The sequence below is a fragment of the Sapajus apella genome, unplaced genomic scaffold (genome assembly GCF_009761245.1).
Source record: "Sapajus apella isolate SASKATOON/1434 unplaced genomic scaffold, GSC_monkey_1.0 scaffold23, whole genome shotgun sequence".
NCBI lineage: Eukaryota > Metazoa > Chordata > Mammalia > Primates > Cebidae > Sapajus > Sapajus apella.
The window spans coordinates 5,253,263-5,378,957 of NW_022436963.1; the positions used below are offsets into that span (position 1 = coordinate 5,253,263).

General features: G+C 45.5%; 5 protein-coding genes across 17 annotated transcripts in view; 2 read left to right on the forward strand and 3 right to left on the reverse strand.

The window, feature by feature from the left end:
* CACNA1D (calcium voltage-gated channel subunit alpha1 D) overlaps positions 1-31,892 on the forward strand; it is a 461,268-nt gene extending 429,376 nt beyond the window's left edge. For 3 of the 8 annotated variants that reach the window (XM_032290211.1, XM_032290213.1, XM_032290215.1), the window contains 10 exons: positions 164-265; positions 5,238-5,368; positions 18,797-18,913; positions 19,589-19,956; positions 20,668-20,694; positions 21,974-22,123; positions 23,520-23,683; positions 26,836-26,960; positions 28,149-28,469; positions 29,281-29,574. In XM_032290211.1, coding sequence (XP_032146102.1) covers positions 164-265; positions 5,238-5,368; positions 18,797-18,913; positions 19,589-19,956; positions 20,668-20,694; positions 21,974-22,123; positions 23,520-23,683; positions 26,836-26,960; positions 28,149-28,469; positions 29,281-29,574 — 1,799 coding nt within the window. Of the gene's footprint in view, positions 1-163; positions 266-5,237; positions 5,369-7,860; positions 7,906-18,796; positions 18,914-19,588; positions 19,957-20,667; positions 20,695-21,973; positions 22,124-23,519; positions 23,684-26,835; positions 26,961-28,148; positions 28,470-29,280 lie in introns of all 8 variants that reach the window. The other 5 variants (XM_032290214.1, XM_032290212.1, XM_032290209.1 and 2 more) reach the window with 4 other exon arrangements.
* A 1,530-nt stretch (positions 31,893-33,422) lies between these two features.
* Positions 33,423-64,372, reverse strand: CHDH (choline dehydrogenase). 3 transcript variants are annotated; one of them, XM_032290220.1, is made up of 10 exons: positions 64,181-64,372; positions 58,782-58,852; positions 44,847-44,942; positions 41,440-42,191; positions 40,643-40,794; positions 39,799-39,928; positions 38,626-38,760; positions 37,721-37,863; positions 37,084-37,186; positions 33,423-36,327 (listed from the first exon to the last, which is right to left on the reverse strand). In XM_032290220.1, the coding sequence occupies exons 4-10, from the start codon at positions 42,131-42,133 to the stop codon at positions 35,909-35,911; spliced, it is 1,776 nt and encodes a 591-aa protein (XP_032146111.1). In that variant the 5' UTR covers positions 42,134-42,191; positions 44,847-44,942; positions 58,782-58,852; positions 64,181-64,372; the 3' UTR covers positions 33,423-35,908. The 3 variants fall into 3 exon arrangements, with proteins under 3 accessions (XP_032146111.1, XP_032146110.1, XP_032146112.1); XM_032290219.1 differs by lacking the exon at positions 44,847-44,942; XM_032290221.1 differs by lacking the exons at positions 44,847-44,942; positions 58,782-58,852.
* A 230-nt stretch (positions 64,373-64,602) lies between these two features.
* On the forward strand, positions 64,603-83,272 carry IL17RB (interleukin 17 receptor B). 3 transcript variants are annotated; one of them, XM_032290223.1, is made up of 11 exons: positions 64,604-64,740; positions 67,122-67,146; positions 68,099-68,239; positions 70,443-70,570; positions 71,317-71,443; positions 73,780-73,827; positions 75,326-75,465; positions 76,085-76,159; positions 77,147-77,246; positions 78,550-78,648; positions 82,398-83,272. In XM_032290223.1, the coding sequence occupies exons 1-11, from the start codon at positions 64,681-64,683 to the stop codon at positions 82,958-82,960; spliced, it is 1,506 nt and encodes a 501-aa protein (XP_032146114.1). In that variant the 5' UTR covers positions 64,604-64,680; the 3' UTR covers positions 82,961-83,272. The 3 variants fall into 3 exon arrangements, with proteins under 3 accessions (XP_032146115.1, XP_032146114.1, XP_032146116.1); XM_032290224.1 differs by lacking the exon at positions 76,085-76,159 and having other exon boundaries at positions 64,603-64,740; XM_032290225.1 differs by lacking the exon at positions 68,099-68,239.
* A 985-nt stretch (positions 83,273-84,257) lies between these two features.
* ACTR8 (actin related protein 8) lies at positions 84,258-97,154 on the reverse strand. Its single transcript, XM_032290218.1, has 13 exons — positions 96,935-97,154; positions 94,898-95,068; positions 93,168-93,278; positions 92,463-92,567; positions 92,032-92,205; positions 91,414-91,507; positions 91,051-91,183; positions 89,341-89,494; positions 88,184-88,279; positions 87,518-87,658; positions 86,357-86,621; positions 85,418-85,581; positions 84,258-84,625 (listed from the first exon to the last, which is right to left on the reverse strand). Exons 1-13 carry the CDS (start codon positions 97,055-97,057, stop codon positions 84,482-84,484), a joined length of 1,875 nt encoding a protein of 624 aa, XP_032146109.1. The 5' UTR covers positions 97,058-97,154; the 3' UTR covers positions 84,258-84,481.
* Positions 97,155-100,237: 3,083 nt separating this feature from the next.
* SELENOK (selenoprotein K) lies at positions 100,238-106,811 on the reverse strand. 2 transcript variants are annotated; one of them, XM_032290226.1, is made up of 5 exons: positions 106,617-106,811; positions 103,267-103,357; positions 101,719-101,802; positions 101,000-101,086; positions 100,238-100,741 (listed from the first exon to the last, which is right to left on the reverse strand). In XM_032290226.1, the coding sequence occupies exons 1-5, from the start codon at positions 106,633-106,635 to the stop codon at positions 100,738-100,740; spliced, it is 285 nt and encodes a 94-aa protein (XP_032146117.1). In that variant the 5' UTR covers positions 106,636-106,811; the 3' UTR covers positions 100,238-100,737. The 2 variants fall into 2 exon arrangements, with proteins under 2 accessions (XP_032146117.1, XP_032146118.1); XM_032290227.1 differs by lacking the exon at positions 100,238-100,741 and having other exon boundaries at positions 100,996-101,086; positions 106,617-106,710.
* Positions 106,812-125,695: the final 18,884 nt, after the last annotated feature.

Consider the following 125,695-nt stretch of genomic DNA (forward strand, 5'->3'; position numbering starts at 1 on the left):
GGGAGAGGAGGCCGGCGTGAGGGGAGAGGAGGCCGGCGTGAGGGGAGCCCCATCAGAGGGCAGCATGTTGATCCAGGTCAGGCTGGGATGAGGCTGTGCAATCTGAGGAGAAGCTGGGGAACAGAAACAAGCCTTGTTTTCCCCTTTTGTTTTTTGAATCCAGGGAACCTGGAGCAAGCTAATGAAGAACTTCGGGCTGTGATAAAGAAAATTTGGAAGAAAACCAGCATGAAATTACTTGACCAAGTTGTCCCTCCAGCTGGTGGTCAGTGCAGTCTGTTTCCTAAGTAGTCCTTGGCCAGTGCATTGGTTTTAATGCTAGTGTCTCCAGAAAGGCCAGAGAATGTTTGCAAAATGCTTTATATATCAGTTAGAACATTAAGGCCAACAGATAAAGAAAGCCCTTTGGCCATTTGGTGTAATTCTTTGGGGGTAATTTGAAGACCATTCCAAACAAAGAAGAGGCTTCAGTGAAAAACTAAAACCCACATGGCTGGAGCAGGGCTTTTCTTTTTGGTGAAGGAATTAATGTTTGAGGACAAGATCATGATCTCAAAGTGAAAAGCCTATATTTTTTGTCCAAAATGAAATATTCAGAACTAGTTTCCAGTTACCCTTCAGTATATTGTTGAGAACGTCTCATGAAAAATAGCTTTCAGGAAATTGTGTTTTTGAAATGTTCTTATCAAGACTGAATTTACTATCATAATTACCAAAGATGCCCTTTTTACTAGCAGGCATGCTTATTTCCTTTTGTTATTTATCACAAAATAACTAACCTTCAAATTTTTATAAATATATATAACATCTATATCTATCTATATATGTATATATACACACACAGTATATATATATATATATATATATATATATATATGCATACTATTTTTGCCTTTTTATTTAAATACATGTGGACTTAGACATTAAGATGGTTGTTTTTGACTGTTCTGTTTCTAAGTTTTAAAGGTGCAGGATCTGTTCAGCCAGTTCAGCATTCTAGCATCCTTGGGCCATGGGCATGGGATGAGCCTTTGGTGTGCCTTGTGACAACCAAATTTTTATAGCGTTGCTGCCTTCACAGCTTTCGACACTGGTCTGGCTCAGGTCAGGGAGCTGACTTCAGGACCGGGGCTAGGACAGCGACCAAGTCCTCTCCCTCTGAGAAGGTCATGAGCTCTGGCTCTTGGGGTGCAGAGAGAGCAGCATGCCAGCCAGCTCTGCTCCTTGCCATGAAGCAAGAAGCAGCGTGAGCTTTTGTTGCTGAAGGGATTACCAGTAGCTGGTGCGGCCACCAGCTCAAAGCTGGGGAAGATGGCCCAGTAAGAAATGATAAAAGGAAAAAACAAAGAAACAACAACCACCAAAAAACCCACACACACAAAACTCCCACCTACAGAACCTTGGCTTCCCACAGGAGAACTGATACTGCACGTTTAAAACAACTCTTTGGTTTTCGTTATTTTCCTTTTAACTGCGCATCCAAGAGCTTGCATGGCTTAGATGAATTGCTTTTGAAAAATTGTAACAATGTGCTTGAGCTTTTTCTGCAGCCTGCATTCCTTTCACCTCTCAGTCTTTCAGAATATTCTGAAGCAATTCTGTTTTAGGGTGGTGGCATGGAATCAGAGTTATCTCTTGCCAACTGTATTCCCCTACATTGTTTCTTGAAACACAGATGCATGCTTCAGAATAGTGGGCTATGCCTGTCTATGTAAACCTTCCTCCCGCAAGCCGAGGACCTCCTCCTCCCTAGGTCCACCTGACATCTCTCTTGGAACGCCACCTTCATCACGACCAGCCAAACTCCCACGTTAATACCCATCCACATGAGATGCCCTTGGAGGGTGTCATTTGCATTGCCCTGAAATTTCATTTTACCAAAAGAAAAGTCCAGAATTTAGCTCACCATCTAAGCTCTTGTCCTTTGAAAAGCTGATCAACTTATAGCTTTACCAGACTTCTAATAGAGTGGAAATCTTCTTTCTTGGTCCAATAACTGGACCTAGCCTTTTCTCTGTTTCTTAACATGGGTTAGAGTTTAAGATGACAAGTTTTAATGCATTCCACAGCGGCAGCAAAAGGCAGTGTGAAGCCCAAGAAGAGAGAAATGGGGCCTTAGGAGGAGACTTAGGAGCTCTGCAAGCTACCTGCCATTGTTGACTGATGTCCTCAGCACAGGGCTTATGTGGCTGAATCTCATATAAGCACTGTGGCCATCAAGGAAGGTCAGAAGGCAGTGGCTATCAGGCTTTGGTGCACAGACTCTGCAACAGTTGCCAGGCAGGGCTTTGCTGTCCCCTTTCATCATTTGCCTGTCTCTCCTCTTTTATCTTCCAGTAGACCCATGTCCCCAACCTTTCCTGCATCACAGCACACTTAGAAAGGATAATATTTGTATACCCCTCTGGGCAGCAGATGTGGAGTTCTTGAGGCTGAGGGCCTCGATGTCCCCTACATCATCACCTGGTCAAAGAGCAGGAGACTGGGTGAGGCCAGCCTCCACTCCAGGTGGCTGGGACTGGCAGGTGTGGGGTACTCAGGAAGTGCCTCTTAGCCCTGATGATGGAGCTGAGTAGGATGCTTGTTGTAGGTGGCTTTGCTGGAGTGCCAGCCTGGCTCTGTGTGAGCTTGATAATGAGGTCAGGAGTGAACTGTGGATCTGTGGATACACATCATGCTTGCTTCACTCCCAGTGGCCCAGGGGCCTTGGCTGCCCCCTTACCATCAGTGCTGAGCTGCCTGACTTGCCTTATTTCTGCCTCTCAGCTCAGTTGATCACCTCTGCTCTTCAGCCTTCCCCTGCCGTCTCATGGGTCCTTCCCCTTCATTTCAGAAGCTCTCTCTCCTCCCTAGGACTCTCCTCCATACTTGACCTGGATCCTTTGCATCTTTGCCCTGAAGCGCACACTGAGCTGCCTCCATCTCCTTTTCAGTTCTGAACCCAGACAGCCTCCTTGCATTCATTCTTCCTCTTCCTTCTTGTTCTGTCCTGCTATAGCTTTGACTTTTCTTGTTCTTAGGAACTCTCCCTTGGGCCGAGTCTCTTAATTAGCTCATTGTCTCAATGGAGAAGACGAAGTGACCCTTGAGTCCTCTCCTGCAGGGCCCTAGGTGGGTCCACCTCTGCTCTGGAAGCTGAAGGGAGATCAGGGCTAGGCCTGCATTTGCCGGAAGCATCCCAGTGTGGAATGAGGTGTGGATCTTCTGCAGGTAGAGCCAGGGCTTTTTCTGGGCCCCACAGAGAACCCTCAGAGCCCTGGACTACAGAGGAAGGCTGTGGCATGGCAGGTCACTAGAGAAGCTCCCTGGGGCCCCTGGAGGTACTAGGCAGACAATAGTGCGTCCACCTCCCATGTGCAGCCTGGTTAAGGGATATGCTTGCATGGTGGGAGAGGCAGCTCCAAAGAAGCTGGCAGCCAGTGTGGCTGGAGACAGCCATCTCCAGAGAGGTGGTGTGGAGGATAGGACCCCAGACTTGGGAGCACACTGTCCTGTGTTCAGGTGCTGGCTAGACCAACCTGGGCAAGTCATTTAGCCTCTCTCCATCTGTTGGGGGCACGGTGAGCAGATCCACCATGTCAGAGTTGTGAAGAGGCCATGAGACCCATATGGAATTCTTCTGACAAGGGGCTTGGCTCTTATAGATGTCCAACAGTAGGGGCTGGTGAGAGCTAGAGCTGATATTCCAAACACATCCAGAGCAAATGGGGAGGCTAGAGAGCACAGCGGGGGGTGAAGTATCAGGACCTGAGGTCTGTGCTCACCTCCTGCCTTCTTGCCTATGGACCTTCCATCATTAGACAAGCCTGAGACCACTTAAGGACCGTGTTTTACAAGCTACTCAGAGCCTATCGCTTCCCTGGGTGGCCCCCTACACCACTCCAGGCCAGACAACTTAGACAGCCTTCTCACACAGTAACACCAAGCAACTTCTGACAGGGAGAGCTGGAGAAGCAGCCCAAAGTGGCATCTCCAGTGAGAGCCACAAGATGTTGGCAGCACCTCCTGCATGGGCACTAAGGGAAGCCCACCCAGGGTGCATTAGTGAAGGATGATGGTTTTCCATGTCCCCGCCCCCATCAAGCTCAGGATCCATGTCATTCTTTACCTGCCTCCTCCCATAGAGTCCTCATGTCTCTTCTGAGAGGCTTATCTCCATTTTAGAGATGAGAACACAAGCTCAGAGTGGTTGAACCCCTTGCCTCCTGATCAGCATGTAACTCTTGCAAGGGCAGCCTGGCCTAAAAGCCACCTGCTTTGCAGCCTGTGGACCAGCAGCCATTCCTTCTCCCAGCCTCTGCAAGTCATGGTCTGTGGCCCCCAGGGCCCCACATGGCTCCACACACATGGGATGGGCTACTAAAGTGATGGTAAGCTTTACCCTCAAGAGACACAGCACACTGAAGATCCGGTGGGGAGCAGCCATGGGAGACCCATGGGCACATTTACATGTCCAAAGTGGTTTACCATGAGATAGCCAGAGCCTCTATTCTGCCTCATGCATCACCTTTAAAGTCATCAGCAGAGTTCTGATTCCCCAACCATACACGTTGGAGGTTGTTTCTGAACAAAGCAAAAATAAGCCCAGCTCAACTTTGAGGTTGGTTGGACCTGTCACTACAGTGCAGAAAATGAGCTGTTCAGAATTACGTACCAAGAAATGGTATATGGAGCTTATTGGCAGAGAATGCAGGAGCGAGGAGCTCGTGAAAATCTGATTTTGCAGTCACTTTTCTGAACCTTCCTCTCCTTATGAGCGTGTATGTCACCTTTCTAGGTCTCTATCTTGAGATGTCGGGATTTGGATGGTTAATTGCCCTTGATAAGTTTATGGTAGTTATACATGCAAATCCCTATGCACAGGGGTGAAATGTGGCCCGTGAAGCCTCTTTTTGCTTTGTAATTTTCATTTTAAGTAAATAAGACAGCATTTCATAGTGTTACTAATATGCTGCTCTAGTAAACTCATAAGAAATATATTATTTTCTGCAACCTAGAATATCAGTTCATTTAACTGACACTAATTTTGAGCCTTAATTTCTTTGCAAAACCTTGCTTTTTGCTGGTTTGAGACTCCCATGTTATATGCTGAGGGCTCGGTGCCTTCTGCGCCGCACCACCCACCCCCCTGCCCCACCCTGCCCCTGCCCCTGCCCCTGCCCCAGCCAGAAGCAAGTGTTTAGGCTCTTGGTCTAATGTGCTGATTCGGGAGAGCTCTGTCTGGTCTCTCCGTTTAGATGATGAGGTAACCGTGGGGAAGTTCTATGCCACTTTCCTGATACAGGACTACTTTAGGAAATTCAAGAAACGGAAAGAACAAGGACTGGTGGGAAAGTACCCTGCGAAGAACACCACAATTGCCCTACAGGTGAATTGTTGTCTCCTTCTGTTTTCTCTTTTCACTAACGATTTTACAAGCTTATTTGAAATACTAGAGAGCTGCCTATTCATGGTTGAGCAGTACCACCAGGATTTTGTTTAAAGTGAGATACTACACACTCCCCAAATGTGGACTAGAGATACTACACACTCCCCAAATGTGGACTAGCCATTCCTGGGCCACGAGGTAAGTGCTTCCCTCCCTGTTGCCTCCCCCATAGAGTCCCGCACCTGCCACCACCCACGTGGCAGGGCTGCCGGGACAGAAAGGAGCGAGCGCTGCCCTCGCACCCTAGCCCCGCCAGGCAGTGTCCTCCAAGCAGGCACCCACCTTCCCCACAGCCCTGGGCTCCAGGGTTCTGGCTGCCTAGTAAATGAACAGCTTTCCATCTGAACGCAAGTGCTTTGTTTTGTTTCTGTTTGTTTCTTACCCCACTGCTTGTTGGTTTTTGGTCCATTTCAGTAACATTCATCACCTCCTAGTATGTACTACGTGTGTGTGCGTGTGTGTGTGTGTGTGTAGTATGTACTACGTGTGTGTGTGTGTCTCTAGTATGTACTCTGTGTGTGTGTGTGGTGTGTGTGTCTGTCTGTCTCTGTGTGTTGTCTCCTGATGGCTGGGAGGCCAGCTGTGCACCTGCTATGCTCTCACACCCCAGCCAGCCTCTGGGCCCTCTCCCTCCTCCACCTGAGTCCCACTCCAGGCTCCTAGAGTGTGGATGTGGTTTTCAGGAACCTCTGGCCCCAGCCAGGGTCCATGCATGTGAGAAATGTAGAATCCTAGGAAACCCCAAAGCTCTGGGATGGGAAGCAGGTATGTGGTGGGGACAAGAAGGCACGATGGGGACCAGGAGGAAGAGGGGCTAGGAAGGTGGTCTGTGAGTGCTGTGAATGAAGGAGACAGGGCAAAGAGGGAGAAGATGCTAAGGACAGGGAAGAAGGAATCACAGAGGCTGGCAAACCATCTGAAACAACTGTCCAAATGAGTCAGAAGCCCAGTCACCTCTGCTGCCCAGAGTGCTCTGAGTCTATCATGGATACGATAAAGAATTTTTAAAAATCTACGCTAAAATTTTATGCCCCTGTTCTCAGCACATATTAAATTTGGCCTTGTAGATATTGATAAGGTTCAACATGGAAGAGTCCTTCACTCTTCTCCAGGATAAAATGCCCAGTGTTGTTGTGTGTTCAAAGTGATGGTAACAACCAAAATGAAGGCTTATCTTTGATTTTGCTGAGAGAGAGAATATGAATATGAATATGAATGACAGCCAATGAATGAATGACAAACATGGGCTGTGTTTGTATCTGGTGGGTTGGTAGATGGCCTTGTGTGACAGTGACCTGCTGATTTGTGGTGAAACCTCTGTTCTACCCAAACAGCTGCAGGGGCGGGGGAAAGAGGCATATGTGGGTTGGCAGGTGAAGACGTTGATCTTCCTTCCTTAGATCATGTATCCTAAAGGTAGCTGAGGGAATCCTAGGCTCGGTCAAACAGCCCATTGCCATCTCAGGCGGTGGGATTTACAAATGAAGCTTTCTCACTTCCAACCAATCCAGTTTGTAAAAGTAACAGCTCTCCTTCTGGATTGCAGTTCACAGCTAGCCTCAGAGAGACAAAGCAAACTGCAGAGATATGTTTGCAGATTGTAAGAAGTCTCTGGCCCATCTGTCCTTGAGGGCAGTGTGGCCAGGTTGGGTGCGAGGAGAGGGAGTAATGAACATGCTTCTGCAGGCTTGCCCTTAAAGTAACCCCTGGCCAGAAGACGAGGCTGGTTAGATTGTTTAGTTCCATTTCCCAGTGCTCTTGGCTTGTAGGAACTGCTTATTGTTCTGGGGGCCTAATTGGAACCAGAACTTGATGACTTTCCTGGAGGGGGGAACAGAGTCTGTCATCAATGGTCAATGTCCTAATTTATAGCCATCAAGTTAGCTAGGTACCGTAAGAATCTTACATTTTTTGTGGAAGGCATGGAGGCCACTTGGATGCAGGGTTATTTATACTTTTTCTGAACCCAAGACTTCCCAATTAGATAGCTTCAGCACTTTCTCTAGTGGCTGGAAATGGTGTTCTGATGTTTTAATACATGCAGAAACAACACAAGGTTAAGTATTTATCAGATTTCACATATTGGATTTACTGAGTCTTACGTCGAAGGGTTGAATGGCATGAATAATATAGTGGCAGGTCATGGGTTAAAAGACTCTCTTACATTGCATTGCAATAATGTTGAGGGTTTCTCCTAAATGTTTTTATTTTATTGTTTATAGAGTTTCATTTTACTGGTGAAATGCAAACATTTCTAGTTAGACGATACCAACATATTTTCACATGGCTCCAATGGGAGCTGAAGCATTGTCTGTAATTTATGTTGAGAATGCGGCCTAGAAAATTAAGTTGTGTTCATAATCTTAACAGATAAACTGAAAATGTACTTGATTCTAAAACATTAAACAGAATTTTTTTTTGTCTCCTTGAAGGATAATTCGAATTGCATTTTGGCTTCCTGTGCTGTAGAAATGGCTGTGAGTGTGATTTGTTACTCCATGTTTAATTAGCATGAGGAGGCATTCCTTTCTGCGTGATGAAATACTGGGTGGCAATGTAGCAGTTAGGAAAATATGGTGGGATGGCAGTTCCACCAGTGTAACTAGGACAAGGACACAGCCTTGGGAAGCCCTTGAGAGTGGGCGTGGCCTGTTGAGATCGGGGATGACTTGCCTCCTCCCATGACAGGGCGCCCCATGGCTGGCAGACTGATTGCTAATGGAAAGTGGAGCGTGGCCGTCGCAGTGTGAGCAGAAGTTTGGACCTAGGCATGTGCGTGCTTGTGCTGCGTAGGGTGCAGTCTGTCTGAACAGCTTTCAGAACGGGCCCAAGACCTCTGTGCCCCCACCCCAGAGAATGGTTTTTCAAGGACACACAGAAACACTGTGGTTTTGAACCCTGTGGGCTCCATCTGATCTCCCTGTGTTCAGACCAACTGCAATGCTGCCTCCCTGGTGAAGGGGAATGGCTTGAGCTCCTGGATCCGTGTGTGGGGAGGAGCTCGGCATCCGGTGTCTTCTGGCCTCTGTGGTCTGAATGAGTGTGCAGTTTCCATCCTTCCATCCATGTTCATCATTAAAACCAACCTTCTCTCCAGCCCCTCTACAGAGGGAACCAGAGAGAAGCTACATCCAGCCTTTTTTACTTTCCTCTTGTGCATCTCCTACATGCCATGTTCACTTTAGGTTGACACAGCATTCGCTCATCATCCATTGTTGCTACATCCGAGTGACCTGCAAGTTTCCACGAGGGGCAAATAAATAAAGGAACACAGCCATGCAGCCACGAAAACTCTCAGTCCCCTTCCCAGCAGACAGCAGTGCATGCCGAATGTCCCATCAGACCTTCTAGATGAGGACATCTGTGCAAGTTACAGACACTAATTTGTCCAGTGTCTTGTGGATGAGAGAAAGACCCCAAAGTGGGATAAGTTTTGTTCATTTCTTTTTCTTTCAACATTCAAGAATTTCCTTTCTGCAAAAGACACGCACTCCGGTAGAAGCCGAGGACACTGTGTTCCCCACTCATCCCAGATGGGATCCTTCCCATCTCCATTGTAGGAAAGCTTTGGAGGGATAGTCCTTTTGCCTGCTTGGAAGTTTGGTTTAAGGAAGAGACCATTATTCCTCACTATAAAGAATTAGGTTGTTAGGTTGAATAATTGTACAGATATGCCCAAGCTGCCAGATGGTGATGCAGCTGGTTGAGGGGAGATGTGGGTGGTATGTAAGAAGCAAAGGACTCTCAGCCCCCGAAGTGCCCCATGTGGCCTTCTTAGGGAGGCTCGGTGCTTAAAGACTGAAGAAAATGGGATCCTTCACAGAGATTTAACCTGTAGAAGGTCAAACACCTGTTACCTGGTCATCTTAGTCTAAAAAGTAGTGGAGTTTTGTTTTATTTTTATTTTTTAAAAAAGCATGATTCTTCCTGAAGCCATCAAAAGGCTCTTTTTAAATTTTTTTCTTTTTTTAATCTAAGAGGAGAACAGATGCTAACAGATGAGATTTCACTGGCTGATTCGTTTGTTTCAGATGCTTGAACGGATGCTTTAAAATTTTCTGCCTGAGCTACGGCACCAAGCTGGTTAGTCGGAAGGCGTTTGTGGCTAAGGCCTTGAAAGGGAAAAGTCTCAAGTGGGCTTATTTCTACTGAAACAGCATTTCGGAAGAAATGCAGGAAAACGCAGACCCAAGGCCCCAGGGAGACCCCTTCCAAGCAAAGCACTCCTCCGGAAGGTGGAAGCGGGGCCGTGGCTCATCTGCGGAGCCAGGGCTGCCTGTCGCGGACGTTGCTCACGGTGGTTCTTTTTCATGAAAGGGAACGTACAAGGCTTAACAGTTTTCCCTTCCAAGCAGAGACTCAGAGAAAGGGAAAGAGTGAGAGAGAGCAAAGGAGGGGGACAGCTGCCCCACAGAGAAATGAAATGAACACAACTTCCTGATGCTGGCCAGTAAAACAAAAGATTAAAAAAAAATAAAAAGATTAAGCAGACCTACCTAAGGTGGGCATCTGACTCTGTTCCAAAGTCCTGCATCCCTAGTTTGCCCGAACTCCCAAAGACTGGCAGGCCCCTCGGCACTGAGCTGACAGAGTTCCTTTTGTATGCCAGTCCGCCATGACCTCCTGAGCATTCTGCCCTGCTCTCTGCAGTGACCCAGTCCAGAATGCAGTGAGACGTGGACAGGCCGGGAAGCTCAGATACACCCATTGAAACTAACACATACACCCGCATGCCAAAACCAATCCAGACAACACCTCAGGTTCCATCTTAACGTGTCCACAGGAAACACCACCACACCCAAACCTCATCTAACATTGTTCGTCTTTAATTCGTGCTCAGAGCCAGTCTGGGGATGCCTCTTTGGAAGCAGTGTGGTCTAGTTTCAAGGACACCGGGAGTCAGGGAACCTGGGTTCTAGTCCCAGCTTCAGCGTTCACTTGCTGGGTGACCTTGGGCAAGACACTTAACCTCTCTGTGCCTCAGTTTCCCCCATCTGTAAAATGGGGTTAATAATGTCGACCTACCTCACAGGGCTGTTGTGAGGAATAGCTAAGTGATTGTAAAGCACTTTGAACGTATAATTGCTTATTATTAAGACTACAACAATAATAATATCATATGCCTGTTTACTACCAGAACTTCAAGAAATTCTTGTTTTCCTTTGATCTCTTTTCTGTTCTGTACCGTACTTATCCATTGAGAAGGAGAATTACCCCCTTTTAAAGATATCTAGGCAATGCACAAAGATGTCAACAGAGGTTACTCTGCAGGTTGCATTTTTACATCTTAAGAACAGCAGAATTTTGCCCAAGAAGTTGGTTGATGAGAGTATCTCATCTTGAATTCTCAGCTGATTCCAAGTGGTGATTGGAGAGTCTGTACATCTGATGCTGAGCCCAAGACACCTGAAGTAGCCAGTTGGGGTTTTAAGGTCAATATTCCAAAGTAGCCATTGTGCAGAGGTTATGGGGAAGAATCTAAAAAATTTGAAGTCTCTTAACTGTGTAGAGAAAAGAAGGGCTTATGAGCCCCTTTCACCTGCCCTGATGTGTATAGGCTGGAAGCTGCGTGTGTGTACGCGTGTGTGTGTATACATGTGGGGTGTGCGGAGAGAGGGGAAGAAAGAGCCAGCAGACTCTGGGGCAGCCCTATTCCAGTAGAAGTGGACACTACTTCTGGGAGCATCCTAGGAGGGTAGCAGTCTCAAAGGCTGGGCAGAGGGTGGGAGCAATGTCACCAGTGGGAAATATGCTTTCTGCAGGCTTGTCCTAGGCATGACTGGCAGGTCAATTTCAGCCTCAGGGTCTTTTCCAGTGATCTCTTTTTTTGCCCATAACATTTGCCATTGGCTGCAGTGCTCACTGTACCACGAGGTCTGATCTACCTGGACTTCAGTGGACCTGCTGTCCTTATTATGGAAATGGGCCTAGGTCCTGATTCTGCCCCCACGTGTGTAAGTGTGCAGGCTATAGTTAATGTCCAGGAGCTCGCAGCAGGTGTTGTGGGTTCTCACAGCACAGTCTGTAGGGCCCAAGGGCAAGTTTTCCTGCTTCATATTGTACCACATGGTCATGTGGGGGATGGGTTGGAAAGCCAGGAGCACTGCAGTGTGGCCAGGCCACTTGTCAAGATGTTGAAGCACAGCTGCACCTGGTATCAATAGTTGTCACCCTTGTACCTGAGTCTCCTTCCCTACTGCCAGCAGCCCAGACCCTCCCGAGACTGCTCTGTGACCCAGCAAATACAGGTCTAGTGCCTGGCATGGCAAGGCGCCGCCAGGACCCTGCTGTGATCCACAGACCCACTTCTGCTCTAATTGGGCGGTTCCTGGGTATATTAAATTATAAGAATTTATTAAGAATGTGATGTATCATCCCTGAAAGGGAAGCTGGTCAGCCCCATGGGTGCTGGTGAGGAGCTCATCTGCCCTCAGACAGTCCCTCTGTCTTTGACCCACCTCATGTTGAGTTGATTCAGTGCTGAAGGATGGCATGTGCTTTCCCCCGTCTGTGTCACCCTGTCTCAGAGGGCCAATGTGACCGACCTTCTAGATCCAAGATTCCATACACACAAGCCTCGGCAGAAAGGCCCCAGATGATTCAAGTGAGTGGCGTTTCCACGTGCCTTCTCCACACTCCTCAAATAAGTAAAAACTGGCAAGTGACCACTTTCTAGATGGGACTTAGGGAGTGGTTTAAATGGAACAAGAGAGTCCTCTCCACTTGGGCCTGGCTATGTCGCTGGGGAATGGCATTGGCTGAGGTTGGTAGCCAAGGCCAGATTAGCAAATCAGGAATTTGCTAATCGGGAGGGCTGCCTGCAGCTTCAACTCAAAAGGGAAAGAAGGCTTCCTAGACTTGCTTTGCAGTCAAACTGCAGAGACACCTCTGTCATTTCTCTTAAAGCCTTGGAAGAAGAGTGTAGCTTCTAGTGTAGAGAAAGTTGTGAGAGATGACTCAAGTTCATTCTTTAGAATCTTCACAGACACACACAGCAAACTTGGCACCTCCAGCACCAGCATCCATAGGCTCAATTCTTCAGCTCCTGGATAGAAGATGAAAGGCAGGCTAGTATACTTCATAGAGAAGAAAAGGTGAGATTGGGTATCAGGCTCTTCTCAAATAGCTTACACTCTGGAACAACCCAATTCAAAGTTAAATTAATCCACTGGACTATTGGGTACTACATTCTTTACTCTTTCTGGAAGTGGCTAATGGCGCTCCTTTGAGAATAGTAATTATGATGCTCAGCAGTCTTTGAGAAGAAAGAATTACTGAAAAGAAGTTTAGGCAAGTGATGTGATGTAATAGTAAAAGGTGGTAATTATCATGGCTTGTTATTTAGTACCATGCACTTAAGTGTCCTTCGGCAGCCCACATGTGTCACGATTCAATGATCTGTGCGAAGGAGCTGGCTAAGACTTATTAACAGTTCCAGGGTGGGTAGAGACCCAGCTGGGTTCATTCCTCTTGGCATCTCTTAGACCTAGGAGACACACTGTTTGGGATAGTGGAAAGGCGCATTGTTCTAAGGCATGGTGGTAAAGGCAACCCACTAAGAAGTGCCACCCATTAAGAAGTACCAAAGGCTGGTTCAGGGAAGCCATGGCAAGGCCATTTCTTCCAAGAGTGGAGAAAGGTCCACAGAATAGCAGGAATCCTAGATGGGGTAAAAAAAAATCTGATACCTGAGGAAAAAGTAGTGGTGCCTATTGGAGGATAGATTGGTCAGCAGTTATCGAACTTTTTGGTCTTAGGACCCTTTAAATATTGAAGACCCTGTGGGTCAATATTTACTGTCTTAGAAATTAAAACTGAAGATTTTTAAAAACAAGAATATGCAAGCACAAAGACGCCAGGGTGATGACATCATGCATCAGGTAGCCTTTGAAAACCTCACTATACCCTCATGAGAGGATGAGAGTGTACAAGGCAAAGAACATCCTGGTCGCATTATGCAAATCACAGTGACCTCATGGACGCCTGAAGGTGTCTCGGGATGCCCCAAGGTCCGTGGAGCACACTTGAGAACTGCTGCTCTGGGGGAATGCTACTCAGTCCCCCTTAAAGTCAGAGGGTGCTGGAGCCTTTTAATCATCTCCCTTGTTAAAGAAGCTCCTGTGCAGTGGTACTGCCCTAACTGGAGCCCTTCTATCCTTCCAGCCCCTTCCCAGTCTCAGCCTGCTCCCCCAAGGCATGGAGCTGCCTGTGTCCCTGTGCCTGTGTGTTTGTCTAGCATGGCCGAGTCTTCCTGCCTGTGCTGATCTGTGGGTGTGATGGTCTGAATTAGGGCAGCATAGAAGGTGTTTTTAAAAATCAGCTCCCCTAAGTGCACCACTGGGACCAAGGATGTGTGCCAAACAGGATCCATTTCAGGGATAACTTGTGATCGTTTGTCATCCCCATAATGACTTAGGAATATAAGAGCTCTGCTAGGGTAGTCAAAAGAGGATTAGCCTTGATCAGGTGGCACCCCACAGTCGTGATTATAGATGAGTAAGTGTGTGATTCAGACTGGAATCCGACACTCTTTCCCAGTAGGTGCAGTGACTTTGCCTGGGTGGTAGTCGAGGTGGGGGATTTGGGAGAGGTGAGGCAGCGCAGTGTCACAGGAAGAACAGGCCTAGGGGCCGAGTCCTCAGTGAGCCTTTGACTCATTTGGGCACATAATTTCACCACATGGGAGTAACCTTGGCTCTCCCTTCCTCCAGAATCTAGTGGAATATTCATACATAAACTCACAATGACTGGTATAAAGATGCTACCAGAATAGAAGTTGTGATTTACGGTCTCTGCTAAGCCTAAACTTTACAGAGTGCTTTGTTATCGGGAAAGTGGCAAGAAATTCTGTTATTAAAATTGCAACAGAATCAGTTTCTTGATTGCACCAAGAATCAAGCTGGAACTGAAACAGAACTCTCAGATTGTGTGCAGAGAAAGGTAATTTTTTTTCATAGATTAGGTAATTTTTTTAGTTTTCTTTATCTTGCCAAGTGATGAGAACAGTGCAATCCCTAGGGGAGCTCTTGGGGTCATGTTACCCCTGACTTTTCAGTGACGGTTGGAATCACTGTGGATGACTGACAGAGCGCCAGGATTCCAACCCTTTATATCTGACACAAGGACCATTCACAATGGACACAAAGGCCACTATCACATTTTCCCTGGAGGAGGGTGGTGACAAAATGAGGGGTGTGCCCATGTGTGATGTGCTGAGGAGGCGGACAGCAGCTTGCAGATGAGCAGGTTTATTCCATAAGAACTTAGTCTCATTCTGCCTTCTAATAGAGCTAGGCTAAAAAAGGTCCCCTCTCATTGGGTATGGACCGAATCCTGCTAAAGGGTTAACCAGAACTTGTCACCAGCGAAGACGACTGTGTGCAGGGCCAGCCTACGCTAAGTGCAGCCCACCTGTGATGGGGAACAGGCTCTGCTAGGGCAGGTTTCTTTGGCTGGAGTCTGAAAACCTGGCACTTGTATCCTGAAGATGAATGACCTGGCCCAGTCCCGACTAGAGATGTGCATCTCTTATCTCCACTGCTACAGTGTAGGTCTAGGGCGGGGCTCCGGGCACTTCTGCATGCTTGCTGTAGCACTGTGAGGGCTGGCAGATGGCTGGTGTGTCTAATGGAGCTAGCTTAGGGACATAGGCAGCAAAAGCATTGCAAATACATCCAGGCAGGAGAAACTTAACATTAAAAGTGGGCAGGAGAATGGAAGGTAAATGGGTGTTCATATTTGATGTCAAAATATTATCATGTTATGCTATATCAGAAGTGTTTAGAGAGATTTTAGTTTTTTTGGTAACTTAATCATTAATAGAGTATGAAATTCCAACTAAATGGTGTCTAAAATTTTAAGCAGCAGTGTACAGGCAAAGCGCCAACATTTCTTTTTAAAAAAAATATTTATAACATCTAGCATTTTAAAATCAACCAGAAACTAGGCTTGATTCTGTTTAATATTTTCTAAGATTGGACATCTTAAAATAAGTCAATAATGTTTATATTTTATAGCAATTCTGTGTTTCTTCAAAACCATATTTCTGCTGTGATGTTAATGGAATGACTTTATATGGCTTTAATTGTGTTGGTTTAAGTGCTAATGACCACTTTTCAAATTAAAATAGTATTTTGCTGATAGAGATAGACACAGATATGAAATATGAAAGAATAGATAATTTTACCGATTGTAAAGTGTCTATCTCAAGAAAAAAATGTTCTTTTTTTTTTTTAGGGCTGTGGAAAAGTAATTTTTTCAAGAGTCTAAGATAGTTTTCTGTATTTCTGGAGATTGGAACTTGTGCCTATGGAATTTTGGGAGCAGCCTAAGCGCTACCTTTTAGCTTGATTGTGTGCTAGAAAAACTTCATTACCATGTTTTGTGATATGTAATAAATTCAGGGTGCTGTGCTTAAGCTTCATGTCAACTCTAGTTTGGGAACATCTGTTTCCCTCACTCCCAGTCTTGGGGGACAGGCTGACCTAGCCCTACCCAGATCACATGTGAAAGAGTAGAGTCAGTCTCTGACTCTGGCGAAGTGTGTTTGCCTGCCTGAAGCAAGCAGAATATAATCATGATTTCTGATTCTCTGCTTCTGTGTCTGGGAAGAGCGATGCTTTCTCTCCTCCTCTAATGTCTCTTTATAAGTATGTTGTCATTATTTGTCTTTGGAAGTGGCAACTTGGGCCACCTTTCAATCTTCTCCATGATTTATGTTGCAAACAAATTCTCTGTTCCATGTCTGTTCATTGCACTATCTTGTTGACTGAATCCTAATCTCGTGTATCACTGAAGATGTGCTGGAGACAGTTTTTGTTTCTATTATGCAATTATGTTATATGTGTATTTCAGTGAAATGTCAACCCATCAACAGAGGATGATGTTAAAAATTATCCAAATAAATAGTTTTCTATTTCTTTTAATCAGACCTAGTCCAATCAGTTGAATGACAGTAAATAGGATTATATGTTATTTAAACTTGGGAGCATTCCTGGCCCCTACTGCCTTGTAATATGGATTAATGTACCAAATTTATGTGGGGGTGTCAACTTGAGTGCATTATAACCTATGTTTATTTTGTGGAAGCAGCAGCAGGCGTCTCAAACCTTATCTTTTTGTTTGGGAGCCTCAGATATGTTACAGACTTTTCTTCCTAGTAGATCCAAAATCATAAGTAAAGCCCTTGCTTAGTTCACCATCCCTTGACAGTTTACCCTAGGAAGCTCTGAATGAATGAATTGCAGGCTGTTTAACACTGCTGGGTGTGACCTTTCTTCACATTCCTGCAGCTTTGCTATGTAAGAGCTTTTACCAACATAACACGACAGTTGCCTTCTTGATGTTTCCATGAGAATGGCAGGTGGGTCCACCTTAGAACCAAATGACTTCCCAGTCTCAGATAAGAAAACTTGGGGATTCTGAGAGAGGGAGTGTGTGTGTGTGCGTGTGTGTGTGTGTGTGTGTATGCAGGTGTATGCACAAGCATACCTACATGTGCATGTGTGTACATACATGCATCCTGAGCCTGTGATCACAGGGACAGGAGAATGAGAAGCAGGCTCACTGACCACCCCAAGAGCTGTCTTGGTTTGACCCGGGACATGACTGTCTGTCTCCTATAAGATTCCAGCATTCCTAGCCAGGAAGCTTAAAGCTTTCTTTCCAGGCTCTTCCTTCACCCTCAGAATTCACTAAATGGAAAGATCTGCGGCTCGCCCTTCACAGAATGGTTCAAATCAAACCCAGCCTGGTGCCATTTTTAGCAGAATTGTCTCAAAGACTGGGTGGGTGCTTTTATGCACAAGGCTGTTTTTATAAGGGCCTCTTGGGAAGTTCCTGTGTGACTTTACATTCTAAATTAACACCACCGGCACTGGCATTGGCAACTGCATGGGACCAGTTTTGAGCATCCACAGACAGTGGGACCCAGGCCTGATGTATCTGGCCAGACTGCAGCCTCCATTCCCTCCTCCTCCCTAGCCACTGCTGGGCATCTCTTCTACCACGTGCATGTCTCAGGGATGGTCATCATACCTCTCTGTCCCTGACACAGCTGCCTACATGCTACCAGGTGTTGTGGAGGAAGGACGGGGGAGCCATCTCCTCCCCTGAGGACCCGTCACTTAGCCCAATTTTCCTTTGCAAACCACCCTGAGGTTGAAGCATTTGCCTCACAGCCAATGTCTATATGTCCTCCAGGACTTTATGGTTATGGAGCTGTGGGCAGACTGCTGATGAGTGAGGAGGGGCTGCCTGGATACAGGACCCTAGACCCAAGGCAGAGAGGACATGCCTCCTTCAGATGCAGGTCTTTTTGTGGAGGAGGATAAAGTTGCCATATAGTCCCTATTAGTCTTTAACTCAGCATACTGTTTTTCTTCAAATTGGTGGTCAAAACATCATAATTCTCTCAGAGCCGGAGCAGTACCATCTCCCATGTCCCATGCATAAGCATCCTGAAATGCTTCCCTAATGAAGTCGTGAACGATGGAAGGGCTTCTCCTGGGACCTGTCCCAACAGAGAAGGGACCAGAGTGAGGAAGGCAGCTGTGGGGGCCCCAGGGGAGATGCAGAGTATCTGTGAGGGGTCCAGAAGGGTCTCCCGGTAGGGTCTTCCGGTGGGTCTTGCGCTGCCTCCAAAGGCTGATGAGCCACTTTCAATTTGTTATGGTCTTCAAAAAGCAGACCCCGTCACCCCATATTGGTGAGTTCTCAGCCTGCACACAGGCCACAGGCAAGGGTATCCCGATGACCATGGTGGCCGGGTCTGTGTGTGTGTCAGTCTTCTCTGTCATGGTCTGAGTGTGCTGGTGGTTGCAGTATGTTGTGTCACTCACTTGTTCATGGCGTTTTAGCAGAACCAGTGGCCTGAGGGCTGCTTGGTCTGCTCGTGCCTCTGGCGTCTACCCCTAGGCTTCCTCATCCTAGATGCAGCAAGGGAGTCCACATCACCCTCCCTTTAGAACGGCCAGGCTGTGTTCCTTGCCCTCCTCTGGGCTTGAAGAGATAGTGCTCTTGTGGGCGAGCCTACTGAAGACTGTCATTGAGACAGGGGCATAAGCTCTTGGCCTGGTAGACCCTAGCCCTAGTAACCAGGTGGTGTTCCCTGGAAGTGGGGTTATTTGCAAAGGAGGTTACTGGTTTGCAGGCCTCAGGCATCCTACCTAGGACCGTCTTGACCATCCGGATGCCTGACCATACCAACAACCTTTAGACTGCCTTCAGTGACATCAGTCAGTGCCCTGGATTAGCTTTTGGAGAAGCCTTATTCCCCTCTGCTGAATCAGGCAGGAGCAAAGCCAGGACCCAGGCTGGCCCCAGGGCCCACATGTGGTCTAACCTGTTCTGCCATTTTCATTGATCTAGGCGGGATTAAGGACACTGCATGACATTGGGCCAGAAATCCGGCGTGCTATATCGTGTGATTTGCAAGATGACGAGCCTGAGGAAACAAAACGAGAAGAAGATGATGATGTATTCAAAGTAATTATTCCACGCCTAGCTACACACTGGCCACCTGGAAATAGCAGGGCAGGACTCCAGTTTGGGCAGTTAATGATCCACAGAAGAGTCTGGAGAATGCAGCCCAGCCCCCGGGTCTAGAGGGGCTTTCAGACCACACCCGCCTCCTACAGACCCTCCCCATGCATCAGCACCTCTTCTAGGGCCAGGCCAGCTTCTTCCCTGAGCTGACCTACCTTCCCCTCATTGTCTGCTTCTGAGGAGCTCGGCCACAGCCACTGGCCATGTGGATGAGCATCCTGGGTCCTTCAGGAAGCTGCCCATGCTACCCTCCTCCTTCCCGGGCCAGTTCTTTGATCTACCAGCTGGCCCTCAGCCCCCCAGCCCAGACAGCATGCCCACCAGCCAGCCCAGATGGGTATGTCACCCCAACTTGGAGCAACTGGAAGAGCACACTTGAGTGACAGCCGACAGCTTGTTCCCCTGCTCAGGAAATCGGTAACCTTCCTCATCTCGGGGGAACCAACTGCCACACAGTCACATTCACCCTGATCATTGAGACACTCTGATTGTTTTACAGGGATCCTATGGAACTTGCCTAGAATTTGTTTTTCATGTAGAAAAAGTTACCTAACATAGCTAGTCTGCATCAAATACTTGTTAAATTACCTGGTGTTGTCTCCCATTATTTTGCAGAGAAATGGTGCCCTGCTTGGAAACCATGTCAATCATGTTAATAGTGATAGGAGAGATTCCCTTCAGCAGACCAATACCACCCACCGTCCCCTGCATGTCCAAAGGCCTTCAATTCCACCTGCAAGTGATACTGAGAAACCGCTGTTTCCTCCAGCAGGAAATTCGGTGTGTCATAACCATCATAACCATAATTCCATAGGAAAGCAAGTTCCCACTTCAACAAATGCCAATCTCAATAATGCCAATATGTCCAAAGCTGCCCATGGAAAGCGGCCCAGCATTGGGAACCTTGAGCATGTGTCTGAAAATGGGCATCATTCTTCCCACAAGCATGACCGGGAGCCTCAAAGAAGGTCCAGTGTTAAAAGGTAACCTTGATGGTGTGTTTGCAGTTGCTGATGTGGTGCCCTTGTTGCGTCTGGTTCCACAGAGCAAGGCGGGTCTGTCCTCCACGCTCTGGGGCATGGAAGAGGTTCCCCATAGGCATTTGTGTCAGGATCTGTGAGAGCCCTCCAGGACATTGCCACCTTGGACGCTTTCCACGTGATGGACCTCAAGGATAAGGGCCACGTGCCATCTTACATCCTGTAAGGGGGGCCGAGGGGCTTTAAGACACCAGCAGCCACAAAATCCACCCTCCCAATTGTGCTCACATACTCTGTGACAGGGGTTGGTGAATTTTTTTCTCTGAAGGGTCAGTGAGTCCATATTTTAGGCTTTGAGAACCATACAGTCTTACAGCTTCTCAGCTCTGCCATTGCAGTGTGAAATATGTAAGTGAATGGGTGTGAGGCTGTGTCCTGGTAAAATTTCCCCTGTGGTCACTGAAATTTGAACTTCATGTATGCATATGGTGAAATCTTTTTTGTCTTTGGATTTTGTTTATTTTTTCAATCCTTTATAAAAACCATTCCTAGCCCATGGGTCATAGAAGACCAGGTGGCAACACATGTGTGCATGGTGAATCGTGATTTGCTAACCCCTGCTCTAGGAGGTAGCTTGATATTTGCATTGTAAATTTGGTTGGAAATTAACTTTTATCTTCTCCCTCCTTCCCATGTTATGCCTTTCCTGGATAGAACCCGCTATTATGAAACTTACATTAGGTATGTGTTCATTACCTATGCTTCTGTGTTAAATGCTGTGATGGTATGTTACCAGTTGGCCTCTCTGAGTGCTGAGGAATGAGAAACATTTTTTTCCAGCCAGGCTATTAAAGGTTATCATGATTCATGGCTGGGGACTCAGAGGTCAGAAGTCGTCGTTTCTAAGCAAAGGCACCTTCAGATCCGTATCTGTGTTGACCCTGTTGCCATCCAAGGACTGGTGTCCACACACAAGGTGCACCCCATGGGCTGGATCCTGCAGGCCTCACGATGGCACTAGGAGCATGCAGCGTGCACTTACGTGGGCCCCAGCCTGTATGGCTGGAAGCTCTGGCTGCTCTCTGAGGTCAAGCTTCTCATGGGTGCTTTGCAGCATGACCCAAACCTCCTGAAGATCAGGAATGGGATCTTGTCATTTTCCCTGTAGCCCTTAAGATATGTGTAGTATTCTCCACTCCACACTTATTGACCTGAGTTGAATCATGGACAGAATGTTCATTTTGTTGCGGGTGGGGGGAGCACAGGTCTTCTGGTGTCGTGTTATCAAGAGAAGTCGGGAGCCATGTGGGCCCAAGCAGGGTGTGAGAAAGTGGAGAAGTCTGAGGAAGCACCATCCTTCCCTTGGAGTGAGGATCGATGTCACCAAGTCTTCTTCTGAGGACTGAAGCCAGGATGAGCTGGGTTTCAGGGAGGCTTACCACAGTCCTGGGGCAGGGCAGCCTTTGGGAATGTGGTAGACATGTTCTGTGACGGTTTCCCCTGTGGCACTGTATCCAGAACTCGCTCGGCCTTCCTGATTTGATATAGCCAGGAGATCAGTGGCTGGGAAGCTCCTTTGTTCCAGGTTTTGAAGTCACACTGGGCTGGAGCTAGGGGGCTAGAAGGAGAGGAAGGGATCGGAGCAGATGCCCTGGGAGCCCAGGGTCGTCTTCCTGGGGCCGCCAACCACTGTTTGCAGCACTCTAGGTCCATTTTGTTGTTGTTGTTGTTGTTCTATTCTCCAAGTTGCGCCTATTCCTTTGACTCCAAGGCCTCTGGACACAATGGTTTGACACCAACATTGTGCAGGACACTGAGACAGACCCCATCCTGGCACACACACCACAGAGACACACATGACGCCATTGCCAGAAGCCTGAACAGTCCAGTGCCGCTTGAGTCCTGCTTGGGAGGAGTCAGGAGCACCCGGGCAGGGTCACTGGCTGCATGCACAGGTGTGGCTGCAGCAGGAATTATCTGCTGCCTGCCCAGGCTCTCAGATCCTCTGTCCTAACTGCAGGTCTGACTCAGGAGATGAGCAGCTCCCAACTATTTGCCGGGAAGATCCAGAGATACATGGCTACTTCAGGGACCCCCGCTGCTTGGGAGAGCAGGAGTATTTCAGTAGCGAGGAGTGCTACGAGGACGACAGCTCGCCCACCTGGAGCAGGTGAGCTGCTCTGGTTCCTGCAGAGAGCAGGAGGCCGCCCTGCTCTGGTGCTGTGCCTGCTCAGGAAGCCAAGGGCCACCGGCAGCTGCACTTGGGCTTCCCCCAAAAAGCAAAATGGGAGCAGAACCTCTGGGCCACAGGGAGAGCTGGAATTGGAGAGAGCCACAGAGAGGCAGGCTGGGCCTATTCTTTCAGACTTGTTGCCTTATTTCCACCGGGGACCTGTGAGGCTTTTTAGTGAAGGCTCGAGAAACAGGAGCTGGGCCTGCTTCATGGCTGGGTTAACGTCTTCCCGCCACCCCGTCTTTGGAGAGATCAGTTTTTGCTGAATTAACACTGAGAGCTTTGGCGGACCCGGGTCTCTGTGTGTACAGTGGCTGGGTCAGCCCGGAGCTTGGCCAGGGTCCTCATGCACAGCGCCTGTCTCCTGCCCCTTCAGGGGGTCTCTCCTGGAGATGAAGAAACAAGGGGTCACTCAGCAGAGGGGTCTCTCTGGCTTCTGTCCACCAACAAGAATGTTTGTGGTTAGAATGGGCACTCTGCTTTGGGAAGGGCAGCAGGTGGCACAGGCAGATGAAAATCACCTTCTGCTGTCTTCTTGGAACTGCACCTCACTGTGACTAGGGGCCCAGTGAAATGGAAGTGGAATGGCAGTGAGGTGGCATCTGGCATCTGAGCCACAGCCTGACCCTCACCCTCTGCTCCTGTGGCCCTTCCCCATGTCTCCTTCAAATGCCTGACTTCTGGAACCACTGACTCTGAGCCAAATGGATTTGTGTTCCCTTCTTTAGGGCTCTTGCTCACACTGTGGCCGCTGCTTGGATGCCCTCACTCCATCTGCTGGCCTCATCCCACCTCTGAAGGACCTCCTCTAGGACCTTTCATTTTATCTCCATGACTGGGATTGAAGTCTGCCCCCCACACACCCCAGAAAAGAAAACCTCACAGAACCACATGAGTGCCTCTCTTCCAGCATTGGCCCTTTCCAGCTTGCATTCGAGTTCTGTGTGCTCATGGCATTTTCTAAGCCCACCGAGGGTGGGCTCATGCTTCCTGCATCCCTGGTGCCCAGCAGCTGGCAGAGGGCAGGCGCTCAGGAGAGAGGCTCTCACAGAGGGAATGAGTGGGTGAGAGCTTGGCTCACAGGACATCTGTGATCCATGTTTGCCCTGGAGCTGAGGGATGGAAACTCCCAGCACATCCCTCAGTAAAGGCCTTCAGTCCCCAACCTTCCTGTAATGGCCCTTGCTTTCCACCTGGAATCTTCCATGAAACTGAGGTCAGCCTTGTTCTCAGCCAGTTCTACTGTGTCCAAGGGAGGAGGTGGGTGTGGCAGGGCTGAGTGAAGAGCTTGTTACCTAGAACTCTACTGCCCCATCTCTTTTCTGACTGCCAGGCAAAACTATGGCTACTACAGCAGATACCCAGGCAGAAACGTGGACTTTGAGAGGCTCCGAGGCTACCATCAACCCCAAGGTTTCTTGGAGGACGATGACTCGCCCATTTGCTATGATTCACGGAGATCTCCAAGGAGACGCCTACTACCTCCCACCCCAGCATGTGAGGCCAGATTTTTTGTTCATGGGTGGAACCTCCTGGGGAACAGTGTGCTTCTCCCCCAACCCCCGCTCTGGGGGCCAGTGATGGATGTGTGCTGCCAGGTCAGGACCCTTAGTCCTCAAGATAGCCCCAGGCTGGAGAGCATATCTACTTTCCTTTCTTTCTCATCCACATCCCACATGATAGAGTTGCAGCCTCTTCAGTGCTGTGCTTGACTCTCTTCGAAAACAGAGAGGCTGTGAGGGCCCTAAGATTGCATACACACAGCTGGTAAGGGGTGTTTGCATATATAACATTGTCTTTGAACCTGGGACCATCCTGAGAAATAGGCACATCACACACATGCTTTTGCTGTTGTCAGTCCTGCTCCAGTCTGTGATGGGGTGACTGAGCCCTCAAAGGGGAAGAATAGGTTCAGGTGCAGAGCTGGCTGTGCCCCAGGCTTGTCTTGCAAAACTCCACACCTCTGAGGGGCACCTGGGCATTCTGGTGTCCATCTGTCCTCAGGCCTCTCCAGGGCTTATCTTCCCCCTCCATCTTCCCTTCTTCTCCTTCATCTTCCCTCCTCCTCCTTCATCTTCCCTCTTCTTCCTCCTTCACCCTCCCTCCTCTTCCTCCACCTTCCCTCCTCCTCCTCCCTTCTCTTCCCTCCTCCTCCTCCATCTTCCCTCCTCCTCCCTCATCTTCTCCTCATCCTTTCCTCCTCCTCCCTCATCTTCCCTCCTCCTCCCTCATCTTTCCTCCTCCTCCTTCATCTTCCCTCCTCCTACCTCATCTTCCCTCCTCTTCCCCCGTCTTTGCGTCAGGTCTGTCAGTGCCCTCTGCTCATGGTGCAGGTTTTGGACTTGTTGGTCCCCTTCATTCTGGGGCCAGGAAACCCATCCTGCCTAGAGGGGCTGGGGCTGGCTGCCGCCATATGCTTTCCCCCTGCAGTGGTGGATGGCAGGAGCTGGAGGGTCTGGGTCATCCTGAGCGAGGAACTCCAGCTGGGGGAAGAGGTGCAGCCCTGACCCCTTCTAGCTTCTGGATGAGCAGTTTCATTTTGGGCATGTGGGCATTTTGATGATGGTTAAGGACTATCAATTTCTGGAATTTCTGAGGAATGAAACATATTTTTGAGCAGAACTCTAATCAGTAACCAAAAATAGCCATGACACATTGGCTTCCGAGTCTGCCAACTGCATATACTATAAAGAGCACCACTGGGAGGTGCCCAGGGCCCTCTGCCTCAATCCAGCTGTCACAACCCCACTGGGGAGTGTGACCAGGCTCATTTCCATGGTTAATATTTTATTCCTCAGCCCCAAACACATGCTGCTAAATGAAGTTACTTCGTTCCCATGAATAGTAGATGAAGCAGATACAGAGGAGGCCGTGCGGAGGCCCTCACCCCTGTGAGTTCCATTGCCTTCCTCAGGCCTCGGCCTTTGTTGCCAACCTGGCCAATCCAGCAAGTACATGAATCCCACCGGCCACAGTGCTGGAGAGGAGCCTGAGTGGGCAGCAATGGACGTGCTCATGATTCGTAAGGTGGTTTTGCTTTGCTGCCCCGCAGCTCAGACTTTGGGCAGGGAGAACGTTTCACTCTTCTACCTGCATTCTCAGCTGCAGAGGGATTCCCTCCTCCTCCAGAGAGCGTTGTGCAGAGCACACGAGATGGCAGGGATCCATGGAGAAGTTTGGCAATGGAAAAGCACCTCACACGGGAGAGGGTCTGCTGCTCTCTCTCCCAGCTCTCAGATCTGGAAACCTATGCTCCATAGCACAGTTGGCCGCCGGGTGGTGGGTAGAGGGAGGGCTTTCTGATGAGGCAGTGTGTGTGTCCCATGTCGGCAACTGAACAAGGAGGCCCCACAGTGTGTACTGGGTGCAAGAGGCTGGGACTGGCTGTTTCGTTCCTCTCTGCTGGGCAGTGCCTAGCCAAGGGCTCAGCCCGGCCTCTGTGTGCAACGGCACTGTGCCAGGGAGCCCTCTCCCAGCTAGTTCCTGGGCTTTCCAATAGAGGAATGAGAGGCATGTGGAGTTTTGCCAGGGCTTAGAAATGTCCCGTGACCTGAGGAAAGCGCAGTCAAGATAGGAGCCGTAGAAATGCCTATAAACTACAGGTGTGCTCTCGGAGGAGGCCCCTGCAAGGGTAGGAGGTTTCTGGGAGGAGGCTGCTGATTGTGTCCCAGGATTCAGACTGATGTCATGGGCCTGGCGTCCTGTGAAGCTGGGCATTATGGATTGTCTTGTCACGGCTCAGCCTGTGTGTGAGCCTCTGTTGGACGAGCTGTTCGCAGGACAAGCGTGTTCTTAAAGTTAGAGGTGTCCTTTGTCTTCAGTGCTGAATCTTTCCCAGTGAAAAAAAATTTGCTATTACCTGGTCAAACCCACCAGGGCAGGTAAAGTCCTTCCCTTTAAAACAGGTGTAAACACAGGAGCTTTGGCAAGATATCTCAGCCCCTGGGGACACTTAGGGCATCTGGAAGGTGACAGTGGGAAGCATCGTGGGGTTCTGGAAGGACTACGTTCTTGCACTGAAGTGCTGTGCACTCCTCACAGTATGCAGGGCCAGGGCTTCTGACCTAGATCAGTTGCACTATGGGCTGCCTCCGCTCCTCCTCCTGAGAACAGGTGAACATTTAAAAGTAAGAAGTTCGTACCTTTTTTTTTTTTTGGAGACAGTCTCACTCTGTCACTCAGGGTGGAGTGCAGTGGTGCAATCCCAGCTCACTGCAAACTCTGCCTCCTGGGTTCAAGTGATTCTCCAACCTCAGCCTCCCAAGTAGCTGGAACTACAGGCATATGCCACCACACCTGGCTAATTTTTGTAGTTTTAGTAGAGACAGGGTTTCATTATATTTGTCAGTTGACCTCGATCTCTTGACCTCATGATCCACCCTCCTTGGCTTCCCAAAGTGCTGGGTTTATAGGCGTGAGCCACCGCGCCTGGCTGTAAGTTCATACTTTTAAAAACATCCCTCACTGGGGCTTCTTCCTTCATCCTCTCCTCCTGAAGTTTGGAGACCTCACAGCCGAATCTTTCTCTTGGACAAACCACTTGCTTCCTCCTGGGATCCTTGCTGAGCGTTGGGCCACCCTGACTCCAAGAGACAGTGTCCTGGCAGAGAACTTGCTTCACAACTGCATGATGTCCTTTGCTTTCCCAGCCCACCGGAGATCCTCCTTCAACTTTGAGTGCCTGCGCCGGCAGAGCAGCCAGGAAGAGATCCCATCATCTCCCACCTTCTTCCCCCACCGCACGGCCCTGCCTCTGCACCTGATGCAGCAACAGGTGAGCGGCCGCCTGGCCTTGCCCCCATGCCCTGGGGCACCCCACATGAGACCCACCATCAGGTCATGCCCTTCCCCTTGGCCTTAAGCACCAGGAGGGAAGGAGAGAATCTTCACCTACAGTCTGGCTAATCCTTGTAACAATCCTGCCAAATGGCTATGGCCGTGAGCCCCATTCTGCCCAGTCACGCACAAGTGAGTGGCTGCTAGCATTTGAATCCAAGGAGCCAGCTGTCAAAGCTGGCCTCTCTGCCCAGGTACCTCCCGCGACCCCCACCACCTCTTCCTTGTATTGAATACAGAGCCTGATGTGATCTGAGCGCAGGATGTGGGGGCTACTTAGCTGATTCTGAACAGTCAGTGTAGCCCTTGATTTTCGCCAAGAAGTAGTTCCTTTGTTAAAACAAGTTTATGGGTCCCTCCGTGGGCAGGGCCCTGTGGGCACCATGCAGGGTGAACTTGCCCCGCCTACAAAGGGAGCAGTCCAGGGAGAACAATCTGCCCACATTGACGGTGGCTGCACAGATGAGAGAGTGGGGCCAGAGGCCACTCACCAGGGCTTTCCCTTGAGGATAAGAATATGGCAATTTTTCTTTCTGAAAGTGTCACATCAGAGGTGCCATCCATTCGTGCATGATGGGGTGGTGGGCATGGGCCTGTGCTGTTTATAGCGCCCCTCTCTGCAGAGTGTGAACCCCAAGGTGCATCTGCTGTTGTGGGATTGTCAGCCCGGGGCTTGTACTCAGTGCTTTAGCACATGCCAAATGCCGGCTCTAGGATGTGTTACTCCAGAGCAAAGAGAAACAGCTATGTTTTCATGTAAGTGCTGGGAAGCCCTGTAGCTTCCCCTGAATGTACTTCGGTATGTAAGCCCAGCATGAATTGGGTGGTGTGTTCATACCCACAGCTTGTTGGGCTTCCCTGAAGCAATTTCATGAATTAGCAACCGATATCTCCTTGGGAACAGTCATAGAAAATGCATTATGGATTCGGGGAAAAAGAAAGCGTGTGCTAGAAAACCAAGTCGTCACTGGCCATTCACTCAGCATACTTCAGTGTGCCCATGTTCCTTCCAAGCCTGGTCCAGTCCCTGGACTGCCCCTGGAGAGCGCAGCACCCATGCTTGGTCTGTGTGCAGGAGGTTTGAGGCCAGGGCCTCTGGTGTCTCAACACTCCTCTCTCTCCTCAGATTATGGCAGTTGCTGGTTTAGATTCCAGTAAAGCCCAGAAGTACTCACCGAGTCACTCGACCCGGTCGTGGGCCACCCCTCCAGCGACCCCTCCCTACCGGGACTGGACACCATGCTACACTCCCCTGATCCAAGTGGAGCAGTCGGAGGCCCTGGACCAGGTGAACGGCAGCCTGCCATCCCTGCACCGCAGCTCCTGGTATACAGACGAGCCCGATATCTCCTACCGGACTTTCACACCAGCCAGCCTGACCATTCCCAGCAGCTTCCGGAACAAAAACAGTGACAAGCAGAGGAGCGCAGACAGCTTGGTGGAGGCAGTGAGTATGGCTCTTGGTCACAGAGGGCAGGAAGCACCAGGAGCAGCAGAGGTGCAACCACAATAGCAGGAGATGCAGTGGTGGGAGGGTGGCCAGGCTGTGAGCCAGTGTCCCTCAGTCAGACACTTCTGAGCAGCAGGAATGTACCTGAAGCATGAGTTAAAACTGGTCACCACTGCTGGGTGCGGTGGCTCAACCTGTAATCCCAGCACTTTGGGAGGCTGAGGTGCATGGATCACCTGAGGTTAGGAGTTCAATACCAGCCTGGCCAACGTGGTGAAAACGCTTCTCTACTAAAAGTACAAAAGTTATCCTGGTGTGGTGGTGTGTGCTTGTAATCCCAGCTACTCAGGAGACTTCAGCAGGAGAATCGCTTGAACCTGGGAGGTGGAGGCTGTAGTGAGTTGAGATCACGCCACTGCACTCCAGCCTGGGCGACAGAGGGAGACTCTGTCTTAAAAAACAAAAACAAAAACAAAAAAACCCCTAAACACTGGTCACCACCATACAGCTCATAAATGAGCTGTGCTGGCATTATGGGTGCTGTTCCAGCAGTATGTTTCAGTTTATACTAAATGTCTTACCCCAGTGGGTTTCACTCTTGTTGGGCCATGTGTAGTTTTTTAAGCTCCAGGGCATTTTCAAAGTCATTTACATTAATTATGTATGAGCTCCAGAAAACATGATTGAGCCGCATCCCCAAAGCACATGGTGCAGTTAAGTTAGCACTGGAGTTGATTTTTCTGTCCTCTCCCCTGCCCTGCAAAGCCTTATAACACCCCCATGCCGTCCATCCCTCTTTCCTGTACAGGTCCTGATATCTGAAGGCTTGGGACGCTATGCAAGGGACCCAAAATTTGTGTCAGCAACAAAACATGAAATCGCCGATGCCTGTGACCTCACCATCGATGAGATGGAGAGTGCAGCCAGCACCCTGCTTAATGGGAACGTGCGTCCCCGAGCCAACGGGGATGTGGGCTCCCTCTCACACCAGCAGGACTATGAGCTACAGGACTTTGGTCCTGGCTACAGCGATGAAGAGCCAGACCCTGGGAGGGATGAGGAGGACCTGGCCGATGAAATGATATGCATCACCACCTTGTAGCCCCCAGCGAGGGGCAGACTGACTCTGGCCTCAGGTGGGGCGCAGGAGGGCCAGGGGAAAAGTGCCTCATAGTTAGGAAAGTTTAGGCACTAGTTGGGAGTAATATTCAATTAGACTTTGTATAAGAGATGTCATGCCTCAAGAAAGCCATAAACCTGGTAGGAACAGGTCCCGAGTGATGGAGCCTGGCAGAGGACCCTGCCCTCAGCCTCAACTGCAGGAAACAGCAGGCCCCACCCTCTCACAGAGGATGGGTGAGGAGGGCAGACCCGCCCTGCCCCATTGTCCAGATGGGCCCTGCTGTGGAGTCTACTTCTCCCATGTACCGGGGCACCAGGCCCACCCACCTGAAGGCATGGCGGGGGGGCGGGGGAAGGTAAAGGTGATGACGACCATCACACCTGTGTCATTACCTCAGCCATCGGTCTAGCATATCAGACAGTCACTGGGCCCAACATATCCATTTTTAAACCCTTTCCCCCAAATACACTGCGTCCTGGTTCCTGTTTAGCTGTTGAAATACAGCGCGTAAGTCAGAACCCAGCTACCAGCGGTCATTGTAAGGGCAATGGACCTTATAAATAAGGTTTTCTGTGATGTGATGCCAGTTTACATAAGAGAATATCACTCCGATGGTCGGTTTCTGACTGTCATGCTAAGGGCCACTGTAAACTGGAATAATAATGCACTCGCAACCAGGTAAACTTAGATACACTAGTTTAAAATTATAGATTTACTGTACATGACTTGTAATATACTATAATTTGTATTTGTAAAGAGATGGTCTATATTTTGTAATTACTGTACCGTATTTGAACTGCAGCAATATCCATGGGTCCTAATAATTGTAGTTCCCCACTGAAATCTAGAAATTATTAGTATTTTTACTCGGGCTATCCAGAAGTAGAAGAAATAGAGCCAATTCTCATCTATTCAGTGAAAATCCTCTGGGGGTAAAATTTTAAGTTTGAAAGAGCTTGACACTACAGAAATTTTTCTAAAATATTTTGAGTCACTATAAACTGATCTTTCCACAAGATATACCAGATGGCTCTTTGCAGTCTTTTCTTTGGGCAAGAGTTCTACGATTTTGATACTGTACCTTTGAATCCACGGTGGGTTGCAGCTATCTTTGGTTTTGTTTGACGTGAACAACCCTCTGGTAATTACAGAGCAGGTCCAGCTGGCTATTCTGCCCCTAGGGCATCCATAGTTATGGTTTTCTCTGCTGCCCACACAGGGCATTTTTGCATCTCTGGTGCAGAAATGCATAGATGAATGAGGTACAGCTGTTCTTGTCTTCTGGGTACTGGTGGTGCTGCTTTAGAAATAAGGGGTGCTGGGGTAGGGGGAAGGAAGAAGCAACATGGTGATCTATAGGATTGGAATGTCGGGGTCTATACAAATCGTATTGTTGCCTTTTATACATTGCTGTACTGTGTGTTCTCTTTGAGGGCTTTTATATGCAATTGAATGAGGGCTGAAGTTTTCATTAGAATGCACTCACACTCTGATTGTACGTCCTGATGAAAACCCACTTTTGGATAATTAGAACCATCATGGCTTCCTTTTCTGTCAACGGGAGTATGCGGACTATCAAGTTACCTTGGCAGGGATTCCCTGCAATCAAAAAGACAGGTAGCAATTTTGGTCTAAAATTTTTAATAGTATACAGACAACCTGTTAATGGTTTTTGTTTTGTTTTGTTTTGTTTTTGTAAATAACACCACTTTGTTATGAAGACCTTACAGACCTCTTCTTATGACATTCTTATTCTAATCCAGGCAAAAACACTTCAAGGTTTGTAAATGACTCTTTCCTGACATAAATCCTTTTTTATTAAAATGCAAAATGTTCTTCAGAATAAAGCTGTGTAATAATTTTGTTATGTTTGGGAGCTCTCCTCACACAGAGCTGGCGTTTGCCTCTGACAGGGCAGGTAATGTCAGGGCAGGTACTGTCAGGGCAGCTCTGAAATGACTCAGCTCTGATATTCTTTCTTATCCTCCTGGCTCCTTTGGTGCCCATGGTAACCTCATACCAGCTGCAGGGAGCACCGTTTCTCCTAAAGGGCTACACCACTGTCAACATTATCTTGGACACTGTGTCTCTGTTGGGTCTTGGTCTTACTGTGTGGCTTCTCATCCGGCCAAAATTGCCAGACCAGGACCCTGAGTGTGTGGTAGAGGCGATGTTCTTTTCCAAAGTCAGGGCTTAAAAACTGACGTTTTTATAGGCTGCACCACTTCCTAATATCTATCTGCTTTAAGCCTGGTTCAACCTCTCATCGAATATTAAATTTTTCTTTGTAAGAAAAATTTGGAGTTGTAGATCATGTTGTTGTTTTTTTCCTTTGTTTTAGGAAAGTGTTAAGATGAAATGGTTTTCCTTTTTGGTTCCCTCCCCACCTGAAAAATACACATTTTGTGTCCACAAGAATAATATATTTAGTTTCTTTAATCTTGTGTTTTTCATAATCTCACAAAATGTAAATGACAGCTACGATTTCACCGTCAACTGGCATCAAGAACCTCACTGAGAACCGTCTCTGCTCAGCCTGTGGACTCCGACATCCACCCAGACAGCTGGATCGCACTTTGCCAGGTGTCCCTTTCCAGCTCTGTCCTAAGAAGTTTCAGAATTGGGTGAAGGCCAGGCCTGGTGGGCTGTGAGGGCCACGGTACCTCTCGGCGCAGGCCCGCCTTTGTGAAATGGGACCGGGGCACCACTTGCTTTACTACTGACCCTGCTGTGAAAAAAACTGGAGCAGTTTCACCTTGTATACTTATCGGTGTCATAAGTGTCTTTGCCAATTGCATCTCCTACAAAGGTTTTTATTGTTATGATGGGCATCTGGCTGGTTTATAAATACTAGTTAGCAGTAGAGCTGACATCATGCACAGAGCCTCGAATCCCTGACTAGACAACTGATGCCAGGGATGTTTTGTTGAAAAGGTTCTTATTTCTCTAAAACAGTATTTATTCTCCTCTCCTGGGGACTGGGAGGGCAAGAGAGAATGAGGAGCAGTCCTGCGCCCTGGTTCCAACATCAGGAGTGACAGGGTGATCTCGGGGATGTCCTGTGGGGACAGCCTGGGCCACTAAACAGGGCCAGTAGAGATGGGCATTTTAGCTTTAAAAAAATCTGTATTGGAACTGATGTTAAACTGGCTTATCAGTAGAAGCATGAAATCACCTCTAAGTGGTGGGACATGGTTGGCTAGAAAAGAATCTGGTTTTTGTTTTTTTTTTTTTTGGTACACGGGCTGGTGGGAGGGGGCAGTCTCACTCTGTCACCCAGGCTGGAGTGCGGTGGTGCAATCTTGGCTCACTGCTGCCTCTGCCACCCAGGTTCAAGCCATTCTCCTGTCTCAGCCTCCCGAGCAGCTGGGACTACAGGCGTGTGCCACCATCCCCAGCTAATTTTTGTATTTTTAGTAGAGATGTGGTTTCACCATGTTGGCCAGGTGGGTCTTGAACTCCTGGCCTCAAGTAATCCACCCACCTTGGTCTCCCAGAGTGCTGGGATTACAGGTGTGAGCGAAGCCCAGCCAAAAAGAATCTATCTGAATTCGTGGAGATGATGATGCCTGCAACGCACGCTGCAGGCAGAAAGACTAGATGCTTAGGTGCCTACAAGTCCTGCTTCAGGAGCTCACCATCTCTAGTCGGGCTAGCAGATGCTCTTGGCTCCTATGCAGCCCACCCGTCCCCTATTCCATCAGAACAGCCTTCTGCAACAGGTCAGGGCTCCTGAGATCACTCGGCACATGCAGAGCATTCTGTTGTGCTATTTGAACCACTGTTTGCAAAGCACATTTCTGTTTTTTAGGTACTGCAGGCTTTTCCCCAAGGGGCCCGATTCCCTATGAGACCGAAGATGGGGGGACACTCTGTGCACCCCGTTTTGTAGCAAGTTCCTTTCTCCCCATGCCGGCATTCTCAGCTGACAGCCTCTCCTCCTGGGGTGAAAGGCTCCCCTCATGGCAGGGGAACTCTCAGGTTCTGGACATGTGACACTCACCATCTTTTCTTTTGAATCTCATTTCTGTTTATGGCCAAATTGTACGACTGCATAGAACATGACTAAGTATTTCAGAGAGAAGGGCCTGGTGCAACTGAGCAGCACTCCCAATGAGCTCCTCTTACCACATGACAATTTGCTTGTTTTAAAATACAGCCACTGGACTGAACCAACCATGGTCTCACAGGCTGACACACCATGGGACGCAGAGATAGAACTAAATGACTGTCACCCTGCCGTATCCATACGTGTTCCAAAGAAGAAGGGTCAGCAGAGTCATGGCTGGCCCGGGACCATCCCGTTCCCGAGTCCACACATGCTCCAGCAGGAGGGCTGCACGAGGCCCTCCGAGCCCTGGGACTGGCACCTGAACTGCTGTTCCTGTACTCCTGCAGGCAGCCCCGAGACGCAGGTGACTGATGGCCATGGACTGCTGCTGTGGGGCAGATGGGGACCCTCCGTAGGAGAAATAAGTCTTGGCAGATTTAGAATTTTCTTTCTTGATCCTCTCGGAATAAAAAATACAGGTAAGATTAAACAAGAGCTGCTTAAGATTTTTAAAAGGAGAGGTGTGATGGGTTTCTTCCATTCTGCCTTTCTAGAAGGTTTTTCTCAGAAACCTAAGTAGTGGCTGTCAGGCCCCCAATGTCTATAAGCCACCTTAGTACCTTCCGATCCCAGCAAAGCCTGGAATCCCCCAATTCGCTCCTGTCCTTACTCTGGGCCTAGTACAGCGGTTTCCACGTAACACAACTTTTCTTCCCAGCCCTTGACGGTGGATGTCTTTGGAAGAATCCTAGTGCATTTCATGTTCATTACCTCGTCGGATCAGTCTGGAGAAGGCATCTCAGTTCAAATGTAAGTGACTGGATTACTTTATTGAATGGTAAGAAATTTAAAGAGCAAAGAGCTGTTGTAAATGCTACTTGTGTCTTTTTTTCCTCCAAAACTCCAATCTTGAATTTTTCTTTCAGTGGCATTTCTACAGGAACAGGGTGTGCATGGCTGTGCTTAACTGCGCTTAACTACATTTTCCATCCTGGTCTGTTCCTGTGCACGTCTAGAGAATAAGAATTAACCAGCCTTGTCCACTGCTGGGGCAGCTCGGGCTGCCAACTCATTTCCCAAGCCCAATATGAGACAGTCCTTTCTCAGACTAGCTGCTTCAGTAGGAAGCAGTCATCCGGTATGTGGGGTTTGCTCTGGGTTTCTGCATTTCTTGGTGAAAGGAAGCCCTTTTAAAATGTTAAGTCATGAAACCTTTGGTAGTGAAGCCAAGTGGCATTCCCTCCAGATTCCTGTCTCCTTGAATAAGGTCCAAAAAATCTCAGGGTTTTTTTTTTTTTGAGACAGGGTCGGTCTCTCACCCAGGCTGGAGTGCAGTGGTGCGATCAAGGTTCACAGGAGCCTCGACCTCCCGGGCTCAAGCCATCCTCCTGCCTCAGCCTCCCAAGTAGCTGGGACTATAGGTGTACACCAGTATGCCCAGCTAATTTTTTTTTTTTTTTTTTCCCCAGAGACAGGGTTTCACTATGTTGCCCGGGCTGGTATTGAACTCCTGAGCTCAAGTGCTCTTCCCAAAGTGCTGGGATTATAGGTGTGAGCCACTACACCTGGCTCTGGTTTAATAAGAACCAGAGATTCAGAGAGGTGGGCCACAACCCTTTCAGAGTGACCCAGCGGAGCCCCAGTTACCTGCCTGACTCTAAGAGTGAAATTAGGAAGAAAGGGAAAGCCAGTTTTTCTGCCAGCAGGCAACTTTCCCCTCTGATCAGGGACACCAGGGACTTATGTGCCAGCCCAGGCTGAACTAACTACTGTGTGACTCTCTGCCTCAGCTAAAGCTTGCAGCTCAAGGAGGAGGATGCCCCTTCCTTGGTGAACCTGTGCACATCTGGCAGGCACCCAGCTTCTGTGCATGCCCTAGGAAGGAACCACTCCCCTGGGTTAGAGAATGCCACGTGAACACAAGACAAAGGATGCGGCAGGAGTTAACCCTCCTCCCCTGCTGTCCCTCCACGAGGCAGGGAGGAGCATCTCAGCCTGAATGCTGGCCTTCCCCAGCAGCCCACAGGGAAAGTCTGGGGAAAAGGAGCTTGATCCACTGCCCAGTATTTGTCTCATTTCCCAAGAGTTTATCCCATTCTCAGCCACTGAGTAGGGATAAAAGGAGAGGTGTGATAAGCAGCCATTCTCAGCCACCTGGATCCTAGGGTGCTACAGTTTCTGGAAGGAGCCTGGGAGCAAGGGCTGTGCTGGCCCTCTTGGCTCATCAGGGGGCTTCCCCAGTCATCCTCCAGCAGCAACTGTTTAGCGCTGCGTGGCCAGCGTCCTGGGCTTGTAGACAGAGACGTCTTTGTCCCAGAGTGCAGGCCGCCCTTTGATAATGTCAGCTGCCTTCTCTGCAATCATGATGGTGGGGGCGTTCAGGTTGCCACTGACCAGGCTGGGCATGATGGAGGCATCGACAACCCTGAGGTTTTCCACCCCGAGAACCCTTGTCTGCGGATCCACCACGGCGGTGGGATCAGATGGCTGGCCCATCTTACAGGTGCACGAGGGGTGGTAGGCACTGTCGGCTTTTGCCCGCACAAAGGCATCTATCTCTTTATCTGACTGAACATGGCTTCCCGGCTGGAGCTCTTTCCCTCGGAACGGAGTGAAGGCTTCCTGTGCAAAAATTTCTCTGGTGAGCTTCACACACAGACGGAAATCCTTCACGTCAGTTTCTGTTGAGGAGAAGAAACAGGTGAAAACCCCTCCTTTTGCCATGCTGGCCTCACTGGAAGATTCACGGCATGGAGAAGCTCCGTAAGCTGCCTGAGGAGATGGTGTTTGGGGACAAAGTTCAGGGCCTTGGGGGACTGAGCCAGCAGGCTGCTTGTCACCTGCTGGTTAGACTTCATAGCTGGTTAGACTGTACCGTGCAGCTCAAAGGCAGCATCCTACACAGACACAGCCCGCCCAGAGGCCCAGGTTGAAATGAGGGGTCTGACTTACCTGTAGGACAGGGATAAGAACACACAACGCGCCCCTGCCACAGGGTTGCTGTGAGCACCCTGCAGCCATCGCTGGGCAAAACCTGCCCAGTGGACAGTGCTCATTTTTGCTGCATGCAAAGAGGCAGGCCCAGGAATGGAATGTGCTTTTAGAGGCTGCTCAGAGTAATAACAGGAACAATGCTCTAGCTACAGACCTGGCACCCACACGGCGCGGTCTCCCTTACCTCGTGGCAGATTGTTCTGAAAGATGCAAATCTCCCGTGCTGTCTAAAATGAAGCCCTGGGGTTACTTCATGTGTCCCAGGACACGAAAGGGCTGCTGAAGCAAGTTTACAGCCTGAAGTGATGGGGCGGGGGATGACAGAGGAGCACTTTTGTCTTGGAAAGTGTAGTCCAAGGGTATGATTCAGGGACAAGCAGGAACCTCACAAGGCATTCATTTGTTCAAGCCCAGGGCCAGGCAGATGCAGGTGGCTGAATTACCTGTTGACAAGTAGTTGGGCTGGATCACAGGGTGGTCTTGGGGATTGGCACTTCTCAGTTTGAGCCAGCCCACACTTGTGCCCCGCATGGTCCCCACGTGTACCTAGGAGAACACAGAGGAAGCAGTGATGGTCCCTCCACAGACATCCACAGTGACCTCTACCGACCCTGGTTTACCTGCACGGTGGGCCTCTGCTTCCAGAGTCAGTGGGGAGCGGAGGCATGTTAGCATTTGCCCGCATGGTACCCACCTCCACAAAGCGATTACAAACCACCTCGGTGAATCACTCTTTCATCCTGGCCTCATACTCCATGGCTCAAAGCTTTCAGAGATGGTGATCCCAGGGCCAAATCAGCACCCCCATTTGTCCCATTTCTGGCACTCGGGACCTCGTCTCCATGGACCAGTCATACACTTGGCATGCACCACAAAGACTGACTCGCTGGCCTCCCTCCCTGCTCCTCTCTCCACCCAGACATGCTGGACAGCTGGAAGGCAGGGGACAGGCCTCTATGCCCCCAACTCTGCAGCCATGTGGCACCAGGGAGAATGCTGTCTTGGAAAATGAGAGCATCTTCCTTCCTGGATGGTAGGAAGGAAACACCCTGGGGAGCCATGCCTCCTCCCCCTGCTCACCTGGTAAGCCTCCTGCTGGGTGGGGACCCGCCCATGGTCAATCACTTGGGATGGCAGGAAATGGAACTGGATATCCGGGTGGGGGACCCCGGGCTGGCTGCGGATGAACCCACCTGTTTCCAGATGGGCAGTGGCTCCCTCCCCTGAGAAGCAGAAGAGGATGAGGCAGAAGAGCTAGTCAGGACGTGGCAGGTGGGCCAGCTGCTCCTGGCTTCCCTCTTGGTGACTGGACCCAAGTCCTGTCCACATCAGTTTACCCCCTACAGGAGGCTCACCCAGCACCACACCATAAAATGTCAACTATTTGCCTGAAGTGGGGGCATCAGCTCTGCCCTCTACCTGGGCCAATTCTGCCACTGCCAATGCCACCTGCTTTCCTGGCTCTTCCCACCACATAGCACAGCACACACTGCATAGTAGGTGTGTGACAAATACAGGCTGAGTGGATGAGCAGGATTTCAAACTACCATTTCCTGGCCCAGGTGCAGCTAGAAATCAAATGGAAAAGGCTGAAAGATGAATGCTGATTCTGCAGTCTATCCCCAAAGTCTCCTCTCTCCACCTTTTCTCCCGGTTCCTTGGACCTCACCTGCTGTGTAGCACTAGGCCATCCCTGCCCATCTGTAAGGAAGAGCAGCCCCTAAGCCCTGAGGAGTCTCACCTTGAGCAGGCCCTGGGCCAAGCTCCTTGGTACGTGCTATTGCTTCTTGTCCTCGCTTCAACCCGTCAGGTTGAAACTGTGCATCCCCATTTTGAAGATGGAAAGACTGAGACTCAGGGCTAAGGTAAATGGCATAGTTCAGCATCAAACCCAATGTGCAGTGGCCAGAACCCTTGCTCAGCTCCTGAGGAAGGAGGTCTCAATGCTCATAGTCTCATCCCAGGTTACCGATGAGTGTGCTCACCTGTGAATTTCCAGAGCCACTCCAGACCAATGCGGGCCTTCCGCAGGGGCTTCTGTGCTGAATGGAGGGTGATGGGATGGGTGCATGCCTGCTGAATGTAGATCTCCAGGTGGTCTTGCAGGTTCTGGCCAACCCCTGATACGGGAGGCAATAGGTAAGAAAATGGCTACCAAGGGCGCTCAGCTGCTTCTCAATATCCCCCTGGTTTTGAAAAATTCTCCCCTATTCACTTGTCTTCTGGACCGAGCAGGAGCTCGATTTAAAAACTGGTCTCAGTTTAAAGGCTGCTTCCCAGAGACATCATTCTTGCACTCCTGGCCAAGTATGGCCTGCCTCTGATGCTGCCAAGGCTGCCTATCCTTGTCACTTACACCCAGGGCAGCCTCTGGGTGCTCCGTGTCAGCCCTGCTCAGCAGCCCCCTTCATGAGGGCAGGGCCCACACCTTCAGCAGGCACTGTTTGGTTAGCAGTGGCTGCATGGTGATGGCCAGAGGGTCAGAGAGCAGCCCCATCCTCGCCCCAGCGTGGGGAAGGAGGAAGCAGCCCTGTCGTGCTATGCAGCCCTTGCATGAGTTCATCCAAGCCTTTGGGCACACTGGGCAGGTCACTGTCATGAAGCAGCACTTCCCCAAGCCCCTCATGATGAAGCCTAAATGCACAAAGGCCCAGCCCTCCTGGAGTGAGGTTATCAGGAAGGGCAAGAGACAGAGCCTGGCCCTCAAGGGCATCTGAGACAGTTTATAAAATCAAGTTTAGGTCTTAACAGGGAGAGCAGGCTCTGGAGCACTGAGCTGACCTCATTCATGCTCAAGGCAGCCAGTGAGTCCTGTGGATAGAAGGACGAGGCCTGGACCCCTCTCACCATAGAGCTGCCCTGGTGACATGCCCATGGCTGACCCAGTGGGACTTCACGGGCAGATGCTCCCTGCTGCAAGGTGCCCTTCTCCAAGTGAAATAGGATGGCCAGGGAAGAGAGAGGGAAAACAACACAAGGCTTGGGGCCCGGGGTGACAGGGTCCAGTGAGCCTGGGGGACCTTCAGCCTCACGGGGATGACGTGACAGTTCTAAGGAGCACTGACTGCCACCACCTCCCCATTCCATGCTATTAAGATACACTAAGCCATTTGCTGAGCACAGACAGCCCCTGGGGAGCAGTAAAGAAGGGGGCTCACCAGGCAGGTGGCATATCACAGGGATGCCCAGTTTCTTGAGGTCGTCAGCATTCCCGATGCCTGAGAGCATGAGCAGCTGTGGAGAGTTGATGGCACCTCCACTCAGAATCACCTCCTTGCTGGCGTAAGCCTGGAAGAGGCAGAGGTCCGGCCAGGTCACACTCCCCGAAAAGCCAGCTCTTCTCCTGACTCACAGACCAGCGTCCTGCTCTACCCAGCACCATGAGAACACGGCCTTGGGATGTGGAATCCATGTGGCACGCCGGGACACGGCAACTGCTGTACAGCACCTGCTCACAGGCCCCAGAGCCAAGGAGAGGAGGCTCACTGAGTCACTATTTGAAAGCAACCGGCAGGTGTAACTACAGCTAGACGGTAGTGATGGCCTTAACAACAGGAGGGGTCAGCTTACATGAGATAAATGAAAGCAGACATTGAAGTGAGTAGTCTAAAGCAAGAAGTAAACCAGATCTACACGTGAAGGTGCAAAACAATCTGACCCCCTGCCAACAACGCAGAAATATAAAGTATGACCACACATATGGGTTTTAAAACCTCTAGTGTAAACCTATAGTTTCCTGTGAGGTCAGTGCCCTGAAATGGTGCGGAAGGCTCTGAATTAGGCATGCACACAGGGGCACTGACACCACAGGCCCTCTGCAGGTGGTAGGACTGGGGGCTTCCTCACCTCCACCAGCCCACTGCTACCAGCTGCTCAGCCCCCCCATCACAGGTACGAGCATACAGGGCTGGGGGTGAGGGTGTGAGTCCTGCCCCCTCTGAGCTGAACCACCAGGGTCACTGCCCACTCTCTTCTGCCAGGACCCCGCTGCAGTGCACTCACCCTGCAGCTCTGCCCATTCTTGACATAGTCCACGCCCACTGCACGGGTGCCCTCAAATAGCACCCTGCTCACAAGCGTCTGGGCCTCGGCCTTGAGGTTGGTGCGGCTCAGTGCTGGGTGCAGGTAGGCACAGGCCGTGCTCCACCGTTTGCCTGCAGGATGGAGTGTGGTGGTCAGGCACAGCCCCGCCCTCCCCTGGCACCTGGGCAGGAGGAAGGAGCTGGGGAAAGAGTGGATATGCCCAGCTCTGACTGCAAGACCTGCCTTTACAGCTGGGACAGAAAGAACCTGCCCTGCAGAAGTCCACAGCTGCCTGGGGTCCCCTGGACGCAGGTGGAAAAGTACCCTTCACCCTCAAACAGGAAGACACAGAGACCAGGAGCACGGCCAAAGGGCTAAGAGCCTTGAAGAGGCAGGCAGGAGCCCTGGGTCAGCCCTGACTTGCCTCTGCCCTGCTGTGACCACTCAGTGTGCCTCAGTTTGCCCATCTGCAAGTCCCTAGAGGACTTTAGGCTGTCTGTCCAGAGAGCTGATTCTCCATTATCCACACAAACGGGGGCCAGAGGTGCAGAGAACACCGAGATCCCCATCGTGTATCACTCACCGCTCTGGGTTGTATTCTGTTGGGGTGTACTGAGCCACATCCCTTCCCGCTCATGCCAGGCTCAGCGTTCCCATGCCTCCTGGCCATGCTGGAGCCAGGAGCCCGGAGCTTAGGCCGACATGGGCGGGAGCTGGGGTAGGGAGCAGTGCTTTTAAAAAGAGAAAAGACATGTGGATGGGAAGGGAGGCCACACCTTCATGGATGGTCATGTCCATCCAGCCGAAGCCCTCCTGCTGGAAGCCGTTCATGTCCTCAGTGAGCGGGTAGCCAGCCTGCTGCGTTGCCTCCAGGAACGCGCGGTGCAGCGGGTGGTTGGTCTTGCCCCGAGACACCCGCAGCGGACCATCGGCGCCCCGGTACAGGTTGGCGCCCAGCTCGTGGCCCTGCGCCTTGCGGAAGTAGGGCAGGCAGTGCGCGTAGTCCCAGCCGAGGGCGCCTTGGCGCTGCCAGCGCTCGTAGTCCTCGGCGTGCCCGCGGACGTAGACCATGGCGTTGAGGGACGAGGAGCCGCCCCAGACGCGGCCGCGCGGCCAGTACAGCACGCGCCCGTCCAGGCCCGGCTGCGCCTCCGTGTGGTAGCACCAGTTGTACCTGTCGTCGCACAGGTTGGCCACCAGGGCCGCGGGCATGTGGATCTTCCACAAGAGCCGCTTGCTCCCGGCGCGCAGATCCTTGGGCCCCGCCTCCAGCAGCAGCACGCGCTCGGCGGGGTCCTCCGTGAGCCTCCCAGCCAGCACGCAGCCCGCCGAGCCCGCACCCACCACCACGTAGCTGTACTCGTCCCGCATCTCGGAGCTCGCGCTGGCCAGGGTCCGGGCACCTGGGGGCCCCACGGCTCCCCGTGCCAGGGCTCCGGGCCGGCCCAGGCCGCGTAGGAGACACCACATGCTTCTATCTAGCCCAGTCCTCTGATCCACGGAGGGGAATGAGATGACTCAATTCTCCCTAAAACAGGAAAAGAAGCTTTAAAAATCTTAAATCGGCATGCACGTGCAGAATCGGTCCCAAGCTGGGACAGCCACACTGGTGTGGCAAAGCTCCAGGGCATGCTCACCAACGGCCTGCCAGGGCAGGGTGCAGCAAGCCCAGCCTGACGATGGCTGCTCAAAGAAACGAGGAGGAGGAAGTGAGGGGCACACAGGAATTTCAGAACTGTTTTATATGTGCCAGGATGGACAGGCACAGGATGGTGGGTGGGGCAGCAAAAAGGCCCCTCCCCCAACTAAGGGGTAAAATGCTTCCCTGTGCTATGTGTGTGAACCTGGAGACTGGGCAGCAGTCCACCTGCCGGAACGCAGGGGAGCAAAGGGCTTTCCAAGGGGGAGAGAAAACAGGGAACTTGTTCTCATCGTTCGAGACAGCGGGCTCGGCCCCTACCATGTGCTAGCACTGTTTCCTGCCCCACCCGGTTCCTCTAGCAATACAAAGAAAGACATCTACTCTCAAAACTGATGGTTTAGGCCTGGGAGAAGGACAAGACTCAAATAAATAGCTGAAGGAAGATCAGCAGGAGAGGCAGGAGACTGTAGAGCTCAAAGACTTTGACCTGAGGGGGCCATGGGGTACATTAGAGGGGTTTTAAGCAGGGTCAGGGTCAGAGCTACACTCTTCAAAGATCACTCTGTAGAATGCTAGCGTCTTAACACAAAAAATGGCAATAGCTTTGAAAGGGTCCTTTCCTAACAATGTTCAAATCAATCTCCACGTAGTGTACAGAGGTAGAAGAAGAAAACAGGATATGCCATGAAAACTTCCACTAAAAAGAACACCTGATGACGCCCCACCCATGAGGCTCAGACCAACAAGGCCTGCCCAAGACTGAGGCTGAAACACAAGGAAACCCTGATAAATCCCACCATCCCTTCCACAAGCCCTGCACCAAGTAACAGCAGCCTACCACTGGAGTGCAGAGGCTCTTTCTCCTCCTCCTCCCCCGTTGCACAGGCACAGGAGACAGAGGTGGCGGAGCCTCCTGCATGCTATGTCTGAGGCTGCTGGAACACTGAGAAGTACTCTTCGGAACTCCAGGCCCCACACCAGCAGCAAGCAGCAGCCCACCACACCACTCCCCACCCAACAACACTCCACACTAACAACCCAACAGAATGAAAGGCAGGCTCTTTGCTAGGCATACTATTTACCTCAGTCTCCACTATCCCATTACACACAAGGTCTAGCATTCAATAAAAATTTAGGATACTAAAAGCAAGGCAAATAAAGGGCTCCTTATCAAGAGATATAGTAGTCAACAGAAACAGACCAAGGAGTAATGTACCCAGATGTTAGGACCCATCAAAGACTTCACAATAACCAAGGTGAACATTATAAAGCTACAGTTGAAAAGGTGGACAACATACTGAACAGATAGGAAATTTCAGCCAAACATTGAAAACTATAGAAAAAAACCGAAATGCAAGAAAAAATACGATGTTAGAGATGAATACTTTTTAATTGGATACAGCACAGAAAATAATCTGGAAATATAAAGAGAAGAAAGAAAGAAAAAACAAAACAACCAACAACTGTGGGACAATATCAAACTAAAGGATGGATCACTGGAGTCTGAGAGGGAAATAGTGGGGAAGGAGGGCCAGGGGGAAAGAAGAACAGAGAACAAGGGAGGAGAAGTGTTTGCGGAGAGAATTGCTGAGACTTACCCAAAAGTAGTGCAAGACAAAACACTATGGATTTAAGAAGCTTAGAGCATCCCACGCAGGATTAATACAAAGAAAAACACATCTAAGTACATCACAGTTAAGTTGCTGAAACTCCAAAATAAAGAGAAAATCATTAAGTAGCCAGATAAAAAGAAACATATGCAGAGGGATAAATGTAACAGTGACAGCAAACTTCTCAGAAAATATGCAATCCAGAAGATGATGGAGTGACAACTTTAAATACTGAAAGAAAAAAGAACCTCTGCTAGTTTACTGAAATTTAAAAATTATCTATAACCAGGAAATACATCTTTATAAAGTAGATAATTTAGATGAAATGGACTAATTACTTGAAAAATACAAGCTGTCAAACTCACACAAGAAGAAACAGACACTCCGAATAAGCTATATCTATTAAAGAAACTGAATCAATAATTGAGAAAGCACCAAGCTTGACTAAGCTCACTAGTAATTTCTATCAAACATTTAAGGAAAAAATTATACCAGTAATCTACAGTCTCTTCTAGAAGACAGAAACAGAGGAATTACTTCCTGACTCATTCTGTGAGGCTAGCACCATCCTAATACCAAAACCAGACAAAGACATTACAATTAAAAACAAACTACAGGCCATTAATCTTTCATTAACATAGATAAAAATATTAGAAAATTGAATCAAATATGTATAGAAATAATTATATACCACAACCAAGTAGGCTTTATCTCAGGTATGCAAGAGTGGTTCAACATTCAAAAATGAGTTAATGTAATCTATTACATCAACAAGCTGAAAAAGAAAACTCACATGATCATATTAATAGATGCAAAAAAGCATTTGACGAAATTTAACATCCATCAATGATAGAAACTCTTAGTAAACCAATAGTAGAAGGAAACTTCCTCAACTTCGTAAAGAATATCTATAAAAACCCTACAATCATACCTGGTAGTGAAAAGCTCAAAGCTTTCCCACTAACACCACGAACAAGGCAAGGATGTCCTTTGAACCACTCCTTTTCAGTACTGTACTGGAAAAGTCCTATCTAATGCAGTAAGACAAGAAAAGGAAATAAAAGGTATACAGATTGGGAAGGAAGAAATAAAACTGTCTTTGTTTGCTAATAACATGATTATTTATGTAGAAAATCTAAAAGAATAAAAAATTCCTGGAAGTAATAAGCAATTATAGCAAGATTTCAGGATACAAGGTTAATATATAAAAGCCAATTGCTTTCCTACATACTAGCAACAAACAACTGGAATTTGAAATTAAAAACACAATGCCATTTAAATTAGCACCCCAGGCTGGGCACAGTGGCTTATATAACACCAACACTTTGGGAGGCTGAGGTGAGAGGATCACTTGAGGCCAGGAGTTTGAGACCAACCTGGGCAACACAGCAAGACCCCATCTGATACAGTTTGGGTTTGTGTCCCTGTCCAAATTTCATGTCAAATTGTAATCACCAATATTGGAGGAGGTGACTGAATCATGGGGGCAGACTTCCCTCTTACTGTTCTCATGATATTGAGTGAATTCTCACGAGACCTGGTTGTTTAAAAGTGTATAGCACCTCCCCCTCCTCTCTTTCTTCCTCCTGCTGCAGCCATGAAAGACATGCCTGCTTCCCCTTCTGCCATGATTGTAAGTTTCCTGAGGCCTCCCCAGCATGTTTCCTGTAGAGCCTGTAGAACCATGAGCCAATTAAACCTCTTTTCTTATAAATTACCTAGTCTCAGATAGTTCTTTATAGCAATGAGAGAACAGACTAAATACATCATCCCTACAAAAATAAGTAACTAATAAAAAATAAATTAGTTGGGTGTGGTGGTACATACCCGTAGTCCTAGCTACTTGGAAAGATGGCTTGAGGCTGCAGAGAGCTATGACTGAGCCACCACACTCCAGCCTGGACTACTGCACCTCAGCCTATGTGACAGCAAGGCCCTGTCTCTAAACAAATAAGCACCCCAAAGAAATACTTAGGTATAAATCTAACAAAATATGCACAAGATCTATATGAGGAAAACTGTGAAACTCTGATGACATTTAAAAACTAAATAATGGAGATATTTCATGTTTGTGAATAGGAAGGCTCACTATTGTCCAGATGTCAGTTCTTCTCAACCTGATCTACAAATTCAATGCAGTCCCAGTCAAAACCATAGCAAGTTATTTTGTAAATATTAACAAACTGGTTCAAAGTATATATGGAGAGGCAAAAGACTCAGAATGTCCAACATAATACTCAAAGTGAAGAGCAAAGTTGGAGGACTGACATTACCTGACTTCAAGATTTACTATAGAGCTACAGTAAACAAAACAATGTCTTATTGGTGAATAGATCCACGGAATGGAACAGAAAACCCAGAAATAGACCCATACAAATATAGTCAACGGATGTTTGACAAACGAGCAAAGGCAGCACAATAGGAATAACTGGACACACACACACACACACACACACACACACACACACACACACACGCAAAGTAAATACAGACAAAGACCTTATGCCTTGCACAAAAATTAACTCAAAATGGATCACAGACCTAAATGTAAAATATAAAACTATAAAAATCCTAGAAGATAGCACAGGAGAAAGAACACCTAGATGATCTTGGGTTTGATGATAACTTTTTATATTACAACACCAAAGGCACAGTCTATGAAAGAAAGAATTGACAAGCTGGACTTCAATCAAATGTGTGTTTTCTACTTTGCTAAAGACACTGTCAAGAGAATTAAAAGACAAGTCACAGACTAGGAATAAATCTTGGCAAAAGATACATCTTACAAAGGATTACTATGTAAATACACAAATAAATATATTCTTAAAACTCAATAGCAACCTGATTAAAGAATGACCCAAAGACCTTAAAAGACATCTCACCAAAAAAGACAGATGTCAAAGATGCACATGAGAAGATGCCCCACATCCTGTGTCATCAGGAAAATGCAAATTAAAACAGTGAGACAACGCTACATACATATTAGAATGGCCAAAATCCAGACACTGACAACATCAAATGCTGACAGGGATGAGAAGCAACAGGAACTTTCATTCATTGGTGGTGGGAATCCTAAATGGTACAGCCACTTTGGAAGACAGTTTGGTGATTTCTTGTACAAATCAACACACTTTTACCATGTGATCCAGCAACTGTGCTCCTTGGTATCTACCCAAAAGAGCTGAAAAATATGTCCACACAAAAACCAGGAAATAAATATTTATAGCAGTTTTATTCATAATTGCCCAAAGCTGGAAGCAACCAAGACATCCTTCAGTAGGTGAATGGATAAACTGTGGTACATCCAGTCAATGGAATATCATTTAGTGCTAAAAAGAAATGAGCCAGGAAACCATGAAAAAACAAGGAGGAAACTTAAAAGCATATTACTAAGTGAAAGAAGCCAATCAGAAAAGGCTACAAACCATATGAGTTCAAAGATATTACATCCTGGAAAAGGCAAAACTATGGAGACAGTAAAATGATCAATGGTTGTCAGGAGTTCGGAGAGGGATAAACAGGCAGACCACAGAGGATTTTTAGGGCAGGAAACTACTCTGTTTTCTGTATGCTGGTAGATATAGGTCATTATACATTTGTCCAAACCTACAGAATGTACAATACCAAGAGTAAACCCTAATGTAAACTATGGGCTTTAGGTGATAATGATGTGCCAACATAGGTTTATCAGTTGTAATAAATGTACCACTTTGGTGGGAGGATGTTCGTTAATGGGAGGATTATGTACATGTGGGGACAAAGCCTATATGGGAAATCTCTTCACCTTCCTCTCAATTTTGCTGTGAGCCTAAAACCGTCTTTTTAAGGAGTATTTTTAAAATATAATAGAGCCTGACTCCATTTTTGATGTTTGACTACTGACTACTTTCAAGCTCCACCCCTCCCTCTTCCCCTCCTGCCCCATAGCTGGGCAAGTGAATAAAAAAGCCCTGGCATTCCTGCCCCAAGTATCAATGGGGAGGTTCAAATCATACAAATCCAATTCATGTGTGGGACTGTTACCATGACTCCATTCCCTAACCATAATAGAAACCAGGAACACTGGCCCTTTCCTTCACAGACCAGCCATGGCAGACCAGCCTGGGTGCTTGCCCTGGTCTCCCTATGAAGCTCCATTATATGAGCAGTAAACCTTATTGTAGCCACTTGGTGTGTGTGTGATGTCTTCAGTCTCAACTTTCAAACCAACCTTGGGTGGTGGGGGTTGATCCCACCCTCCATGGGCAACCACAAGACAAAACAATACCACTTACAAGAGCATCAGGAAACATGGCATACTTAGTGATAAACTTAAAACATACACAGGACCTATTTACTGAAAACTACAAAATATTGACAGAAGTTAAAGATAGCCTAAATAAATACCATGAACAGGAAGACCCAGTGTTGTTATGATGTCAATTTTCCCCAAATTGATGTATAGATTCGATGCAATGCCAACCTCAGCAGGCTTTTGTGTGTGTGTGTGTGGAAATTGAAATGCCAATTTCAAAAGGTACATAGAAATACAAAGGACATAGAAAAAGTTGTAGTTCAATTGGTCATACGAAGAAACCCCACACAGCTGTGAAAATGAAGGAAACATAGCATCTCACATCATATGAATGAATCCTAAAAATATATTCAGCACACAGAAGGAAAATTACAGGAGGCTGTGGCCTGAATGAGAATTTAGATAGATAGATAGATAGATAGATAGATAGATAGATATAGTCACATATATATGCATATATGTGAAGTTTTAAAACTCGTATTCATATGTGCACCAAATATCGGGGTCCCAAAATATATGAAGCAAACAATGAGAGATTTGAAGGGAGAAATAAACAGTCCTGCAACAATAACTCGTGACTTCAATACTCAGATTCCAATAATGGATGAAAGCCAGAGAGAAGATCAATCAGGAAATAGAGGACTTGAATAACACTATAAACCAGTTGGAGACCTGACAGATATATACAAAACATTCACTACAACAAGAGAATCTACACGTTTTCCAAGTGCACGTGGAACATTCTCCAGGAAAGACCATATGCTAGACAATGCAACAAGTTTTAATACAACTTAAAAGACTGAAGTCTGGGAGGGGAAGAGCAAGATGGCAAAGAGAGGGCTCCATCAATCGCCCCCTCACCCTCCACCCCCACAGGAACGCCAAGTTTGACAACTATCTACACAAAGGGAGCAATTTCATAGCAACCAGAAATCAGGCACCAGCCTGGCCACAGTGGAGGAGAGCACCAGGAGGGCTCTTGGGTTCCCTGATTCCAGGCCTTAGCTCTTAAATGGCCTTTCCGGACCAACCCTGGGCCAGAGGGGAACCCACTGCTCTGAAGGGTGAGTCTCAGGCCTGGCAGCATTCACCACAAGCTGGCTGAGAGCCCTTGAGCCTTAAGTGAATACCGGTGGTATCCTGACAGTACTCCCAGTAGGCCTGTGGTGGTGGCCATGGTGTGAGGCTCCTCTGCCTGTGGAAAGGAAAGGGAACAGTAGAGAGGACTGTGTCACACTGTGTGAGTGCCAGCTCAGCTGCAGTACACTAGAACACAAAGTAGGTTTCTAAGGTTTTTGACTCCAGTCCCTGGCTCCCAGACAGCATCTCTGGACCTGCCTGGGGGTGCGGGGGGTGAAACTTGCCACCCTGAAGGGAAGGCCACAAGCCATCTGGCTTCACTGCTGGCTGACAGTAGAGCCCCAGGGCCTTGTGTAAACATAGGCGGTAGCCATGTAGTGGTTGCAGCATGCCTTGGGCAAGACCCAGTCCTCAGCTGGCTTCAGGTCTGACCCAGCGCAGACACAGTGGTCGTGGCCACAGGGGTGCTTGTGTCACTGTACCTGTAGCTCCAGGCAGCTCAACGCAGAGAGACTCCATTTATTTGTGGGAAAGTAAGGGAAGAGAATAAGAGTCTCTGCCTGGTAATCCAAAGAATTCTTCCAAATCTTGTCCAAGACCACCAAGGCGGTACCTCTGAGAGTCTGCAAGAAGCACAGTGTTCCTGGGCTTGGGTTGCCCTCTAATACGATACAGCTTTGATCACAGCACTGAAGCAAGACTCCATTTAAAAAAAAAAAAAAAAGAACTAGGGAAAGAACAAACCTAACCAAAAGCTAGCAGATGAAAGAAAGTAATAAAGATTAGAGTGAAGACAAATAAAACAGAAAATAGAAAAACAACAGAATCAAAGAAGCCAAAGTTAGGTCTTTGGGGGAAGAAATAAAAATGACAAACCTTTAGCTAGACTGACTTAGCTAGATTGACTAAGAAAAATAAAAAAAAAGACTCCAATTAGTGAAATTAGAATCAGTAAAATAAACACTTTACTGCATCAAAGGGCACAATGAAGAATGAAATGACAACCCATAGAAAAGAGAAAATATTTGCAAATCATATATCTGATGAGATCAGTATCTAGGATTTGTCAAAAACTATAACTCAACAAAAAACCCAAATAGAAAATGGCCAAAGGACTTGAATAGACATTTCTCTAAGAAAGAAACACAAATGGTCAATACACACCTGAAAAGATGCTCAACGTCACTAGTCATTAGGAAAATAGAAATCAAAATCACAGTGAAATACCACTTCATACCCACCAGCATGGCTATAATAGAAACAAACAGGAAAGAGAAACTGCTAATGAGGATATGGAGAAATGGAAACCCTTGCACACTGCTAGCAGGAATGTAAAACGCTGTAAAGTCTGTAGAAGACAGGTTAGCAGCTCCTAAACACAGACCATGTGCTCCAGTCATTCCACTCCTAGGTATATACTCCAAAAACCTGAAAGCAGAAGCTTGAACAGATACTCTTACACCAATGTTTACAGCATCATCATTCACAACAGCAAAAAGGTGGAAACAACTCAAATATCTATCAACAGATGAGTGGATAAACAAAATGTGGTATGAACATATATGGTATATTATTCAGCCTTAGAAAGGAATGAAATTCTGGCACATGCTACAACATGGCTGGACCTTGAAAGCATTATGCTAAGTGAAATAAACCCGACACCAAAGGACAAATATTGTGTGATTCCACTTACATGAGTTACATAGAACAGGCAAATTCATAGAAACAGAAAAGAGATTAGAGGTTACCAGGGGATGAGAGGAAGGAAAACAAGGAGTTACTCTTTGGGGTAACAGAGCTTCTGTTTGAGGCGATGGAAAAAAAGAACAGGAAACGGATAGTGGTGGTGATGGGTGTACAACACAGTGAATATACTTAATGCCACTGAACTATGCTTAAAGTGGTTAAATTGCCAACAAAATCCTACATGCAACTGACTTCTGGATCTTGTTAAGTAAATCAAACCTATGAGGGAGAAAGGTATGAAGGAACTTAAGGACAGTAGTAACCTCTGAGCAGGAAGGCATTCCTGGGGTTTTCACTTGCACCAGTCACATTTTATTTCTTGATGTAGATGACAAGTACATGTGTGTGTTGTTGTGTAGTTTTACTAAAGAATTGCAGTAAATGACAATAATTAAAATCAACAAGATCAAGAGGCAACCCAGGAGCTTCGCCAGGAGGCACAGAGCCTACCCTGCAGGAGTGAAGACAGATTCCTTCCTTAGGTGGCGGCAGGTCATTTACTCTTCCGTCCTCAATCATTCAAAAACCCCACACTGCATCACAACTCTGCTCCCACCCTCCCCACATGAGGGAGGAGCCTGCTACCCAGAGGGAACTCCTTGAGGGCAGGGACTCCTAAGCTGCTAGCGTAGTGCCCTCTCAGGCCAGCAGGCTGGGTGGGTGGGCAGACTGACCGGCGTGCTGCAGGAGTTCCAGGGAAGCAGACCCTTCCACTTCCCTGGGCTGCCTGGGCAGGGAAGGAGCTGCCTGGCATTGGCAGGATGGAAGGCGGGCAGGAATGGGAGCAGGGAAATAGCATGTGTGTTCATTTCTGTGCGTTGGGGTCGGAGTCCTCCCTGCCATGTCTGGGTTCTGAAGTTGATGAGGTGGCATCTGAGGCTTCCCTTTTGACTTGGGGTGCCTACAACCCTAGCCCGCTCTGTTTCCTGAAACCAACTGTGGCTAGGTCCAGTCCAGCACTTGGACCAGACGAGGAGGATGTGGCTTTGCCAACTGCCATGCACAAGAAAGAAGAGACTTTTGCCTTGTCTACCTTACAGTCAAGAGGAAAAAACTCATGTGACATGCGCCCTCCGGTGGTACTGGGCAGCCCCACCAAGCCACACCTTCCATCTGACCAGCTGGCCTTGGTGATGGACACCTGGTCCCTGTACTGCCGCTGTGTGGGAAGCAGGCTTTGGTCAACTCGAAACCCCCACCCCCAATGCCATTGAAGTGAGTAGATCAAGCAGAGAGAGAAGTAAGAAACACGGGGGCTACCACGTCTTACTGGTTATGGCTGGTAGCTTTCATTGCCACAGCCCTTTGTAGCATCAGCTAACAATTCTCATTTCAAATTCTCAAATCAGTAGTCAAAGATTGGTGGGGTGCAGTGGCTTGCACCTGTAATCCCAGCACTTTGGGAGGCCAAGGGGGGTGGATCACTTGAGGTCAGGTTAAAAACCAACCTGGCCAATATGGTTAAACCCCATCTCTACTAAAAAAACAAAAAAAATTAACCAGGTGTGGTGGTGGGCACCTGTAATCCCAGCTACTCGGGAGGCTGAGGCAGGAGAATCTCTTGAACCCGGGAGTCAGAGTTTGCAGTAAGCCCAGATTGCGCCACTGCACTCCAGCCTGGGTGATACAGCCAGACTCTTTCTCAAAAAAAAAAAAGGCTGCTATTGAAAAGTCTGCTAAACTTTGTGGTTAGAAAACTGATGGCTTTATAACACAAGACAGAATTCCATGTAATTTTGAGCATGTGGTCAATTCCACAACACATTTTATTACTTCGGTGGAGTTAAGCTGCAAAAGGATCACGCCCAGAAGAAAAGGCTTACGCACCATTCCAGAAGTGTCCATACTTGCGACACATCTGCCTACAGACTCACACGGCTGGAGTAATGAGGAAGCTTCCTGAAAGGACCCTTCGCACAGGGCCCCCAGCGGCACTTGCTTCCTCACCACATCTTGGTGTGCACACGTGTTTTCTTTCTAGCTCTTGGCCAGGGTAGCTTCTGTCCCAGGGTAGGCCAAGAGCTAGAAAGGTAGCTGTGGACAAGGCTCAGGTAGTCCCATCACGAAGCTCAGCTACGCATGAGCTTCAAAGCCCAGAAAGTTACTTCACAGCCCTGAGCCCTGGCACCCTGAAGCCAGCACTGCCCCAGGCTTGCACTCAACCTTCACACCTGTCACTGTGGCCATGGGCCAGGCTGATGATGACAGTCTTTCTGGGGAACTGCAAAACATGTGGTAAGGACCATGGCCACCTTTGCCCTTCTGGGGGTCATTCGCCAAAGGAGGATTCAGGGCAGGTCACCTGCTCTTTTCCACCTGGCCGTCTAGTACTGGCTTTGACCTGCAATCTCTGTGAGACCTCAAACAAGATTCCCTACATGCCAGGCTGGGCTTTGTGTGGGTAAAATACACTGCTCTTTGGTTGCCTTTGTCTGATCATAGAGCTCCATTCAACCATGGGCCCAAACTGAGTTATATTAACAGGAGCAGCTACCCCTGCTGAGCACATCACGTGGGTTATCAGGTTTAAGCCCCCTAAGATGCTGGGTGGGGTGGAGAGTCTTCATCATCTCTCCATCACCATCAGCCCCATGTCACGGAGAGAAAAACAAGGCTGAAGAGGTCGAGCCCCTGCCCCATGCCAAGCCAGAGGCTGGGACCCTCTCCAGCACAGGCCCAATCGACAAAGCCACATCACAGAAGCCAAAAGGTCATTGTCAGCATGCGAAAGGGTGCAAGACACCAAGTTCCCATGCCAGGGGTCTCAAGCCAAGAAGGCTTGGCTGCTTTTCTGCATCCCAGCAGAGCTTCCCAGGAGCACAACTGTCTGAATACCCAGCCCTGTGGTGGGCTGAGGGGAATGTAGTACAGTGGCCAAGGGTGGGAAGGATCCCAGTTAGAGAATGGAACCTGGCTGGGCCCAGAGGCTGTGGTGGTCCAGGGAGTAACCCTGGGCAGCTGCTCCTCCTCCCACAGGAACTTCATGCCATCCCCTACCCAGGTCCTCCACCTCCTGAAGACAGTGGGACAAGCTTCCTCATGGCCCCCCAGGCCCTCTTGTCCTAAGCCTGACCAGGCTAGGCCCCTGCCTCTGTAGCCATTATCCCACTGTAAGCCTCACTCTCTGGGCTCCAGGCACATGGTCCACCTTCCCTTCCTCCCCAGGGCCTTTGCACATGCTGTTCCCTCCTCCAGGTACAGGTCCTAACCTCCTTTCACCTATTCACTCCTCACCTTCCCCTAGGCCTTGATTTTCCTGGAAAGCCCTCCTCACCACTGATCACATCCATCCTGGGACTTCTCTGTGTCACTTACTGGGACCTCAACAGGCTAACAATGAAATGAGCTGTGGAAGGCCCGCATCCCTGGCTGAGGGCTCCACGCCCTTGCCTCCCACTGAGTGCTGAGCCTGGCCTGAGGCTGGCATTCTGTCATGCTGGCTGAGGGGACACGTGCAGAGGATGAGGCTACACAAGGCCTACAGCAAACCCAACCTGGGCAGTCTGAGATATGGATGCTGAGCTCATACACCTGTGCCAGGACCAACAGAAGGCACCCTGTGGGAATGTTCTGGATCCAAACGTGGTAATGGTTACCCAAGCATACACACAGAGCAATACCAGCGCGAGGTACACTTTACTGTATAACTGTTGCACCTCAATTAAAAAGTGTAAAACAGTTTTTCTGAAAGCATCTTCTGGGCTGAGGCAGGAGGATTGCTAGATGTAACTGAGGAGCTGAAGACCAGCCTGGGCAACATAGCGAGACCCAGAAATTTTTTCTAAAAAAAATTTGTTTTTTAATTAGCCAGGCACAGTGGTGTGTACCTGTAGTCCTAGCTACTCAGGAGGCTGAGGCAGGAGAATCACTTGAGCCCAGGATTTCAAGGCTGCAGTGAGCGAGCACTGTTCCACTGCACTCCAGCATGGGCAACAGAGCAAGACCCCGTCTCTCTATAAAAAAAAAAAAAGGCATTTTCTTCAGTGTCAAGTTTCTCTTCCCAGGAATCTTATCTCCCACATATTGATACACAATTAACAACTGAATAGGAAACTGCCACCTGGGAGATGATTCTGGACAGTGTGGACAAGGCCACATCACTTGGCCCCTTGTGTCCTGGCTTCTTGGGCAGAACCCTCCTGCCCTCTGATCCTCCTGGTGAAGAGGGGCAGATGAGGCAAGGCTGAGGCTGGTCAGGACGCACCACAGGCTGCCACAAAAATCCAAGGTGGAGCCCTAATGTCTGACGTCGCATCAGAGCTCTGCCAGGCCTCACCATGTGACCCAGGGCAGGGGTTTCCTGTTGGTAAGGCATGGACGCTGGCCTCTGTGGGCACCTCCGATGCCTGTGAGTCTGCCCCCCTGCCGCCCCTCTGCTGCCCTACAGTGGGTGCTTCCTCAGCCTGGGAACCCTGTGCTTCATGTTCCAGGCCTCTGCCCTCTGCACGCACCCCTCCACTCGCTAGCTGCTTCCCCAGTTTTTAAAACCTTCACGGTAGTCTACACCAAAACCAGATTGTAAGGTGGGAGGCTATGCGACGGCTCACACCTGTAATCCCAGCACTTTGGGAGGTTGTGGTAGGCCGACCACCTAAGGTCAGGAGTTCAAGACCAGCCTGGCCAACATGGTAAAACCCTGTCTCTACTAAATATATGAAAATTAGCCAGGCATGGTGGCACGCGTCTTGTAGTCCCAGTTACTTGGGAGGCTGAGGCAGGAGAATCACTTGAACCTGGGAGCCAGAGGTTGCCACGAGCCAAGATCACACCACTGTACTCCAGCCTGGACAAGACAGTCAGACTGTCACCAAAAAAAAAAAAAAAAAGAATGTAAGGTTGGAAACCTAGAGTCCTAACACCCAGGCAGGGGTGGAGGGCCCAGACCGCTCAACCTCCAGGGATGGCTCTTCAGGGTCGCCTACCATTTCTTTCCCTTGCAGGTGTTTCTGTGGATCCAGTCTGTGCAGGTGCTATGGGCATCCAGCCATGGGTAGGAGGCAGGGTGCAACAGAGGTCACTGCTGGGGAGACCCGAATCCCTTAGGGGCCCCTCCCAGAGTCAAGTACCTGATAGACTAGGGGGTCAGTGGCTGCGGTGCCCCAGGCCAGCCCCTGAGGAAGAGCAGCCACTCTGCTCCAGATGTGAAGTCCCTGCACTCCGCGCTGCACTGTGCCTGGGTGAGTGGGCTCTGCAGCACAGAGGGCCTCAGGTGAAAGTGGAGAGGTGGGCGTGGTAAGCCAGAGCACAGCCAGAGGCAGGCGGAGAGGACAGAAGGCGCTGGTGTCCCAGCTCTTACGCAGTAACATAGCAGCAAGAGAAAGACAGCTGCTCTTCCCTCTCCAGGGGAGCTGAAGGCCCTCCTCATGCCAGGCACACAGAAGGCTTCAGAGGCCACGAGTTAGCAAGCTCCCACCTGGCACAGCCCGTCCACAGAGCTGCTCTTCCTACCATGTGTGTTCACTTACAGACAGCAGCGGGGACAGCTGGAAGCTCTCAGAGCCAGGTATGCAGCAGGCACTCAATAAATGCTTGTCATGTGACTGGTATATAAAAATGCACTGTCCAGGGAGAAAAAGCAGAAATGGAAGCCAAGGCCTAAGGGCAGTAGCTCCTCTCATAAGAATGAGGCTGGCGCTGCAGAATCTGCCCACTTTTGTCCACCCCTTGGACACTACCTGGATCAGGCCCCATCATCTCCCACTGGAACCCTCCCCATAACATCCTAGAAGTGTCCCTGCTACTACTGATGCCTCCTCAGGCCACCCCACAACCAGCTCTCCACAGAGCAGCCAGGGTGATCTCAGAACAAGCGGGAGCCCAGACCAGCAGAAGGAAAAAAGATGTGGGCAAGGGTCAGCTGGGGACTCACCAAGGTGACTTCACACCCAGGCGGCAATTAAAACACTGACTTCTCCATACAGTCCAGGCAGGGGTCTGAACAGAAGAATGCAACACCACCTACAAAACATCCTTGCCCAAAAGTTCAAATCTGAATCTGATCACACTTCTAGATCAATCCACTGACTCACAGGAAATGCAAAGGTCAGAGCAACTTGCAAAGATCACCATCAGCAGAACCGAGGCAAAGGGAAGCCCCACAGTTCTTCAACAACAGATCCAAGTATAGAATGGATAAATAAGAGAGAGATGAGAGAGAGGAAGGAAAGCCTAAGGGCTGTGAGAAGCAAAACCCAACCATGAGAATGTGCCGCTCTTGACTGGACCCTGGTAATTTGAACACTGAGTGGGTATGTGAGGATGTCAAAAAATCATTATTTGTCAGACATGACTGTGATCCCGTGGTTATGTTGTTTAAACTCACCCTTTCATGAACCTTTGTACATTGTTTGTGGGAATGTAAATTAGTACAGCCACTATGGAAAACTATATGGAGATGCCTCAGAAAAAACAAAATAGAAGTATCATATAATCCAACAATACCACTACTGGGCTGGGTATACAGAAGAAAGGAAATCAATATATCAAAGAGATAGCTCCACACCCATGTTTACTGCAGCACTACTCCCGATAGCTGAGACATGGCATCAAACTAAGTACCCATTAACGGACAAATAGATTTTAAAAATGTTATACACAGTGGAGTACTATTCAACTGTAAGAAAGAATGAGATCCTGTCATTTGCAGCAACATGGATGGAACTGGAGGTCATTAAGTTAAATGAAATAAGCCAAGCATGGAAAGTCAAAAATCACATTCTCACTCATAGTGGGGAGCTAAAAAAAAAAGTGGATCTCATGAAGATGGAGGGTAGATGGGCAGTTATCAGGGTTCAGGAAGGGTAGGGAGGATGGGGGAAGATAGGTTGAGTAACGGGTACAACACATAGTTAGACAGAAGAAATGAGATGTAGTATGTGACAGATGAGTATGGTGACTATAGTTACAATCTATCGTACATTTCAAAATACCTATGAGAAAAATTCAACTATTTTTTTTCTTTTCTTTATACTCTAAGCTATTCAAACTTGTGTACTTAGATAACTCAACTATATCTAAAGTTAAATATTTAAGGCTGGGTGCAGTGGCTCACACCTGTAATTTCAGCACTTTGGGCGGCAGAGGTGGGGATGGGAGGATGGCTTGAGGCCAGGTGTTCAAGACCAGCTCGGGCAACATTGTGAAACCCCATGTCTACAAAACAAAAATTTTTTATTTTTTTTTAAACAAAATTTTTTATTAGCTGCACATGGTGGCACACAACTGTAGTCCCAGCTACTTAGAAAGCTGAGGGGGGAGAGTTGCTTGAGCCCAGGAGATTGAGGTTACATGAGCTATGATCCTGCCACTGCACCCCAGCCTGGGTGACAGAGCAAGACCTTGTCTCAAAAACAAAAAAGTGATCTAGGATTTGGCTTACAGTCACCCTAGGGATTAGGAGGACATACAAAACAGGACCCCCACGAGGTGATGCTAACAAAGTTATGTGATGGGAACATGAAATTCCCATCTCCATCATCTCTTCTGGCTAATTTTGTACAGGTTTCAAATCTTCCACGATGAAAAGGATTTCTGTAGCTGTTGTTTGTTTGACATCTCGGGTCTCACTAGAGGAGTGAGGGAACGTACAGAGGTGGGAGCACTTCTGTGGCACAGGCCTGGCCTACAACGAGGGATTTCCAACAATTCCCCAGATGTTTGGGGTGTTCTGCAAGTGCTCATCACCAGCTTCCTTTTTCAAGTAAATTTTTAACCCATTTTTTAAAACTTCAGTTAACAAACACCCACCTCACATCCAGAAGGGACAGGATACAGTGCACTCTGTGACCGAGGCTGGCCCACGCACTATTTGTGATGGTCTGTGAAAGATAAGTACAGAATCGAAAGTCAGAGTGTATAAACTTTTACAGTTTCATCATTGAACACAGCCGCCTCATGTCCGTGGAGTCTAATAAGCAGATAATGGGTTTATCTTTTCATATATCTTCAATTTTATTATAACAATTTTCATATGTTAAAAATTGGCCCATGAAAGATTACAATTTTAAAAACAATCATCTAGTCTTTCACCAAGGAGAGTTTGAGAACCACTGTTATGGACCAGACATTGATCCCCTGGAGACCCCAAATCCATCCACTTAGGAGGTTGGCCAGAGATGCCAGGACAAAGCTTCCCTTCCCACCGTCTGCTGTGCCAACTCCAGTATTTCCTATAAATACATCACAAGCACTGCAAAGCCTATTTGATTTTCTGTGCTCATTTGCACACTTTCACAGCAGTACAAGCAGTGCCACTTCCAGCAGACACCTCTGTCGCTCAGGCCAAAGTGCAGGATCATAGCTCTCTGCAAGGTCCAGGTTGTGTGACGTGTGCTCCTGTTAGTCAAAGCATCTTGGCCAGCCATGGTTAGCCAGCCAGCTTTCACACACACGCCCACCACCGTTTCCCTTCAAACTTCTGGATGGGTTTAACTGCAGAGACTAAGACTGCAAGGTGAGCTGTTTGAAAAACTGACTGCTTCTTTGTATCAACTGGAAATCACTCTATCACTAAAGTACTGAAATAAATCAGGAGCTGGGGCTAGTGTAAGACATCAACCTGCACTCATGGCCCTGGTTTCTAGTGTGCTCCTGAAAATGGCATCACTGTTCTAACTATGACACACACACACACACACACACATCACAAGCATAAAGTTATAAAACAAACTCACAGCTGGGCACTGTGGCTCACGCCCGTAATCCCAACACTTTGGGAGGCCGAGGCGGGCAGATCACCTGAGGTCAGGAGTTTGAGACCAGCCTGGCCAACATGGTGAAACCCCGTCTCTACTGAAAATCCAAAAATTAGCCAGGCGTGGTACAGGGCACCTGTAATCCCAGCTACTCAGAAGGCTGAGTGAGGAGAATTGCTTGAACCCAGGAGGCAGAGGTTGCAGTGAGCTGAGATTGCACCATTGCACTCTAGCCTGGGAGACAAGAGCGAAACTCCATCTCAAAATAAATCAGTAAAATAAACTCACACTAATATGGAAGGTCGCCTGAGTCTGTGTCACGCATTGAGGTTCCATGTTCACGTTTCACTACATTAAAAGAGAACTGAAAGTGGCTGGTAGTGAAGATCCTTAGGTTGCAGCCTCCACTCTGCTACCACTCATGGTTTAGCATCCCTGGGCCTGTTTCCTCATCTATGCAATGAAAATGTAACCACTCATTTTATAGGCTCTGTTGAGGGCAAAAGAAAATAAGAGCTAAAAATACACTTCAAAGAATTAAAAGGACCAGGTGCAGCGGCTCATGCTTGTAATCCTAGCACTTTGGGAGGCCAAGGCAGAAGCACTGCATGAGGTCAGAAGCTCAATATCAGCCTGGGTAACACAGCAAGACCTCGTCTCTAAAAAATAAAAAAAGAAAGAAAAAATTAGCCTTGCATGGTGGTGCACACCTGTAGTCCTAGCTACTTGGGAGGCTGAGGCAGAAGAGTCGCTTGAGCTTAGTGAGCTAAGACTGTACCACTGCACTCCAGCCTTGGCAACAGAACTACATACTGTGTCAACAACAACAACAAAAAAAATGGAAAGAAAAGTGTGAACCTAAAACTACATGGTGATTTTATCAAGCTTACAGCATGGCCTGAGTTTCATCCTCCCTCTTCTTACACACCCTCACTCATTCCATTTCTTCCTCCATAAAGTGCAGTGCTACATCTATGACCAATAATATTATTGACAACAAATAAATTCAAGTATCATGGATCAAAAAATATACCACCGACCCTGCTGCATGTGCCCAATGTAGGGCCCACCATAGGGTGACAGGGTCCTCCCTGCGGCCCTGCGAGGCTAACCCCATCGCTCCTGTTTACAGATGGAGCTTTGAGAGGAAGACAATAGTACCTACGTCCTCTGCATTCCAGGCTTCCTTTGAGGCCCCAGTGTGATAACAATAATGTGAAAACCACTGCAAGTTCCTAGGAGACAAGGCACAGGGTCCACAGCCATGAACAGGACACATGTACGTGACCTCACAGGAATCAGTAGGAGTGGTATTAAGCATGAGTTAACACCTGGCCTGAGTCTGTGGGCTTTCTTGGGCCAGCCCCTCCTACTGGGGCAGAGAAAATGCAGTTTTGTAGCCCTGCTGGGAACAGTGGGGTGCAAGCCCTCAGTGTGGCTTCAGGGTCTCTCCCTCCAAGCAGGGATTAAAGGTGACCCTGCCAAACTTAACCAGATGGAGCAGAACATGGGGTTGAGGGACCACTGAGGCAAGGAGTGCTCCCAACAGCTCCCCTCCCAGCTCAGGCTCACCACCGGGGGCCCTGAGAGACAGCCAGTAGGTGCCAGAAACGGCTCACTCTTCATGAGACAATGAATCCACTGTTGACCAGCCAGGGCCTTGATTAATATTTGCAAAAGAATGATGTGGAAAATTCCACCTGTGTGGGTGGAGACTGGACCCGCGGGACATGTCAACAACCCTGATGGCCTTGTTCTTCCAGGGATGGATCAGGCCAAGAAGCAAAGGTCTGAATAACAATGACTGAATCTGGAATTACGGTGATTCTTGGAACATAGGGAATTTCCCTTTTTTTTTTTTTTTTTTTTTTTGGTTCTGCCTCTCCTGCCCCTAAATCTGCGCAGCACTTGTAAATCCTTCAACTTGCTTTCCTATCTACTGTATCTTCTGAGTTTCCTAACCGCCCTGCTGGGGAGACAGAACTGATGTCAGCCCCACGTTACAGATGGAGAAACTGAGGCTCCAGTTACAGATGGAGAAACTGAAGCTGAAGACCAAAAGCCTCACTCAAGGCCAACAGATGGTGACTGAGTTACAGAACCAGGTGGTCTCGAAGCCAGGCATCTCACCATGCCGTGGCTGCACAGAGCCTGTCCCGAGGGTCTGGGTCAGAGCCATGGGGACTTGACACAGTGGTTTTCCAGGCTCTGGCAGAGGCCCTGACCTTTGCTCTGCTTATGAAGAAACAGGAGGAAGTTCAAACCACCTCCCCTGGGTGGGCAGGCTCCGGCACTGGCCTTGGAGGAAGGTATGTGTTAATTTATTCATCCATTCAAGCATTTAATGAGCACTTACTAATCCCCCAGATAGGAAGGCACACTGTGGGGTAGCTCTTTCAGAAACCCAGACCTAGCAGAATTTATGACCGAAGGGAGAAAGTCAGAAAATCTCCAAAGGTCGCTTCTCTCATAGACTCAAATCACTTCATTGCCCCTATCACCACCCCATTGTACAGAAAAGGAGACAGTTCTGAGAAGAGCAGTGACTTGCCAGGGCCTCCAGTTCAAAACGCCACAAAGTTATCTGGCTTAGGCAGCCAAACAAATCACGTCCCTTCCGGTAGGCCAAGTGGGACCTCTCATGCAAGGCCACTTGAGGCATGGCCTTCTGCAGGGAGAAAATCCCCCAAGGGGACAGGCAGACACACCCTGTTTGTCCACTTCAACCTCCAGCTGTGGCTTCAGGGCCCTTCACACCCTCCCCTCCCACTCCCCACTCCACAGCCCCGTATCACCCATCCCTAAGCCCCAGGGGGGCCAGCAAGGGCAGTGTCATTCTGAAGCCAGAACAGCACCAACCAGCCTCAGGCCAGTGCCCTTGGTTTCTCTACCTCATCTGACCCCACAAGCTCCTCCCTCACTACTGGGCTTTCTTGCTGCAGCCCCTCCCAGATCTCCCCAACTCCTCTCGAAAGCTCTCCTCCCCAGGGCTCCATCCTCCTCTCCTCCCTACTGACTCCTAAGAAAGTCTGACTCACAAACCCTGTCTCCAGGCCTAACCTCTGCATCCCTGCTTGTCTCAAAGCCCATGTGCCCATCAGCACCAAGCTCACCGCAGCAGGGCCAGCCCTGGTGCACAGCTGAAAAGCCAGCACAGTCTGGAGCCTGGCCGACAGCACAGAATCAGATACTCACGGAATGAAGGACTAGCCCTCTATCTGCCCTGCAGGGGCAGTTTTCTAAAACTGAAAACTGACCACCGTCTAAGCCCATAGCACTGGTCCTCAGCACCACGGGACAAAGTTCACAGTCTTGAACTTGCAGACGAGGCTGTTTTCATCTGGGCTTCCGCAGCAGGGCGGGCACTTGTGTCCTTGAATATACTCCTCACGGCGCTCATCCTCACTCCAGGAATACCCATGAGCCAGCACCTATGTGTCGTTCACCTTTGCACCTGGCACCCAGCAGGTGTACTTAGAGCTGAAAATCTTCTCAGGGGCCACAGGACCCAAAGCAACTCAGAGGTGGAATGAGGGGCTCAGGGTGGCCCAGCCCCCAGCCACAACCTCAACTGAGTTCCCTGGTCAGGAACCAGAACAATTCTCCGAGAACGCTACCTGCAGCTCCACACGTTTGCACGCCAGAGCCCAAACCCCTGGCTGATCCCCACTCCACGCAAGCCCTAACCAAGCTGGTAGGTGGGCCAGGCCTGACACACAAGTAGAGCCTCAGCTAAAACAGCTGCTTGACTCAGCACAACCTCTCACCAGCTGACAACACATCCCTAAGTACCATACCCCTCTCTAGGACTCCGTCTTCCCATCTGTAGAATGGAGCTAATTCCACCTACAAGTTTAAATGGCCCTGAGTTGGTCACCGCAGTCCAGCCTCTGACTCCACTGTTAGCCCAGCTGATCTTTGTGAACTCTCCCCCAAACCACTGCGCCTCAAAGGATGGTCCCGGGGCCACCCACCCACGAATTACAGGGGCTTGGGTTGAGGTTGCTTAAATGCAGATCCCAGGCCTGGCCCGGACTCGCCGTCCGGATTTCATTTTAGGCGGCGCTCAGAGATCCCGGGCCAGGGAAACTTGAGAACTGCAGCTCCAAGTCGCCAGTGCTGACGGCTTCCGCTCCGGGAGCCCCAGGTGCTACTGTCCGAACTCACTTGGTGGAAACAGGCATTTACCAGAAAGCCTGGGGTCGGCGCTGGGCATTCCTACCGCTCTAACACCGCGTAGCTGAAAGAACTCGCCCCCTCCAAGGAGTCCGTGTGCCTCCGCAGCCCCGGTTCCACCCCTTTCACTACGCGGGACGGGGCGGTTGTGTAAAGCGAGCCCAGGTCTCGGCGTCCAGCCTGGCCTCTGGTCCCCAGGCCTCTCTGGGCTCCCGGCCTGGCGGCGCCGCTGAGGGCGGGTTCGGGGGTGGTCGTGGCGCATCCGCGGCTACTCACCCGGGGCGGCTCGGCCGAGGGCCCGACAGTCGAGGCCCGGAGCGGGCGGCTGGGCCCGGCCCCTGCTCCTCCACACTTTAACCGGCGGCGCCGGAGCCGGCGCCCCGCGCGCTCTCTGCGTCCGGAAGGGGCACGCGGCCGTTCCGACCCGGTCTGCCCCGGGGCAGCTAACTGGACGCCAAGCTAGCCAGGCTCGGGCGGGGCGCGCGCGGCCCGAGGGCGGAGGCGGCGGGGCACCTGGCTCACTGCACGCAGGTGTGCGCGGGGGCCGGCGCGCGCCACGAGCTCTGCCGGTGCGGAGACAGCCCACCCCTCCGAGCCCCTGCGGGCGAGAGCGCGGCGACCTGCCCAGATGGGAGGGGGCCGGCGGGCCCGCCCTCTGTTCGGGTGGCTGGGCTGGGCCGGCGCTGCGAGAGGCGGAGCCGAGAAGGGGCGGCCCCGGGGCACCGGGATAAGAGCGCAGCGTGCGGCCTGCCGGGGTCCCGGGCGGTAGCTCCGCGATGTCGCTCGTGCTGCTGAGCCTGGCCGCCCTGTGCAGGAGCGCCGTACCCCGAGAGCCGGTAAGCCCCCGTCAGCACCCCTTACCGGGTCTCCTAGCCCTGGAGCCCAGATCCTGACGTCGTCTGACCCGCGTGCCGAGGCTGCCCCGAAAGAGTGCGCGGACCGTCGGCTAGAGGGGCACGCCTGTACCCTCTGGGCAGCCCCGACATCGGCCGGCGTCAGGCTGCTTGAGTCAGGGGCGTGGGAATCAGGCAGACCCGGCGTCAGATGCCACCCTGTACTGTTGGTTCTGTGATTTATGCTCACCACGCTTCAAGTCCTGAACGGTAAAACGAAGGGCAGTACCAAACCCACCAGGGCCTCTTAAGGAACGACGACGGCAAGGGGCCTGGCACGTAGTCGGCACTAGTTACTGTTACTTGGGGTCTGCTCACCTGTTGGAGCATAAGAACTTTCTCCACTAGCATTCCCTCCCTTTTTGGCCATGTTGATTGCCTTCTTCATTCGTGAAGGCAGTTTCCTTTCTTCCCCAGTGCCCTGAATGACAGGGAATCTTCTAGGTCACTGAAGAGAAAATAGCTCATCCCCTAAATAACCTTTGAAATGATACCTCTGCCCTCTTAGCATATAGCATATAGCATCAAGCTCGGTAGTTACCTGTTAGCGGAAAAACTCCATTCACTGTTTCCTGATGTCTTCAGCTCCTATCCTTCCCCTCTGTGTCAGTTCAGAGGCTCCCTCGGCTTTTTGCACTGGAGGGAAGAATACATTCCTTTTGCTGTAGTTGCTACAAGGCCAACAATTTGAGCTTGGTAGCATTTAGGGTTGTTGCTTGGCTTGTCTCACTAGGCCTTTGATAAGAACTCAGCCGCTGGTATGATGGCTTATTAAAAAAAGAAAAAAGAAAAGCCTGGTTGGGCACAGTGGCTCACGCCTGTAATCCCAACACTTTGGGAGGCGGAGGCAGGTGGATCAATCACCTGAGCTCAGGAGTTTGAGACCAGCCTGGCTATCAGGGTGAAAACCCATCTCTACTAAAAATACAAAAAGTAGCCAGCCAGGGTGGTGGGCACCTGTAATCCCAGCTACTCAGGAGACTGACGCAGGAGAATCACTTGAACCCAGGAGGCAGAGGTTACAACGAGCCAACATCGCACCACTGCACTCCAGTCTGGGCCACAGAGCGAGACTCTGTCTCAAAAAAAAAAAAAAAGAAAAGAAAAAAGTCTGATGCTATCCCTTAGAGTTCTTTTTTTTTTAAAAGACAAATGATTGGCAATTTTGCCCAAACTCAAATCACTCAAACCATCCAAAGGAGGTCTTATATGGTGTTTGGAAATGTGGATGCTCAGCAGGGTCAGATTACAGAGCTGCTGGACATATCACATTGATCTTGTCATTTGAACTTGCTGCTGCCTAAAGGCTCAATATTTTAGGTTCAGTATTTTATTCCAGAACCAAAGCACAAATTATCTTTTCTTACGAAAAAACACAAGCAGTTAATTTCAAAAGATTTAGTACCAGCCTTTCTTAAACACTAATAATAATATTTAGTTTTTGGCAGCTCTTTTAAAAATATAATATGGTACGCCGGTCGCGGTGGCTCACGCCTGTAATCCCAACACTTTGGGAGGCCGAGGCGGGTGGATCACGAGGTCAAGAGATCGAGACCATCCTGGTCAACATGGTGAAACCCCGCCTCTACTAAAAATACAAAAAATTAGCGGGGCATGGTGGTGCGTGCCTGTAATCCCAGCTACTCAGGAGGTTGAGACACAAGAATTGCCTGAACCCAGGAGGCGGAGGTTGCGGTGAGCCGAGATCGCGCCATTGCACTCCAGCCTGGGTAACAAGAGGGAAACGCTGTCTCAAAAAAAAAAAAAAAAAAGATAATATGGTGCAATCACAGTTGCTTATGGTTTCCTAAATTGCTCGGTGAGTCCTGTGTTAGAAGGGGAATATTTTAAAGAACCTGAGGGAAGTACCTTGCGACTGAATTCAAAGCTTTCTTTTGTTTATCTCTTTAGCATAGCTACTCCTTAACCTGGGGAAAGCCGGTAAACACTCCAGGCCAACCTAAAAACTTAGCGTTAAACATTAGAGTGTAAAGGTGCCTCTCATCAGTCTTGAGTCATCCCCTGCTTGCAGCAGGGAAGGCTGACACCCAGAGACAGGTGGAGACCCACCTCTGGTCTTTTAGTGAGGTTATGCACAGGCTTGAGGATGAGGTATACTGATGGCTAATCCATGGTCCATCATAGCCTACAGTGGGCAGCTTAGTTTCCCCCTAAGCTGTGAAGCAGAACCAGTTCACTTTTCTTTGAAAGTTTGTCACTCGTATATGAATTTAAGGGAAAAATGGTGTTCTGCCTAATTTGGCAAAGGAAAGCTTGTGGTTTGATGGCTTCAGCATGACGCTCGTTTTTTTTCTCTCCCACAGACCATTCAATGTGGCTCTGAAACTGGTAGGTGCATTAGAGAATGGGTATTTGGAGCTTTACATTGAAAGCACAGTTGGACTTTTAGGATGCCTAAATACAGGCAATAGGTTATCAAAGACCAGGCACAGGGTGAACCATTGCTTTGTTGGCTGATGCAAATGAAGTCTCTGTCTGCTTAAGGCAGAACTCTGGGGTCTGGGGGAAAGAAGAGTGTTTCAGACAGACTGGCCTCCTGTCCAGTCAGGGTAGGCCTTACCTTACAAGGTGGAAAGTGATGCCTGCCACTCTGCAGAGGGAGACAGAGGCCGTGGGAAGAAGGTCGTTTAAAGTTGGGATCAAGAAGCAAACGTTTCAAAGAAGAGCGAGTGTTTGAGATGATGGTATTTGAAGAATAGGTAGGCTTCTGCCCAAAAAATGTGGGTAAGGAAAGTGAGCTGGAGGAGAGATGGCAACAGCAAAGGTTAGGAGGTGGGAAAGGGGGTTGTGTGGGACAGCTGGCTGGAGTCCAGGGCCAAGGCATGAGGAAGACAGGGATGACTAATAAACATGTCAAGTACACTAAATATATATACCTATGTATATACACAGGCACCTGGAGTGGTCATTAAGTGCTCTGTAGGTAGAGGCCAGGTGGTTAAATCAACATTGATTCTCTTAAATCAACATTGTCTCTGATATAAATCAGCCAGTACTAAGAAACATTTGGCCTTAGCAGGAAGAAGTGAGGAATTGTTGGACGTTGTAGCTCACACCTATAATCCCAACACTTTGGGATGCTGAGGCAAGAGGATCATTTGAGACCAGGAGTTTGAGACCAGCTTAGGCAACAGAGTGAGACCCCATCTCTACAAAAATTTAAAATAAGAAAGAAGTGAGGAATTGTGAATGGGGGAAGGTTTGCGGTGGGTCACTGAGAGGAGATGGCATCAGACTGGTCTGGGAAGGAGAGTGTCCTGGAAGTCTTGCCTTTTCCCAGGGCCGTCTCCAGAGTGGATGCTACAACATGATCTAACCCCTGGAGACTTGAAGGACGTCCGAGTGGAAACTGTTAAAATGAATGTTGCAACAGGGGACTATTCAATTTTGATGAATATAAGCTGGGTACTCCGGGCAGATGGTAAGTTTGCATCCATCAAAGATAAGGCTGAAAGTGTCTACTAAACCAGAAATGTGCAGACTATATGAACCATTAATTCCACTCCTAGGCGTAACCAACAGAAATACATGCATGCACCAAAAGGCACATACTAGGATGATCTTAGTGGCACTACTCATCACAGACATTAGAAAGCACTCAAATGCCCAGCAGTAGAGAGAAATCACCAAATAAATTCCCTTACAGCAACAAGAATGAATGATCTATAACTACACACAACAATATGGATGAATCTCACAAACATAAGAAGGCAGATTCAAAAGAGTTTGTACATTTATATCTGTGTGCATGCCTGTAGGCATACACGCCATATGATCCCATTTACAGAAAGTGCAAAACAGGCAAAAACCAATCCATTGGTTAGAAGTCAGGATAGTGGTGGAGCGCAATGGCTCATGCCTGTATTCCTAGCACTTTGAGAGGCCAAGGTGGGTGAGTTGCTTGAGACCAGGCATTCGAGACCAGCCTGGCCAACATGGTGAAACCCCGTCTCAACTAAAAATACAAAAATTAGCCAGGCATGGTGGTGAGCGCCTTTAATCCCAGCTACTCAGGAGACAGAGGCACAAGAATTGCTTGAACCCAGGAGGCAGAGGTTTCAGTGAGCTGAGATCACGCCATTCCACTCCAGTAGCCTGGGCAACAGAGTAAAACTCTGTCTTTAAAAAAAAAAAAAAAGGCCTGGCGCAGTGGCTCTCACCTGTAATTTCAACACTTTGGGAGGCATAGGTAGACGGATCACTTGAGGTCAGGAGTTCGAGATTAGCCTGGCAGACATGTTAAAACTCTACTAAAAATACAAAAATTAGCCAGGCCTAGTGGTACACACCTGTAATCCCAGCTACTCGGGAGGCTGAGGCAGGAAAATCATTTGAATCTGGGAGGTGGAGGTTGCAGTCAGCTGAGATCGTGCCACTGCATTCCAGCCAGGGTGACAGAGCGACTTTGTCTCAAAAAAAAAAGAAGAAAAAAGTCTGTTTGAAAATATATGCAGAGTCACCAAGTAAAAATAAAGAAAAAGAAAAAAAAGAAGTCAGGATAGTAGGTCCTGTTGGGATAGGAGTGACTGAAAGGAAGTACGGGGGGCACGCCTGGGGGGTTTCTTAACCTGCATACTGGTCGCGTGAGTGTACCGACGCATCAAGTGGTACACTTATGATCTGTGTACTTTTCTCTGTATGTACTCCATGGAAGAAGATAAGGTAAGGCCTGAGATGATTTCTCCCACCCCACTCTGGTTTAGGGAAAGCGTTGGCTTAGTTAGATTACTTCTTCACTTCCCAGATGATGTCGTGAAACTTGGCATTTCCCCAAGATTGTGCTGCAAGGTACCATGTGAGTTCTTCAAGTGAGCTGCTCCTGGGATCCTAATTACCCATCCTTTTGATTTCCATCTGCTAAATTCACGTCGGAAAAATGTCTATTCAGTCAAGAATCCATGAGTGGCAGGCACAGCAAGTCACCTACAGTCTCCACCTAGGAGGATTCAGAGGGGTAGGGGAGGCAGACACAGGCACAGTCAGGGGAGTCCCAGAAGGGAGCTGTGCTCCATCTCAGTGGGATACCGTGGGAGGAGTGGGAAAGGGGCCCTGTGAGGCTGTTTTAGGTGAGATGGAGCCATAAGGGTTTGGAGCCTTACCTGGCACAGTGAGCTCTTTGTCAGCTGTGGTTATAGGCTGTGGTGCATGAGTGAGTTGGACTTTAAAGGAGTGAGACTTGAAGAGGTAGGGAATGGGAGGAAAGGACCTTCCAGGAAGAAGAATCAGCATGGATAAAGGTGCAGTCGGAACAGGCGTGGTTTGGTGATGACACTCTTAGAGGGTCTTTGTGGGCTTCCCGGAGGCCAGCCTGTTCCTCTTAAAAGAGACCCAGACATCTTTGCAGGCATCCTGTGAAATTCAGGCTGACCTGTGAGGAGGAGGGAGCCTGGGCTTTAGAATCTGAATCTGGTGCTGGTGAGCTTTATTAGTTTAAGCAGAGCTCCCTGAAACCCCTAAGCCTCATGATCCCCATCTGTAAACTGCAGACAGTGGTGCCTACCTTTCAGTGCTGTTGTTAATATGAACTGAGACATAAAGTAAAACGTGCTAGTAAAGCATCTAGCATCAAGTCAGCCACATAGCAAGTGCTAAATAAACCAGTGTCCTCCTTCCCATCTCGGCAGCCAGCATCCGCTTGTTGAAGGCCACCAAGATATGTGTGACGGGCAAAAGCAACTTCCAGTCCTACAGCTGTGTGAGGTGCAATTACACAGAGGCCTTCCAGACTCAGACCAGACCCTCTGGCGGCAAAGTAAGCACTTTTTTGGTTTTCATTTTGTTTTGTTTTGTTTTTAGAGATAGTCTTGTTCTATCACCCAGGCTGGAGTGCAGTGGTGCGATCATGGCTCACTGCAACCTCAACCTCCTAGGCTCAAGCAATCCTCCTACCTCAGCCTCCAAGCAGCTGGGAATACAGGCATGAGCCACCAGGCCTGGCTAAGCTTTATAGTTTTTGTAGAGATGGGGTTTCACCATGTTGCTGGTCTTGAATTCCTGGGCTCAAGCGATCTGCCTGCCTCAGCCTCCCAAAGTGCTGGGATTACAGGTATGACCACTGCGCCCAGCCATAGGCACTTGTATGCATTTGGCTAATTGCTGCTGAAAGCTAGGCCCTTTGTTAGGGGAGCATGGATGATGTACTGCTCACACAGGCTAGAAAATAGTTCTGACTCAGAGCTTGGAAAAAGATGCCTGAGTTCCAATCCCGTTTTTAGCTACTTCTCTATTCTGTGCCTTTGGTAAGTCAGCATCTCTGTTTTTCCCTACCAGCGAAGGGAAGAGAACTGGACTTCAATTATATGCTGGCTTTAAAACTTTACACTTCTCTGAGTCTATAAATTGTGTGGTGCCCATTTCCTCGGTGGACATTGGCCAGAGACCTAAGTTCTCACAGAATAAGTAATGAAACACAAAGTAAAAGGGCAACACACAAAAGTATTACAGTTTCTGTATTGCACAGTGTTTTGGGAATTGAGAGTTCCTTGCTTTGCCTTTCAGTGGACATTTTCCTACATAGGCTTCCCTGTGGAGCTGAACACAGTCTATTTCATTGGAGCCCATAATATTCCTAATGCAAATATGAATGAAGATGGCCCATCCATGTCTGTGAATTTCACCTCACCAGGTAATCTTCCTCACTTGTTTATTATTCTTTGTCTTGCTGGGATGCCTACTTTGGGATAGGTACAGAGGGAGCCCAGGGAACTTTGGATAAGGCTTTTGACCTTGCCATATCTCAGCTCCCTTACCTATAGCATGGACACAGTAGTAACCATGCTTTACCCACAGAGCAGAGAGGATAAAGTCAGGTGAAATGTAGGAAAAAGCCTGTTCCTGTGTGCTGAGCACTGTGCTGAATCCTTGACATGCATCATCTGACTTAAGCATCCCAACAACCCCAAGGTTGGGATAGCTGCATTTTTTACATGAAGAAACTGACAGGTTACGATGCACTTGAGCCACTCTTTATTATCACCGATGCAAAATGTTTGTTCATTCCAATCTCGGCTTTCTCGAGTGGGCTGCCTACGACTGGGCCTCTGAGGATCTACAGCCTCCAGTCGGCTTGTCCCCGAGCTGTCCATGAGAGGCAGGGTGCTCCTGAGTTGCATGCTGGGCTCTTGCCCCAGCTCTGTGACACAGGTCCAGTTCTCTAGTACAATGTCACACACAGGGCTGTGATGAGGAGAGACAGGATGGTGTGTGTGAAGGGTCCATTCGAGCTGAGTCACCCATTCCATATCCCCATCCTGTCATCTGTCACAGACAAGGTGTCAAAGCCAAACAGGTAATTTCCAATTCATGGCTGGTCTTGGAGATTGTGATCCAGGGTGTTTTTGGTGCTGCACGATTTATTATGCATGGTTTCCAGCTTTCTTGATGAGACCAAACCTCATTTTATTTTTAAATAAGCTTTTTTATTTTGGAATTATTTTAATTACTTTTTTTTTTAAAAAAATGTTGTTTCGATCTTGTTGCCCAGGCTGGAGTGCAATGGCACCATCTTGGCTCACTGCAACCTCCATCTCCCAGGTTCAAGCAATTTTCCTGCCTCAGTCTCCTGAGTACCTGGGACTACAGGCACGCACCACCACGCCTGGCTAAGTTTTGTATTTTAGTAGAGATGGAGTTTCACCATATTGGCCAGGCTAGTCTTGACCTCCTGACCTTGGGTGATCCACCCACCTCGGCCTCCCAAAGTGCTAGGATTACAGGCATGAGCTACTGCACCCGGCCTTATGTTGGAATAATTTTAGATTTTTAGAAAAGTTGCAAAGATAGTATAAAGAGTTTCCGGGGCCGGGCGCGGTGGCTCACACCTGTAATCCCAGCACTTTGGGAGACTGAGGCGGGTGGATCATGAGGTCAAGAGATCAAGACCATCCTGGTCAACATGGTGAAACCCTGTCTCTACTAAAAATACAAAAAATCAGCTGGGCATGGTGGCACGTGCCTGTAATCCCAACTACTCAGGAGGCTGAGGCAGGAGAATTGCCTGAACCCAGGAGGCAGAGGCTGCGGTGAGCCAAGATCGCGCCATTGCACTCCAGCCTGGGTAACGAGAGCAAAACTCCGTCTCAAAAAAAAAAAAAAAAAGTTTCCATATACCTCTCACCCAGCTTCTCCTATTAACGTCTTATATTACCATGATATATTTGTCAAAATATATAATGTACCAACATTAGTACATGTCTGTTAACTAAACTCCAGACTTTATTTGGATTTCACCTGCTTTTTCATGAATGTCCTCTTTCTGTTCCAGTTGCATTTAGTCCTTTGTGTAGCCTTAGTCTGCTCTGGTCTGTAAGTTTCTTAGTCTTTTTCAGGACCTTGACAGTCTTGAGTTCTGGCCAGGCATCCTGTAGAATGTCCCCCAGTTTGGGTCTGTCTGATGTTTGTCTAATGATTGGACTGGGAATTCATACCACAGAGGTGCCCTTCTTAATGCATCCCATCAGGGGCGTATGGCACCCAGATGACACCAGGTGAGGGTCACCTCAACACTAGATTAATGTGGTGCCTGCCAGCCTTCTCCATGTAAATCTACTGTTTTTCCCAACTCTCGTTTTTGGAAACAAGTCACTAATTCTACCCCACCCTGAAGTGAAGGTATGGAAATATTAGGCTTCACACCTAGAAGGGGCAGGCAGTGTCTACAGATATTACCAAATGTCATTTTCAAATGGTGGATGGTTTTCAAGTTTTCTCTTAGGTATCAAAGATACTGTTTCAATAAAGGCTGTATTTAAATTAGACTTTGGTTACCAAGTCATGGGAGGATGATCTTCTGTTTAACAGTAAAATGTTAGAGCCACATTTGAATTTGCTATCTTACATCTGGAATGTTTTGGCAGTTTGTTACAGGTGTGGTATACGTATGTGTGTATGTACTTGTTGACAAGGGGGGTGGGGCAGAGATACCTTTTTCTAAAATGTAAAAACTTTCATTTAAATTTCCAGGCTGCCTAGACCACATAATGAAATATAAAAAGAAATGTGTCAAGGCTGGTAAGTAAATACAGCATTTGCTTTTATTATTTGAAGAAATGTGTAACTTGAGGCAGCATAGGTCTCTTCATCTTTGCACAGATGAAAAAACTGAGGCCTAGGGGAGAGTTGCATATCCAAGTCACCCTGATGGTGGCGGCAGAAGCACCTAGAGCTCCTCATCTCCTGCCAGCACTTTGCCCACTGAGTGGAGCAGCCTGTCCAGGAAGGGATAGACCCTCAGCACATTTACATAGCGGAGCAACAGTCACAAAGAACCACCCCTACCCCCTTGGTTAACAACATTTTAGCCCAAATGGCTCAGTGGTGCCAGTCAAAGGCTCTTCCTGATGGATGGGAGTCCTATGAGCCCTTCCACTTGCTCAGACACCAGCACCACCCACTTGTGGCAATGGGGACCCTAAGAACCTTCTGTTTGGATTAGCAAACATTCAAGGTGGGAGTGTCAGTTCGCTAAAGGACTGGCCCAGAAGTATGCTTTCAACTTGTGTCCTCAAAGAGGATTGCTTTTCGCAGAGGCCAGTGAATTTTACCCCTTGAATTTTGTAATAAGCCCCTTTAGGATTATCAGTCTCTAGTGCCTAATTTCCAAGGGTTTGTGTAAATTTCTGAGTAATATAGTGTTGGAATGCTAATGAGGCTAGTGGTATTTGGATCAGTCCAGAACTTTTAGACACCCTTCACCCCACAAGGCATCCCTCGTATGTCATCAGACAGCTGTGCATGCTGTCCTTGCTAGAAGGTGGATTTGGATGCTGAGCTTCCCACCGAGGGTACAGAGGATACCACAGGTGTGAGGAGGTCAGAGGGCCTTGGGTCAGCCCTGGGCCTGAACTCCTAAAGACAGTTCTGAGCTAGGGCCTGAAACGGTCTCCTCGGTGGGGAAGATAATTTCTGCTGTTTACATTGTGTTCCTGGAAATCAATCTAGTCCTTATTTGCAAGTCACATGAATGAAACAACTGACTATTTCTGCCAGAGTGGACCTTTCAGGGTATATCCTTTAAGCTACAAGCCAGTTCCTTCTTTCTTTCCATCTAGTGAAGCTGGCAGAATGGTCTGATGGATGAAGCTTCTGGAACACAGAATATTCTTGTGGTTGTAGTCCTGATTGTGAATTCACGTGCTCTATAATCTTAGACGTTTTCTAACCCGTGGCTCCTTCTCCCCTTCCTGGGAGGGAGAAAATACTGACCTATCCCTTAACTCCAAAGAGGGGTTGAGAATAGCAGTGAGTAGCAGAACCAATCTGTGCCTCGCACTACCCTCAGCCCAGGGAAGCTGTTTTTAGCAAAGCATTGATGTGCGGATCCCCAAACTGTCTTGGGCAGCAACTACTTTGAGACTCTGGAAACAATGATAAAAAGTTCACTGTGTAGCAGCGTCCCTGTCTCTTGGACATTGTTCCTGAGAACTTGGATTCGTTTCTATAAAGCCCTGTGGAGAACTTGAGGTAAGAGTTAGCAAGTTCATCCACATGGTTCTCTCTCAACTCACAGGAAGCCTATGGGCTCCGAACATCACTGCTTGTAAGAAGAATGAGACGGTAGAAGTGAACTTCACAACCAGTCCCCTTGGAAACAGATACATGGCTCTTATCCAACACAGCACCGTCATTGGGTTTTCTCAGGTGTTAGAGGTACTTTCTCTCTTCATCCCCTTCACCCCTCCCTCTAGCTTTCCTTAGTGTGTTGACAGAAAATGGGGATGATGTTGTCCAAACATGCTGGGCTATTTTGATGAATTCAACAGATAAAAACAAGTCCCTGTGGGCATCCTGAGAGATGTTACTGTGACCCTCAAACCACAGGAAAAAAGAAGTCTCCGAAGCAGGAAATGAGCCCTTCTTCACACAGTCTAGTGAATAGTGTCCGTTTGGGAAGCAAAGCTGCTTTGCTGGAAGCCTTGGATCTACTCACTCATGTGCCTCATAATTCTTACTTGAGGGGGTTGACACAGGGTCTCACTCTGTTGCCCAGGCTGGAATGCAGTGGCACAGTCACAGCTCATTACAGCCTCTACCTCCCAGGCTCAAGTGATCTTCCCACCTCAGCCTCCAGCTGGGACTACAGGCACATGCCATCATGCTGAGCTAATTTTTTCATTTTTCGTAGAGATAGGGTTTCACCATGTTGCTCAGGCTGGGTCTGGAACTCCTGGGCTCAAGCCATCTGCCCGCCTCGGCCTCCCAAAGTGTTAGGATTACAGGCGTGAGCCACTGCGCCCAGCACCTCATAATTCTTGACCGTCTCTCTTAGCCATACCAGAACGAACAAGCGCGAGCTTCAGTGGTGATTCCAGTGACCGGGGAAAGTGAAGGTGCTGTGGTGCAGGTAAGGTTCAGTGAGCTGTTCTGGGGAGGGAAGGGACATAGAAGACTTCCACCATTCTTTGCTTTTTAAGGATGAATTCTCTCCTTTCAAATGCACTTCTGCCAACAGACATGAATTAAGTGGCATTAATGGGGTCTCCTTTGCTGCAGCCTCTGCAGTGCCAAGGTCAGAAGGCCAACGTGGCGGTCATGGTCCCTTTTGCTTGTATTAATGGCTGCTGACCTTCCAAAGCACTTGTTATTTCCATTTTCTGTCACAGGCACTCAGGAATAGCAGTACCTTTTTACTTCCCCGAACCTTTAACTGCAAGGCGAAGCCGCAAAGGGTTTGAAATGGGAAGGTTTGAGTTCCAGTAAGTGTGTGAACTTTGGAAAGGGGCTGCCCATCCTCTCTGCTGCAGCAGGCCCAGCTGGAAAACAGGAAGTTTGAGCAGCAGGTCTCTTTCAACTCTAGTTTTTGAGGTGGGGATACAGGAGGTCCAGTGGTACACAGCCACTCCCCAAAGAGTAAGGAACTTCCGTGCTTCGTTCCCTGGAATATAAGTGCTCAGACATGCCAGAGGGGCCAGCCTATGATGGCTACTCTGCTTTTCTGGGGAACCACAGGCTTCCCTAACTACAGGGACTTGCATGTCCTAAAGCACTGGCTAAAGGAAGCCAACACGATCACTGCTGCTCCTTTTCTCTAGAGGAATGTTTGTCTATGTGGTAAGATATAACCTAGCCCTTTAGATAAGGGAACCGGTATGTTAGTAACATGTACAAAGTTTAGGTTCAGAATCTGGGAGTTGTAGGCATGTGGGTTTTGGGTCACTGGTTTTGACATTAGGGTTTTGTTATAGATGTGTGACCAAGGGGAAAGTGCATGACGACACTAGAGGTAGGGGTGAAGCCGGAAAGAAGGGAAGTTTTGGCAGAAGTAGGAGTTGTGAAGAGGTTTTACTCTGATGCATGGTGTGAGCTTTCTGAGCCTCTCGTTTTTCCTCAGCTGACTCCGTATTTTCCTACTTGTGGCACCGACTGCATCCGGCACAAAGGAAAGGTGGTGCTCTGCCCACAGACAGGCGTCCCTTTCCCTCTGGATAACAGTAAGTGCCCTGTCACTTGCACCGGATGATGAAGGGGCTCGGGACACACGGTCACTGCCCCCCACTCAGTATGTGACAGGGTGTATGTAGGCAGTACGAGGGGCCCCTGCCTGTGTACACTGAACTGGCATGCAGAGAAAGCCAACAGTGCTGTCCTAGAGAACGTGTAATCTGAGTAAGAACAGGCTTTGTAAAACCACTCATGACTCTTTACAAAGCAGGATATACAGAAGGAAAAAAAAATACACAGTGCACAATGTATGTTCTGAGTGCCACAAGGATCTGCTGAAAACAGCTAAGGTGTAAGATGACTGGATATATAAAAGAATGCATATTTCGCTATATTTTGATTCTTTTACTAGTCTCAGTGGCCCAGGATTCTGTTGATGTGGTCACATGGCCAACATTTGGATAACAAATGAAGAATAATGGCACCAAAAGACACGCCTTACCAGTGCCTGAGAACGGCATGTTCCGGAAAGTGTCTCTGGAGTTAAGAGATGTGTTAGCTTTTTCATTACAGATGGAGAAATACAGTGTTTACACAACTAGCCCTGGGGTGGGATCAAAAGTTGGAAAGTGTCATTAGACTCAGCCAAATGAAGTGAAGACAACCTAGGTGCCTGGCAGTCCTGACTTCTGTGTGGGCGAAGCCTTATGGATTCCTGAGCACGTTGTGCCTGAGCTTATCTGATGTGCTGATGAGGCATGTGGCATTATCCTCCATGGATGTCTAACAAGACAGCCTGTAAAAATGCCATCTATATGTGCTATGTATATAAGCAGTTGTACTCAGAGTAACATTAATTCCTTAAAGGACAAAAAAACCAGACAGAAACCCTAGTTCCTGCTGTAAAAATGCCAGTGCACATCAGGATAAAGAAGCCAAAGAGATTTCAGGACTGTACTTAACTTCCTGGGTCCATATCCCTTTTGAGAATCTGTCAGACCTGCACACTCTAGGGAAAAAGCTATGATTGGCAGACTCACTAAAGAGGTTCTCACTGATGGTTTTAAAGGGATCTAAACCCCTACAAAGTGGCTGGGTGTGGTGACGCATGCCTGTAATCCCAGCTACTCAGGAGGCTGAGGCAGAATTGTTTGAACCTGAGAGGCAGAGGCTGCAGTGAGCCGAGATCGTGCCACTGCACTCCAGCCTGGGCGACAGAGTGAGACACTGTCTCAAAAAATAAATAAATAAATAATAAATAAACCTCTACAAAGCATACAAAAATCTTAGTTTTTAAGTAGGAGATGAGTGTGGATTTGTTTTCCAAAAGTGAATAAGCTTTGTTTTCTCCAGACAGAAGCAACCTGGGAGGCTGGCTGCCTTTCCTCCTGCCATCTATATTGGTGGCCACATGGGTGCTGGCAGCAGGGATCTATCTAATATGGAGGCACGGTAAGGGTTATAATTCTTTAAAGATATCCTAATAAGGAAATGACATTTTGAATTTTCTTTTTCAAGAAGATTCCTCTGGAGGCAATCATATGTTGGCATTTCCTAGAGTTAGACAGCATTTATTTAATACCTTCAAGCGCTTCTATGGAGACTGATAGGAGAATGACTAGATTATACATGCCAGGTGAAAGCAGGGTAAAGATTTCCAGATCTTCTGACTGTCCCATTTTTATTTTTACCATTGAGTCACCTACCAGTATTGAAATGCGCAAAAGATGGCTGACAAAAAATTACCCTTCACCTGTGATGGTTACTCTATACTAGTTCCTGTTTTTTAAAAAACAGTTCTGAGGTGTAAGAAAAACCTTCACTTGGATTCATATATAGTTAACTCTTGAACAACACAGGTTTGAACTGCGCAGATCCACTTACACTTGGATTTTTTCAATACATATACTGGAAAATTTTTTGGAGATCCATAACAATTTGAAAAAACTTAGATGAAACTCAGTTGAATTTAGTTTTCAATAAAAATATTGAAAAAATTAATTTTTTTCATAAATTTCTGTCATAAATGCAGAAAATGTATGCAGATACTAGTCTACTTTATCATTTGCTACCATAAATATACACAAATTATTAAAAGTTAAAAATTTATCAAAACTTAAACATACACATACCAACTATACACGGCACCATTCACAGTTGAGAGAAACATGAACAAACATAAAAGATGTGGTATTGGCCGGGCGCGGTGGCTCAAGCCTGTAATCCCAGCACTTTGGGAGGCCGAGGCGGGTGGATCACGAGGTCAAGAGATCGAGACCATCCTGGTCAACATGGTGAAACCCCGTCTCTATTAAAAATACAAAAAATAAGCTGGGCATGGTGGTGCGTGCCTGTAATCCCAGCTACTCAGGAAGCTGAGGCAGGAGAATTGCCTGAACCCAGGAGGCGGAGGTTGCGGTGAGCCGAGATCGCGCCATTGCACTCCAGCCTGGGTAACATGAGTGAAACTCCGTCTCAAAAAAAAAAAAAAAAAAAAAAAAAAAAAAAAAAAAAAGGAAAATCACTGAAGAGAAAGGACATCTGCCTCAGCAGGTTTTCAGTGCAGATGAAAGTGTTCTAGGGAAAAAATGCCACAAAGGACACTGATTAGTAAGGAAGAGAAGCATGCATCAGGATTTAAGGCAGTAAGGGACAAGCTAACTGGACTGCTTTGTGCAAATGCAGTTGGGTTTATGATCAGGACTGCCCTTATCTATAAAACTGCTAATCCCCTGGCCTTGAAGGGAAAAGATAAACACCAGTTGCCAATCTTTTGATTGTACAGTAAGAAGGCCTGGACAGTGAGAAAACTTTTTCTGGATTGGTTTCATTGATGCTTTGCCCCTGAAGTCAGAAGTACCTTGCCAGGAAGGAACTGCCTTTTAAAGTTCTTTCGATATTGGACAATGCCCCAGCCACCAGAACACCATGAATTTAGCACCAAAGTCCTCAGAGTGGTCTACTTGCCTCCAAATGCAACATAATTTGGCCTCTAGATTGGGAGGCCATAAGGACCTTCAAGGCTCATTACACACAATACTTTATGGAAAGGATTGTCAACACTATGGAAGAGAACCCCAACAGAGAGAACAACATGGAAGTCTGGAAGGATTACATCACTGCAGATGCCATCATTGTGACAGAACAAGCCATGAAAACCATTTAGCCTGAAACAATAAATTCCTGCAGGAGAAAACCGTCCAGATGATGTGCATGACTTCACAGGATTTACAACAGAGCCAATCAATGAAATCATGAAAGAGACTGTAGATGTGGCAAAAAAAAAAAAAAAAAAAAAAAAAAAGGTGGGAGGTAAAGTGTTTCAAGATGTGGATCTTGGAGAAATTCAAGAGCTAACAGATAACCACACCAGAAGAACAAAGAGAAGACAATCTGATGGAAATGAGTGCTTCCCAATCAGTGTGAGACGATGATGAAGACTACGCAGAAGCAGTGCCAAAAAACAAATTGACATTAAACAACCTGGCAGGTTTCTGATTAGTCAAGATGGCTTTTCACTTCTTTTATAACACAGACCCTTCTATGACATGGGCATTAAACCTAAAGCTAATGGTGGAGGAAGGATTGGTACCACATACAAGTAATTTTAGAAAAATGAAAAAGCAAAAAAGTCAGAAATGATGTATTATTTCTGTAAAGTTACACTGAGGCACCTAACTCTCCTGCTGCCTCTTCCACCTCTTCTGCCTCTGCCACCACTAAGTCAGCAAGGCTAACCCCTTCCTCAGCCTCCTCAACGTGAAGATGACAAGGATAAAGACGTTTCTGATGGTACACTTCCATTTAATGAATTAGTAAATATCTTTTCCTCCTTATGATTTTCTTAATTACATTGTTTTCTCTAGCTTACCTTATCATAATATAGCATATAATACATATAACACACAAAATTATGTGTTAACAGGCTGTTTATGTTAATGGTAAGGCTACTGGTCAACAGTAGCCTATTAGAGGTTAAATTTTGGGAAAATCAAAAGTTATACAAGATTTTCAACTGCATGCAGGGCCAGTGCCCCTCCCCGCTGTGTTGTTCAAGGGTCAGCTGTACTAAGGACTTTGCCAACTTTAAAACATGGAATATTTGAATACAGAAACCAGAGTATTTACATACTCAGCTTGGGGTAGACCTATTAAAAAAACTTCTCCATATGTAGAAAAGGAAATATAAATGCATCCTTTGAGATGTTTGTGATGTTGTAAATAGAACGAGATTAACTCCATGTTCTTTCTAACCTAAGAAAGCCACAGGGGCACTTCTATCTCAGGAATACTTAAATTTAGGGTATGCTGTCCGACCTGTATTCATTACAGTAGTTTCAAACATGGTTTCTGTTTTATAGCACACCATATAGGGCAGAATTCCAGGTAAGTCCCAGGGTCTGAAAAGGGGTGCCATTTAACTTTGGGAACTATAAAGAAACTCTACCACCTGCAAGTAGAAGATGGTATAAGCAACTATTGGCCCAACTTAAAATGTGAAGTGCAGAGGTCAAGTGTCGCTGTTCATGTACAGCACTAAAGTACTGCAGTTACAATCACCCACCACAAACAAAGTATCTTTTGTTTATTTATTTATTTAGAGACAGGGTCTCATTCTGTTGCCCAGGCTGGAGTGCAATGGTGTGATCTTGGCTCACTGCAACCTCTGCCTCCCAGGCTCAAGTGATCCTCCCACCTTAGCTTCCTGAGCAGCTGGGACCACAGGCATGTGCCACCATGCCCAACTAATTTTTGTACTTTTTGTAGAGATGAAGTTTCACTATGTTGCCCAGGTTGGTCTTCAGCTCCTGGGCTCAAGTGATCTTCCAGCCTTGGCCTCCCAAAGTGCTGGGATTACTGGTGTAAGCCACTGCACCTGGTCAACAAAGTATCTTAAATCTAAAGTTTCTATGAATTTATTTGAAAAGAGAAGGCTTAGTTGAGAGGATTGTTTAGTGAGAGGGACTTAGAAAATACCTCTTTTAAAATAAGGTTTAAAAGTTAAAGTATAAGCATCAGTGTATTTCAGGTGATGTGTTCAAAAGGAACATTAAGGATGTTTTTCCTTGCTGTCACTAACAAGGCCCTTAGTGCTCAGCTGACATTGTCTAGGAGGGGATCATTTGTCAGGAATGGTCTACACAGAGTGAAAGCCTGCTGTTTGCTATTCACAGATAACAAATGCTTTTCTCCCCCAACAGAAAGGATCAAGAAGACTTCCTTTTCCACCACCACGCTACTGCCCCCCATTAAGGTTCTTGTGGTTTACCCATCTGAAATATGTTTCCATCACACAGTTTGTCACTTCACTGAGTTTCTTCAAAACCAGTGCAGAAGTGAGGTCATCCTTGAAAAGTGGCAGAAAAAGAAAATAGCAGAGATGGGTCCAGTGCAGTGGCTTGCTGCTCAAAAGAAGGCAGTGGACAAAGTCATCTTCCTTCTTTCCAATGACATCAACAGTGTGTGTGATGGTACCTGTGACAAGACTGAGGGCAACCCCAGTGAAAACTCTCAAGACCTCTTCCCCCTTGCCTTTAACCTTTTCTGCAGTGATCTAAGAAGCCAGACTCATCTGCACAAATATGTGGTGGTCTACTTTACAGAGACTGATACCAAAGATGATTATGATGCTCTCAGTGTCTGCCCCAAGTACCACCTCATGAAGGATACCACTGCTTTCTGTGCAGAACTTCTCCACGTCAAGCAGCAGGTGTCAGTGGGAAAAAGATCACAAGCCTGCCACAACAGCTGCTGCTCCTTATAGTGTACCCATGAGACGCAAGAGACCTTAAAAGCTTCCTATCCCACCAATTACAGGGGAAAAAAAAGTGTCTGTGATGATCCTGAAGCTCACTCTACAGCCTACAAATAGCCTTAAAACATTTTATGCCAATAAAATTGTTTCAAATATTGCTAACTAGCATTAACTAAAGAATTGACTAGTAGCATTAACTAAAGAAACTACATTTACAACTTCAAAGCTATATCAATTTTATACATAGAAATGAATTACAATTATAATTGAAAACTATAACCATTTTGATAATGCAGCAATAAAGTGTCTTCCAGCCAAACATCTCGTTTTGCATTGTCCATGCATTGCAGTAGGATCATGCAGTGGTTGCATGAGGCTACCTGCTGATGAGACTCACAAGCCAAGTTAAATGAAGGGCTTCACCACATGAGAACCTTCAATACCAACACAGTAGGCAGAACAGTTTAACTATTCTATGTTTAATTCATGAATACTAAATCTAAGAACACCTCACTGATTCACTCAATAGCATCTTTTTTTTTTTTTTTTTTTTTTTTTGGGACGGAGTTTCGCTCTTGTTGCACAGGCTGGAGTGCAATGGCGTGATCTTGGCTCACCACAACCTCCGCCTCCTGGGTTCAGGCAATTCTCCTGCCTCAGCCTCCTGAGTAGCTGGGATTACAGGCACGCGCCACCATGCCCAGCTAATTTTTTGTATTTTTAGTAGAGACGGGGTTTCACCACGTTGACCAGGATGGTCTCGATCTCTTGACCTCGTGATCCACCCGCCTCGGCCTCCCAAAGTGCTGGGATTACAGGCTTGAGCCACCGCGCCCGGCCACTCAATAGCATCTTAGGTGAAAAAACCTTCTGTTACATGCAAAAAAAAATCATTGTTTTTAAGATAACAAAAGTAGGGAATACACAATCTTTACCTTTGGAAACAGGACTTGAATGGGTCCCATTTTTTTTTTTTTCTGTAATCCAACAGAAAATGGAAAAAAAAAAACAACCAAAACTTTTCCCCCTATTTGGGATTCTAAGAGGACACGAGTCATGTCGTAAGTGCATTTAACTCAAGACAACATTAGATCCTAATGAAACACTAGACAAGGGAGAAAATGGCATGAGTGGACGGTTCTCCCTCATGACACACTACCCCTGATAGCCATCCACACGAGGCTGCCTGCTGATGAGACTCACGAACCAACTTAAATGAAGGGCTTCACCACATAAGAACCTTCAATAGCAACTTTTTCATCACTGGGGAGTTTATGAGACCCTGAGAGAGGACAAGAGAGTTTACAACTGAAGAATGAGTTCCTATTTATTCTCAAATGCCCTGACTAAACTGCTCAAAAGCACTGTATAATTTGAAACCAATGTCATGTCCCCAACATAAAGTTGAAATTTGTTTACTGTCCATGACACTTAAGCATCTACATCAATAAATTACAAAACATATATTCTGTAAGTCTTTTATACCAAGAACCTTGTTTTTGGTCTTTGATGGTGACATTTCCTCCCCATTTACCACACAAAAGCAGCCCGCTCTCGTAACATGCGGACACCAAAGCGCTGCCACTCTCGCTGATAAATCCACAGCTCCTGTGTTGTATCCAAACAAGCCAACACTGCCCCTCCTTTCCATGCAATCAGCCGGGGGTCCATGTCCTAGAGAAGGGATGAAGACATTTCAGCCTCATTTACTTGAATGTGGGACCAAGAAAAATCCCTGTTGAGTCAATACTTAATAAACCAGGCTTACTAATACATCCTGTATTAAAGACAGTAGGACTTAAGAACTACAATCATGTTTGTTTCAATAGCCAAGAAAACCTTTAAATTTTTATAACTAAAGACGCTACTGTTTACTACTATTGCGCAAATACCCAGGTCCAGTAAACAGGAACATAAAGAAATGACTTATTTCTAAGTTTGAGTGGAATAAATAGACCACCACAATCCCTCCCTTAGGATTAGAAATATGAACATTTCCAGGAATTGTCAGTGAGACTTAATAAAACGTACACATAATCTATTTATCAATTCCTGGGTTTCTCTTTCTTTTCAAGAAGTTCAAACCAAAAAAGATATTTAAAGATTATCTGGTCCAGGAGCCAGGAGTAGATCTTTAATATAAAGAAGAGATTAAAATGGAGCTGTTCTGGCTGGCAGGGCACGAGAGCAGTTGGTCCTCCCCTTCCCCAACCTGGTCCTTTAACAAAGGTGCAATTCAGTCACGCTAGTTTGGGGAGCATGGCAGGGGAAAGGAGCAGAAAACCCGTACCTTAGGCCAGAGTTCCTTCCACCACTTCTATGGCTTGCTGAAATTAATTTTTCCACTTGCCCTAAACCCTCAAGAACTCCTCAGACACAAGCCCACGCCTCCCAGGATTTGATCTGTCCACATAGGAGGCTGGTTTCATTTGCATACAGTTGAACATGCACCAAGAAACAACCTACCTTAGGCCTTGTGATCACATCCACATTTTCAATAATTCGCCTGAACGACGGTGGCATTTTGTTGAGAATTCTGTGCTGCAGAAATTCTTGAGCTTTATGAAACATCAAACCACCTCCCACCACTAGGATGGAGCTGTACATCTTCTTTTTGGTATCATCAGATGCTGAAAAGACAGTGACACCCTCCATGCTTCTTTTCCACATCCATAATTCTAGGCCAAGCCACCACCTCTTGCTTTGGGAAGTGCAATAGGCTTCTCAAAGATCTCCCTCTAGCCCACCCTCCACACTGCAGCCAGAGGAACCCTGCAAAACACAAATGTGGGTGTGTTACCATGCCACTGCAATCCTACTTGTAGGATTAGGATCAAAATCTTTAAAGGGACCTACAAAGTCTACTGTGGGTGGTCCTCACCTGATTCTCTGACCTTATCTCACACCCTGCTTCTCAGCCACACTGGTCTTCACAGGCTTCTTCCTCTGCCCCATCTGTGACTGCTAACTGCCCCCTTTCATCCCTGACATCTCTCTCAAGAAGTACCTTCCTCAAGGAAGTTTACCCTGCCTCCCCCCTTCCATACCACCCCCTAGTAAGTGAAGTTTCTATATAAAATTCTGCAAATTATTACACAAATGTGAAATTACCACTGGCAGGTGCTACAAAGTTGCACTGAAGGGCACTGACTATTTAATAGTATTCTGCCAGTGGTAATTTCACACTTATGTAATAATGTGACTTATTTTGCTCTCTTCCACTAGGCTATAAACCCATTCTACTTCATTAATGTATTCCCAACACCTGGCAATGCAAGCCAAGTAGGTGCTTGATCATTTTTCAATGAATATGTTACACTGCACAAGTACATTCCAGACTCAACCAATTCATTTCACTGGTGTCTTGTTTCACTACTATCCCCCGGTCTCCCCAGATGTGCTTACAACAGCAGTCTATGCTATGAAGGATGGCTTTATCCAGGCCCAGGGCTTTCCCTTCAAACAGCGAGATGGCAGTCTTCCTGGACATCAGTGCAGTGAGGGCCTCCTCGGAATCGTTGCCGGCCATTAGGCCATCTCCCTGTGAGGACCCTAAATCTACCTCCTGGCAATGGAGTCTTTCTGGAAGATCAGAGGACTGGCCACGAAGATCCCCTTCAAATCCAATAGGCTTGGATGCAGACTTTCGGTCAGCAGTAGCTTTTGCAGACTTTAAATCAAAAGGAAAACCAAATAGGTGGTATTACTACAACAGAACACTGTTGATGTTGTCTAGTTAGATTCCTCCCTACCCTCCTACTATGCGCTCCTATAAAACAAAAGTCACCACTGCAATACAATAACTGCCCAGCACCCATTCCCAGGTAACTTAGTAATGAGAGACGGTGCACAGATGACGATCCTCTGACCATTCCAAAGCAGTCTCTGGTAGGCAGGGTAGCTCTCAGAACCTTATCATCACTGGTTAGATTTTAAAAGTGAAATGCCAGTGCAAACAGACTTTCTTCCCCATACCCTGAGTTTTTAAGTGGAGAATTCTAGTGGGATTCATGGGCCATGACTGTTAAGGAATTCTTACTTTAAGATCCTATCTGTCTGCTTCATGCTTGCCTCTGGGCAGGAACAAAGACTAGAAAAATCTAGTCTCCATCATGAGCTGGTGCTGTTTCATTAGTAGTCAACACCTTCAATTTGTGCCCCTGTACCAGACATCGTATTATGGGGATCTGCTTTCAACAAAGGAATTCAGCTCTTTGGCTGTGCCACGCACCTTTCACAAAATTAAGTAATAGGTGAGATTTTAATGAAAATACTACTGGAAGAAATATTCAGAAGTAAATAATGTAAGTAAATGATATACATCAAAAGGAAAGTGTCATTAACTTTTAAATGTATGGACTAGCATTCAGAAAATTGATGTTTGCTGAATAGAGAAATCAATCTTCCAGATTTTAAAATCAGACTTCTGTTCATCTATAATTCTAAAAGCTATATCAGTGTTAGTGTGCTGGAAGATTGCACTGACTGCAATGGCCTATTAACTCTGCACAGATTTCTCCCTTCAGGGACAAAACTCTCTCTTCTTCTACCAGAATTGCTACGGACCTGTTCTTGCTTGCTCTGTGTGGCCAGCAGGTAATGTTCATCATGAGGATCCTCAGGATCGCCCTGAGATCTGTGCTGCAAAGTCGTCATTTTCTGTCCAACAATTCCAAAAGTTGCTGGGTAAAACAAAGCCATTGGAGCCTGTGCACGGAAGGAAAAGAGTGATCAACAAAAGATACTGCCTCCTAAAAAAAACTGATCCACTGAATTCTGTTCTAAAAACAAAACTGGCTGATCAGATTCTCTAAGTTAGGCTGGGCAGTGTTTAGTTGTTGTTTAATTCCCTTTTGGGAGTCACATTGTTTCTCTGGTGTACCACAGGCCAGAAAACTCACTCATCACCCAACTAGATGGGTGATATGTCACCATATGAGAGAAATCTCAAAGCAAATATAAAGTACCTCATCATCTACTTCATAATTTCTTAATAAGAATGATACCTTTCTCTCTAAATAACAACTCATCATATAGTGGCTAACTAGAAAGATGTTCTTCAGATCCATTCTAGTCTATACTCTACCAGTGGCTTAAATATTGGTTCAGTGGATAATCTACAACCAGTTGACATTCTGATTTCACAGTGTTTCCAGCAAGTGCATATTCCCTCAGTTTGACTGGCCTGGATAACTTTCTTTGTACCCATGGAAATATACACCTATAAGTTACCTGGAGTTTTTCATCTCCTAATCGAAATTGGTAAAGCAGGGCAGGAGAATCAGGATGTCGAATCTGAAACTCATGGTCCTGAAGCCCAGAGATGTCCTGATTCCAGGAAAATATGCTGTCAGTGAATCAGTAAGAATGCATGTAAACTCTTCAAATTATGCTTCAGCCTCCCCAACATCTAAATATCACCTATAAAAAAGTCCATGTTGGCCAGGCGCAGTGGTTCACACCTGTAATCCCAGCACTTTGAGAGGCCGAGGCAGGCGGATCACGAGGTCAGGAGTTTGAGACCAGCCTGGCCAATCTAGTGAAACCCCGTCTCTACTAAAAATACAAAAATTAGCTGGGCGTAGTGGTGTAGCACCTACAGTCCCAGCTATTTGGGAGGCTGAGGCAGGAGAATAGCTTGAACCTGGAATGCAGAGGTTTCAATGAGCTGAGACCACAACACAGCACTCCAGCCTGGGGGACAGAGTGAGACTCCATCAAAGAAAAAGCCCCACCTACAACTTTGTACCACTCTCACTGTAACTTAATAAAACAGGAATTCAGCTGTACTTTGTTTCCCTATTTAACATTTCTGGAATTTCTACTGTTTGCATTGTTTTCTCCATTATCAATATACATTAGTACAAACGACCCAAATCAATAAGCAAATTCCCTCAGTAACTGGGAAATTTACAGTATTTTTATATTTCCCCAATTTTTAAAAATTTAGAATATTACCTGAAACAGGTAAAAACAAGTCTAAAACAAAAAAGAAGATAGAAATCCACATATAGCAATGATTGATTAAATATTGTCTACCAATACTAAGGAATTGCTTCAAATTACAACATTTAATAAAATGTCTGTGCTTACATATTTACCTGCTATACTCCTTACACCTAAAGGTTTATCTTCATCTTTTATCAGAATGAGAGAGAAATTTGCTAAATTGTGTTTCCTAAAACAATCAAACTGTTTTCCAGAGCCTGAGGACACATCTTCACTGCTCTGACCTTAGCAAAAAACTCACTCCTGAACGGCTTTAGCTTCAAGGCTTTATCTTGGATTGAAAGGGGTAGTGTAATGCTGTTACATTTTTAAGTATCTTTTAAATCTCTTAAGTTTTTCCTAGAAACAAAAATAATCAGCAATATTGATTCTGCTCCCACCTGATCTAAATGACAAAAAGTTTCTTTAAGATGTTGCAGAAGAAGACAATCCATTTTATTTGTTAACTGGCATTCTCTGTAAGGGAACCCAGCTCGCTGCATTAGCCAGTAAAAACATCTTGACACATCAGATCCTCCATATGCCAGACAAAGCCTAAAGTTAGGAGAAAAGGGTAGATGGTTAATCTATTGGTTAAGAAGAGGAAAAGGTCTTTGCACCATTAAGGGCCAGTCACAGTGGTTCCTGCCTATAATCCCAGCACTTTGGGAGGCCAAGATGGGCAGATCACTTGAGGCCAGGAGTTTGAGACCAGCCTGGCCAATAAGGCAAAACCCTGTCTCTACTAAAAATACAAAAATTAGCCGAGCATGGTGGTGCACACTGTAATTCAGCTACTCGGGAGGCTAAGGCACAAGAATCACTTGAACCCAGGAGGCAGATGTTGCAGTAAGCCACAATCACGCCACTGCACTACAGCCTAGATGAGAGTGAGATTCTATCTAAAAAAGAAAAAAAACCAAGGCAAAACCCCACAAAAAACAAATCTATTAAACACAGTGATATACAGCAAGTTTCAAGAAATGTTTGTTGAAAGGACAGAGTGAATGGATGGAAGGGAGAAAGGGAACTTTAGCAAAAACCAGTGGAGGGGCACCTAAAGTAGTGATGATGTTTGCAAAATGTATCTGAGAAACACAATACTTACTATTAAATCCAGCTCACTTCCAAGTCAGTATGTGTTTATCATACGACAGCTGTTTGCTGGTCTACACTCACTAGCATATAAGGATGGCAGGCAATGACAATATAAGACAAACTTATGGGAGAAAAGCTTAGAGAAAGCTGTCTACTAATTGAAGGTTTCTACAATTTGGGAAGACAACTGCTATACTATTTTATTGGTAGGAAACCTGGGTTCAGCATTTTCTCCATACTTTGAGAACCATTAGCACTGGATATTTTAACAACGCATGAGCCAAAATAACTCAAAATGGATTTTAGGATGTACTGGAACTTGGGGTGGGAGGCAGCAATTTCTCATGGACAATTTAGGGCCTCTTTTAAAGACTCAAACTACTTAACTGTGGAGGACGGAAAGAATGAAAGCATCCTGAGGGGCAGGAAGAAGCTCTCTCTGGAGCACACAATGCTGCAAGAGAACCCATACTTGCATTACCTGAGTGTGCTTATGGCTGTCTGGCTTGCCTGCTGAAGGACAAGCTGCAAATCTGGTCCTGATAGTTATTCTCTTTTCCTGTCTATCATCATAAAGTCACACACTGAACACCACTATGACAAAAAATGCAGATATTCAAAAGGCTAGCCAGAGAATTCTGAAAAATCTATTCTCTCCTATAGGACTTGCCTAAATAAAGCTCTGCAATAACGGAGTGATTAGTAGCTCTATGCCAAACCACAGCTAAAGACATGAAGCTACCGTTTACACTTCCACTATGCGAAAGCACACAAAACATACCAAGACTTTCAGGGGCTGCTGATGTAAATCCATATTAAGGAGTTTCAATGGGAAGGGTAAAATCATTTTGTTTTAGCTTTGCTAGAATTTGCACTTCCATAATCTTGCTGGTTTCCTATGCAGACTTTTGAATATATGCTAATCATTTTTAACTTGTGATTTTTTGTTATTTACGGTTGAAAAGATTATGAGGGAAGAGGGAATAGGGAATGCCACCTTCCAAGTTTCTTACCGAGTGTTCCGATGAGACACCCCATCCTCCACACAGCACACGCTTGTCTTCTGGTCCCCAACGTCTACAATACATGTGCTGCTTAAGCCACTTCCATAGGTGGCACACACAGACTCCTGATGGACCACAATCCCTGCAAAAAAAAAAAAAAAAAAGCAGAGTAGTCATTAGCTGCAGAGCAGTAAAGATCCCAAAACAGATAATCAACTGAAGTGGGGAGCCTAGGGACCTCTGGGCAGAGCGTCTGAGAAACACTCATCTTTTCAGAATAAGCATTTAAATAAGTCAGTACATTAGATTAACTCTGTTACAAAAGAAAAATAATTCCATTTAAAATAGGTTTCACTGGGATATCAGACATACCTGAAAAACCCATCTTCATTAGTATCATATTCACTAGTTCCTTCACATGCTGTTTATTATAGATATCAGGAATTAATAAGATACATCTGTAATACTAAAAAGAAAAACAAAGAAGAAAAGATAAAAGGGTTAACACTTAAGTCTAGTTAGGTCAAATTCACCAAGCTTCTTTAGACAGACTTCCCTTCGAAGGAGTAGTAGCTATGGTTACACACCCAGAATAAACGCTCAAACCTCTGTGCTATCCTCTGGGTTTTGTAAAGAAAAAGAAAATGCTCAAGTGTTTTGTTTTTTTTTTTTTTTTCTTGAAATTATTAAAAACTTATAAAATGAAAAGACAAGTGATGTGTCAACAGGTCCAAAGAGGAGACATAAAAATGAGCAAGCTTGCTGATCTGAGTCATAGAGAGAGACACCAAAGAAACAGAGAAGAAAAAAAAAAGGCACCAGAAGGGAATTAAGTGAAGAAGAAAAGACATCCTTATGCCACCAAGATCCTCACCCTGAAAGCCAAGAATGCTTCAAGAAGGACACTATATTACGAACAACTCAGTAACGTGTACTTTTATTGACGAAGAATATTAAAAACAATCCAAATAACTGAGAATTTTAGCTCACCTTTAAATCTTTCAGTGGGATTTCCAAGTATTTTTGTATTGCATGAGACCATATTACTTCAATATCTGCCAGAACAGCTGTAAGAGAGCCCCCAGGGCCTGGGTGAATATTTAACTGACCTCTCCTGATAGGCCAGTGAATATTGTAACAATCAAGTGGATTAACATACAAGGCCTAGAAAAGGAGGACAGAGGTGAGTGCATGGTTAAAACTTTTCTCTCAAGGTTTTCTGGATTCATATCCAAAAATTGAACTAACATTTGCTGAATGTTAGAAATGTTGAGAGTGAAGCAGGGAGGTGTGACTATCTGGTCCTCAAAGTAGGGTTACAGAATGCTAGGAAACAACTAGAACTGGGTGGCAATGTAAGTGAATTTTACGAGGAGGATCAGGATCCTCTTCTTTCAATCTATTGTAAAGAAATTTCTTACCTCTTCTCCTACTAAATACTCAGGGTGATGAGATGTGTTTGTCCACTTATTTCCCGAACAGTGATCTAAAATTGCAGGTCGCATCTGTTTATTGTATGAGCGTGCCTGAAAAGAAAAACCATCAAAAAACAATCTGAATTTATACAAGGTAGGGGCAACATAAGGGACTCCTTTTCTTCTCTCTCACACACTAGATACATTGGCAAATTTTGATCATACATATTTGGGAAAACATTGACTGGTTGCAAAAGGATTCTCTTGTCCTTTTCTACAATCTTGATTTTTTTCCCAATTTTAACACAGGCTGTGATTCACAGCCAGTCCAAAATTAACACTAGACTGTGCCTAAAGCTGAATTCAAATTTATATGTAATACAGACTCATGTTCATTCCTATCATATTGGTTTATCATATGAAATTGAAGAATGTAGTAAGAACAGTTTCCCACCAAGATCCTGAAATTACACCTTCTCAGGTAAAGTATAAACTTCCGTCAACTTGCCTACCACCACCTTATAAATTATGTGGCTTGCCTAAGCATTGATAACACTGACTCAGGTATTCTGTAAGTAGTTATGAGGGGTTTTTCTTCCTTTTTAAGGAACTCCCATCTCGTATTTGCATAGTGATATAGGAAGAACATGGGAATGATATTATGATAGAAATAGTGGTGATACAAGAATAAATCTGAAGAAGTGATCAAACCTGTTCAGGGGACACAGGAATGCGTCTTGTACCATTGGACATCTTTTTAGACCATATTGCTTGATCCACCATTTTAAGTCCATTCTGCCTTTGTTCATTACTTTCTGGTTTCTGGGGGAAAAAAATAAAAGATGAGCAGTATAAAAGATTTAATGAGAAGAGAAAGCAATTCAAAAACTACTAATTTAATCCATCCTTAGGAAATGCTCCTTCATCAACAAGTAGCATTTCCCTAATCTTTATCATATGTGCTACTTTTTTTTTTTTAATTGCATTTTAGGTTTTGGGTTACATGTGAAGAACATGCAAGATTGTTGCATAGGTACACACATGGCAGCGTGATTTGCTGCCTTCCTCCCCTTCACCTATATCTGGCATTTCTACTTTTAAGAATTCCCTCCAGCCTGGGCAACATGGCAAAATACCATCTCTACAAAATATACAAGAAATTAGCTGGGTGAGGTGGCACAGGCCTGTGGTCCCAGCTACTTGGGTGACTAAGGTGGGAGGACTGCTTGAGCCCAGGAGATGGAGGTTGCAATGAGCCAAGATCGCACTGACTATTCTCCAGCCTGAAGAAGAGAGCAAAATCCTGTCTCCAAAAAAAAAAAAAGAATTCCCAGAAATCTTTTATTATAAATAAGTCAAAAGCAGCCCTCGCTATAAACCAACTATAATTTCCAAGTGATTTTTCATAAAATTTCTCACAGCACTAATCACAGCATACCGACTTCATATTTACAAAGTACTTCAGAGACTCTGCCATACAATTATATAATGCTTATGTTTACAATTTGACAATGTCACATTCCTTCATGTTGATCAGCAAGTATTCTCATTATAAAGATGTCCATAAATATCTTTATAGAACTGTTTTTTTGATTTTTATTCCTTAAACGTATTTCCTAAAGTAGAATTATAAGATCCAAAGATAAATAATTAAGTGTAGACTCTTATATCAGCAAGAGTCTACGCTTATTAATAAGTGTCTACTTATTATATTAAGAGTCTATACTGAATAATAAGCTTAAACTTATTATTCACTTTAAGCTTACAACTCAACTTTTGTAGAGTCTGCTGGTTATACTAAAAAAATGAAACCCTAAGGCCTACTATCAGAATTAAAGAAACTTTACATTCCCAAAACTATCCTTGACTTGAAACTTCAAAGTAAAAAGTGGATTATGATGTAATATATAGATTTATCACTGATCACAAAGAATTTCCTGATAATAACCAACTGCAACACAGGATAACGTAAATGCTTACTGCAGGGAAATTTTTTTTTTGCCTTTAAATTATGGTTAATCTAAGACCATAATAAGTGCTTATTGCAACAATTTAATTTGCTAATGGATTGAAAATAAGAGTTTGACTTATTGACTTAAACTCTAAGTATCTGGAAGAGATACTTACAGTTTAAGTACCTCTTAACCAGTAAGTTTAAACCTGTCAACAAGGACCTGAATGTATCACTTTGAGTGACAATTTTGTGTCTTCCATTATAGATCACCTTCATCAACACTCAATTCACCCTGAAAGATTTACTTTTGTTGTAATTCTTTACATCTAAATTCACTAGCTCCGATGAAAAACGAGTGACATTATTATTTTAAAACACAGCAAAGCTATGAAGATGTTTCTGCAAGATTCTGGTGTACTTAAGTCTCTAAGCCCTCCCAGGTAAACAACCTTAGGCTTTCTCTCTAGGTCCTCTATTTTTGACTTACATTTAGTCCCTCCCTTAGAAGCCAGTTGTCCTTGTACAAGGGCTGCCCTTGTTGTTTGTGTCTTCGTGCAATGACGTGAGGAATGCTGGCAGGAAGAGTGTCTGTGGCTCGACCAATCCTTAAAGTTGTTGAACCTGGATGTATGACAATGATGAAGTTGCTCTGGATTTGCTGCAGATATAAAACATACATATGTGACCTTAGTAAATTATATGCAGGTAACAAAGTTAAACAACATACATATAACAAGCTAAACTAAGAAGTTGGCTCAAAGGTATCAAAATAATTCAGTAAAGGGAGTTCTTTGAGAAGTTATCTAATTCTTCCTCTCCACCTAAACACAAACTCACTGTTTATTATGTTCCCTTAACCTGAGTCATAGTATATAGCTCAACAAATATTTGTTTCAATGAATGAAGCCAAAATTATCCACTATAAATTAACATACAGTTATTGAGCATTTATGTGACTGAAGAATTGTTGCTATAGAATCTGGGCCCAGGCTCTGAATTCACAGATGTGTGTGCAAATTCAGAAGGCCACTCCCTTGCTCTGGAAGAAGTTCTTAACTCACAGTTACTGTGAGGATTAAATGAGTTAATCATGTAACTCAGAGCTGGGCCACAGGAAGCATTCAAGGAATGCTGGCTCTTAATAAAGCCTTTCAAGGTGATCCACTGCCTTCACAAGAGGTCAGACACTGTGGCTTACATGACCCTCATGATATGGCCCCTGCTAAGATCTCCACTCCTCTTAACTCCAGACATCCTAATCCACTGGCTGTGCCTCCAACACTTCATATCTTCTCTTGGCACAAGTCTCTTCCACACTGTTCTTCCTCCCTGAGATTCCCCCCTCCCTGTGGCTAGCTCCTAATCACCTTCAGGTCTCTCTTCAGATGTCACCTCCTTTGAGGAAACCCTCCCTGTCAGGGATGGAGGAGGTACTTGCTTGAGGGCCCAATACTTTCCTCTGCACAAGACCATTCCATGCCATGCTCTGATACCTGTTGTCCTATGTCCAAGTGTGAGCTCTCCCCTCCTAATCACCCCCGACAGAGTGGGAGAAACCTAACGGGAGGGATCGAGCAAGGCCCTTACAGACCAGACTGTCCAAGCAGCCTTCTCAACCAGATGGATGGAGAGACCAGGCCTGTGCAATACTAATGGCCACTCCGGGGTTACTGTGTGCCAGGCACCGTCACACTAGTGATAGCTAACTAGCTGCCCTACTAGTTAGGTATTATCCCAAATCCATCTCCTGGTGAGGAAGCCGGCTCAGAGATGTCCTACATGAAGTTCCAAGCAATTTATGCCTCCTTATTTCTTATGTGAATTGTACACTGCCGTTGCCCGTTTTTCTACATGAATGCTGTGTTTTAGTTACTGATCGGTAGGGGTGTGTGTGCATGTATACGTCTAAGGTCCTTTGCCAGGCATGCTACTGCAAATACTTTTTTCTGATTAGTTTGGTCTAATCGGGTTGTTTTTGATACACAAGTTCTTAATATCTATTCAGACAAACGTACATCAATTCCTTGCTTTTAAGCTTGTAATGACTTCCATTATCTGAAATTTCCTTAACAAGCGAAAAAGCCTGAACCTCCGAACTATTCCTTAACAACTACAGGCTGACACTCCCAGTGAACCAGCCTCGTGCTAAACTCCATCTGCCACCATTTAAGCCTCAAGGCAACTTGCGAGGTGGGAGGTATCGCCGTGGTCTTTTTACGGTCGGGGAAGCTGGGGCCAGAGCTCGGGCCCGAGCGAACACAGCCAGCCGGTGGGGCAGGAGGGCGGGAGGTCGGAGCAGATTCCCTGCGGGGGCTCCGCCTGATACCTGGCGCTCCGCGCTTCCTAGTCCTCGACGTCCCGGCGCGCCACGACCCGGAAAGGAACGACCACCTCCGCACTCCCCACCAGGGCTGGGGCCTGTAGGGGGGACCCGAAGCCTCCCGCCGCCTCCAGCCCCCTGGCCGGCAGCGGAGGACCCAAGCTAGGCTACAGGGTTTTAACCCAAACCCGCCCCGAGCTGCACCTCCTGCAGCGACTCCGGCACAAGCGCGGGCACGATGGGGCGCTTCACGCCGCGTTGCTCCTTCTCCTTCTCCCCGCCCTTCTCCTTCCCGTTCTCCGTGTCACCCTTCTCAGCCTGGGTCATCTTGGCCGCCGACACCTACAAAACTCTTGCCTCAGCAACTGAGCCAGGACTGCCGGGAACGGCCACCACGCAGGCGCACGGCTGGCTGCCCACAGTCAAGATGGCCGCCGCGGAGTCGCCCCAGAGGGCTCCGGAAAGGCTGGGGCGTGGCTGCCCGGAGCCGGGGTCGGAACAGGGTGTGCTTGCGGGTTGGGTGGGTGTTTCTGTGATTAGTCCTGGCTGTAGGATGCTAGCAACATAGTACACATAGCTTTTTGAGCGCCTAGCGGGGGTCGGCCGATAACCAGCATCTTATTTCGTTCTCACAGGTGTCTGTGCTCCTGGCTTCCCAGATCCACATGTACTCTTAGTTTTTCTTGTATGTCCTCGTGTTCTGCCCAGCTTCTGATGTTGGGGTTAGGTCTCCTCCAGACACACTCCTTGGGTGACTACCCAGTTTTCTAGCTTTAACAATGAAGATGGCTCCCAAATATACATGTCCAGGCTGAACCTCTCTGAGATGCGGACTGATAACCAGTGCCTCTTGGTCTCCATCTGGATTGACCACAAGGCACTGCAAACTTAAATATGTCCAAAATGGAATTCATGATTCCCTCCCCTCTTTCACCATCTCAGTAGATGTCATTTTGATTCTTCATTTGTCCACAGCTTCTGCATCCAATCCGTCAGTAAATCCTGCAGTCTCTCAAGTAGATCTTGAATTCGTCCACTTCTCCAATCCCAAGCCACTACCATCTCACCTGGATGACTACAACAGCCTCTTAACTTGAATTCCTTGTCCTGTCACCATATGATCTGTTCTTATATAGTTGCCCACATGTTGTTTTAAAATACGTAGTTAAGACAATAAATACTATGTACCCTGTACTCCACTTAGTAAGACTTATCTCAAAATTTAGACGTCACTTATGCTTTAAACTCTAATGGTTTCCCTTTTCTCAAGGAACAGGATCTAACCACCTAAAGACCATATCTAGTTCTTGCTATATTTCTAATTTCACCTCACACTGCTCTCCCCATTCCTTGGCATTTCCAGCTACACTTACCCTTCTGACATGCCAAGCCCTTCCCATCATCAGGCTGTTGCACTTGCTGTTCATTTTGCTTTGGATGCTCTTCCCTCGGCTGACTCATTCTCACCTCCTAAATCAAATGTCACCTCAGGCCTTTTGCCGTTAACCTCTCATCATCCTATTTCCTTTGAAGCATGAAGCATTAGTCTGTAATTACCTTGCCTGCTCACTTACGGTCTCCACACTGGAATGTAAGCTCTGAGACTTTATTTGCCAGTTATCTTCAGTACAGGTAGGTGCCCATAAGCATGTGTTGACTAAATACTAAATAAAGAACTCTTTGAGATAAAAATTTAATCCCCATTTTACAGGTAAGCTGAGATAAAATGGCATTACCCACTCAAGATCATATTGAGTAGCAATGACAAGTGTTAAGCACAAGTACTCAAGAGCCCGTGTTTCACATTTTAATTCTATCACACTGTAATTCTATCTGAAGTGCAAAATAGAACACCTGAATGTCAAAAGCAGCCAGGACTCTGGGATAACATCTGAAGAACAAGTCCTGCAGCAGTGGCAATGCTAGAAGGCAGAAGAGGACCATGGTTCATATGCTCAGGCGAAGCCATCAGTAATACCAACCAACCATCTACTGAGACTACCATGGTCTCCCTAGAGAGTCAGATGGAGGTTTAATAATGCCTCTGCCATTCACTGGCCATACAATCTAGGAAACTGCCAAACTTTACTGAACCCTTGCATGTATCTGTATAACGCAAATGTCATTATACATTTACCTCACTTTGTATATATGTATACATTATACATATACCTCACATTGTCAGAATTTAAAATGTATAAAAATTTACAGGGTGGCCGGGCGCGGTGGCTCAAGCCTGTAATCCCAGCACTTTGGGAGGCCGAGGCGGGTGGATCACGAGGTCAAGAGATCGAGACCATCTGGTCAACATGGTGAAACCCCGTCTCTACTAAAAATACAAAAAATTAGCTGGGCATGGTGGCGCGTGCCTGTAATCCCAGCGACTCAGGAGGCTGGGGCAGGAGAATTGCCTGAACCCAGGAGGCGGAGGTTGCGGTGAGCCGAGATCGCGCCATTGCACTCCAGCCTGGGTAACAAGAGCGAAACTCCGTCCCAAAAAAAAAAAAAAAAAATTTACAGGTTGGGCACAGTGGCTTACACCTGTAATTCCACCATTTTGGGAGGCCATAGCAGGAGATCACTTAAGCCCAAAAGGTTGAAGCTACAATGAGCAGCCACTGTACTCCAGCCTAGATAACGGGGTGAGACACTGTCGCCAAAAAAAAAAATCTGATACATAACTGAAGTGGCCAACAAACTGTTATCCTTATCCTCAAACTTGCATTATAATTACTTCTTTATCCTAATACTGTTATCTTATGCCACAATATCCCATTTCCTGACAAACAGGGTTGAATAAATGCTGATAAATCAACATAAAAAGACTTTCACCTGAATACTTGGTTTCAAAGCCTGGTAAACACTGGAATTATCTGTATTCATTTTTCCAATATTTATTTCCAGTAAATACTACGTCTATCTTACATGTAATCACTATTCAAAGGACTGCCAACAAAATTCCTAGTCTCAGAGCTTCCATTCTAGTGAAAGTGAAAGTTATCAGTATTCAGATGCATTTTAAAGCCAATAGGCAGTATTTTGAGCAGTTGTATAGAGTTCAAATTTGTCGAGGTAGCATTGAAGCCCATTTTATTTTATTACTATTATTTCTTTGAGACAGGGTCTCACTCTGTCGCCCAGGCAGGAGTGCAGTGCTGTGCTCACGGCAACTTCAGCCTCCTGGGTTCAAGCGATTCTCCTGCCTCTGCCTCCTGAGTAGCAGGGATTACAGGCACACATCACCACATCTGGCTAATTTTGGTATTTTTAGTAGAGATGGAGCTTCACCATGTTGGTACAGCTGGTCTTGAACTCCTGACCTCAAGTAATCTGCCTGTCTTGGCCTCCCAATGTGCTAGGATTATAGGAGTGAGCCACCACACCCAGCCCAAGTCCATCAGTTTAAAGACTATGTAGTAAATCTTCATTTTGTAGCTCAGTTTTGTTAGCTATGGCTTTATAAATACCCTGGATCATTATATTTGGTAGCAAATCAGACAAAATGTATTAAAGATTCATGAGACAAATATATTAAAAAATTAATTCAAGAGCACAGATATGATATGCATACTACCGATATAAATACAATGTGATTTATAAATGAGAAAAAGTTAACAATGAATGGTATTTCAGAAGTTGAAAAGGTGACACTAACAGTGCTAAATACACAGGCTTTATTTTCTTCAGTTTTTTCATGAATTTAATATAAAGATGAGTCCATTGTGCAACCTAAAAATTTACTTATTAAAACTATATTAATACTTTAATAAACTATACAAAAAGGTAATGAGACAAACATGTACATTTATGGAACTGCATGTCAGTCAGGCCAGTTCCCTGCAGAGGGAATTCCTGGCATGACCTCATTCATCTGCGAGGACACAGAACAGTCCTTGTTTAGACATACACATTCATCTACTGCTCAGCATGATCAGCCTTCCACTTCTTGATGGTTTCCCTCTGCTATGAATGCATATGTCCAGTTGTCTGCTTCTTAGAGCAGACATTTACCTAAAAGAAAATGTTACAATAATTGGTTACTGGTTATTAATTTGGATCTGTGTGAAAAGCCAAACATATTACATGTTATTAAAACTTCTCAAAACACATTCTGATAATGCCAGTAGATATTTCAAGGGTTAAGATAACAAATATATTTGCAAATAATATGAGTAATTATAAACTGTTGGGTAACTTCTTAAAGAAAACATTACTACAGAAGCATTTTCAAAACAAAACCCTACAAAATCATTTCAGATCTGAAGTTACCTTCCTCATCCACCAGCCATTGGAGGAGGACTGGGGCCACGCAGATGATTGATTCTACCCATTCTTCGGGGAGGGTTTCCTGGTGGCCTAACAAAATAAAAAGTTAGAATCTACTGTTTGATAGACACAACTTTAATGGCCTCTTTTTAAGAGCACTCAACTAGACCCTATTCTTTTTCGGCACCCACATGACTCTAAAACATTATTTAAAATAAAAACTACCATTTTAGGTCAGGAGGCAAAAATTCAAACACTTAAAGGGACGAAACACATATCGTACACAAGGAACTGAGTCAAGAAAGGACTGTGATGAACTGAACAGCACCTCCAGTAATGCCCCCTGAAATCAGGCTCCAGCTGATTTTTGCCTCATGGAAACATAAGCCTAGCCCAGTGGTACCTGATCTTTTAAGTTTTTAATTAACAACTGGAAATCCAGATTTTAAAATGAAGTCTTTAGATTTTAATGCTGGCCACCAGTTTTCATCCTCTAATTTGGACTTTTTCCATGGGATATTTGATGCATATTTTAGCTTTGTCAGATTAACTCTGATTATTCTCAAATCAGGCAACTTGACTTTTAATTTACAGTAACATTAATTTTGTAAAATAGAATTTAAACTTTTGCTTTCCACAAATCTAACTCTACCTAAAATATCTAGTTTAATCAAGATATACGAAGAGATAAAAACAACTATTATCAATTTAAAAAGCTGTACCCTCTTCCATCATCATATCTGGAATCAGATGAGTTTCCATAGCTTCTTCTTTTTTTCACATCTTGCTGAAGCAGGGTTTTGAAACTGAAACAAGGGGCAGAAACAACAAAGGTATCACTTTTGACAACATTCTAAATATATTTCTGTGGTTTTTAACCATCATCCCTATGAGAGGATTACTAAACCCACTTAGCTCCCAACCCATATTTCTTGTAGCCAGCTGGACCACAGCATCTAACTTAAGCATGTGTCCATAAACTGAATGTGGTATGTTGTGCACCAAATCTACACTTCTTTGTATTACTTATTTGCTAATAACTCCCCTAGACAGAGCATGAAACCAGAGTCAACCCCGACCTCCACTTTAAATCAACCATCAGGTTTTTACAGTGTCTCATGTTCATTTCCACTGCAAAAGTCTACCTAACATCTTGGAGAAGGAGGGACCGAGGGTGGTGTAGCAGAAGCACAGGGCTTCTGGGAATCCATTTAAATGGAATTTTTAAAAAATGATATGTAAAATGACATGGATTTAACTGAGTTTAAAAAGTATTTTTATAAACAACATGGAGTAGGTGAAATTTGTAAAAGACTAAGTTTTACATTGGGTAACTCAAGGCCTCTCTTGTGCCTTGTATTTTTCTGTGGAACCATCTCTTCCATTTTACATTCTATGCCATCTAATTTATGCAATATACAGCCATAAAATGAAACTTTCTAAACCACAGCTAAGATCAAATTAAGCATAAAGACCACAGCCTGATACTCAAAACTTCTCTGCCATTCTTCATATGGTTTCCTTTAACTGGCATAACTTCCTCTGATTTTCACCTCCCACAGTCATGCCCACCCTTGCAATATGAGAAGATTTACTGATCGTAAAGTCAATTAAAAAAAGTGTCTGTCTCCCACATCTTTACACCCCTACAGTTCTCAGATCATGAGACACTCAAATACGTGTCCAAATTTAGGGATAGGTTAAGACTTCTTAATTGTTGATGAACAATTCTAACAAACACCATGTAAAAGACCAAAAAACACATTTTATAACTGCTTACAATTATGAAAACATTTAAATTTTTGTCTTCTTTACCAATTCTAACCCTTCATTATAAAAACGTTTGCTACTTAGGAATATTTTTAAAAACCAGGATATAAAACCCTTTATTTTATAATATGGAATAAAAGTTGTACACACACACACACACACACACACACACACACACAATCCCAAGAATAGTAGAAAGTGAGGCCCAGTCATTTAGCATTAGAATGGACAGACCCAGCCATAGGTTGAAATGGTTACCACCAAGGTTAAGACATGGTCAAGTTTACCAATCCAACTAACATATATTCATAATCATAAGATGTCTGGTGGTAGCAGCTTTATCACTAAAGTCTATATCTCTTTGTAAAGGTATTTTTAAAATTGCAATTAAAAAAACTGCTTCAGAAAATTTGGGTTTATTTAAGATACCTAACATAATGCACACAACATACTCCCGTCAACTTAAATATCAGGACAATTAAGAGCACTTCTATACTTACAATAAAACCACAAACTCAGCTATTCCCCAGAAGAAATCTGTTATCAAAGATAATCTCCATGGAGACTGATTCCGGCTGTCCAACACCTGTCCTACAGATAAGAATTAAAGAAACTTTAGTGAGGGCTACCAATCCCTAACCCAAGAGGCATTGCGTTTAATTGGTGAGGTAACAATGATTGATTGACTTGGGTTTCAAGTTGCCCATTGTTCCAAATGGCCAACACCAGAAGAAATCTGAGCATCATTCTAAGGAAAGGTTCGGAGAAGTAATGTTCCATGTTATCTAGGGACAGTCCTCTAGTATGTCAAAAGCCTATTGCAGTTTATAATCTTGGTTGGCGACTTCATTCTATTCAAGTATTTTCTCTCTTTCTATAAATATACAACAAAAATTTACCATGGTTAAAAAAATTAGCAATGGTTACCAACGGTTAACCATTTTAAACAGTACAGTTCTGTGGTATTAAGTATATGCTACATTGATGTACAACCATCACCACCATCCACTTCTAGAAATTTTTCATCTTCTCCAGCTGAAACTCTATACCCATTAAACCCTGATTCCCATTACCTTCTCCACCCAGTCCCAGCAACCACCATTCTACTTTCTGTCCTACAAATTTGACTACTCTAGGAACTCATAAAAAAAGAATCAGTGTCTCACACCTATAATCTCAGCACTTTGGGAGGCCAAGGTGGGCGGATCATGAGGTCAGGAGTTAGAGACCAGCCTGGCCAGCATGGTGAAACCCCGCCTCTACTAAAAATACAAAAATTAGCCGGGTATGGTGACGCACGCCTGTAATCCCAGCTACTCAGGAGACTGAGGCAGGAGAATCGCTTGAACCCAGCAAGCACAGGTTGCAGTGAGCTGAGATCTAGTCACTGCACTCCAGCCTGGGCGACAGAGTGAGACTCCCTCTCAAAAAAAGAATGGTAAAATTTTTGTCCTTTAGTGACCAGCTTTTCACTTGGCATGTCTTCAAAGTTCATCCATGTTGTAGCATGTGTCAAAATTTCCTTCCTGAAGGTTGAATATTTCCTTGTATGTATATACTACATTTTGTTTACCCACTCATATCTGTTGATGGACATATGAGTTGCTTCCACCTTCTGACTGCTGTGAATAATGCTGTTATCAACATGGGTGTAAAAATATCTCTTTATTCAATTACTTTGAAGAAAGAAATGGGGCGGGTGAAAATAAAGGAATGCTCACACCACTTCCATATTCCTAAATGTGTTGAGTATTTCATTTGCAAAGTCTCTTGCCTGTATAAAAAGATCGCTTATTCATACTCTTACAAGTCTTTGGAATCGGTTATTTTGATAAAATTCTTATAAATTAAAGAGTGTGTATGCTCTAAGTACTAAAGAGAATTTGGCTTGTTCTTCATTAAAATAACCACCATTTTCTATAATAGCATATTCTTGTTTCTAATAATAGACTCTAGTTTTATCTTAAGCAAACTGGATCTATTTTTCAAATCACTTTAATAGATGCTACAACATAAACTGGTACACTGTAATTTCAGCTTTGCAAATCAAGACATCAGAATATTTGGGGGGAAGAATAACTGTCAACTACCTCTCCTTTCCATCATCCCAAGGGCTTCACCCCACTCACTTCTACCCCCTCCATGAGGGTTTTACTTTTCCTCTTTTCTTCACCGGCTTAATTTTAGATAACCACTTGGATCTAAGCTCTCACTGTGCTACTGAGAGCAAGGGGCTACAAAAGTCAGAGGGTGGATGACAGGCTTAGTTCTCTGTCTCCTACTAGCTCTGCTCGTTGGCTGATGTGACATTTCTCCTTCTCCGACAAACAGTATTCCAGGGCTAGCCATAAGATTGCTGCAAAACAAAAGTCATCTGATAGTAAGAAAAAGATATTTGTTCATTAAGTGCTGATAATACAACCCTAAGAAGGTGTATCTAATTGGAAACTGACATTTCTTCCTGTGGCTCTATCTTGCTTTTCCACTTTCCCACCTAGTTTCTGAAGGCAGAATCTTCCTTCCACCAATATCTCCAGAGAGAAATATGGTGTTGGAATGCAGTTCCATTTCTCAACTCTTAAGTGCGATAAAGGCCCTAATCAGCTACTTTTGTGGACCAAATGAAATAATGAACACACAGTAAGACAACAAATACAAGGAATCATTCAACAATTCATACAGAAGCTTCCAGCCTTAAGCTTTCATCACAAAGGCTATAAAACAGGCTCTAAAACAAACCGAAGTCTGAAAGCGCCTAAAACTAAGATGAAATTTTGATGCTTTTCTGTAGTGTCCATTGATCTACTTGTTCCAAAGATTTTTAAGTGAGAGATGAGGAGGGAAGATTTTTAAAAGTCAAGAAATACCAAAGTGCGCTTAGCCAGAATGCTTCTCTGCTACGTTACTGGTCTCTGGAGAAAAACAGATGACTCAAATAGAACCAAGACCTAGTTCCAGTGATCCACAACTACCTGTTAAAACTGCGCCAAAGAATTTCACCTGAGTCAAACAGGTGGGCAGGCAGCTCTAGCGCTGATCTTAGACAGTCATGTCCCTCCTTTCCGGTCATCTTCTTTGTGGAGTCGCAGAATTAAGTCTCTCAGATTCTTTATTCCGGTAATAATTAACTTGCTCCTAGGGAAGGACAGTACTTCTTCCTGTGTCCCTTGAAATTCGAGCAAAAAGTTCCATGTATGACTAGCTACCCTCTCCTGGGGAAAAAGCCTATTCAAAGCTTTCCTCTAATTACCATCCTAGGTCGGCTCAGTCTTTTTACACGTTGTAGAAAGAGGCAGCACAGTTGATAACAAGGATGCTGACGTCAGCCTACCTAGGTTCGAATCCCGACTCGGCCATTAACTGTTAACTCTGTGATCCTGGGCAAGCTATTTAATCTATCTGCGCCTCAGAGTTTCCACCCGTAAAACATGATTGAATGTGACGATAAGGAAATAACTGAAACAGTGCCCAGAGCACAAGCGCTACGTGTACAGCGTCAGCGTCGTTGTCCTTACGTCGGTATCCTTACGTCGTTTTAAGGATACCGACGCCCGAGTGGAAAGACCACCCTCGCAAATCCACAATCAAACGCTTGCTGTACGAAGGCGGGGGTGCTAGGCTCCCAGTACTCAGCGTGAGGCCAGCGGGACCTCCGCCCCCGACTGCCAGCTCTGAGACAATCTGCTGACTCGCCGCAAGCCGGGGCGACTTCGAGTAGCTCCGCCTGGCCTCAGAGCACTAAGTCCAGGGAAGCCGCACCGGACCCAGGACTCAGCGAGCGACGATGAAAGGAACCCAGGGTCCGACCTTCCAGGTCAGCGGTCGAAGCCACAGCCCGCCCTCAACTCACCGTTCGAGATGTAAACCATCTTGTCCCACTTCCCCGCTTCGGAGCGACTGGGCGCCTGGCCCCTCTCGGTTTCCGTACCTCCTTCTGTGCCCCTCCCTTCGAGCGTCACAGGCCGTGATTAGACAAAACAATGACGTGGACGGCGGTCGGCAGAGCCCATTGGCTGTTGAAAGAGACGCCCTCGACGGCCGTTTTTGTCCCGTCACGCCCGCAACTTCCGGTTCGGCGGAGGCGGCCCAGCGGACAACCGGATATGACATTAAGGACTGCCCTGTAAGCCCGCGGTTTCCAGTTCTCTATCCCACTTAATTGTGGAGAGTTCGTTCGCGCCGCCTAGTGAGGGGATCTGTTTTCTAGTCGGTTGATAGACCCCAGGTCGGGGTAGGAGAGGCTACCCTGTATGAAGTGCCTTGAAGGGCCTCTGACAGGAAGAAACGCTTCCGAATTTTCCAGACGTGTCGACGTTTGAGGGTGCTGAGCTTGTAAGATTTGGTAGGAGGGTGGTGACTCTACACCGTAAGGAACTTTATTGTCACGCCTTTGGGAGCATACTGCCAGGCTCCTCCTAGATACGTATATTCATTCTCTTTAAAATCAACATGTCTACCTGGGTTCACCAGAAACTGAGTTTTCCTTAGCCTTATGTGAGGCTGCTGAAAAATAAATTTAACTGTAGGCCCTGTCTCTGCTGGTTTCTTATTGATGGCGACTGCTTGTGACCACTGCAGTGACAGATGAATTAAAAGACATTTCTTGGGCATTTACTAAATGTGGACCACATACCATGGATGTTTACTCTGCTCCAGCCACTGGGCTGCTTCTGTTCGTGGAACGTGGCCATTTCATTCCCATCTCAAGTCCTCTGCACTTGCCTATTCTTTCAGCGTGGAGTCCTAATGGCTGCTTCCTTTGGCTCCCCCCGCCCCAGTTCTCAAGCCGTATGTCATCTCTTTGGAAAGATTCCTAATCACCTTTCAGAAAATGAGAATTATATGCTGGAAATCTATTTTGTATTTAGCAATGTTGGTTAAGATTGTATGTTCTAATACTTAGAACTGACAAAGATTTAATTTTATGTTAAGTTTGGAAAAAGCATTTTCCCCAGAGAAGTTCGTAATAGGACAGGACAATATCCTTCACCTCACCTGGGATTTGTGCACCGCAATCATAAAGGATCATTTCTGCAAAAATATTAGGGTGGAGCCGTTAAGTTTCCCAAGAGCCTTTCTTCCTAGACCGTGCCACCGTCATCTCTCACCTGCTTTATGCTAGTTTCCTTCTAACCGAAATCCCAGGTTCCGTCTTTTACCATCCTTAGGCAATTTTTCAAACTGTAGCAAGATCGATCTTAAAACGGAGATCGTTTCATTCCCTCGCCTAAAACCTTCTGAACACTAAAATTGAGTGATTTCCCATTGCTCTTAAAATCCAGTTCCTTGTCATGGCCTACAGGCCTAAGGTGACTTGTCCTCTTGATTGCTCTTCTCACTGTACTTCCGGCCACACCTCCCCACCCAGATTATGCTCTGGCAACATTGTTCCTTCACTTTGTGAACACCCTGGATTTTACTGATATCTCTAAGGCCTCTGCCATGATTATCCCTCTAAGTGGAAGCCTCTTCTGACTGTGCACATCCAATTTGTTTCATCCTTTCACTCTTCAGGGTACCCTTCCCTGGCCTCTTGTCTCCGTGTTTATTTTCTTCATAGTAATTCACATTGTGAAACTATTTATCTGATCATTGATTTTTGTCTCTTGTCCTCAAGAAAATATAAGAAGAGGTCAGGAATCCTGTCTGCCTTATTCTCTTTTATATACTCAAGGTCTATCATAGTTCTTGGCAAGTAGTAAGCGCTCAGATACTTGTTTTAGTTGAATGAGAGACAAAGATCTTTTTAGACAATTCCTTAAAATCTATCCAGTTGCCAGAGGAAAGAAACTAACATTGGGATCTCCTGAGTACTGGACATTGTGAGGCTATCTCTTCCTCTACATTCCTTTATCTAGATCATTTTTGCCTGAGATTTAATGCAGTGATTTCCTAATGAGCTACCTCTAGTTTCTCTATACTCTATCTTCAGCTGCTAATTTAATCTGATCTTGCCTCTCCCACTCCCAAACTTTCAGTTTCTTCCCATCACCTGACCAGCAACATCTAGCCTCCCTGGTCTGCTGTTAAGGGCTTTCCTGATATAGCTTAGATTTTGCTCTCTGATTTCTAGTTCCCTAATAGACCCTTTGTTTTCCTGCCTTGTTGCCTCTGCTCATGTGTTTCCTTTTGAAGGGAACTTTCTCCACCTGCTAAAATCTGATCAATCCTTCAGGGCAAGGCATGTTACTCTCAAATAACACAGGTGAAAGGACTTTAAAAATTGAAAAAAATTGTATAGTCAGTAACAAGATGTGATAGAGGACAAAGATAACATTTCCCCTCTTTCTTTAATGTCTTCATGTCTAGAACTAAGCATTAGCCACTAGCCACATGTGGCGTTGAATATTTGAAATGTGACTAGTTTGAATTGAAATGTACTGTACAAAATGCGAGATCACAGATTTAGAATGAAATATTGTAAAATATCTTATTTTTAATACTGATATGTTGAAATGATAATGTTTTAGAGATTAAAGAAAATATTTCACTAAAAGTAATTTCATTAATTTTATTTACTTACATGACTACTAGAAAATTTTAAATTACATAATTGGCTCACATATATGGTTTACATTGCATTTCTGTTGGATACTGCTTGTGTAGAATGAAGACATTGGCCTGGCATAGAAGAGGCATTCAATAAATATTTGTTGAATGAATGAAAGAATTGGTAGTTTTAATAATGGTTAGTATGTATACGGGGTTTACTATGTGTCAAGCACTGTTCTAAGCACTTTCCATTTATTCATTTAATCCTCATAACAACAATAATAATAGCTAACATTTATATAGTGCTTATCCTGTGCCAAGCAACGTTCTGATTGTTTTTTATGTATTCGTTCATTTAAACTTCAGGCCTACTGAGTTCTATTATTCCCGTTTTACAGTTAAGGAAACTAAGTCAGAGATAGCTCAAGTGACTTACCCAAGGTCACACAGCTAATAAGAAGCAGAGCTGAGATTAGGTCAAGAGCCAGGCTCTATAGTTTGTACTCTTAGTCCCTGTACTGTGCTGTGTATCCACACATAACACAAGTATTGAAATAGTATACAGTCAACCATGGTATTCATAGTATAAAAGAGGTGATTTCTGGAGACTGTTTGACTGTATCTCAGCTTTCTCAAAGTTGCAAAATAGCTGCCCAATTTTTCTTTTCTAGATTCCCCAGCAGAATCCCCTGAGCATCTCTAAGTGAATGACCTTCCTATCTGCACCAATCTCTTGGCCAGCAGGATGGGCCCTTCTGAATGACAGATACCCCTGGAACTGAAGCGCAAGTCAATCCCACTTAAGCTAGAGGGCTTGAGAGTTGGAGAGGGGTAGGGTTTACCCCAAGATAATGAAAGCACACTGGGTTACATAGAAACAATAAGATGTCTTTAATATTACTGTTAGGAAACATGAAAACAGATGGCATTTATATTCTTTATTAACCTTTTATGTGTTTGTTCTTCCAGTTACTGCCTGTGCATTCTTTATCTGGACTCAGAATCCTTAACTCTTTAATTGCCTCATTTTCTACCATATACTCTTTATTATTGTATGTAGCCTCAGAATGGACCTGCTGTGCAACTCAGCAATTTTTGAACCAATAATCACATCATCACTTCAGCTGAAGTGATGGTTGTCTTACTCTACAAGTCACTTTCTTAAACTACCTGAACTTATTTTCTGTGTCAAAATGAGAAAATGGTTATAAAAATTCACATTGCAGTCATCCTTGGAGAATTTGATTGGCTAAAAAGTTTAGAATTTCATCTGTAGTCTCCCAAGTGTTTCACAGAATTAATTACATTATCAGTTTCACTAGTGAGCCTGTATGATTATGTATAAATTGCCTATCTTTAAATGAATAAGGAATATCTAGACTCAACCTGTGGTTCTATTACAGCATGAAAAATAGTATTCAAATTATAATTTCTAACTTTTTAAACTCATGATCCATTTTTGGCAATCCTGGTAACTGTAATGTAAACCATTATAGTGGTAAATGGAATGGAATACTGGTCCAGAATTTTACATTTAGACCATCAGAGATTTAGCTGTTAGTTGCCTTCCAGGGGCATTGACTGATCACTAAAAGCAAATTTTTACTATTTTTAGAATTGTATTCCATAGTTCCAAAATATGTGTTACTTTCTACTCCGTATCTTTAGATTCCTAAATATGGAGTATACAAAGTATAACAGTATGTGCATTTTATTATTATGTTTACAGATCTCAAGATAACATTAATCTTTGTACTTTGAAAAAGTGAAGTATAGATATGTGCTATGTGATATTAAGGAATGTATAATTTATGATTCTTATTCACTAACTGGTTTGATATATAGTATTGATGGTTCTTGGATCTTCCTTTCTTTTAATGTGATACCTGTACATAATATTAAAATCAAAAGATGCAAAGGGATATCCCATGAAGAGCAAGTCTCCTTTCTTCTCCTGTAAACCAGGATTCTAAATGTTGATTCCCTAGCTTAGTGATATTGTCATAAGCACTGCTTGGCAAATCTTCTGGGCAATAGAAGCATTGATGACAGGTTCTCTTCTTTGAATTTCCATCTTCTGGATTTTGGCCAAGCAATTCCTCACTCATTTTTAGCTCTTTTAATGCCTTTAAAATGTTATTTTTTCTCATTATTTTGTCTAGATTTTTTTTTTTTTTTTTTTTAGTTTTCCTAAGGAGGCAAGTTAGTACAAATTACTTAATCTTTCATGGCAGAAGTGGAAGTTCATACATTTATTTAACCAAATCAACATGACAATTCAGGTCTTAGATTCAGCGGTGTTTTGCTATTGACTGTAAAATTTCTGTGATTTATGTAGAAATTTTCTAGAGCAACTGCTGTTTTCCTAGTATTGTCAAAACAAATTATTACTTATAAACAGGAGGATCGTTACTAGTAACCCAAAACGTGTGGATGATTAGAAAACATTTATTTTGCCAATAAACATCCCACTTTCCAAAACCAGACAGATGAATAAAACCTTGATTTGGTTTGACACGCTTTGTCCTTTTAATGGAAGGTTCAATGAAAATAGGTTTATTTTATAGTCTCTTAGGGAAAAGTTCTTTCTTTGTGGCCCAGTGATTACTGTTTGTGGAAAAAATTATTAGCTAGGCTTGAAAGGGTGCTATTAGGGAGGTTGCTGTGACCTCAGCTAGGTGGCTAGGGAAGCTGTTCCTAATAGTTCAAGAGTACTTTATTTTTTCTTACTAATTATATAACACAAGCAGCTTGGATAGTATTACCCAAGGTCAAATACGGGTCTCAAAAAAATCATCTTTCACAATTATCAGTAATTCATGTCTTTGCTGTGACACTAACTTGTTTTTGATGGGAAGTATGAAACAGAGACTCTGAAAATGGAATCTGGCAACAGAAGATGTGTTGCTTGATATTATTTTTTCATTCCTTTTGAATGTATTTAGCTACTCCTTAGTGGCACCCAGTATTTCATGTTCAGATTGAGATATTTCACAAGTATGTTGGAGACCATATGTGCAGAAAGTGGAGAAGCAAGTAGAAATGGATATGTAGCCATCCTGGGTATTGACCTGTTCCTGGGCCGGACTCAGCTGGCTAGCAAGGGAGGGGAGCAGTTATAGGGGATGCCAACAGGGCTTGCACACAAGATAGCCATCACTTAGGCTTACTGATGCAGCAGTGGTGGCAGTATGAGCAGTTCACAGCCAGACTTAGTAGGCTAACTGGATACTCAGGAACTGAGTGTTGGGACTGTTCTTACATGGGGAAGCCACCCAGAATATAACTCTAATCATTTGAACAGATTCACTATTTTTAGAAGCGTAAAATTAGAAAGAAACCCTACTAAATTACATTTTCCATCATAAGCCTTAAAAAATGTTCATATCCTTAACCCAGCATTTCCATTTCTAGAATTTATTCTGAAGAAACAATGAGATGTTCAAACAGATTTATGTGAAAGGATGTTTGTGGCATTGGTCATGTTGGTGTCCCTGTTCAGGAGCTAGCTATGATGGGTATCATGTTGGGTCTCCACCTGAGACATCGATCACCACTGGCGGAGGTCTGTCCTGCAGACCCTGACTCAGCGACGGATGAATAAATGCACTCACACACACAGTACAGTGATTTGAGTGGACTAGGGATGGTCATCAGCTGCTTTTAAAGGGTGGTTGCAGCTAACCGACCACTACTCCCTGTCCTTCCTCACATTTATTCAGTGTAGATTTAATAACAGAAGTTCTAAGTCAACATACTTGAGAATAATTAACATGGTTAAAAGAGTGGTTTTACGAATGATAAAAGGTCTTCGTTTTGGGGCCCAGAATAAACACCATTAATGGGTAATTCCCCTTTCGACCTCTTCCTGGGATGACTATCCAGCACAAAGTTTATATGAGTAAACAAATTACAGTAGAGACAAAGGGATGTAGGGTAAACAGACTTAACTGGGAAATCTTTTATTATCCTAATCTTCTCTATGACTTAATACTCTAACACCTTCAGCCCCTCTTATAAGTCAATAAAAACCTTTCGGCCTTCCAAAAGGTTTGAGACCAAAACTATCTCTTAATATTTTGTCAACCACCCTGAGTGAATCTCAACAGATATTTATCACAGTGTTATTTGGAATGAAAAAGAATGGAAGCCATGTAACTGTGCAACAATGGGGACTGGCTAAGTTTTGGAATACAACATCATACTGTACATTAAAATAATTAGAAACCACTCATGATATATTAAGTAAAAAATCAGATTGCAAAACTATGTACAGTATGATATCAATGTAAAAAAATGTATTTATATGGAAATATACTAATATCCTATTATGGGAGCGGCAATTTTATTCTTTCCCTTAAGCTTTTCTATAGTTCCCAAATTTTCTACAATAAACATGCATTCCTCTTATAACTAGAAATAATTATCAATACTTTTTAAAAGTTGGGCTGGGCACAGAGGCTCACACCTGTAATCCCAGCACTTTGGGAGGCCAAGGCAGGTGGATCACCTGGGGTCAGGAGTTTGAGACCAGCCTGGCCAAACATGGCAAAACTTAATCTCTACTAAAAATCCCAAAAAATTAGGCCGGGCGTGGTGGCTCAAGCCTGTAATCCCAGCACTTTGGGAGGCCGAGGCGGGTGGATCACAAGGTCAAGAGATCAAGACCATCCTGGTCAACATGGTGAAACCCCGTCTCTACTAAAGCTACAAAAAAAAATTAGCTGGGCATGGTGGTGCGTGCCTGTAATCCCAGCTACTCAGGAGGCTGAGGCAGGAGAATTGCCTGAACCCAGGAGGCGGAGGTTGCGGTGAGCCGAGATCGTGCCATTGCACTCCAGCCTGGGTAACAAGAGCGAAACTCCGTCTCAAAAAAAAAAAAAAAAAAAAATCCCAAAAAATTAACCAGGTGTGGTGGCACACACCTGTAGTAGTCCCAACTACTCAGGAGACTGAGGCGGGAGGATCGCTTGAACCTGGGAGGTAGAGGTTGCAGTGAGCAGACATTGTGCCACTGCATTCTAGCCTGGGCAATAGAGCAAGACTGTCTCAAAAAAAAATTGTATTTGTTAGAAATGGAGTTTATTCCTAGTTTTATTTTAATGGTTTGGATAATTCTTTTAAAAATTTAAAAGTTTTTTCCTTAGTATGATAGAAATTATAGAAAACAACTACTTAGGTAGTTGTTAACCTTTTTTTCTTTGAGATGGAGTCTCGCTCTGTCGCCCAGGCTGGAGCGCACTGGTGCGATCTCAGTTCACCGCAGCCTCTACCTCTTAAGTAAAAAATTCTCTGCCTCAGCAAGCAATTCTCTGCCTCAGCCTCCCGAGTATCTGGGATTACAGGTGCACATCACCACACCTGGCTAATTTTGTTTTGTATGTTTAGTAGAGATGAGGTTTCACCATCTTGGCCAAGCTGGCCTTGAACTCTTGACCTCATGTTCCACCCACCTCAGCCTCCCAAAGTGCTGGGATTACAGGTATGAGCCACCATGCCTGGCCAGTTGTTAACTTTTGCCAATTTTATTTTGTAAGGTTATTGGCTTTGCCTAACTGCATTTGTACACATAAATATGTATTAGTCAAGTCAACGTTTTTTGTTTTGTTTTTTTCTAAGTATAAATAGACCCTAGTAAGAAGCAAAGAAGCACAATTTCAAGTTCCTTGCTGGTTAGCTCAAAAAAGCCCTTGCTTCTGATTAAAGTAAAGCTTTATACATTCAAATTTTGTTAATGATCTATTGGTAAGGCTACTAATGAAAAACATTCATTTTAAATGTGCTTTTTCTGAGTACTATCATATTACTAATTTTTTTTAAAAAGGGTGTTTAGGTTTTTTAGCCTTTCTTTTTGGTAGTAAACTGATTGTTAATAGATACTAGAATCATCTTACCAGTATTTTGACCGTACTGAAAAAATGACCTGTGAATAAAAAAAAAAAATCTGTGGAATTTTGTATGATAGCAAAAAACCTTAAACAAATTCTCAAAACAAACCCAAATGTTGCTTTGTGAGAGTTCAATCTGCCTCCCTTTAAAATAACTTAGAGGGTATAGAGTAATACATTGTGGCAAGTGAGTCTTATTTTTAGGGAAAGAAATTAAGAGTCCAAATCAATTATTTTTGCCCTCCAGCTGGAAGGCACTTTCTGGAAATTGGCAGGGAATCAATGCTGAAAATAAGTGATTTCCTTTAAGTACTCATACTGTAAAATACAAAACTTGAGCTGCCTTCTGTTTGAGAGTGAACAAGGGCTGCAGAGACTCTGATTTTTCCTAAGGCTCTACAGGGTCAAGAGGATTTGGGAGGCTGCTCACATGGTGCCCACCAACCATGCCCTGGAATACCCTCTGTGAGCAGCCTGTTTTCTTTAATTCACACTCCCAAATAAGTGGCACTTCAGCTTTAGGGATAAATAAACTACTTTTGAAATCTAAAACTAAAGAGGGAAATGGGCTTCTTTGACCATCTGAGTGATGTAAGGCATACTTAAGAGTTTGCCTTGTTATGATATGGGCCCAGGGAATGTGGCTGCAGATTCTCTGCCATTATGGAACTTTCATTCTCCACAAGAAGGAAGGGGATTGATAAATGCACAGATGATTAATGTAAGACAGAAGGAGGTCAGATGCCATAAGAGAATTGTAAGATATATTGCCGAGTTGCAATGAGGAAACTGAGGCCAGTATACAAAAATGAAAAATTTAGTTTATTCAGCAATTTAGTCAGCTCCTGGGCAAGGTTCTATGGTCTGGGACGGGGCCAGAGAAGTCGTGCTTAACTTCTCAGGGCAGGGGGTTTTATGGGGGTCAGAGGCGATTGATTGGATATTGGGGAAGCAAAGCATAGGCACTTTCATTGGTTGTAGGGAGACAAGGCCCGGACGGGGTGAGCCGCTATAGGTAAGGAGGTGAGACTTATTGAGGGGTGGGCTGGCCAAGGATGTATGGGGAGGGCTGCCATTGGGTAAGGCTTGGCAGGATTTCTTAAATTTTCGTGGGTTCAAATGTGTAGTTTAGTACTGAGAGTGCATAGTTTAGTGCTGAGGTTCAAATGCATAGCTTAGTGCTGAGAGTGCATAGTTTAGTGCTGAATATAGACCTGGGAGCAGAATGCAGAAGTGGGTGAGGGGAGCCCGCATGGAGACGCCAGATGCTGAGTAAGGTGTCCTGACTGATAAACTGTTATCAGGCATGGAGAGGGGTGGGTGTTGTCCATCCGGGTCCCAGCAAGGCTATCAACCTTACAACAATCCCATACAAAGTGCCCATGGGATGAGAAGATGGGAGAGCATGTGATACCTGAAGGGAATCAGAGAAGGATTCCTGAGAAATGACAGTTGAAGTGTACCTTGTAAGATAAGGTGTTTTTTTTCCCCTAGGAGTAAGAAGCTAGAAATGAAATGAAGGATTACAATGAGACTTCATCTGTCTTTCAAAAATCCTTTCACTTGAGTTTTTGAATGATCACATACCATAAACAAAATATAATTTATGATGGAATTAATTTGAATTCACTGATTTTTTAAAAGCATTCTATTTCCATAGCTTATCATATGAAAGAAAATTGTTTGTCGTTGGCTTAGATTTGTTGTGTACCTATTAAAGCCTAGCTGGTTCACTGCCATCCTAGAGATGTTCTAATTAGCATCAAGTCTGACATACGATATTATCCTGTCTCTTCTGAATGCCTTTTAGCTGGGTGAAATGCTACCTCTTAAATCATTTTTGTTCTTCAGATGTAAGTTATAGTTTACATTGGTTAAACTCAGGTACGCTTTTTTGATTATTGTTCATTGTTATCTCCTGTTGTCAACAAGCCATGGAAGTACAATAAAGCAGGAATGGCATGCCTTGGTGCCTATGAGGGATAGGCAGCTGGGAACCATGGCAAATGGTGCCTCTCTTCTCTGAAGGGGACAGACACTTTTCAGCTCTAGCCAGTTGTCACCATGAGGGATCGAGGGCCAGTGTAGCCAGAGTTTCCAATGGTTTTAAGAGAAATGTAAAATCTGGATGATCATCTGAAATTTCTCTGTTTTTAAATGTTGGTAACTAATTCACATTTTCAAAAAACATGGTGCTGGCCACATGGAACCTGCCTATGCGATAGGTACAGCGCAACAGCCACCTGTTTGCAACCCTTGCTTAAGACATACTCACTAGAAATTGCTAAAATCCCTCACAGGCCCAAGCATAAAGAAACGTAATATTAAAAACAATACCGCTAAGGCTTTTACTATGGAATATTTCAAACATTGAAAATATGAAAATAAACATAATTTAAAGGCTGTTGGATCTCCCAAAAAACACTTTAAGCATTGAGAGGCTTATGACTGTGATCTGAGTCACATGTGGTTCCAACTTGTTTTTCAGGTTATAGACTAACTTGCTTTCTTAATTTTCTTGTTCAGCACAGTGACTAGCGAGAATTAAACCAAGTCAGGGACAAAAACTTCCTGCCTTCTTAATTAAGGACCCCTATGGTAGATTAACTTCCTCTTTGTTGTCCTGCTTTGCTTAGATCAGGTGACTATTACCTATCTGTAAAAAGTGTTAAGTGTACCCTTCCCAAAAAGAAACATTCCCTGTAACCAATCAAATTGTTGTAACTATTGCCAACCTTGTATGAGAAATGTCATAATCCTGCTAAAAACTCCTCTGTCTCTGCTTGTATAACTGAAATCTTAACTTTCCTACTTCAGAACACTGACTCTGTTTCTTTGGAGTTGGTGTTTTTGGGTGGGCCATCCTCATTCTTTGCACTCTCTATAAATTACATTCTGACCATTTTGATTCTTTTAGGTTGACAAAAAGTAGAATAGTATAATGAACCGCTTTGTACATACCAACCAGTTTAGACAATTATCAAATCATAGCTAGTCTTGTTTCTTCCTACCACTTTCCCCCATTTACCCAGATTGTTTTTAAGCAAATCCTAGATGTCATATAGTTTCATCTGTAACTATTTCAGCATGCATCTCTAAAAGACAGGGATTCCTTAAAAATACATAATTTATTTTATTTATTTATTTATTTATTTTGAGACAGAGTTTCGCTCTTGTTGCCCAGGCTGGAGTGCAATGGCACGATCTCGGCTCACCGCAACCTCCGCCTCCTGGGTTCAGGCAATTCTCCTGCCTCAGCCTCCTGAGTAGCTGGGATTGCAAGCACGCGCCACCATGCCCAGCTAATTTTTTGTATTTTTAGTAGAGACGGGGTTTCACCATGTTGACCAGGATGGTCTCGATCTCTTGACCTCGTGATCCACCCGCCTTGGCCTCCCAAAGTGCTGGGATTACAGGCTTGAGCCACCGCGCCCGGCCTAAAAATACATAATTTATATGCTACTTTCCCACCAACAAAAAATAACAATAATCCTTAATGTCATTAAATGTTCAATGTCCCAAAACCTCCTGCTTATTATCACAATTTTTTTCATTTTCATTTTTTGAATAAGTATCGAAATATATTGCAGTGGTTGATATATTGTGATAAATCCCTTTTAATTTATAAATGACCATGTTACTGGAAAGTGGTCCTGATCCAGACCTGAAGAGAGTGTTATTGGATCTCGTGCAAGAAATAATTTGGAAGAGGCCGGGCGCGGTGGCTCAAGCCTGTAATCCCAGCACTGTGGGAGGCCGAGGCGGGTGGATCATGAGGTCAAGAGATCGAGACCATCCTGGTCAACATGGTGAAACCCTGTCTCTACTAAAACTACAAAAAATTAGCTGGGCATGGTGGCGCGTGCCTGTAGTCCCAGCTACTCAGGAGGCTGAGGCAGGAGAATTGCCTGAACCCAGGAGGCGGAGGTTGCGGTGAGCCAAGATCGCGCCATTGCACTCCAGCCTGGGTAACGAGAGAAACTCCGTCTCAAAAAAAAAAAAAAAGAAATAATTTGGAAGAAGTCCACAGAGCAAAGTGAAAGCAAGTTTGTTAAGAAAATAAAGTGGTGAAAGAATAGCTACTCCATAGACAGAGGAGGAGGAGGAATGCACCCCCCCCAGGTATAAGGCTTTTATTTTTATATAAAATAACAATAACAACAACAAAAATCATGGGGAGATGTGCTCTACTATAGGAGTTTGTGATAAATGATTAATTTTCTTACTATATTTTGCAAGAATCAATATTATCTTTAAAGCAAAATTAAGAATGCTTCTGTTCTCAAGATAATGGGATATTAGGACATTCCTGAGTCTGGGTCTGTTGAGTAAATGTTATCAATCTGTTCCCTTAACCATAATCATCTAGAGGCTAGGAATACCTAACTTACTGGAAATGCAGCCCAGCAGGTCTCAGCCTCATTTTTCCTAGCCCTCACTCAAGATGGAGTCACTCTGCTTCAAATGAGTGCTGCTGATAACCATACATTTTAATAAAAGTAAAAATGTCTAATAAAGAAGAGAAAACTAACAAATTTCTGTCCATAGGAGGAAACCCAGTGTTTTGATGATTTGGTGACCAGTAGTGTGATATAACGAGGTTAAGTACCAAATATCATGTAGATACTGTCTCCATTACCCTATTATCTGAGTACTCTTTAAGGAGTAATATTTTTCAAGTAAAAAAATTATGAAAATATTAGGAAGACATCAGCAAAAATGAGGGAGTGTGAATCTCCAAAAATTCTCTTCTCTATAAATACAGTGAGCAAATTGGCAAAAATGATCACAATCAACTTTTTTAGAACTGTAAAATTAACCTAAGGCTTGCAGCAATCAGCAGTGTTCTTGGACCAAACTGAGGGTCGGGCTGCTATTTCTCATGGCCCAATAATGATATACAGATGAACTGGGGAGGAAGAGAGTTTTTATTTCTGCAACTGGTTATAGGGAGAAGGCCTAGAAATTATCCCCAGACCAACTCAAAATTACAAAGTTTTCCAGAGCTTACATACCTTATAAGCTATATGTCTATGTGTAAGTGTCCATTCATCTGAAGACTTAAATGATTAACTTCCTTTAATCTGTAATTAAGGTCTGAGTCCTGAAGACCTTCCTCAACAGCCTCAGTAAATTTACTTAATCTAAATGGGTCCAGGTGCTAGGGTGATTAATGACCCTTCTCTTGTCTCCTGCTAAATCATGGAAGTCTGGGGATTCCTTCAGACCCCAAATAAACTTGTTTCCGGAGGCCTGGGAGTTTCTTCAGCCCTCCAGTAAAACTTGTTCCTAAATGGGTCCTGTTAAGAATTCCTTTGTTATTTTGTCATGCTTTGAGGCCCAGGAAAGGCCTAGGCAAAATTCTTGATGGGCTTTTGTTACATCCCAGGCTTTTAGTATTTAACTTAACCACTCAGTCAGTACTGAAACAGTTGTTATGGAGACATGCATTAGTGAGACCTGGCCTACCACAAGGAGAGCATTTATCAAAAAAAGATGGCTGAATCTGGTAAAAATAGTAATCAAGGTGCCATTTTCATTTGCCCTATTCCGAAACTACCAGCCCTCAGTCATGAAAACCAGCAGCCTGGCAGTCAACAGAAGAGCAGAAGGGGGTTGGTGAACTATTAAAGCCTCCTTCACAGAGAATTTGTCATTATTTTACAAGTCTGAAGAGTCCCTGGAAGATTCCATTTGCATGGCTGTCTTTATTTGATCTGAATCAGAAACTGAAGTGTAGAAAAACACTTTTCACAGGGGCATTTGTCAAAAACAATTAAAAGCAATTGATTGACTTTGTGACTGCCTGAGGCAGTCAGCAACAGTTGGGGTAGACAATAGGCTAACCAGTAAGCTTAAAAGGAAAGCTGGACAATGAGCTATCCACAGGGTCTTTGACAAGCTCTGACATATTCTTAGGCATCTAGAAGTCCACCTGAATGAGTAGGGCTGTGTGCATGCGAAGAAAAACTTGATATTGCTTCTAGATGGTGAGATTAAAAAAGTAATAAGCAAACTGAATAGGCCCCAAGCTCTCACATCTGGCCAGTTTTGAGACGGAACAAGCAGGAAGTGAAGGATAAAGGCAGAATTGCCAATTACCTGATTGAATGTTGAAGGCATGCCACAACACATACCCAGAACCCTTCAGCAAAAAGTGGGAGACTTATTGGTCCCAGAATTTTAAATAAATCTCTGTCTAATCAGGAGCTGACTGCTAAGCTAACTGAGCAGAGACATCAGTAGCTATATATGTGACTTTTAAAAAGTCACTAAACAACAGCTTGGAGAAAGAAGAATCTCATTTTTAGAATTGCCACATTATATTATTTAAAATGTCATTATTGAAATAAAAAGCTATGAGCTATGCAAAGAAACAAAAATACACGTGGACCACAGAGAAGAAAAGAAAAATAACTTCAGTAGAAACTGGTCCCAAGGAATCCTGGACATTCGATGTAATAGATAAAGATTTTAAGAGTGGGCATGGTGGCTCATGACTGTAATCCCAGAACTTTGGAAGGCCAAGTCAGGAGGACCACTTGAGCCCTGGAGTTCAAGTTTGAGACCAGCCTAAGCAACATAGATTCCATCTCTAAAAAAATTTTTTTTAAACATTAGCTGGATGTGGTGGTATGTGCCTGTGGTCCCAGCTCCTTGGGAGGATGAGGTGGGAGGATCATTTGAGGCTGGGAGGTCGAGGCTTCAGTGGGCTGTGACTGCACCACTGCACTCCAGCCTGGACAACCCTGTCTCAAAAAAAAAAAAAAAAAGAAAAGAAAAAAGAAAACATTTAAAACCAGCTATTTTAAATATGAGCAAAGAAGCAAAGGAAACAATGTCTAAAGAATGAAAGAAGATGGGTACAGTAGCTCACACCTGTAATCTAGCACTTTGGGAGGCTGAGGTGGCGGGATCACGAGGTCAGCAGATCGAGACCATCCTGGCCAAAGTGGTGAAACCCTGTCTGTATTAAAAATATAAAGATTAGTTGGATGTGGTGATAGGTGCCTGTAATCCGGGCTACTCAAGAGGCTGAGGCAGGAGAATTGCTTGAACCTGGGAGGCAGAGATTACAGTGAGCAGAGATTGCACCACTGCACTCTAGCCTGGCAACAGAGTGAGACTCCATCCAAAAAAAAAAAAAAAAAAAAAAAAGTATGACTGTGATGTTTTGACAAATAGAAATATCAATAAAGAGATCAAGTTTTTTTTTAAGGAGAGAGAGTTCAAGTTTGAGATAAGTTTGAAGAGGAATTCTGAAGTTGAAAATACAGAAACTGAAATGAAAATTCACTTGAGTAGCTCAACAGCACACTTGAGCAGGCAGATGAAAGAATCAGTGAACTTGAAGATAGATTGAGATTATCTATTCTAAGGAACTTAAAGAAAAAAGAATGAAGAAAAGTGAAGAATTTTTAGAGACGTGTAGGACACCATCAGGCATACAAACATATGCGTAATGGGAGACTCAGAGGTGAGAAAAAGGGATAAAGTATATTTGAAGAAATAATGGCCAAAAGTGTTTCAAATTTGATGAAAAGTAATTGTCTGTGCACCCAAGACCTGAAATAACTCCAAATAAAATAAAGAAATCCATACCTAGACACATGATAAACTGTGTTGAATCTTGAAAGCAGCAAAAGAGAATTATACACAAGGAATTCTAAATAAGATTAACACTTGATTTCCCACCAGAAATCATGAAGGCCAGAAGGCAGTGGGATGATATACTCAAAGGGCTGAGAGAAAAAGATTGTGAATCAAGAATTCCATATGTAGAAAAACTATCCCTCAAAAGTGATTGAGAAAATAAGACATTCCTGTATAAACATATCCTGAGATAACTCATTGTTTTAAAATATGTCCTACAAGAAATACTAAAGGGACTAATGCAGACTGAAATGAGAGGGCAGTAGACAATAACTCAAATCCACATGAAAAATAAAAGCACTGTGTGTTAGTTTCCAAGGGCTGTTGTAACAAATTGGTACAAACTGGTGGCTTAAAGCAACAGAAATTTATTCTCTCACAGTTCTGGAGGCTAGAAATTCAAAATCTGGCAGGGTCACATTTTTTCCAGGGCTCCAGGAAAGAACCTATTGCTTGCCTCTTCCGGTTTCTTACGACTTCTCCAGAATTCCTGGGCTTATAGCTACATCAATCCAATCTCTGCCCCTGTCTTCACTTCACCCTTTCCTCTGTGTCTGTTTTCTCCTCTGTGTGTGTACTAAAGGACGCTTGTTAGATTTAGGGCCCATCTGGATGATCTCAAGATCCTTAACTTTCTTACATCTGCAAAGATCTTTTTTTTTCTTTTTCAAATAAGGTAATATTTTCATAGATTTTGGGGTTTGAGACATGGACATATTTTTAGGCAGCTACCATTATAGGTAAAGACAGTGTAAGTATATTTTTGTTTGTAACTTTTTCCTTCTTATGTAATTTAAAAGATAACTGCATTAAGCAATAATTATAAAATCTGTATCGATAGGCAAACAATTTTTTAAAATGGTGTAATTTATATGACAATAACAGCACAAGGAGGGGGAGGAAATTGAACCATATAGGAGCACAGTTTTTGATATTTTTAAATTGTTAGTATTAATTTAAACTAAACTTTTAAAAGTTAAGATGTTAATTGTAATTCCCAGGGCTACTACTAAGAAAATAAGTTTTAAAATATGATAAAATAATATTTCATTTTTTGGATGCTATTACAAGTGGAGTTGTTTTCCTTTTTTTTTTTTTTTTTTTTGAGATGGAGTTTCGCTCTTGTTACCCAGGCTGGAGTGCAATGGTGCGATCTCGGCTCACCGCAACCTCCGCCTCCTGGGTTCAGGCAATTCTCCTGCCTCAGCCTCCTGAGTAGCTGGGATTACAGGCACACGCCACCATGCCCAGCTGAATTTTTGTATTTTTTTTAGTAGAGACGGGGTTTCACCATGTTGACCAGGATGGTCTTGATCTCTTGACCTTGTGATCCACCCGCCTCGGCCTCCCAAAGTGCTGGGATTACAGGTTTGAGCCACCGCGCCTGGCCGGAGTTGTTTTCTTAATTTCCTTTTAATATTTATTATTTATTGTTAGTGTATAGAAATATAATTGATTTTTTGTGTTGACTTTGTATCCTGCTACTTTGCTGAATTTACTTATTAGTTATGACAGAGTTTTTTTTTTTTTTTTTGGTGTATGTTTGTGAAATCTTTAGGGGTTTCTACGCTTTGGGAGGCCAAGGTGGGTGGATCATGTGAGGTCAGGAGTTTGAGACAAGCCTGGCTAACATGGTGAAAGCCCGTCTCTACTAAAAATACAAAAATTAGCTGGGGTTGGTGGCAGGCACTTGTAATCCCAGCTACTTGGGAGGCTGAAGCAGGAAAATCGCTTGAACCCGGAAGGCGGAGGTTGCAGTGAGCGGAGATCATGCCACTGTACTCCAGCCCAGGCGACAAGAGAAAAACTACTCCATCTCAAAAAAAAAAAAAAAAAAAAAAAAAAAAGATCATGTCATTTTCTTACAGATAAAATTTTACTTCTTTCTTTCTAAATTGGATGCTTATTTTTTTCCTAGTTGCATTGGCTAGGATTTCTAGTACTGCAGTATATATTAAATAAAAGTGGCAAAAAATGAGCATCTTGTCTTGTTCTTGATCTTAGAGGAGAAGATTTCAGTATTTCACCATTAGTATGATGTTTGCTGTGAGTTTTTCATACACAGTTTTTATCATATTGAGGTAGTGCTACAGACTGAATGTTTGTAGTTCCCCCAAAATTCCTATGTTGGGATCCTAATCCCCAATATGATAGTATTTAATCTCCACAAATTTGCCTGTTTTCCAGTTTTCTTCCATTATTGATTTTTAACTTCATCCCATTGTAGTCAGAGAAGATACTTTGTATGATATCTGTGTTTTAAAATCTATTAAGACTTAATTTGTGGCCAAACATAAGGTGTTTTGGGAAAATGCTTTTGCAATTAAGAAGAGTGTGTATTCTGTTGTTGTTGAATAAAGTGTTCTGTATATGTCTGTTAGACATAGTTGATTTATTATGTTGTTCAAGTCTTCCATTACTTATTTCCTATTTTGTCCATTATTGAGAGTGAGGTATTGAAGTCTCCAACTATTATTATAGAACTGTCTATTTCTCCTTTCAATTCTGTCAGTTTTTACTTCATATATTTTGATGGTCTGTTATTTGTTGTGTAAAAGTTTGTAACTGTTGTACTTCTTTCCATATCGAAACTTTTATTAATATGTAATGTCCGGGCCGGGCGCGGTGGCTCAAGCCTGTAATCCCAGCACTTTGGGAGGCCGAGGCGGGTGGATCACGAGGTCAAGAGATCGAGACCATCCTGGTCAACATGGTGAAACCCCGTCTCTACTAAAAAACTACAAAAAATTAGCTGGGTGTGGTGGCACGTGCCTGTAATCCCAGCTACTCAGGAGGCTGAGGCAGGAGAATTGCCTGAACCCAGGATGCGGAGGTTGCGGTGAGCCGAGATCGCGCCATTGCACTCCAGCCTGGGTAACAAGAGCGAAACTCCATC

Coding starts and splice junctions, on each gene's coding strand:
- CHDH (XM_032290221.1), bottom strand. CDS start 42,133: ATGTGGTGTCTCCTACGCGGCCTGGGCCGGCCCGGAGCCCTGGCACGG. Junction 38,761..39,798: donor TGTGATATGCCACCTGCCTG/GTGAGCCCCCTT, acceptor CTCCCGTATCAG/GGGTTGGCCAGAACCTGCAA. Junction 37,187..37,720: donor CCCAGCAGGAGGCTTACCAG/GTGAGCAGGGGG, acceptor GTGTTCTCCTAG/GTACACGTGGGGACCATGCG.
- IL17RB (XM_032290223.1), top strand. CDS start 64,681: ATGTCGCTCGTGCTGCTGAGCCTGGCCGCCCTGTGCAGGAGCGCCGTA. Junction 73,828..75,325: donor AAAGAAATGTGTCAAGGCTG/GTAAGTAAATAC, acceptor CTCAACTCACAG/GAAGCCTATGGGCTCCGAAC. Junction 75,466..76,084: donor GGTTTTCTCAGGTGTTAGAG/GTACTTTCTCTC, acceptor CGTCTCTCTTAG/CCATACCAGAACGAACAAGC.
- ACTR8 (XM_032290218.1), bottom strand. CDS start 97,057: ATGACCCAGGCTGAGAAGGGTGACACGGAGAACGGGAAGGAGAAGGGC. Junction 95,069..96,934: donor TGCCGGAGTCGCTGCAGGAG/GTGCAGCTCGGG, acceptor TTATATCTGCAG/CAAATCCAGAGCAACTTCAT. Junction 85,582..86,356: donor TCATAGCATAGACTGCTGTT/GTAAGCACATCT, acceptor CTGTCTTTTCAG/CATCTGATGATACCAAAAAG.